The sequence below is a fragment of the Perognathus longimembris genome, chromosome 7, assembly GCF_023159225.1.
Source record: "Perognathus longimembris pacificus isolate PPM17 chromosome 7, ASM2315922v1, whole genome shotgun sequence".
In the NCBI taxonomy this organism is placed as follows: Eukaryota; Metazoa; Chordata; class Mammalia; order Rodentia; family Heteromyidae; genus Perognathus; species Perognathus longimembris.
This window is the reverse complement of record NC_063167.1, coordinates 70,551,231-70,693,026: the sequence shown is the minus strand read 5'-3', so window position 1 is coordinate 70,693,026 and position 141,796 is coordinate 70,551,231. Positions and strand designations below refer to the sequence as shown.

Sequence of the window (141,796 nt, the reverse complement as noted above, 5' to 3'; positions counted from 1 at the left end):
CAGGCCTCGGCAAGCTTTCCCCTGCCCACACAAGTACCAGGTGGAGTTCTGTACTGGGGAGCGGTAGTCATTCTCACTTTTTGTTTTCTAATCAAGGCTGGTGCTCTGCCACTTGAGCCACACCTTCACTTCTGGCTTTTTGCTGGTTAATTGGAGTTAAGAGTCTCATGGCTTTTCTGCCCTGTCTGACATCGATGTGTACCCCTCATATCAACCTCCGGAGTAGCTGGGATTACAGGTGTGAGCACCAGTGCCAGGCTCTTTGGCCTTCTTAAGGATGCCCTGCTTTAGCACATCCCACCTGTAAGAAAAGGTTGGGTCCTGTGACTCCCTAACAACCCCAGGAAAACAGATTTCTCCTGGGTACTTCTTCTCAGGACATCGGGACATCGGAAAATACAATATCCACCATGCCCTGATACACCGTGGTGTGCATTTCTGGAAACCACATGGAAAATCTAAAATGGACCTTACCCGTGGGAGCTGCGTTATAATTGGATGCTGCATTCCTGACCAGAGACTTGGCACCAGGAAGCTCACACACACTAAATATGTCCCGGAGGCAAAGATTCACAGTGAAACTCGCTGAGTGGTGAGCACTGTCCAAGAGGAATGTTACAAAACGCTGGGGCCTGGGGCCTCTGGGGATGAGTGACAGTCAGCTCTCCATGGATAGACCTGGGGCCTGCTTTCCTTCCTTCCTTCCTTCCTTCCTTCCTTCCTTCCTTCCTTCCTTCCTTCCTTCCCCTTCCTTCCTCCCTCCCCTTCCTTTCTCTTTCTTTCTTTCTTTACTCCCATCTTCTAATGCTGTAGTTTGTCATGAGCCAAGATCAAGAGAAAGAAACCGTTGTCAGTTAGCACTTCAAAAACTTGGAAGATCAGCTTGTGAACCTATGAGAAAGCATGTTGGTTCTCCTGTGGAGTTCAGAGATGCCCACTTGATGAACAATCATCTCACCAGGCAGGAAGATGCTGTTGGTCACCTACCCTGTCCAGTGGGTCTGAACTTGAAGCTGGGTCCTTGCTAAGGACTGGAGGTCAGGACCACGGGACTCGTGAGTGCTCCATGGCCAGCATCTACCCACCACCTAAGGTTTGGTAGATGTCTGGTTCTGTCCTCAGGACTCCTTCAAAGAAGGGCTGTGGTGGGGCTGGGCAGGGCAGAGCTCAGCAGCACAGGGAGGACCTGCCTAGCAAGTACCAGGTTCTGAATTAAAATCTTGGTGCCGCCAGGACAAAAAAGTATTCAAGGAGAGAAGAGCCTGATGATTCCAAAGAGAGACTTCTAGAAATCTACTAAGTTAGGCATGTTGGCTTCTGCAACAGTAACGTTGTGTGTGAATGGCCTCGCACAGATCAACCTCAATGTTTGATCATTAGGATGATCTGAAAGTACATTTCAGTGCTGTGTGAGCAGGGGCAGGTACTGACACCAGGGACCCGGCCAGGAGGAAAGCCATCCCAGAAATCAGTCATGGGGACCACGTCAGCTGAGCCCGAACCAGGTATGTGTGCCAGGGGTGCTGGACAGTGCTCTCAACCCAAGAGGGTGCACTGCCCCTATGACTCCATTCTGTGCTGAGGACCATGTGTGTGCAGACAGAGGCAGGGGTGAGTGAGCAGGGGCAGGGGTGCGTAAGCAGAGGTGGGATTGTGTGAGCAGAGGCAAAGCTGTGTGAGCAGGGTTATGTGAGCAGGGGCAGGGGTGCTTGAGCAGGGGCAGGGGTGCATGAGCAGAGGCAGGGTTGTGTGAGGAGGTGCAGGGGTATGTGAGCAGGGGCAAGGCTGTGTGAGCAGGGGTGTGTGGGCAGGGGTGCGTGAGCAGGGGCAGGGGTGGGTGAGCAGGGGCAGGGAGCATGAGCAGAGGCAAGCCCTTGTGAGCAGGCGCAGGGCCCTTTGTAGCATTTTATGATGCCCCAGTGATTCTATGTTAAAATAGAAAATAAAAATAACTGTCTTCAGCCCACTTTGACAAGATAGTTGAAGGCAAATTCAAGCCTTTTGAAAACATTTTTAAAGGGATTTTTTTCTTGACTTTGAAGAGCAATATATTTATTGAAAAGGATTCAGCATTCTCAGAGTAATCGTTCTAAAACAGGAAGAAAAGAAAACTCAGTCATGGGGCTGGGAATATGGCCTAGTGGTAAAGTGCTAGCCTTGTATACATGAAGCCCTGAGTTGGATTCCTCAGCACCACATATATAGAAAAAAGCCAGAAGTGGCACTGTGGCTTAAGTGGTAGAGTGCTAGCCTTGAGTAAAAAGAAGCCAGGGACAGTGCTCAGGCCTTGAGTTCAAGCCCCAGGACTGGCAAACAACAACAACAACAACAAAAAGAAAACTCAGTCATAATCACACTTGCAATCCTATAATCCTTATTTTAAACCTAACACAAATGAAAAGTGCTCTTCATGTGTACTGTGCATCCTGGTTTTTATGCATATGTGAAATCATATGATGAGCTGGGTGCCGTTTCTCACACCTGTAATCCTAGCTACTCATAGTTCAAAGGCAGCCGGGGGAAGAAAAGTCTGAGAGACTCTTTTCTCCAATTTATCTGCCAAAAGCCAGAAGTAGAGGTGTGGCTTAAATGGTAATGTGCCAGCCTTGAGAGGAAAAAGCCAAATGAGAGCGAAAGGTCCTGAATTCTCAAGTCTTGGTATTGGCACAAAAAGAAAAAAAGTCATATAATGAACAGCTCCACATTTTTTTTTTTGGCCAGTCCGGGGCCTTGGACTCAGGGCCTGAGCACTGTCCCTGGCTTCTTTTTGCTCAAGGCTAGCACTCTGCCACTTGAGCCACAGCGCCACTTCTGGCCATTTTCTGTATATGTGGTGCTGGGGAATCGAACCCAGGGCCTCATGTATATGAGGCAGGCACTCTTGCCACTAGGCCATATCCCCAGCCCAAGCTCCACATATTTTTAAACAGCTGTTAAAACATGCTATCTCAGAACTGCCTAATAGTCAACTTGGTGCCATTGTGACTTGTTTATTTATTGTAAGGAATATGATAAATATGAATATTTTAAATATATAGAACAGTTGATAATACAAGAAATTTTGTTTCATATTATTTATGATGACACAGGTAGAGATTTTTTTAAAGTATACAGACAGGAGTTGGAAACAATCTCTGAAGCACAGCAAATGAGACCTGAAAACCAATCAAGAGTAATTTTATTTTTAAAGGTCAATTCACTTACAAGGGAAACAGAGAACATGGAATAATTGTAGGTAACTACATTTCCATAGAATTCTGAGTGGGAATTTTATATTTGGTTTGCCTTTTGGTTTTAGGCAATTTATCATTTTATTTTGTTATTTTTTAAATTGTGATTTCATTAGAAGCCTGCCACCTTTCCAATTCTGTCCTCTTCACCAAATAAATAAATAAAGTGAGAAAGCCAAGTGCTGGTGGCTCATGCCTGTCGTTCCAGCTACTCAGGAGGCTGAGATCTCAGAATCATGGTTTGAAGTCAGCCTGGGCAGAAATGTCTGTGGGACCCATATCTTGAATTAAACACCAAAAAGCTGGAAATGGAGCTTTGGCTCAAGTAGTAGAGCACCAGCTGTGAGAGAAAAAGTTAAGGGCCAGTGCCCAGGCCCTGAATTCACACACAGACACACACGCAGAGACACAGACACACACACAGACACACAGACACACACACACATATACACACACACCTTAACACAATAAAAAATAATGCATGCATATTAATGAATTCAGCCTGGATTGCATGTGTATTGATATCAGTGTGGTCATAGAATAGGATACTTTTCTTTCTTTTTAGAAGAAGAGCATCTCGAAGGCAGAACCGCTGAGCATTGTGGGAATGGTGCTGCAGCTCTGCGCATACATTCAGCACCTGCCTCTCCTTGGGAATTGGAGCTTTGGGCTTCCTGGGGGCCCTACTGCTGCTGTGCTGTCTTATCTATGTCTGAAGAACTCAGGGACCAGTCCTCCCCTGTCCGGTCTGGCGTCTCTGAGACTCTGACAAGAATAGACCCAAGGTCTTTCTGGAGTGTTGAACTAAAGATAGGTTTCCATTTAGGAGGCTGTGACTTCAAACACAGAAGATAAGCTGAGAAAGGCGAATGCAGGCCGTCTGCTTTCATTCCACCCCAATCACATGGTTAGTCCAAAGAACTATTTAAGGCACACAACATATGTGAAAAATAAAACTCTTTGTGTCTGTGCCAGGACATGAACTCAGGCCCTGGGCACTGTCCCTTAGCTTTTTCAGTCAAGGCTGGTGCTTTCCCATTTGAGCCACAGCTTCACTTCCGACTTTTTGCTGGTTAATTGGCAACAATTGGTAACCTAGGCTGGTTTTGGATCACAATCCTCAGATCTCAGTGTCCTGGGTAGCTAAGATTGCAGGCAGGAGCCATGGGTGCTTGGTGTTAAATCCCCCATCCTTTTTTTCACTCTTCAGGAATATGACAAGGACTCTCAAACCAGAATCCCCCACCTTTGCACACATGGTGGTGTTTGGTTTGAAGCCACCTTTGTCTATCCTGCCCTCCCTCTCCTGTTCATCCAGAATACTGAGCTGTGCTGGATGGAGCTCTTGGGCCCCGCAAGTGTGGAGGGGCCCGAAGAGGGGCGCTGAAGAACACGGGTGTGGAGATGACTGGTATTGAGGGGTAGCACTGAGCTCTGAATGCTGTGGAAGGAGAAAGTTTATGCTAAAGTTTTACTCAGGTGCAGTTAATTTCTCTGACACTCAGAGTCACAAAATTGGGTGTAAGTCAGGCACTGGTGGCTCATGCCTGAAATCCTAGCTGCTCAGGAGGCTGAGATCTGAGGTTCAATGCCAGTCCTGGCAATGAAGCCCCCATGTCATTTATGTCCAATTAATCACCAAAAAGCTGGAAGTGGAGATGCGGTTCAAGTGGTAGAGTGTGAGGCTTGAGCAAACAATGCCAAGGATCGGCACTGGACTGTGAGTTCAAGCCTGACTACTGACACACATGAACCAAACAGTCACCATTGCACATGGCGCATAGCAAGGCCCCATGTGGTCTGCAGCCTTGGAGGTGCTCCTGGCGTGTGGTGGGTCTACACCATAAGCAGGGGTGGGACTAGTTGGCTTGCCCAAGATTGTGTTTAAGAGCACTCCATTCTGAGTGGCCAAGCCAGGAAAGGTGGAGCCTTCCTTTCTATGATGCCCACCAAGAGCTTCATGGGATCTGGGCTCTTCCACAAGCGTAGTGAACCTTGAGCTCTTGCAGCTGTAGGAGAGCATGTACATACACACCTGGTATGACCAGCGCCTACATATTGCAAACAGTGGGTCTGGATGCCCAGCTGGGGCTGCGGATCCCACTGGAGGCACTGGGCTCATTCGTGTAACTGGGGGATTCATTTCCCTAGGGTTGTGGGCCAAGGGCTGGGTTTCCTGGCAGGGTATCAGGCAGCGGCCCTCAGCTCAGCCATGCCTGCACCCCTCACCCATGAAATGGGGCCTGGAATCTGTCTCTCCCTGTCTCCCCTCTCCCCTTCCCCGGATCCCCCAGGAATCCATGGCTTTACAGAGCAGATGTTTCCAGATTGGATCACCCTGGCTCAAGCACTGTGTTCTTCACAACTACCTCTCCTGCATCGCTTTCCTAGCCTCTGTGGTAAACCGTTGGCTCATTCCAGATTTGTCCTGAGCAGGCAGCAGGCTTGCACAGGGCCTCCGGGTGGGACCTGGACAGGATCTTATGGTGTTTCTTCCTCCTTGTTGGGGGTCCTGACTCTCCCCACCAGAAAAGTCTGATTTGATCATTCAACTTCTTTGCTCTCACTTCTGATAAGACAGTAGTGGACAATGTCATCTGTCCATTGTCTTTGTCTTTCTCCCAGTAGCTCATAAAGAACACGGAAGGGGCAAGCCCGGACGCGAAGCCCGCAGCTGCCTCACTTCCCTCAAGCTGCCAACGATGATTCAATTTACACTTTGCATAGAGATTTTGCAATCTGGGATGAATCGACTCTTACTTTTATTTCTCCCTATTTCAACAAGTATGTTCTGAAAGACTTAATGAAGTGCTGGATGCCGTTTGATTTCACTTCCAGATTCACCATTTGTACCATTTGCAATGAGGTCCAGTGGATGCTGGGAGGCAAGGGTGTTCACCCTGGAGCCCCTCCTGCTGTGTGAGTGAGGAGACACAGATACACTGGAGCACTGTGAGGCCACCTTTGCCATCGCCTCAGCACCAAGCCGTGGGAGGTGCTTGGGCTGCTGGTGGCAGCATGCAGCACTTCCTCCTCCTGCTCTCCATGGCCATGGTGGTTTCCACAGCAGCGAGGACCTTGTGTTGACTTGTGCGGATTAGAGGCTGGCTGCAGCTCCACCACTCCTCAAATTCTCCCATGAAACAGAGAAGGACAGAACGCTGCTAACTGAGCTTACTCCATGAAGCAAGCCTTGTACTCATTCCAAACCACACATATGTAATTAAAAGGGAGCGAGAACAATAGACGACACATCTCACTGATGAACACTGATGAAAAAATTCTCAATAGAATCCTTGCAAATACAATTCAACAACACATCCAAAAGAAAAAAAATCATACATTGTGATCAAGCTGGTTTCACCCCAGGAATGCAAGGATGGTTTGACTTAGGCAAATCAAGAAGTGGACATTACATAACCAGGACCAAAATAAAAAAAATAAATCATAGGATCATCTCAATTGACAAAATCTCTGAAGAAATTCGGGCTGTGATAGATGTATGTGGACTTAATGAACACTTTAAATGACAACCAAAACCTATGGTCAGTAGGGAAGCAGAGCTCTTCCCTCTCTTACAAGATGTTGTGCTGGAATTGCCAGCCAGAGCAATAAGGCAGGAAGAAGAAACAAAAGGGATTTAAAAGAAGAAGAAGCAGTTAGGACTCATTGCAGGTATGAGCCAGTGGTTCCCAGCTTTCGTTTCCTTTTTGGTTATCAGGAATACAGTGTTGTCACCTGACTTAGCTGTGTGTGCTGTTAGATGAATTCTGTTTACCATTGGCATGGTGTACAGCAGACTCTGCCCCAGTGGGGTTGCTCCGGAAGGCATGCAGAGTCCACTGCGTGGTGTACCTGACTCCATTGGCAATGGCGTATGCTATTTTATAAATTAGTGTACTTACCCATTATTCCACATCTGTGGGTACTTCCATATCAATATTTTCATAGGAGAACCCTTTCATTGAGGGATACATTTAAAATTTGAATAGACAGTGCCTAATTACCCTTCATCAAAGTTCTTCCTTTCCAACTAACATGTTGTTAAATCTAATGCCATACACACACACACACACACACAAACACACACACACACATATATATATATATATATATATATATATATATATATATATATATATATATATAAATCAGTCCTGGAGCTTGAACTCAGGGCTTGAGCATTATCCCTGGTTCCTTTTGCTCAAGGCTAGCACTCTACCACTTGATCCACAGCACCACTTTCAGCTTTTTCTGTTTATGCAGTGCTGAGTAATTGAACCCAGGGCTTCATGCATGCTAGGTAAGCACTCAACCACTAAGCTAAATTCTCAGCCTCAGTGATAATTCTTTGATTGCTAATTTCTTTTTTTTTTTTTTTTGGCTGGTCCTGGGGTTTGAACTCAGGGCCTGGGTGCTGTCCCTGAGCCTCTTTGTCCTCAATGCTAGTGCTCTTCGACTTGAGCCGCAGCACCATTTGTGGCTGTTTCTGAGTAGTTTATTGGAGATAAGAGGTTCATGAACTTTTCTGCCCCGGCTGGCTTCAGACTGTGATCCTCAGATCTCAGCCTTCTGAATAGCTAGGATTATAGATGTGAGCCACTGGTACCCATCTTGATTGCTAATTTTATGGGCAAAAAAAATTTCAGTTTACATTTGCATAGTCATAACTTTTGAACAATCCACAGTAATGGGCTGGGTATGTTGGCACATGCCTATAATCCCAGCTGCTCAGGGCTCTGAGATCAAGAGGATCACAGTTCAAGGCCAGTCTGGGCAAAAAGTTACTAAGACTCCATTTCATCAAATAACTGGCATGAATTCATGACTATAAGCCCAGCCATGAGGGAGGTCTTTTTTTTGTAATTTATTTATTAATTAAACAAAAATTTTTTGACAAGGTGTTGTGCAAAAAGGGAACAGTTACATAGTAGGGCAGTATGTACATTTCTTGTGATATCTTACACCCTGTTTTTCTTTCCCTTCCCTAGGTCAGGTAGACATATATACAATACACAATGTACCAAGAACATATACAGTAGCCATGTGGCCTACTCCAAAGAAAATTCGCCTAGGGCTTTAAATGTAATGTCAACATTAGACAATATGTCGACAGTAGTCTTATATGAACGTACATACATAGCTTTTGAGCTATTGTATTCCCCTGAGAGGTCAATTTTTGACCTTTATATGTTGAGTAGTTGTTTGGTTTTAGTTACATAATGTTGGGTTGCTGACCCAATCCTGTGGGAAATATCATTTGACAAGAGGTTTTTGGTTTCACAGACCTGGTCTCTACTGTCTCTCTGTCACCCCATCTTAACAGTCATATATCAGGGAGATCATGCCCCTTTGTTTTCTGTGTTCTAGGCTTGTCTCGCTCAACATTATTTGTTCAAGTTCTGACCATTTCCCTGTGGATAACAATATTTCACCATTCCTAATCGCTATGTAGTATTCCATTGTGTATAGGTACCATATTTTTTGGATCGATTGATCTGTGGAGGGGCTTCTGGGTTGTTTCCATATTTTGGCTATTGTGAATTGTGCAGTGATAAACATGGAAGTACAAATGTCTTTTTGATATCTTGGGACCTGCTGTTCAGGATAGATGCCTAGGAGTGGTATGGCTGGGTCATAGGGTAGGTCTATATTGAGCTTTTTGAGAAACCTCCATACTGTTCTCCAAAGTGGTTGTACTAATTTGCACTCCCATCAACAATGGAGAAGGGTTCCTCTTTCCCCGCACCCCCTCCACCATTTGTTGTTGCCTGAGTTCAGAATATAGGCCATTCTAACTGTAGTGAGGTGGTATCTCAGGGTTGTTTTTTATTTGCATTTCCTTTACTACCAGGGATGTTGAACATTTCCTCATATGTTTCTTTGTCATTTTTATCTTTTCTCCTGTGAAGTCTCTCTTTAGCTCCTTTGCCCATTTCCTAATTGGTTTACTGGGCTTGGAGGGGCTTAGTTTTTTTTTTTTTTTTTTTTTTTTGGCCAGTCCTGGGCCTTGGACTCAGGGCCTGAGCACTGTCCCTGGCTTCCTTTTGCTCAAGGCTAGCACTCTGCCACTTGAGCCACAGTGCCACTTCTGGCCGTGTTTTCTGTATATGTGGTGCTGGGGAATCGAACCCGGGGCCTCCTGTATACGGGGCAAGCTCTCTTGCCACTAGGCCATATCCCCAGCCCCGAGGGGCTTAGTTTTTTGAGTTCTCTGTAGATGACAGATATTAGGCCTTTGTCTGTTGCTGTGCTGGTAAAAATCCTTTTCCATATGGTTGGCTCTCTTTCTATTTTGGTGGCTATGTCCTTAGCCATGCAGAAACTTTTTAATTTGTAGTAGTCCCATTCGTCGAGTCTCTCCCCTATTTGTTGTGCCCCTGGGACTCTATTCAGGAAGTTCCTTCCTGTGCCTATAAGTTCTTGCGTCTTTCCTACTCTGTCCTTCAGTAGGTTCAAGGATTCAGGTCTGATATTGAGGTCCTTGATCCATTTTGAATTGATCTTGGTGCATGGCGATAGGCTTGGGTCTACTTTGAGTTTTCTGCATATGGCTGCCCAGTTCTCCCAGCACCAGTAGTTGAAGAGGCTATGTTTATTCCATTGTATGTCTTTAGCTCCTTTGTCGAATATCAGCTGACTGTAAGAGTGTGGTTTTATTTCTGGATCTTCAATTCTAATCCATTGGTCTTCCTTTCTGTTTTTATACCAATACCAGGCTGTTTTTGTTATGATGGCCCTATAGTAGAGCTTGAAGTCTGGTGTTGTGATACCTCCTGCACTGCTTTTTTTTTTTTTTTTGCCTAGAATTGCTTTGGCTACTCTAGGTCTTTTGCTGTTCCATATGAATTTATGGATTGCTTTCTCTATTTCAGTGAAGAATGTAACTGGGATTTTGATAGGGATTGCATTGAATTTGTGTAACAATTTGGGCAATATGGCCATTTTCACTATATTGATTCTGTCTACCCATGATCATGGGAGGTCTTTCCATCTCCTTGTGTCTTCTTTGATTTCCCTTATTAGATTTTTATAGTTCTCATTAAATAGGTCCGTCATATCCTTGGTTAGGTTGATCCCTAGGTACTTTATTTATTTATTTTTTGGCTACGTTGCTGGTGTACAGAAAAGCTGCTGACTTTTGTGGATTGATTTTGTATCCTGCTACTTTGCCAAAATGGTTTATTAGGTGTAGGACTTTGGGGACTGAGTTTTTTGGGTCCTTCAGATATAAGATCATGTCATCTGCGAATAGGGATAGCTTGATTTCTTCCTTGCCGATGTGGATCCCTTTGATGTCTTCCTCTTGCCTTATTGCTATGGCTAGGGATTCCAGCACTATGTTGAAAAGAAGTGGGGAGAGTGGGCATCCTTGTCTTGTTCCTGAGTTTAGGGGGAATGATTTAAGTTTCTCTCCATTTAATATGATGTTAGCAGTTGGTCTGTTGTATATGGCTTTTATTGTTTTCAGGAATGTTCCATCTATTCCTGTTCTCTCCAGAGCTTTTAATAAGTACGGATGTTGTATTTTGTCAAAGGCTTTTTGGGCATCGACTGATATAACAATGTGATTCTTGATTTTAGTTCTGTTTATGTGGTGAATTACATTGATTGATTTACGGATGTTGAACCATCCTTGTGACTGTGGGATGAAGCCTACTTGGTCATGATGTATAATTTTTTTGATCAGTTTCTGGATCCTGTTAGCAATATTTTATGGAGGAGCTTTGCGTCTGTGTTCGTTAGTGATATTGGTCTGTAGTTCCCTTTTTTTGTTGGGTCTTTGCCTGGTTTGGGAATGAGTATGATATTAGCTTCATAGAATGAGTTTGGGATTTCTCCCTCTGCTTCTATTTCACAGAAGAGTTTGAGGAGTATTGGTATTAGCTCCTCACTAAAGGTTTTATAGAATTCGTTGGTGAATCCATCTGGACCTGGGCTTTTCTTTGTTGGGAGGCTCTTGATTACCCCCTGTATTTTGCTGTAAGTTATTGGTTTATTTAGTTGATTTATTTCTCCTTGGTTCAGTTTGGGGAGTTTATACTTCTGTAAGAATTGATCCATTTCTGTAAAATTATTGTTTTTTAGTGAGTAGAGGTTCTGGAAATAGTTCCTTATGATTGTTTGAATATCATGTGTATTTGTGGTAATTTTTCCAGTGGAGTCCCTGATTTTACATATATGAGTGTCTTCTCTTCTTTTTTTTGTAAGTCTTGTGAGGGGTCTGTCAATCTTATTTATTTTCTCAAAGAACCAGCTTTTAGTCTTATTTATTTGTTGAATGGTCTTTCTATTTTCAATCAGATTTATCTCTTCTTTAATCTTTGTGATCTCCCTCCTCCTAGTTATTTTGGATTCAATCATTTCTTCCTTCTCCAGTTGTTTTAGTTTCATCATGAGGTTATTTACCTGCTCTGCTTCCATTCTTTTAATGTGAGTGCTGAGGGCAATGATCTTGCCCCTCAGTACTGCTTTAGCTGTATCCCATAGGTTCCTTTGTGATGTATTTTCATTGTCATTATGGCTTATGAATTCGTTAATTTCATCTTTAATTTGGTCTGTGGCCCAAGTGTTAGGTAACAGTGAGGGATTTAGCCTCCAAGAATGTGTATGTGGTAACTGTTGTTATTGAGGGTTACCTTTATTCCACTGTGGTCAGATATAATACATGGGATGACATCGATACTTTTGTATTTGCTGAGGTTCTTTGTGTGGGCTATGGCATGGTCTATTTTGGAGTATGATCCATGGGCTGCTGAGAAGAAGGTGTATTGGGTCTCTGTAGGGCGGAAGATTCTGTATAGATCTGTCAGATCCATTTGGGATATGGTGTTACTTAGGTCCTCAGCTCCCTTGCTAATCCTCTGGGTGTTGGATCTGTCTCTTGGAAAGAGTGGGGTATTAAAGTCACCCACTATGGTTGTGTTTGGGTCTATCTTGTTCTGTAGTTCTGTGAGAATTTGCTTGACATATGTAGGGCCTCTTTTGTTCGGTGAGTATACATTTATCACCGTGATGTCTTGGTTCTGGATTTTTCCTTGTATTAAAATGTAGTGTCCTTCTTTGTCTTTTTGAGTTGATTTTAATGAGAAGTCCAGCTTGTCTGAGATCAGGATGGCTACTCCTGCCGTTTTGGTAGATGTGTTTGCTTGGAAGATCTTGCTCCATCCTTTCATTCGGAGCCTGTTTTTATCCCTTGCTGTAAGATGGGTCTCTTGTAGACAACAGATGGCCACTTTTTGTTTGCGGATCCACTCTATCAGTCTGCTCCTCTTTATTGGAGAGTTTATACCGTTTATATTCAAAGAGATCAAGGATAAGAGTGCTTTTTCCCCTTCCATTTTCCTGTTAGGCTCTTTTTCCTGTTTTTTTTTTTTTTTTTTTTTGTTTTGTTTTGTTTTCTTGTCTTTAGTGAGTTGTTCTTTCTGTTGGGTTCTGGCTATTGTAGTTTCTTTCTGTTTCTGTCTGTGTGTCCTGTATGATTTATGTTGGGTGGGGTTCCCCTCTTAGAATTCGCTGTAGGGCTGGTTTTTTATTCACATACTCCTTTAGATCCTCTTTGCTATGGAAAGATCTGGTTTTTCCCTCGAACATGAACTCTAGCTTCGCTGGATATTTTATTCTGGGTTGGCAGTTGTTGGCCTGTAGAACTTGGATGGTGTTCTTCCCTTCTCTTCACACATGGTAGGTTTGTGTGGAGAGGTCTGCTGTTATTCGGATCCTCTTCCCATTGTAATAGATTTCTTTCTTCGCTTTGGCTGCATTCAAAATTTGCTCTTTATTCTTGAGATCTGAAGTCTTGAATATTATGTGCCTTGGCGTGGCTTTTCTAGGATCTGGTCTGCCAGGTGTCCTATAGGCTTCGGTTACCTGGATGGGGTCCCTTGTGAGATTTGGGAAGTTTTCTGCAATAACTTTATTGAAAATATGTTGAAGCCCTCTGCTCTGGTATTCGGCTCCTTCTTCTATTCCAATTATGCGCAGATTATATCTCTTGTCTTTGTCCACTAGCTCCTGGATTAGTCTGCCCTGGAGCTGTACTGTTTCTTGGAGTGTGGTAATTTTCTGGTTCTTATCGGCTGCATCATCATCCAACAGAGAGATTCTGGCTTCAATATGGTCAATTATTTGTGCTGTGGATTCAAGTGCGGAGTTTATGGATGTCAGAGAGCTATTTATGGCTGCCAGATCAGCTCTGATCGTGGAAATTTCTTCCTTTAAAGAGTTGTATTTTAAATCTATTTATTCATGCATTTCACTTCTCAGGATGTTAAGGTCTTCTTTAACGGAGGTTTGCACTGTTTCCATTTTTGCTTCCATTTCTTTCTTGGCTTCCTGGATGTCCTTCGAGACTTCCACTCTACACTCCTGGAATTGTTTTCTGATTTCGTTTCTGAGGTTTTCCATCATTTCTGCTAACATAGCCTCAGTTGTTTTTTTATTCTCCATCTCCTCTTCAGTCGTGCTGCTTTTTGGAGCAGGCGAGTTGGCTTGCCCTTTGATGAAATTTGTTATATTTCTTTGTGATTTGGGCATCTGGAGATCTGTGAGTGGCTTCCCTGGTTTGGCTTTGTGCTGGTTCCCGTTGGTCCGTCAGTGGGAGACTTGTTTGTGTCCTGGCTCTGGGTTTGAGTTTGGCCTTGAACCTTACTGCCCAATGGGTGAGCATGACCGTCTCGGTTGTTGCCGAGGTGGTCACCCTCACTGCACTTGGAGGTCGGTAGGTTCTGTGTCTTTCTCTGCGGGATAGTGTCCTGCCGTTGTGTTGTGCTGACCCTAGCATGCTCCTGGTGGGGGTTTGCTGGTCGCTGATTCAGCATGGCGTGAAGGCTTTTCTCTTCTTTGGTTCTTTTTTCCACTTGGTATCTTGGTCAGAGGAGCTCACCTCTCAGGCGGTTCGCCCTCCTGTGTGGATTGCTCCAGGGCAGGTGTTGTTGAGGGGAGGCCCACCCACTTGTACGAGATGCGCCAAACTGAGTGGGCGCCACCGCTGGGGGGCTCTGCCCTCCCGTGCAGGTGTGCCTATCAGAGCGAGCCCTGGGTTGTTGGGGTGTGCTTGTGCCCTCCCGCGAGTTTGCTGTGGGGGGCGGTATGTGTGGGCCCCAGTGGGATCAAGTGCCTGGGTGCGGGTTGGCGCCCACAGACTGCGCCTCCGCTGTGAGGGAAGTGTGTGATCGGGCCCAGGTGTCCCTGCTGGGCTGGTATTGCCCACCAGCTAGCCTGTGACTTTTGTTCAAAAAGTCCTTGAGGCCCAGCCGCCTCAGGTAGGGCTTCCAATGCCTACCGGTCCCCGGGCCCCTGTTGGGAAGGGGGCGGGGCTGTTCAGGCTCCTCTGTTGCCTTGGCAGTGTTCCGCCCCTGCTAGTTCCTGTGTCCTCCCAGAGTCTGAAGGGACCTTTTGCCGCCTGATTTGGGGGTTCTTTGTTCCCTCGGGGTGGGGCGGGGGAGGGAAGGAGCTCTAGCTTCTTTGTAGGGTTTGGGTCTCTGATAGCTGGTCTCCCGTTGGGGGAGGGGGTAATGGGGAACTTACTGGATTGTGTGTGTGTCCTGCACTGCCGTTGGCCCTTGGGGGTGGGGTGCTAGGGTGTGGCGATCGGTCGTTTGGTAGTAGCGGCCCCGGCTCTCCCCTTCTGCACCGCCCAGTTCCCCTGCCGCTCATGTCCGATCCCGGCCATACAGTCCTGCACCTCCCGTCCGCCACCGTCTGTATCGATCAGTCCGTGCTCCCCCTGGGGTCCGTGGAGTCCTGCTGTCTGGACTCTGCGCTCCTGGCGTGACTTTTCGGCAGTTGGTTTGTTGGCGCCGGATCCCCTTTCCTAGCCTGGCCCTGTTCAGGCCAGGGTTGGTGGGTGGTGGGAGGGTACCCCGGAGATTTTCTGGCTCCATGCAGGTTATAGGCTCTTCTTTTGTTGTTCTTTTTCATTTCCTGCATTTCTCTATTGCTTCTGGCTGCTGGTTTTGCTGGATTCTTGATGGGGTGTTGGGTTGCTATTCAGTTGGAGTGAGCCCTACTGTGGCGGCACCATTCTTCCTCTCTCCCTTTTTTTTTTTTTTTGTCTTTTCTTTTTTGGTACTGAGGATTGAACCCAGGATGTTGCACTTGCTAGGCAAGTGCTTTGGCACTGAGCTACATCCCAGCCCGGCCTTGGTTATTTTTGAGATACAATCTCAGTTTATCCCCAGACCACCCTGGGCTTTGAGCCTCCAACTTGTATTTCCCCTGTAGCTAGGATGACAGGTTTATGCTGCTTCACCCATCTGTTAATTGAAATGATGTCTCACAAACTTTCATGCTGCCCTCAAACAGTGATCCTGACCTCTGTCTCCCATGTAGCCAGCAGGATTACGGGCTTCAACCACTGTGCCCAGCTTAACATTCGCTTTTGTAGAGGTTGATTGTCAACAGCAGTGGTTGGGGCTGGGGTAGCGAGGCATGGGAAGAACAGTGGTGGTGGATTATGTAGCTCAAGAAATGTTCCTAAATTCTTTTGGTCTCTGTCTTGAGTTCAAAGCCCTGAGTTCAATCACCAGTTCTGGCACACACACACACACACACACACACACACACACACACACACACATACATACACACACACAGAGTAAAAACAGGAAGGACTGATGTTGAGCTGTTTAATGATTTAAACATATGCTTTAATGATTGGCTAATGTGAAATCTAACTTCTGCTAACTATCGTTTGTGCCCTGAGAGTCCTTCACACTTTAGTAAAAGTAGGTGCACACTTGGATGGCTTGTGTGCTTGGTGAGTGCAGGGAACAACCTGGGAGGAACCGGGGCCGGGGGCAGGGGGAGATGGATTCTGTCTGGAGCCACATTGCCTAGGAGCTAGCATAAATGTTCTAGATGGAGGGTGACTGGTGCCTCACTCCTATAATTCCAGTACTCAGGAGGCTGAGATCTGGAGGATCATGGTTCAAGACCAGCTCAGGCAGAAAACTCCATGGGACTCCATCTCCAAAATAAGCAGAACCAAGTAGGGCTGGATACCTGGCTCAGGTGGTAGAGTACCAGCTGAGCAAGCAAGCTGAGCAAGTGTGGGGCCCTGTGTTCAAATTCTGGTACCAGCAGAAGCAAACAAACACATAAATAAATAAATAAAAGCTCTAGACAGTTAGGTGTGCTCAGTGGTGGAACATTGGCCCAGAGTGCCGAGGCTTTACCGTATCCAAGGAAAGGAGGATTTGCCCTTCCCCCCTTTTTTTTTGACCAGTCCTAGGCCGTGAACTCAGGGCCTGAGCACTGTCCCTGGCTTCTTTTTTGCTCAAGGCTAGCACTCTGCCACTTGAGCCACAGCACCACTTCTGGCCATTTTCTGTATATGTGGTGCTGAGGAATCAAACCCAGGGCCTCATGTATATGAGGCAAGCACTCTTGCCACTAGGCCATATTCCCAGCCGATTTGCCCCTTTTAGGAGCCTTCCCACAGCAGCTCTGCCCAGTCTCCAGGTTAGGCTGTTGATTGACAGATGAGGGCCCCACCCCAAGGTCTTTCAAAGGGTCAGAAAACCACCTCTGCCATGAAGAATAGGCTACTCCCCAGGTTGCGGCTGCCTAGGTCTGGCTCCTGCCTCTCCCTCTTTATGGAACACTGCCTCGGGAGATGAGGGGTGCTCTGGGCCCAGATCTGAAAGCTTCCACATTCCTAGGAGTAATCAAAACGGGGACACATTCTTCTAGAGAGTTCACGGTGCTGTGCGGTGAGAATAGTATGTTCCAGCTGCAGGGACTTAGGAGCTGGAATTCCATAGTGCCTGGGCTGGCCCCGGTGGCCATGTCTGGGGAGGCTTGCCTAGTGCCTGTTGGCTGGGCTTGAGACCTGTACATCCCCCTCCCCAGGGGCCCTGGCTTTCACCAGGGGGACCCTGCTCAGATTTCCATCTGTGTGCCCCTTCCTGTGGCTGAGCACAGCCCTGCATGCCCAGCCTGGGGCCTCACGTGAGTCACACATTGAAGTCCCACATTTTCCACTGGAGAAAACCTTTTGGGGGTGACCAAAGCTAGAGCTCCAATATTGGGGGACCCCTCTGTGCCCTGAGGGAGGCACACCTCACCTTTTACATAGCATGCTCTCCAAATGAGGGAGGATTTGAAATCACCAATGCAGGCTTGGATTCCTTCCAAGGGAGGGAAAGTCACAGAACTCGCCTTCTGGTTTATCTACATTCTGGATCTACAAACAGTGGATCTCTGGCAGTTTCCCTAGGGGGGCCCTTGCCTGTGCCCCCTGATTTCCTTACACGGTGGGGGTCTGGGCCCTCACAGTAGAGCCCAGATGTCCTCCTCATGTCCACCGCCCCTCACATCACCCATCTCCACCTTAACGCTGCTCTCCTGTGGGTTGGACTATTCAAAAGCCCGTGGAGGGGCCACACCTGGGGTCTCACGCCTGTAAACCCAGCTACTCAGGAGGCTGAGATCTGAGGATCACAGTTCGAAGCCAGCCTAGGCAGGAAAATCTGTGAGACTCTTATCTCCAATGAACCATCAGAAAATTGGAAGTGGAGCTATGATTCAGTGGAAGAGAACTAGCCCTAAATGAAAAAAACCTAAGGGATGGCACTCAGTCACTGAGTTTAAGCCCCAGGACTGACACAGTATAAGTTTATTAAGTAGCCCGTGGAAGGAAAAGCAAGGGCTCGGGGCTGCCTGGTCAGGACCCCGCTTGCTTGGGGTGGTTTGGCAAGCCAATAGTGGCAAGGCCATGGCCTGGCCTGAGATCTGCCCCGCAGTCCTGCTTACTGAGAGCAGGACGAAGGCAGATGCCACTACTTCAGGCCATGACTCAGGGGTCACCATCCATGGTACGGCCGAACAGACGCTAACACAGCAGCCCTTCAAGCCATTATCTATAACTGCATCGGTGACATTGGTGTCCTTCTCTCTGGGGACAATTTCTGAGAGATGACACATTCACTGCACACATGTGAAACTTCCTGGAGGAGAGATGTGTCTTGAGCATGGCTAGTTGGGAACACCAATTTCTCCTGCCCTGCCTTGGTGGGGGTGCTGGCCATGGAGTGAGGAGAGGGGGCTAAGATCTCAGTCACCTCTCAATCGTTCTCTCACACCCCAATTGTATGGTTTCTACCAGCCGGCACTGCCTGGCACTGCAGGAAAGGCTGACTGTGACCTGACTTGCGTATAGAAACCAAGAGACCAGAAAGCAGGAGCCTTTCTCATGTCTTTCTTTGTTCTCTCTCTCTCTCTCTCTCTCTCTCTCTCTCTCTCTCTCTTTGTGTGTGTGTACTCATCTTTTGTTTAGCTATTTTGCTTAAGGGCTGGCACTCTCCCACTTGAGCCACAACCTCCACTCCTGTTTGATTTTGCTGGCTAATTGAAGGTAAGAGCCTCACAGACTTTCTTGCCTCGTCTGGGTTCAAACCATGATCCTCAGATCTCAGCCTCCTGAGTAGCTGGGATTGAGACTTGAGCAATGGTGCCTGGGCCCTCTGCTCACTGTTGTTAACCTGGACTTAAGCTGTAGAGGAGCTGTAGAATGCTTTCAGATTCTTCTGTGTCATTATAACTTTCTCCTCTGGGCTGTGTCATCAAATTCTGCGGGCTAAACTTCCACTCATGAGCTGGGACTTTATGTTTCAGGATTTCTTTGCTACCACTGTGAGCCACAGCACCATTTCAGTATTCTGATGCTGGCTTTGAGCCACGATCCTCAGATCTCAGCCTCCTGAGTAGCTAGGATGACAAGCTTGAGCCACTAGTGCCTAGTTTGTTTCAGGATGTTTCTAGCACATTCTTGCTTGTTGTCTGATGGATATCTCAGGGTTAGCATATCCAGTATTCAGCTTGTCATCTCCATTTCCTAATCTGCTCAACAATCCGACAAGTGTGTGTCCTTGTCCTAGGTTCATGTGAAAGCCCTGGGCCCACTGAGGTAAGGAAAGCTAGGACTCATTAGAAGTGATCCTTCCTGTCGGGCTCCCTGACCCACACAGGGTTTCCGGGGTCTAATGGTCTGTGTTGTCATGGTTACCCGAGAGGCCCAGCACTCCCAGAGCATCCTAAGACTGCCTGGGGTGGGAGCCATGCAGGCTGGACCACAGGAAAGACGTTCTCAGGCCCCCAAGAACCAATGCACAGCCAGGCAGAGCTGGGGAGAGCCTGTCATGGCCTGGACAGCCAACCACGGCCCAGAGCCCAGCCAACCCAGCTTTGGAGAGCTCCCGTGACGCCATTGCAATGTTCTTAAAGTGCCCTTGGGAAGTGGGCTGACAGGGACAGATAGGTGCAAAGGGGGTGTCCCCCCCTTCCCGTCCTCCTTCCTCTGTGTCCCCTGCTCCCTCACACCCCTCTTCATCTTCCCCATCCTCTCTGTCTCCCCCTTCACATTTCAGCACCATGTTTTCTCTTGGCTGCAAGTCCATCCACCTTTGTCCTGGAGGCTAACATCCTGCTGCAAGAAAGGTGGGGCCAAGCCAGTGGGCTCCTCGGGGCTGAAGCCTGGGGCGTCCCCAGTCCTGAGCTAAGCTCTGGGGTCCAGTGAAGGTTTGCATGGAGTTCGGGGTGAGGACAGCCTCATCACCCCGGACTCTCACCGTCAGAGTGGGCCAAAATGAACCTGACATTTCCTTCACTGGTGAACTCAAGCTTGGGTCTGAGTATGAAAATCACAGCCATTTCAGGTCACGTGACAGTTGTAAGATCCCTTCTCATCATTATGAGAAAATTGTGGTACTTACAAAAGAGGCACTTATAAAAATGTGGCACTTACAAAGTCTATCTGTGATGCAATTCACACACACCTCTTCTCATAAAGAAGCAGGAATACTATATAGCATGATTTTTAAGTTGAGATTTTTTTGGGTTGGTACGAGGGCTTAAACTAAAAGCTTCCTCACCTTGCTTGCTCAACTAGTGTTCTACCACTCGAGCCATACCTCTGGCCTTGATTTTGCTGGTTATTTTAGATATGGAATCTTGAAAGCTTTTCTGCCCAGAATGACTTGAAACCAAGCTCCTTGGGAGCTCGGCCTTCTGAGGAGTGAGGGTTACAGGTGCGAGTCCAGGTAGCTGGCAGTATTTGAGATGACATGATTTCATTTGGATTTCCATAACATTTGCTTCCTCTATATTATAGAGCTTATCTTATGTGTTGGAATGCTTCATGTTGGAGGCCAGGGTTGGTAGTTCATGCCTGTAATCCCAGCAGCCTGGGAGGCTGGGATTGTAAGGATCACCATTCCAGGCCAGCCAGGGCAGAAAAGTTGAGAGATCCCATCTCAACAGAAATGGCTGGGCATTGCAGAGTGTGCCTGGCATCCCAGCTACAACAGGGGACATAACATAGGCAGATCACAGTCAGGCACAGGACGGTACAAGATGTGAGCTATCTCAAAATAACTAGAGGGCTAGAGACATGGCTCAAGGGGGAGAGCACCTGCCTGGTAAGTGTGAGGTCCTGAGTTCAAACCTTAGCACTTAAACACAAAAGCAAAACCTCCCAAACCAGTTCATCATGCCGGGATCTGGTCTGTAGGCTAAAGAGGTTTGAGATACTGAGAGGAAAATGAGGGACGGTAGAGGTATGGGGTGTCGGGGCTGGAAGTCAGGCCTGGCCCTAACTGCACACCTTCTCTCATGCTCCTCACAACTGCATCTATTTGGCCCAAGCAAGTGGTCGATGGATGGTATTCCCGGTCAAGACTCTGAGCCATGGCCAGCCAGGCCATTAGGCACAGAGGCTGAGCCCAGGCAATAAGAAATGACTTTTCTGGTTTTAAGTCCAATTCAGGCCTGGTCCCTTCACAGACTCCAATGCGTAGGTGGTTTGAGGATTGATCTAGGAGTTCCTGTTCCAATGACCCCAGACAGTGGGGCCTCCAGTTCATTAGTAGCATCTGTAATATTTAGTGCAAACCGATCCTGCACTGGCCTCTTTCCAGGCACCTTCCCAGAAGCTCAGTAAATATTTATGGAGGGCCTGTAATGCAGACCAGCCCAGCAGAAGGAGAGGAGGGAGAGGGGAGGCTCTGCCTGGAGTCCCAATCCACCCACACCCAGGCCGTGTGCTGGAATGGAATGGTCAGTCCTCACAGCTGGGCTGGGGAGCCCACAGGAGAGGAGGGGGCCCAGGACAAAGCTGCAGAGGCAAGTGGTAGCTTAGCTCAAACAGAGGACGCAGAATGGTTTTGGAAGTACTCTGGTTTCATATGTAAACGTGGCACCGTGTAGGCATAACCCCCCCTCCCTCCCTGTTGCTCACCCCTGTCCCACTACTGTTCCCAGAACATACCAGAGCTTCACCCATCCCAGGACCTTTGCATGTGCTGCTCCTTATGCCCTCAACTCTTTTGTCTTGGGTTTCTCGAAGTCCAGTTCATCATCGTCTTTGTGTGGTCGCTCAAGGCCTCATACTTTCGCTTGGTTTTTCTGGCTGGGGCACTACCATCTGAGCCACAGCTCAACTTCTGGCTTTTTGAGATCACAGATTTTCCTGCCCTGGCTGGCTTTGAACCTGATCCTCAGATCTCAGCCTTCTGAGTAGCTGGGATGACAGGTGTGAGCTGCTTGTGCCTGGCTCGTTGAGGTTACTTTAGAAATGAGGAGGAACACAGAGGTGGAGGTGGGGTTCCGAGGGAGAACAGAGGAGGCTGAGCTCCATCCTGCTGCAGAAAGGGCTTGCTGCATAACTGAGCAATGTGAAATGGCAGACACGGGAGCTGCTGGACCGCTTACAGGAATGGTTAGGTCCCCACACTCACGGCCACCACTTCCAGATCTGACATTTGTGGGGCCTCGGCCCAAGTCCTCAGTTAGAGATGATGACCTGTGCCTGGTGTGGCTCAGTGGTAAAGCACGCACCCTACACGCACGAGTCCTTGGGTTCCGTCCCACCACTACCAACACCAAGCCTGACTCCAGACACAGATGTTACTGCACTGGCAGCCAGTGAGCAAGCAGCAGGAGGAATTATTTTCGTGGCTTCTAATTTAAAATGCTTTATCCTGGTTTTCTTTTTTTTTTTTTTTTTGCCAGTCCTGGGGCTTGGACTCAGGGCCTGAGCACTGTCCCTGGCTTCTTTTTGCTCAAGGCTAGCACTCTGCCACTTGAGCCACAGCGTCCCTTCTGGCCATTTTCCATATATGTGGTGCTGGGGAATCGAACCCAGGGCCTCATGTATACGAGGCAAGCACTCTTGCCAGTAGGCCATATCCCCAGCCCCTTTATCCTTGTTTTGTTTGCAGGGACTAGAATAGTTTTTAACCTTTACTTATTTATTCTTTTGTTTTTGGCAGTACCAGGAGTTAAACTCAGGACCTTAAGCTCATGCACAGCTGGTATTGTGAGCCATGCCCCTAGTCTAACTTTTTGCTGGTTATTTTGGAGATGGAATCTCATAGACTTTTGTGCCTGGGCTGGCTTTGAACCCAAATCCTCTGGACTTCTAAGTTGCTAGGACTGCAGAGAAGAGCTACTGTGCTGGGCTCCAATGATCAACATTTGAAGAAGTTTGTAGCTACTTTCCTTGATATCAATGTCATATGTATGGGCCTATAGCAGAGTTAAAGGAAGACCAATTTGTGTGTGTGTGTGTGTGTGTGTGTGTGTGTGTGTGTGTGTGTGTGTGCTGGTCCTGGGGCTTGAACTCAGGGCCTGGGCACTGTCCCTGTGCTTTTTCACTCAGGACTAGTGCTCTACCACTTGAGCCACAGGCTCTACTTCTACCTTTTTGTTGTTTTGCTGGAGATAAGAATCTCACAGACTTTCCAGCCTGCCTGGCTTTGAATTGTGATCCTTAGATCACAGCCTCCACAGTAGCTAGGAGCAGGAGTCACTGGTACCTGGTCCAATTTTTAAAGACTTTTCCCTTTGGACTGAGACCGTGTCCTCGTTTCCTCCTATTCTGCCGAGGCCCTGTTCACTTGCTCAGCAGGCCCGCCTCTGTTCAAAGCATCCTGGGCAGACAGTCTGTGGGCAGCCATACACAGTGCTTCCCGGCTCCATGGCTCTGCTTTACACGAGGGCTACAGGGAGAGCCATGTGGCTCTGGACACCCCCGGCCGGCACTTCAAAGAAGACAGTGCAAGCTGTGGCCACAACCTGTTCTGTAGTCACCTAAAAACAGAAAAAAAGAGACAGGAGAAACGGAGTCTAAGTCCTCAACTTAACAGAAGGTGTTGCTAGTATTATTGAGAAGGAAACAAAAAGGGGAACCGAGGCAGACAGGGATTGGGGCCTGGTGGAGCTAGCACCCCTTCGTCCTCCCCATCCCCATACCCCCTGAGGAGCTGGGAGGAGAGGAGGGCGCCGGCTTTGAGGACTCCACCCTGGGACACCCTTGGGTGAGGGGACAGTGACCCAGCCTGGGGCCAGAGCAGCTGAGACCATAAAGAGAAAGGAGGGGCTCATGAGCACTGCAAGGGCACTGATTTCCAGGTCCCCATTCAATCCTTCCCTCCCCCTCCCCCAGAGAACTCTGGGCTCCCTTCCCTCCCCTAGAGAAGTCTGAACTTCCTCCCCCAAAGCTCCCCCTTGGGCCCTACTCTCTGGGAAGCAGGTAGACCAGGCATCAGAGGCATAGGGTGGCCCTCCCAGCTAGAAGTCCTAGTTGGGAGCTTGTACCAACCAGCCATTAGCTGGGGGGCTTTCCTCAGTTTCCCTGGTGCCTTACTCTCACTTTCAAATACACTTTACCTGTGTTTCCCTTTCTCCTGCCTCAAAATTCTTTATTTAGTAGAGAAAAAGGACCCAAGATTCATAGATGGCATCATTATCATTTCAACATGTAACCAAGATAAAAGTAATCACTGAGATATTTTATAGTGTGTGTGTGTGTGTGTGTGTGTGTGTGTGTTGGTGCTGGAACTTGAACTCAGGGCCTGGGCACTGTCCCTGAGCTTTTGTGCTCAAGGCTGTCTCTCTACCACGGAGCCACAGTTCTACTTCCAACTTTTTGATGGTTCATGGAAGATAAGAGTCTCATAGACAATCCTGCCTGGCCTGGCTTTGAACCGTGTTCTTCAGATCCCAACCTCCTGCGTAGCTGGGGTGGTGGGAGTGGAGGGTATGAGGGGGGGCACTAGATCCTTTTATAGCAGTGGACTGGGAATACCCCTGCTGGGCCATGGCAGGGAGCAGGGGCCTGAGCCGTGGGGGGGGGGGGGGGCTGAGTCACACTCACCCACGTGTGAGGAAGGAGGGAGAAGGGACGCTGAGGCAGGCTTCCTGGAGGAAGCCCAGAGGATCTGGCCTGTGGTGGTGAGAGGAGGGCCAGCAGTAGAGCTCCAGATTCACTTGACGACCACAGATTACAAAACAGAAGTTGAAGAGGGAAGGTGTCTTCAGCAACCAGGGCAGGACTGAACAGGAATGAACTAGATGAGGCTGTGCGGGGATGGGGTGTGGGCTGCGCTGTTCTGCCAGGGGCCCAGCGGCCCAGCGTGTTGAGCAGGCGGGCTCCGGTCAGCACTGGGCCTGGCAGCCATTGTGGCGTGTGGCTGTCCATGGAGACGGGTGCTGCTCCTTGTGGGAGGCTGAGGCCCCGTCCCCAGGCTGGGCTGTGAGAAGGCGTAGGGTGTCCTGACAAACCCCAGCCATCGCTCTGGGCTCCAGCACCCCCAGGCCCTCCCAGGCCTTGGGCTTGCTGCTCAGGTGACTGGAGGGGAGCTGCCGGCTGTGGCGTGAAGGGAGGGAGGATGCACTGGCGCTTTAAGAAACACAATATTGGCAAAATGGGATTATGCTTGCTGGCCTCAGGGAACCGGCTGGACCAGTCAGTCAGGCCGGAAGCTGCCCCCCCCCTTCCCCAGGCCCCCCTCAGTCAGGTGGGGTCACAGGAGGAGAAGTCGCTGGTGCATCCTGGTCTTGGCTGGCTGGCAGAGGTTTTAATAATGCAGTAATTCCCCGCACCAGACAAAGGCGACTCTGTTCTGCTCTGTGGGGCACAGCCAGGCGCAGGTGGCACCGGTGTTCCCACGGGCACAGCCAGGGTCGGTGCGGCGGCAGGCTGCAGAAAGCACACGGCACAGGCTGGAGGGCCACACACTTGCTCAGCTGTCTGCGCCCTCCAGGCCATGGCCAGGCACATGCAGCCTCGCCTCCAGTGCCAGAGTTATAAACACCGCCAGGCACTGGTGGCCATGCCTGTCACCCTAGCTATTCGGGAGACTGAGAGCTAGAGGACTGAGGTTTGAAGCCAGCCTGCCTGGGCAGGAAAAGCTGAGCGATTCTATCTCCAAAATAACCAGTAAAAAAAATAAGCCAGGCTGGAGGCATGGCTCAAGCGGTGAAGCACCAACTGAGCAAGCCAAGCAAGACGAATCCCTGAGTTCAAGCCCCAGAACCAGCCACAAAGGAGGAATTTAAAGTCCTTCTTCTTCCCTTCCCTGAAGGGCCCACATGAGACCCCATCTCCACTGCCATGGGTGCGATGTGGGCTCCTGAAATTCTTTCTTCTCCACGGGGCCTCATTGATGTGTTCCCTGTGGCTCTGAGATGGCTTGCAAGGAGCAGAGTAAAAACAATGGGCAGGTAAGAGGGGGTGGGGTGGGAGGCTGCAGGTGAACTTGGCAAGACACCAAGTTCTAGGCAGAGGAGAACAGGCTGCTCCGTGTCTCGGTTGAGTGGCCTCGTTCACATGCGTCTCTCTCGCACCCTCCACCACCAGCTGGCCCCTGCTCTCAGGTCCAGTTTCACCTGGCCTTGAGGGATACACGACTTTGGCTTGCCCTGGACTCAACAATTCCACCTTCATCTCAAGGTAACGCATAGGGCACGTCTGTCAGTACCTGCCTGTGGTGCCAGCTCTCTCATTCTGGCCTCCCAAGTGCAGATTCCAGGAGGGAAGATGATGGCCAAGGCCACCCTTTCTATGCTGTTCCTGGTAGCTCTCAGGCTGCCTGGCATTGCTCTGTGCTTCTCTTAGTTATTTAGGTTTTACCAGATGAGGAGGGACTCACTATGTGGCCCTGGCTGGCTTAGAACTTGAGGTCCTCCCGCCTCTGCCTCTGAGCAGGAGGTCCATGTGGGGACCTTCTTCCCTGCCCCCAGGCAGGACACATCACTGGCTCACTGGTCCCGTAAAGCCTCCAAGGGCACATGGACATGATTTTGGATTCTGTGTCCTCCTGTCATGCACTGGTGCCCTCCCTTCAAGGATGAGCCCTCTGCAGCAACACCAGGTCCAGGGGTGGCAGAATCCACTGCCTCCCTTCCATGCCCATGGCAGACATTACTAATCCACCCTGTATGCTTGGCGCATCATGATGCTGGTGGGTTGAGATGGCCGAGGTAACTGAAGGGGGGAAGTCAGGCTGGACTTCGGGTTGGCAGCCTTCCCAGCAGGGCTCCCCCTTGGCTGCTGTTTGGGGTGGGATGGGGCAGGTGGATGACACTGAGGGGATGGCACTCCGGGCCTCTGCCACAGGAAAGGAGGAGGCAGGGATCGCTGCCAGGCAGAAGAGCAGGAGAGGAAGGAGAGAGCGAGGGAGGGTATTCAGAGGGAAACACCTGTGGACAGGCAGGTACTAGGCAGGTAGGGGGTGCACGGTGACCCTTATTGAATGCTGGTTAATTGGATATGAGTGTCACAGCTTCCTTGCACAGGCTGGCATTGAGCCATGAGAATCAAGTCTCAGCCCCCCGAGTAGCTAGGATCACAGGTGTGAGCCACCACTCCCAGTCTTTTTGTGAATGTTATCCATCCTCTTGTGCAAAGTGTTACCTTTGTGGGCTTGCAAGTCTCTCTCCAGGTGGTTTGTTGAAGCTGTGGCTCTGCCACCGTCAGGTGAGTGTGCAGTCTTGTGTCTCCGGTGCAGGTGGTGGGTGACAGGTGGGGGCTGCCCCTGCCAGCACTTAGCCAGTCCCTGCCAGATGGCACACGCACACCATGATCTCAGAGCCCTTCCCTTCCGGCATGCCAGCTCTTGGGCTGGCAGCAAGGCCGAGGAGGTAGCAGATGCATCTGCGGGGAAGTGGCTCCCGTTGGTCCAGCCTGCCCTCCTTGGCTGAGTCCGGCAGCCCCTGGGGAGAGGGAGTGAGAGCCACCTCATGGGTCTGCACAGGGGTTCGTCCCCTTCACTGCCCCAGAGAGCCAGATGGCCAGGCCATGGGAAGGACTGGGGACTGTGACCTGAGGGCCTCCTGCCAGCCCCTCCTGTTAGCAGCGCTGAGGACATATGCACATTCCACTGGCAGGGGCCTGATAAGTGCTCTCTGCCTCTCATATTTTCCAAGAATTTCTTCTGTTCCACTTCCTCTGTCTCTTCTGTGCCAGGCTTTGCATGTTCTAAAGCCCGAAGACAAGAGGAATAAAGCAGCAATTCAGGTAGCTGGTGAGTCAGGAAGGAGTTCTCAGGCTGCCCTGCTAGCCAGTCCATTCTTCCCATGCACCTCCTTTTCCTCCTGTGGCCCCTGCTGACCAGACCCCTGGCCAGCTGGCCTTCTCCTGTCCTGGCCCATAGGGTGGCCTGGGGCCCCCATGGCTGGTGACTGTCCATGGCCCACTGCCCTGCCAGTCAGCTGGGGAGGGGTGCTCCCATCATCCTCAGAAGCCCAGCTCCAAAGGTGGGGAGGGGGTCAGGCTGGGGGAAGGTAGTCTCCAACTCCCCCCCGCCCACGCTCACTCCCCATGGGGCTTCATGCCATAAAGGCAGGGGTGACAAGCCTCCGTTGTGGGAGCCCCCTCTGTGCCTGGCCTTCATGCCAGGGCAGTGCCTTTCAGGAGAGAGAGGAAGCAATGGACGCCGCAGGGCAGCGCCACCTCAGAACTCCAGAGCTCCCAAGGTGCCCCCACCGTGTGTGGGCCTCAGGCCTGGCCCACCCACGGCAACATGCTGAGGGGCTGTGCAGGGAGCCTTCATGGGTGGGCAGTCCCGATTGCCTGGCTGACATGGCTTTGGGCCCTTTGTTCACCATGACAGAATGGAGCTGCCTGGGCCCCAGCTCTGGCCCAACCATTACAAAGTCAGCTTTCATACCCATCCCCATCCCTTCCCTCTCAGCAGGAAGCAGCTAGCGAAGTGGTCACCCAGCTGCCCCTAGGGTACCATCTGAGAGGGGCAATGGTAGGGGTAAAAAATGGCAGACACAGCATGTGACAGACAACTTGTGCCCATCACGGTGCTTCTTCTTCCCATGATGCACTGGGCTCCTCCCTCAAATTCATCTTCTTCCCATGATGCTTTGGGATTCCCAAGGTGTCTACCCTGTCTGCCTTAAACACCTTAAAAATCGAGGCAATTAAATTATTCCTATAGGAATGGTTCCATGTGTGGACGCCCTTCCTCCTCTGCCATTTGGCTCTTCTTCCTCCCATGTCCAGCATGTGACTGCACAGGCCTAGGAGGAAAAATGGGGGTCAGTGCCAGGGATGGAGTAGGGGTTTAAGGAGCAGGTGGGGATAAGTGTGGACTTGACCCCTGGTCCTTCTGATCAGCGGGATGACAGGAAGGCTAAAACATGTACCCCAAAGCCAGCAGGGCCAGGCTGAGACTCACCACCAGCAGCCCACCCACCCCGTGTGCGCCTGTGTGGAACTCTGCGGAAGCGTGACAGAGGAGGGCAGAGGTTGGATCTGGAGATCAACAGAACCCTTAGGGATTTCCTCTCTCACATTGCTATTTTATCCTCTCAAACCAAGGAAATTAGCCAACGAAATATGAAAACTAATTTAAAAAATACAAGTGGACTATGACAGGAGACCAAACTTTTCCTAGCCAAAGAAAGATGTTCTTAGGTATAGAATGAATCACACTCCCAGTGTAAAAAGTGATAAGGTTTTAGAACTTTCCTTTGATATCATTCGTAGCAAAGCTAACATTGAAACTTAAGGTGTGATGCTTGGTATTTATGAAATATTTTGGTGCATCTCAACTCTGGGACAAATAAGGCGCTGATGGCATGGAGAAGAGTGCAGCCTGTGTGCACTGGCCCAGGACGGGCTGCTGTGTGTCTCATTCAACTGACAGAGCCCGCCACTCACCAGCCCCCATCCACCACCCACGAGTGTGCCTGGCAAGTCCCATCCCTTCCTTCCCTTTTCACGTGTGTGTGTGTGTGTGTGTGTGTGTGTGTGTGTGTGTGTGTGTGTGTGTGCTGGTATGGAGGCTTTAACTTCTGACTCAGAATTCAGTTCTAGAAATTTCCTGGCCTCCATTGCTCTTTCCTCCCTCCCTCTCTTTGTTGGAGAAACATCTTGAACTTTGGGCCATCACTTCCTCTGAGAAGCCCTCCTGACGGCCCCTCTGAGACACAGAGAGCCCTGAATTTTCCATTGTAGTGTACCTTGCACACAATCAGGAAGTGTGTGTGCACGTGCGTGCACGCGCGCGTGCAAGTTGTTTTTTCCCTCTCCTTCTAGAAGGATGGGTGAGAGGAAGGGTCTTATCTTTCACCCCACACTGCCGCCTGCTCAGGGAAAGTGGTGGAAAGATAATTACTACTGTTTATCTAAAGTAGACTCTCAAAACAGAACAACCCTGCGGGGCGCTACCACAGGGCGCCTTTGTGAACAGCTCAGGGATGGCATGGTCCTTTGCTTTGGGATATTTATTATGATAATCATCCCAGCCACCCCTTTCACTGGAGAGGAAATGAAACAGAAGCTAGAAGCTGGAGGAGACAGCAAAACAGCAGGACGGCCTGGCCCTCCTCTCCTCTCCCCTGGCTTTTGGCCCTGCTCATTCACCCCCGCCCCCCCAACACACACATTTCCCATGACCACCTGTGGGGCCTCTGGCTCACACTCAGCCCGGACCTCCTGCAGACCAAGGTCAGCACAGAACTCACTGCGTATGGTGCCTCTCCCGCCTTGTGTCCTGACATCTCTCACCCTGCGGAGTACTGTGGGCTCCCAGGCAGGGCTCTTTGTGCCCCCTCCCCCCAGGAGCCTGCATGGGTCAGGCGAGAGTGTGGGAATAAACACCCACTGACTGCTGGTGCTAGGCCTGTCATCCCAGCCACTCAGGAGGATGAGATCTGAGAAATAAGGTTCAAAGCCAGCTTGGGCAAGAAAGTCCATGAGACTCTTCAATGAACCAGCAAAAAAGCTGAGTAGAGCTGTGACTCAAGTGGTAGAGTGCCAACCTTGAGCAAAAAAGCAGAGGTCAGTGCCCAGGCCTTGAGTCCAAGTCCTAGCATTGGTGTGAACACACACACACACACACACACACACACACACACAGTTTTAGAGGTCCACATCCTTTCTGTACTCCAGGAGGCCAAGGCGACTCACACTCCCTCCTCTGCCAGCCAGGCCACCTGGGGCTCTGCCCACCTGCCCCACCTCCCCACCAGCTGGCCAGGGCCTCCAGAACAGGAAACAAAGCCCATTGCATTTATTATTTAACCACATCCCAGGTGCACCTGCTGTGGACCCAGGCGCTGTTGATGGTGACAGTAAAAACACTCAGGTCCCAGCTAGAGCGCCTGTGGTGCCGTCTTCCTTACTAGAGGCTGAAAAACCCTGGGCGGGTTCAGTGTTGCTTGGTTTTTGCCTCAGCAGCAGTTTGAAGAATTCTGTCCCCGTGGGCTGCTGGGCAGGACTCCTGGGGAGCTTCGGTTCTGCCAGGAACGTGGTAGAGGTAGGACAGCGCCCCGCGGCCACCCCAGGGCTCCACAGTCAGAGGTGGAGGTCCTCAGAACTGCCAGTGATGGGTGACCAGGGCCCCGGTACCTCAAGGCCACTCGTGGCTGTCACATGCCTGTCCTGCTCACCCCTTCACCTCACAAGTGGTGTGCAGTTGCATAGCTGCCCCGTGAGAGCGGAGCCTGGCTGGGGGGGGTAGGGTGGGGATGTGGGAGGGGGAGGACAGCAGGGGACAAGGGCACCCAAGCTGAGAACCAAGGCAGAGCAGGAGGCCTGCAGAGGGCTGGGACACAAAGGAGCTTCATGTACAGGGGTGCAGATATCTGTGACCTGAGTGGTAGAGCACCAGCTGGAAGCATGAAGAACAAGGATGGCTGAGTCCTGAGTTCAAGTCCCAGTACTGGTCAAAACAAGCAAACAAAACCAAACCAAAACAACAAAACACAATCCCCCCCCCCCCAAGAAAATCTAGAGCCAGGCACTGGTGGCTCATTCCTGTAATCATAGCTACTCAGATCTAGAGGATCATAGTTCAAAGCCAGCTGGGGCAGAAAAGTGTGAAAGACACCCCCTCCTCCATCTCCAATTAACCAGCAAAAAGCTGGACTGGAGGTGGGACTCCAGTGGTAGAGGACCAGCCGGGAGAAAGCAAGCTGATCTGGCGTGAAGTCCTGAGTCCAAGCCCTCGTATTTGCTACACGCACGCACACACCCCAATAAGAGGAGCCATAATTCCAGGGCCATCCATCAGCCTGGGGCCATCCATCCCCAATGCTGTTCGCAGTTGTCTCCAGCACCCAGAGGCATGGCTACCCTCTGCCTTCTTGGAGGGAAAATTGCTATTTGCTGGACTCTTCCTGTAAGATGGGGGAGGCTCAGGAGAGGAAGCCCCAGAGCTGGGGGGGGGGGGGGGGCGGGCGGCTGTGGTCATCACCCCCCACCCACCCAGAGGCCAAACACAAGAGCTTGTTGGCCCTTGCAGCTCCGCCCTGAGCACTTATGGGAGCTAAAAATAACTGGCTAATAACTAATAACCGGACCTAAGAATAACTGGCTAATCACTGCGGGGAAGAATGCATGAGGCCTGGCTGAAGGAAAATGTCTCCTGTGATTAGGCAAGGGGGAGGCTTGGGCCCCTCAGGGACCAGGGACTGGGCCCCTATCCCTCAGGAGGCAGGCGGGACAGCTGGGGAAGGGTGAGCTCAAATCCAGCTGGCATAGGAGCATGGAGACCCTTCGCCATTGTGGTGCCAGCCTCCCACTTTGGTGAGGTTGGGAAAGGTAAACAGAGGCACCGCTTCATTATGCTTACTGCCCCCCCTGAAAGTCCCTGGTCCCCCTCTCCTACCAGGCTGCCTGGGCATCCCAGGGCCACACCCAAGGTGGGGCTCAAAAGAACCCCTTGCTGGCCAGGCAGATCCCTTCTTTGAAGGGGAACAGGACAGAGCCAAGTAAGCTAGCTCACAGAATTACTAATACCTTTGCTTTTTGCCAGTCCTGGGGATTGAACTCAGGGCCTGGGCACTGTCCCTGAGCTTCTTTTGCCCAAGGCTCGTGCTCGAGTCACAGTACCACTTCTGGCCTTTTCATGTGGTACTGAGGAATCGAACCCAGGGCTTCATGAATGCTAGGCAAGCACTCTACTGCTAAGCCACAGTCCTAGCCCCAGTATATTACTAATTCTTGAGGCCTTCAAGGGAAGAGATTCTGCTGTGAAAGAGGGAGAAGGGAATGTGCGCTGGAAGACAAACCAGAAAATGCTATTTGGCAGAGAAGAATACCCAGAGAACTTATTGCCTCCAAAACACATGGCCAGCTTAAAGAGATACACATTGGTTTATAAGGTTCGCAAATGAGGGGGCTGGTGGCTCACATCTGTAACCCTAGCTACTGAGGAGACTGAGATCTGAGGACAGAGGTTCAAAGCCAGCCCGGACAGAAAAGACTGAGAAACTCTATCTGCAAAATAACCAGCACATTTGTTCATGATAGGCAAAAGCTCTAACACTTAGCTACAGCATGGGGAATAACTTCTAATGTTCTATAGTATGGTACAATGACTATACCTGACTACTGAGTTTTTCTATTTATTTGTACCAGGGCTTAAACTCAGGGCTTCAAGCTTGCTTGGTTTTCTTATTAATGGCTGGTGCTCCACCACTCGAAACATGTCTCTAGCCTACTGGCTTTTGCTGGTTATTTTGGAGATGGAGTCTCATAGACTTTTCTACCCAGGCTGGCTTCTAACCACATCTTGGCCTCCTCAGTAGCTAGAATTACAACTGTGAATCACTGGTTATTCTGGCTAACAATTAAATATTTTAAAATGGCTAGTATGTCTGATTTGGAATATTTGTATCACAAAGAAGTTATAAATGCCTGGGTATCTGTGCTTTAAAATGTTATACTATACCCCCTAAATGTGTACAATTCTTATGTGTCAATTAAAATGCAAATGTCAACAAATTAATAAAATGATCTATGCCCTCTCAAAAGAAAAAAAAATAACCAGCACGAAACTGGGCTGGAGGTATGGCCAAGTGGTGGAGCAACAGCTGAGCAAGGGCAAGGCCTTGAGTTCAAACTCCAGTAGCAGCATTTGTTTTCCAGAGGCTTGCGCATGGCAGAGGTGGCTAGGAGGGGTCAGTGTGGCGAAGGCTGGCTCCCGACCCCTTCCCCTCTGTGGGCTAGGGAGGCCATGCCAGAGCCTGCCGGGAGGACGGACACAGAGCAAGGGGGATGTAAAGAAACAACTTAAGACAGAAAGAAGAAAGGCCAGGCACTGGTGGCTCACGCCTGCAATTCCAGCTACTCAGGGGGCTGAGATCTGAGGATCATGATTCAAAGCCAGCTGGCACAGGAAAGTCGGTCAGACTCTTATCTCCCATTAACCTCCAAAAATACAAACAAGAAAACTCAAAGTGGAGCTGTGGCCCAAGTGGTAGAGCACCAGCCTTGAGTGAAAAAATCTCAGGGACAGCACTCAGGCCCCGAGTTCACACCTCAGTAGGGGTACAACAACAAAACAAAAGCCCAGAAAATTCACAGGCGTGGGAGGGGTGCCTTGAATTTGAACTGGTGGCTGGAACTGAATCTGAAGAAGGAGCCAGTTGGCCCTGTCTGCAGAGGGACGCAGAGGTCAGGGGGAGGCAGACTGACTGCAGATGGCAAAGCCCCTGATAGCATACGTACACCACAGGAGGTCGGGGGGGGGGTGGGCACAGTCCCCGCTTCCTGTGGCAGTAGGCGCATGTGCTCCTGCTCATTTCTGTGCCCACTGCTTCCAGGCAGCAATCTTCCATGCCCTACTGGTCCCGGAGACCACTGGTATCACCTCAGCCTCCAGAGCAAGCCAGGCTCCAGAGCCCAAGAACACAGGCCAGGCCATGAGTCAGAGCTCCAAGCCCTGCAGCTTTAATAATTTATGAATAAGGATCACTTCCCGGCTTTGCAGCTTGCAGAACATGCTGACCTATAGAATTTGGTTTTCAGAGGACCAGCTGAGACAAGACATTGGCTATGTAAGTAGATTGAAAGAATCAGAAGTGCTGCCAGGCTCCAAAGCTCACGCCCGTAATCCCAGCTCTTCAGGAGGCTGAGATCTGAGAATCAAAGCTCCAGGTCAGCCCAGGGCAGGAAAAGCCCAGTACTGGTACACACAGGAAAAATAAATAAATAAATAGACAACAAAAAAAAAAAAACCAACAATCAGATTTGCTGCAGAATGGAAAACATCATCATGACACCACTAAACTCATCATTTCAGAGTCTATGGAGTCAGAATTGGGGGGAATTTACGCAAGGATCGGATCGGGGCTTAAAATTATCTTTATGCTCAATATAATACAAGAAGAATTTGCTATGCAAATTGGCAGCAGGGCCAGGATTGCCCGAGGTGGGGGTGGGGGTGTCGTGAGGAGCACTGGTCTTCAATTATTTTAGAACAAAACTCTTTTCATCCAAGTGTGTCTCTGGCTTCTACAAAGCAATTGGACTTTGTTAGCTATTTGTTTGGGCATTAGCATTTTCTGAAGGGTTAGGAAATTGCTCAGCAAATTAGGCTGGGGCCTCACTGAGGATTTTTGTGCCTGAAACATAGGATAGCCATCCAGGCTGGGACACTGAAGGCAGGCTCCGGCTGGCTGGCATGTGGAGGCTGGCTCATGAGGGCAATAAAAGGAAGGTGCCCCCATTACCTGCCCTCTGCAACGCCTGGGAGAGGTTCAGGCACAGAGCTGCACGCAGGACTACCCTCCCCCCTCCCAGAGCACCTTTGTCCCCTGCACAGGGCAATTCCAACGCAAAGGTGCTGACAGTTAAGATCTCTCTGATGCAGAGATCTGTAAGGAAAAAGCAGGAAGCCTTTGCTCAGGACTCATTGTCCGGTGGATGGGATAAGCAAAGTGGCTGATTTTACAGATAAGGAAACCCAGGTTCACAGAGCCCAGGAAACTTCTTGTGGGGCCCAAACCGGAGGTAGCCAGGCCTCGTGCCACTCAGACCCTGCTCCAGCCAACCTTTCCTGCTTTCCCTGCCCATCAGCTGCTTGCCTATCAAAGCAACAGGAAGAATGCCCCCTGCCAGTGCCTTGTGCCTGTCACTCCAGCTACTCAGGAGGCTGAGAGCTAAGGATCGGGTTTTGAAGCCAGCCAGGTCAGAAAAGACTGTGAGATTCCTGTCTCCACTAAGCTACCAAAAGGGTCAGAGGTGGAGCTGAGGCACATATGGTAGAGGACGAGTCTTGAGCAAAACAAGCTCAGGGACAGTGTCCAGACCCTGAGATCAAGCCTCAGGACAGGCACATGATGATGATGATGATGATGATGATGCTGCTGCTGCTGCTGCTGATGATGATGATGCTGATGATGATATAACAAGGGACTGACCGACATGGAGAAGAGCGCAGGCCCCTGTGTGCTGGGGCATCGCAGAGGTCAGAGTGCTCCACCTGCCCCACGGCATCCACCACCATCACAGCTTGCAGGAACTCATGAGTGGGGAGTGCAGAGGGCAGGCCCTTCCTGCTTTCCTCTGTTTCCTGGCAGCCTCTGGGCAGCCCTACCCTACCACCCCAGGGTAGACACAGACTTGAGGATTGGTGTTCAAAACCTGCCCATGAGACTTTTATTCCCAGCAAAAAGACAGAAGTGGAAGTGTGGCTCAAGTAGCAAAAGCCTGGAGCAAAATAAGCCAAAGGGGGTGGGGGAGGGTGTCAGGCCCTAGGTTCAAGCATAGGCTTGCACACAGACACACAGACACACACACACACACACACACACACACAGTGCCTGTTAGATAACACCAGTTGGTTTCCTTGCCTTACCTCCGCAAGAACTAAATAGCCCTGTGCCTACGACATTCCTTGTCCAACTTCTGTCTCAGTTATTTTCGCACTGCCGCTCCCAGGATGAGCTTCCATTTGCCTGTGTTCTTTTTGAGATGCAGTCCAAGGGAGAAAGCAGTTCTCCAGGCGCGGGGTCCCTAGCCACGTGCTGTTCTCTGTGCCAGGCACACTTCCAATTCAACCTGTTCCCCTGCAGGCTTTCTGTGCATAGTCCTGGGGCTCGAACTCAGGGCCTAAGCACTGTCCCCGGGCTTTTTTTGCTTAAGACTAGCTGGTGCTTTACTGCTTGAGCCACAGCTCCCCTTCTGGCTTTTTGCTGGCTCATTGGGGATGGGAGTCTCACAGATTTCCCTGCCCAGGCTGACTTTGAACCCTGATCCTTAGATCTTGGCCTCCTGAGGAGCTGGATTACTGGTGTGAGCCACTGGCACCAGTGGGTTGCCCACCCTCTGCCCTCTCCTGCTTGGACCTCCCTCATCTGGAATTCACCTCTCCCTCCATTTCTGGATGCCCCAGGCCATTTCTCACCCATGGAATCCTGTTTTAGCATCTGTATCCTGGAGGAGGTAAAACGACCCCAGGCCAGAAAGCAGCCACTCCTTCCTGACTGGCAGACCGGGCTGGCACACAGTGAGTCCCACTCCTTCCTTGCTGAGTGAACTCAGCATGAGCCTCCAGCCCTGCCATTGCTGCTCCAATGGATTTCCGTACCAGCCCAGAGCTATCTTCCCAGAATGTGACCTTGGCCAGATGACCTTCTTTCTTCCTTGCATGTAAGCATGGCACATCCTGCTTTTCTAAGCAAAATAAGATGGAAGGCCTTTTTAAATAAAATAAAATAAAATGCAGCATTAGGGCTCGATGAGAAAAATGTTGGAGAATTTGATCAAATTCCATTAGGAGTATTTTTTTCTTACAACTTAGTGAAAGAAAGAAAGAGGGAGGGAGGGAAGGAAGGAGGGAAGGAGTTGACTGGAGTGAGGACATCTCTGTCTCTTTCTTCCCCATGCTTCCTTGCAGTTCTGAGCTGGGATGGGGAACTCACTCTTCCTTCTCATTCTACTTCCCTGGGAGACCTTGAGATCTTCAGGTCTACTTGAGGCACCTCCCTCTCTCCCTCCCCCTTCCCTCTCTCTTTTCTTCTTCCATCTTTCCTTTCTCCCCCACCCCCTCTTTCTTTCCAGGAGTTCTTCTCTTAGCCAGGGCTGTCCTTATATTCACAATACTCCTCCTTCTACCTCCCAGGTGCCCCACAAGCATGCTCCACATGCCTGGCTCCTGTCACAGATTCAGGATGAATGACTTCCACCACTGCCTTCCTGTGGGATGAGGACTGGCCAGCACAGTGTTCAGCTTCCCAGGCCCCTGTCCCCTAGTCCCACTCCCCTGTCACCTAGCCTCTGTCCCCTAGCCCCTGTCCCCCATCTCTTGTCCCCTAGCCCCTGTCCCCTAGCCCCTAGCCCCTGTCCCCTAGCCCCAGGCCCCAGGACCCTGGCCTTCTCTAGGTCCAGCTGCCCTGGGAGGGCAGGGTAGGGCATGGCCTCTGGGGCTCCTCCTTCAGGGACCTCCTTGGGAAAACTTTCTCCCCAAGGTTCTCCAGCTCAAAACCAACCACACACTTCCCGGGGGGCCATGGGGCCCTGAACTGGACGAGCTGGTGGTGTTTGAAGTGAGAGTCCAGCCAGGGACCACAACAAACATTTTTCTCAAGTGCAGCTTTGGCTGTGGAGATGCAGTAATGGCAGACTTGTGTTCTGTTCCGTGAATTTTTTTGGGCAGTGGAGCTGAGCAATGTCCCAGGCATGCAAGTGAGCGTCCTCCTGGCTGTGTCTGGGATCCAGGAAGAAAATGAAGGGCTTGAAGGCCAAGTCCCATGGCATTCTCTCCCTTCTCTCTCTTTCTCTCCCCTCTCCCCCCACTTTGTACCAGTCCTTGGGCTGGAACTCAGGCTGGTGCTCTATCACTTGAGCCACAGCTCCACTTCCAATTTTTGCTGGTTAATTGGAGATAAGAGTCTCATAGATTTTTCTGCTTGGGGTACCTTTGAACTGAGGCCCGTAGCTCTCAGCCTCCAGAGTAGCTAGGATTACAGACATCAGCTACTAAGAGCGGACCAGAAATGCTGTTTTGAGTGTGATTGTAGATGGTTTCCAGTAAATCTGTGGTTGGTTAGTCTCTGATCAGCAGCTGGAAGGAGGGCCAGCCCTGATCACCAAGGGGGAGGTGGGCGGGCCTTGTGCAGGGCTGCAGGAGCAGGACGTGGGCCCCTTTGGCCTTGAGTTCTGGCCTGTGCAGCAAGTTGTGTGCCCAGAAATTTGTCCTTGTACAATTCTTGGGCTTGTGATTTTCCAGAGCTTTCCCTCTGTGTGGGGAGGGGAGGGCAGGGCTTGAGGACAGAGCTCCTCTCGGAGCTCATCTCCCAGGCAGCTGGTTTTTTCCTAGCTCACACTCAACAGGCAATGCGGCAGTCCTGGGAGGGCCTGGGCCCGCGCCAGGGCAGGGCGCTGCCCGACCGGTCCAGCCACTGCAGATCTGCCCAGAGTATTTTTGTGCATTAGCGATTGCATTTGGTGCCAGCCATGCCATTGCTGGGCTGTGGGGTTTGAACCTAGGGCCTAGAGCTTGCCAGGAGGGTGCTGTAGCACTTGAGTCACACCCTCGGCCCATAGTTATTCATTCATGGATTCACAGAGCAGGTTTTTTTTCTTTCTTTCCTTTAAAAAATGTTTAATCTTGTTTCTTCTCCTCTGCAATCTCTTCTGGCAATGGTGACTTCCTCTCTCCCTGGTATTGCTGTGTGGACAAGTCTATGTGCTCATGGTCGTCAGATTCTAGATTCTAGATTGTCTAGATTGTAGAATGTCTCCTGGATTGGGGCCATGACAGGTACTGTGTGCAGATGTGGGTGTTGATGCAGTGGGGCTGGTGCTCCGTCTCTCATGGCCGTGGACGGACATCTGCTCTGCCTTGTGAACTGCCCGTCTCTGGGCCGCCGGGGGCTTGCCGTGCATGGCTGCTCCGGTTCTAGGGGATTTTTCAAGGTGGCACAGTGGGGCGAGGAGAGCTGGAAGATGCTGGAAATGGAGGTGCGGAAAGGAGCTAGCGCTGCCAGGCCCGCTGCGCAGTCGTCGGCGGAGCAGGCGGGGCCACCACTGCTCGCTTCGGCCGCGCAAGCTCTCTCTACAAGTTGTTCTTTACGTACAGGGTTTCTTAGACCAGTCTTCTAGTTTTGTTCTCTTTTCCGTTATCATTTTCCCTCCCTCTCGCTTTTTCCCTCCTTCCCGGGAGACTGTACTGTGGTCCTTCATGTGGGTCCACCTCCGCTTTTAATGTTCCAGAATTCCTTCTGGACTCTGAATGTCCTTTTAGTTTTCCTCTTACACAGTTTTCCTCTTAGATAATTATTTTTGTGACCTCATATGAATATACTGTATACGTATGTCTATGTCTACACATGTGTGTGCACTTGCGTGTGCATGCACGTGCCTCCCGACACGCACACCTGTGAGGTGCTGACGGGGCGTGAGTGGTGGCCGAGTGCGTATTGGACGTGAGGCTCGCAGGCTGCGTGGAGTGGGCTTGTGGGGCACTTGGGACTTGCGCTGCGGTGCGGAGTGCTGGGAGGCTGTGGTGCGCAGTGTCCCGTGGCCTCACCCTGTCAAAGCCCGCAGCCAGGGGAGCAGCTGCCCACCCACCTCCACCTCCACTCACCCGCGTGGCATGTGGTCTGGCTAAGCCCACTCACTGGCCCATGGAGTGACCGGGCATGAGCTGCCAGGGAGTCCACGGGGCCCATGGAGGAGGCCGGGCGGCTTCCATGACAACCTCACCAGTGCCATCACTGGGGTCCCCACCCCGTGGCCTTAGCATGCGGGGGGAAAGGTGGGCTTGGGGTCACCATCAGACCTGTTGTGCCGGGGGCCGCGCTGCGCCCTCCCCAGGCAATGGTGAGATTGGCAAGGTGGAGCTCAGCTGCACTATGGTAGGGCCGCCTGTGGCCTGTGACTCTCCTTCCCCCACTGTCAGTCCCCAGCCAGCCAGAAGTTCCCCCACCAGCAGATCAGCAGCGGGGTGCAGCCTCAGAGTCCCTGTGGCCTTTGGCAGGGGAATGGCTCTGTGGGTCATCGATTTCAGACTCTTAGCATTTTGACTGATTGCTTTGTACTTCTTCCTCTTTCAATTCAATTCTAATAACTTTATTGGCACCAAATAAAGATGGAGAGTGCACTGCAGCACCGGAATCAAGTTTCTGCCACCAAGTATGGTTTTATTTTCATCATGGCTGAGGCTCACAGTGCCTTCCTTGTCTCTGGACTACTCTGGGGAGTTTGTTCATATTAGGCCATCGAGCCAGCCATCTCCCAGCTATTCTCCTTCATTCTCCCTTCCTTCCTTCCTTCCTTCCTTCCTTCCTTCCTTCCTTCCTTCCTTCCTTCCTTCCTTCCTTCCCTCCTTCCTTCCTTCCTTCCCTCCTTCCTTCCTTCCTTCCTCCCTCTTTTCCTTCCCTTCCCTTCCTTCCCTCCCTCCCTCCCTTCCTTCCTTTTCTTGCCAGTCCTAGGGCTTGAACTCAGGGCCTGGGCACTGTCCCTGAGCCTCTCTGTACTCAAGGCTAATGATCTACTTTTAATGAGTAGCTAATTGGAGATAAGAGTCTCATGGAATTTCTTGACCAGGCTGGCTTCAGATCTCAGCCTCCTGAGTAGCTAGGATTTACAGGTGTAAGCCACCAGCACTGGGCTTCATTATTTATTTTCTTCTGCAGTTCATTTTCCTGGTTGGTTTCTGTCTTTTTCATACTATTGCTTTAACAATGAAAAAAGTCAGGTAAACAAGTATTTCCTGAGCATGTACTATGCCAAGATTTTGGGATGGGTCTTAGAAAATGCATTGTTACCTATCAAAGAAAAGAAAACCTGCGGGGAAGGCTAGTAAAGCAGTGTTCAAAGGTGGTTTCCCACCCACCCCAGGCAACCCAGAAACAATTCTTACAAAGTAGCAAGAAGGATAGTAGCAAGGCCCAGCACCCCCTTTGTGTGACTGGGCAAACTTCCATGCCTCTGCTTCCTCACTCATAAAAACAGAATGACAGCTGGGTGCCAGTGGCTCACACGTGTAATCCCAGCCACTCAAGGGGCTGAGATCTGAGGACTGAGGTTCAAGGTCAGCCTGGGCAGCAAAGTCCATGAGGCGCTTATCTCCAATTAATCAGCAAAAATTTGAAGTGGAGCTGTGGCCCAAGTAGTAGAGCACTGGCTTTGAGCCAAAAAAGCTAAAGGACAGTGCCTAGGTCCTGAATTTCGTCCCAGGCCTTGAGTTTAAGCCCCAGTACCAGCACAAGAAAGAAATGTCTGTGGCTGAAGAACCAACCTGTGGTATTCACTTCCCCCCCACCCCCGCCCCCACACACTTTAGCCTGGACAGAGCAATGGAGAGCAGGCCCCCAGCCCGGCTCACCATCACTCAGCTTCCAAATCCAAACTTCCAGCCCAGAGCTGTGTATGCAACAAAACCCCAATGAATGAGTGTGGAGAAGGGAGAAGGCATTGGGCCATTCAATTCTTTAATTTTGTTTTTTGTTTTTGCCAGTCCTGGGGCTTGAACTCAGGGCCCGAGCACTGTCCCTGGTTTCCTTTTGTTCAAGGCTAGCACTCTGCCACTTGAGTCACAGCGCCACTTCTGGCTTTTTCTATATATGTGGTGCTGAGGAATCGAACCCAGGGCTTCATGTATATGAGGCAAGCCATATTCCCAGCCCTCTTTAATTGTTATTAAGTCAATGAAGCAAGTGGCTACAACTCCACATGACATTAAAGTCTTGCTCTCACTGGAATAAACTGTCTCCCCCTTTCTGACTGACTTGATGACAAGGAAATGCTGGAAAACCAAGCTGAGTGTGCAACTGTGATCCGTGCTCTACCCGCGCCCTTGGCGAGATGATGGCTCTGCCCTTTCCCGGTTTGGGCAATGACCTTGGAAGGTTGTGCAGATACAATCAGGCAAATATTAGACAAGCATTCAGGAGAGAGGCTTGGGATCCAGTAGCTCAACAAAAAGGGGCCTGTTTCTCTCTGCAGCCGGGAGACAGGAGGTGCTGGCATGGCTGGCAGAGCAGCTGTGAAGCGTGCCAGCATCACGCCGCCCTGGCCTCGCTCTAGGAGCACACGAAGCCTCCTGTGAGTGGATGCGGGAGAGCAGGTCTGGCATCCAAGAAGAGCATGGGCTATGTCAAGAACCCAGCACCAATAGCAATGACAACCAGCAACAAAGGGGACAATGGCAGAGGCTCAGAAAAACAACGAAGTGAATATACTTAAAAGGAAGGACTCAGTGGGTGCTGGTGGCTCATGCCTGTGATCCTAGCTACTCAGGAGGCTGAGATCTGAGGATCGTGGTTCAAAGCCAGCCTGCACAGGAAAGTCGGTGAGACTCTTATCTCGAATAAACTACTCCAAAAGAAAAAGAAAAAGGCAGAAGTGGGGCTGTGGCCTAAGTGGTAGAATAGTCACCTTGAGCAGAAGAAGCTCAGGGACAGTACCCTGAAAAAAAAATTAAAATTTGAAGCATCATAAGCAATAAATTCATATGAGTTTTGTCTTCAGGTTGTGTGTGTATGTGTGTGTTTGTGCACATGTGTGTGTGTGCATGCATGCATGAGCCAGTATTAGAATCTAAACTTAGGGCCTAGGCGCTGCCCCTTAGCTTTTTCACTCAAGGCTGGAGCTCTACCACTTGAGCCACAGCTCCACTTCTGGCCTTTTAGTTGTTAATTGGAGGCAATAGTCTCATAGGCTCTCCTGCCCTAGCTGGCTTTGACCCTGTGCCTCAAATCTCAGACTCAGGCTAGAACCACAGCTCCTGGCTTGTCTTCAGATTGGGTCCGTGGCTTGACCTTCCTCACAGGAGCAAGTGTGCTATGGCCAGTCACTGAGCGGCCGCCAGCCGAGGGGAGGCTCTATGAAGGCTGGGGACCCATTATGGGGCCCAGGGTGCAAGTTTTCACTCAGCGGTGATCTGCAAAGCCTGTCCACATGCTAACCCCAGGCCTGGGCTTAGGGCTGGGGTATATGTATGTGAGAGCAAGGTTTTCTAGCTTTCTGGGGTTCCATTCAACAAATAAATCATTCTGTTTTTGAGACAGCCTCTGGACAAGCTGGAACCACAGCACTAAGCAAAACAGACAAAAATATATCATTTTCTAAAACACTCTTAGGATGTTCCAGAATGTTCCTTGTCAGTAAACAGACATCTTTATTCATTTTTAACCACTGAGTTATATTTAATAGGCTGAGTTATATTTAATAGAGAAAGGTTGTTTATTAAATTTCTTCCTTATTGATGATTATTTTGGATTCTCCACAGTGATTTTTCTTCCCCCACCACTGTGGTACTTTCAAGGCTGACACTACCACTTGATCCACACCTCTACTTTCAGCTTTTTGCTGGTTTTAATTGGAAATAAGAGTCTCTCTGATTTGCCTGCCCAGCTGGTTTCAAATGGATCCCCAGATCTCTGCCTCCTGAGTAGCTGGAATTACAGGCAGGAGCCGCAGTGTGCGGTTGTATCAGGAATGTGAGGCAGCACGCGTGTGTCTCTTCGCATCTGGCAAGATGATCAGGTGGTGTTTCTCCGTGGATGCAATGGCACAGTGAACCCACAGACAGCGGGAAGTGCTCTGCTTGTTCTGTGGTGCTAAACATGCAGGAAGGCTCTTTGCCTGAGCCACTGGGCCTCAGCAGTTTATCATACAGTAAAGGAATGAAGCACAAACTCAGCCCGGGTACCCTCGATTCCCAACATGGGCCATGAGTGAGAGGCCAGCCCTGTGACAATGATTGGGTCTCTCAACCCCTTCTGTGGGGCGTCCCAGGAGCCCTCCCTGCTGCCACCTTCACCTGATAAAGCTGGGTACTGGTGGCACATGCCTGTCATCCCAGCTACCTGGGAGGCTGAGACCTGAGGATCATAGTATGAAGCTGACCTGGGCAGGAAAGTCCATGACTCTCATCTTCAATTACCCACCAAAGAGCCAGAAGTGGAGCTGTGGTTCAAGTGGTAGAGCACCACCGGCTTTGAGTGAAAAAAGCTCAGGGCAGTGCCCAGGCCCTGAGTTCAGGCCCCAGGACTGGCAGGGGGAGAGAGAGAGAGAGAGAGAGAGAGAGAGAGAGAGAGAGAGAGAGAGAGAGAGAGAGAGAGAGAGAGAGAGAGAGAAGAAAAAGAGAGGTGGGCGGGCAGGCAGACAGAGACAGAGAGAAAGTCAGAGAGAGCAAGTGAGCCATCCAGGTAGGGAAATGGAAAGCAGGAGGGCTGGGGGTTGGGCGCAGGGAACCCTGTGCCCTGTGCTGTGCCGCTGGGAGCCGGAGGTGGCCAGACTCATGGAGGAGGGGGTGGAGGAGGAAAAGGAGGGAGAGGAGGAGGAGAGCTAGGAGGAGGGCTGTGTTCTTGGAGCCCCCCCCCCCCCGTGCCCCTGAGCCATCCTGAGCCTGGCCTTGGCCACAGTGAAGTCATCGTCTGTGCCAGGAGACATAAACTCATTTCCCAGAAGCTGCATGGCTGGCAGAGCTTCCAAGGGATGAGCCCTGGGGTAGGAGGAGGGAGAGGGAGGAGGGAGGGGATGCGGAGAGGAGAGGAGTGGGAGGAGGGAGGGAGAGGAGGGAGGGGAGAGGAAGGAGGGGAGGAAGAAAGAGATGGGGAGGGGAGAGGAGAGGGAGGAGGGAGAGGTGGGAGCCGGAAGAAGGGAGAAGGGCTTGCTTGCTCTAGATGAGCAAACAGCAACAGGAACTCCCTGCTGAAATGGAAGTCATGAATGCAACTGTATTTAAGTGAGGTGAGAAGGTGGGAGGAGGCAGAAGCCCTACCTGGACAAAGTCCCGCGCCCTCTCCAAGGGGTGTGCAGGGGGGTGGTCCTCTGGGGAAAGACCCAGACAGACAGGCAGACAAATGCATACAGAGACAAGGACAGAGTGACAGGGCAGTGGCCTCCCTCCCCGGTGAGGCCCAGGACAGTGGTTCTAACCCTACCAGAGAGTCTGGACAGCAAGCTTGTGGAAAACGCACAACCAGGGCCCTGGGACAGGGCACCCAAAGACCCTGGGTCTGTCAAGCACAGCACAGCGCTTCTGTGTCTGGAGGAGGGCAGGGTGCCTTCTCCCTCTGCACCTCGTGGGGTGTATGGGCACCTGACATTTGCAAAGACACCCCCAAAGGCAGGCCAGCCCCAAGGCTGGAGTCCTGGCCCAGAGGCACAGCATGGCAGTGCTGAGGGGACGTGTGGGGCCTGCTGGGGCAGCCCACTGGCGTGTCACCTTGGGGAGAGCTCCGGACATCTTTCAGACTTTGGCATAGATTGGGGATGGACCCAGGGCCTTGGATTTGCTAGGCAGGAGCTCTACCACCTGAGTCATGGCTCCCGTCCCTCTTTGTATTGGTTCTTTGCAAGGTGGGGCCTGGCTTTGTGCCCGGGCCAGCCTGGGGCTGCATGCTGGTGGGGCCCCCACAGGCCGCCTGGTCACTCTTCCCACAGTGCCCAGGGTTTCCTGCACACCAAATCGGTTGGCTGAATAGATGGCTAAACAAACGTGGTATAAAAATATGTGAATCTGACCGGGCGTTGGTGGCTCACGCCTGTAATCCCAGCCACTCAGGAGGCTGAGATCTGAGGATCATGGTTCAGTCAGCCTGGACAGGAAAGTCTGTGAGACTCTTATTTCCAATGAATCACCAATAAAAACTGAAAGTGGAGCTATGGCTCAAGTAGTAGAATACCAGCCTTGAGCAAAAACACTCAGGGACAGTGCCCAGGCCCTGAGTTCAAAGCCCAGGACTGGCAACAAAAACAACAAAAAAGTGGCTTTGTGGGATTACCCTCTCTGTGGTAAGGGAACCCTCGGGGGTTGGGAGGGGATCTGTGGCTCAAGGGAAGAATGCTGGCCTTGAGCCAGAAAACCAAGTGAGAGTGTGAATCCTTGAGCTCCAAAGCCAGGCCCCAGGGGCTCATAGCTACTGAGGAGGCAGAGATCTGTGGTTCATAGTTTGAAGCCAGGCGAGGCAAGACAGTCCATGAGACTCTCATCTCCAATTCACCACCAAAAAGCCAGATGTGGAGCTATGGCTCAAGTGGTAGAGCTCCATTCTTGGGCAAAAAAGCCAAGGGAGAGGGCTGGGAAAGTGGCTTAGTGGTGGAGTGCTTCCTTAGCATGCACGAAGCCCTGGGTTTGACTCATCAGTACCACATACACAAAGGCAGAAGTAAAGCTGTGACTCAAGTGGTAGAGTGCTAGCTTTGAGCAAAAGATCAGAGACCGTGCTCAGGCACTGAGTTCAAGCTCCAGGATTGGCAAAAACTAAAGAAGGCAAGTATCAGGCCCCAGCCCTGCCCCCTGGCTCCACTCCGTCTTTGCAGCTCCTCTCCTTGCTCTTGGCCTTCGAATCAACTTCCATGGAGAATGGACTATACAGGGCTCTGCTCCCCCAGGGGTATACCGAGGGCTTCCCTGTCCTCACCAGACCTCATGTGGACAAGGCCACAGGGAGGAATCCTAGCCCAGCCCCTGGGAAGCACCGCCCCCACCCCCCCAGTCCTGAGTGCCGGGAGCCCACTTTGTGTGGAGACTCAAGGGTCCCCAGAGCGGGCCTGGCCTGTCACAGCAGTGGGTCCCCAGCTCCAGGGGATAGTCCCTGTGGGCACCTGGTGAGGGCGGCTTGCTGCCAGTGCCACCCTGAGCTGGCTGGTTCCAACTGGTGCTGTGTGGGTGGTCACGGGAAGACTGGCGTCCTTGTCACCTGTTCTCTAGGGGATTGCTTTATTGTTTTGTTGCAGGTGCCTGCCATTGGGTTCTCTGCCCCTCTCCCCCTCACTGGCCTCCATCTCCTTCCTTGGCTTTTGTAACGCCTTCTGCAATGGCGCCAATATACCAATCAACAGTGCATGTCAGCCGGTGCTGGTGGCCCATGCCTGCCATTGTAACTATTCAGGAGGCTAAGATCTAAGGATAGCAGTTCAAAGTCAACCCAGGCAAACAAATAGGAGAGAATCTTGTCTCCAATTAGCCAGCAAAAAGCTGGAAGTAGAAGTGTGGGCGCTAACAAGTAGGGCGCTAGCCTTGAGCCAAAAAAAAAAAGCTAAGCAAGAGCAAGAAGCCCCAAGTTCAGGCCCCAGCACCAGTGCATGCACGCGCGCACGCACACACACACACACACACACACACACACACACACACACACACACACAGAGGCAACAATAGTAGTAAATGCCAAAGTTATGTCCAACGTGCTAGCCACCTGTGTCAGCCGTGGCTGAGCTACGAGCCTCCCCCACCCCCCCCACCCCCTGCCCCTGGCAGGCTAAGCTAGAAGGATTCCCCAGGCCGCTGCCTCCATGTGTGGAGGCTCAGCGCATGTGCCACGCTGAGCTCCTGCCAGCGTCTGTGGAGGTGTTGGGATGGAGAGGCGTCACCATGGAAACCGGAACCCAGATGCGCCTGCCTCCATATCCATAAACCAATCAAGGAGTGAACGCCAGCGGAGCTCCATGCGGCGGGCGGCCCAGCATCCCCCCTCCTCAGGAGGCTGAGATCTGGAGGATCGAGGCTGGAAGGCAGGCAGGAAAGTCCATGACGCTCTTTTCTCCAACTAACCAGGAAAAATCCAGAAGCAGAGCTGTGGCTCAAATGGTAGAGAAGCAGCCTTGAGCGAAGCTCAGGGACAGTGCCCAGGCCCCGAGTTCAAGCCCCGGCACTGGCACAAAGAGAGGAAAAAAAATAAGTCAACTTGTGAGCAGCAGGATCAGCCGCTGGGGAGTCACTGAGCCTCGGCTGGCACAGGACCAGAGGATTCCCTCGGGGAAATGTCACCTGTCACTGTGGATGCCATTTTCTTCTTTCTCATCCCGCAGACAATGGTGTTGGTTTATTAAGAGCAGAGGAAACTCAGTATCCTGTGAAAAGGCCATGATTTCCCATGAAGAGTGAGGCGCTGGAGCCTGGAAGGGCAGCACTGATAGGCGCCAGCACTACCGGCAGAGCCCAGGCCGCCTGCCCGCTGGCCTGCAAGCCATTGCCAGGGAAGCTGAGCCCCCGCTGGCAGTAGAAGGCTGCAGCTGGCTCCTGACCCCTCCCCCCAGGCTGAGGCAGGGGTCTCACACGTTCCGTCCCCATCCTAAGCCTTTTGACAGCACCAGGGCTTGAACTCGGGGCTTTTAACTACAGCACTCTACCACTTGAGCCACACTCCCAGCTACAAATGCCTTCATTAGAAAGTAATAGGTGGGCTGGGAATATGGCCTAGTGGCAAGAGCGCGTGCCTCGTGTACATGAAGCCCTGGGTTCAATTCCTCAGCACCACATACATAGAAAATGGCCAGAAGTGGTGCTGTGGCTCAAGTGGTAGCGTGCTAGCCTTGAGCAAAAAAGAAGCCAGGGACAGTGCTCAGGCCTAAGTTCAAACCCCAGGACTGGCAAAAGAAAAAAAAAAGAAAGTAATATGTAAGTCCCCTCCCTCCTGCCCAGCATTCTAAATTCTAAGGAGAAACCTCGCCTACCAGGTTGAGGCAGGCATTCACTGCTAACCTTTCTTCAGATCTCAGAGCTTGGATGAGCTTTCTAAGGCCCTTCCTTAGTCTTTGATTCTATATACCATCTAACATGAGGGGCATGTGGTTCGCTGGGAGCTATGTGAAGAAAATACAAGAACCAGGCCCAGGAGATGGAGGTAGAATGCATTAACGTGTTCCGGATGAAAGGCCCCCCTCTCTGCCCCCCAGGCCTCCACTGACCCTCTGCTTTCCCCCTAGAAAGCCGTGTGAGCTGGGTGTGGTGGGTCATGCCTGTAAGCCAGCTAGCTACTCAGGAGGCTGGTTCAAAGCCAGCCTGGGTAGAAAAATCCTTGAGACTCTAATCTCCAATTAACCAGCAGAAAGCTACAAGTGGAGGTGTGGCTCAAGCGGTAGCGCCAGCCTTAAGCTGAAAGAGCTAAGCAAGCGTGTGAGGCCTGCAGTACCACCCGGTGCCGCGCACATGTGCGTGCACGCACACACACACAGCCCTGTGTCCCTGAGGAACCCTGTGATGGAGCTGAGCACCCCCCCTCCACCAATGCAAGATGCCAGCCAGGAAATCATCTATCAACTCCCTCTCTTGAAGATTGGATTTGGGGCCATGAGCAGCCAGAAAGCCAGACCTCAGTTTGGAAACTGAAGAGCCGGGAAGATATCCATCCAAGGCATTTGGTTACTTTAAAAGGAATCACACCAAAAGGTGGCTCCCAACTCACTAGGGAGACATCTTGGTGGATGGATCACTAACTCCCCACAGCCTCCCTTGGCCTCCACAGCAGCCATGAAGAGCCAGCTGGGAGGATTTGGTGGGAGCACAGCAGAGTGAAGGAAGCTATCAACACCTGAACTCAAAATAGCATCTCTGTGCTACTTGCAACTGGGCCCAAAGCTGAGAAAATGGCCTGGGGTCACCCATGAGTGGAAAGCAATACTGGAATTCACAGCGGTAGATGTCCAGATAACTAGGCAATTATAACCTTGTTTCCCTTTCCTGGCCCTGAGCTAGGCATTGAAACATTTTTAATAGCTGTAGACTTAGAGTTCTTTGTAATTTTCAAAAGGCTAAAACCCAGAAACAAATGTATATTTGTTATCGAACATCCAAATTCAGGAGAGCTAGGCACCAGTGGCTCATATCTGTAATCCTAGCTACTGAGGAAGGGAGGGAGGGAGGGAGGGAGGGAGGAAGGGAGGGAGGGGGAGGGAAGGAGGGAAGGAGGGAGGGAGGGAGGGAGGCAGGGAAGGAGGGGGAAGGAGGGAAGGAAGGAGCAAGGGAAGCAGGGAAGGAGGGAGGGAGGCAGGGAGGGAGGGAGAAAAGGGTGGAAGGAAGGGAGAGAGGAGGAAAGGAAGGGTGGAAGGAAAGGGGGAGGAAGGAAGGGGAGAAGGAAAGAGAAGGAGAGGGAAGAGAAGGGGAAGAAATTGGGCATGTTGGGATTCCGGAGGAAGATTTTTGTGGACTTTATGGGTCCTTGAACATGGAGTCTTATAACCCTAAACTGTCAAATAAGAAGTTTTCTCTCTCTTACACATGCACACACACACACACACACACACACACACACACACACACACACGGAAGGACCCCAGGGCCTCGAGGTGTGGCAGTTCCTGCCACGGTCCCTAGTGAGCTGTGCCATGGTGCCAGACCCCTCAGACCGGCCTCCCTGCTGGCAGATCCCACCCAACCCCTGATCCACGAAACCACGAACACTGGAGGAGCTCGTGCGTGAGAGCCCACTCAGGGGCTGTGTGCTGGAACTTGTGTCTGCAGCATGCCAGGTGGCTGAAACTTCTGCGCATCTCACCGTACAGATACACAGTGGAGGCCAGAGGAGGGGAGGCTGACACAGCCCCACGGCCTGGGCTCTGGGGCTGCATGGCCATGGTCATGGCCATAGGCACTGCTCCCCCGACCATGCTGGCACTGGTGGTTCAGCACCCAGCTTAAGGCCGGATCTTTCTGGTCAAGCCGATGGGGGTATGGAGAAGGTTCTAGAAGACTCAGGGCTTATACAACCAGAGCTTTGTCTGCTCCTGGTTCCTGAGGTGGGGATGTTTATTTTGGGAGCGAATGGAATCTTGAAGAGGGCGATTTTATTTCCTCCTGTCTCCAGCTAATTTATACCTCCCCCACCGAGGGAAATTTTTAGTGTAGTATAATAAGGAACTTTCCAGATCACAGCCTCTTTCTTTTCTTTTTTGGAACGTGTTTCTTATGTAAATGCTGCATCGGAGAAAGCTCCCCGGATCCGCACCTCCTTCTGCTCCAAAACCTGCAGAATGGAAACTCAGGGAAAGATACCTCGAAACACTCTGGGTCTCTTCTCCTTTCCATTTTTAACTCAGCTTCCCACATTTTCTTTTTTTCTTTCTTTTTTTTTTGTAATCTTGATTCCTCAAGTCAAGCGTATTTTAAACTCACCCGGTAAACCAGGACAGCGGAGGAGAAGCGTTCAAGGGCTGCAGCTTGCCATCGCCCTAAGGGTGAGGTGCAGGCGGGGAGCGGGGGGGGGGGGGGGGGCTACAGGGGGAGGGGTTGGGAGGAGGTGGGGGACATTTTAAGAGCCCCCATCTCTATCCACTGTGGCCCCTTCTCCCAGACCACAGCACCTCTGGCTTTTCACTAGTTAATTGGAGATGAACGCTTCTTGAATTTTTTGTTTTCCCGCCCTGGCTGACTTTGATCCAAGATCCTTAGAGCTCCACCTCCTCTATTTATAGTTGAGTTGCCCACCTGTCCCTGCCCAAGGCCACCAGCCTTGTCAGCTTCTGCTGACAGCCCTGGATCGTAGGGGCAAGGTTGGAAACATCCACGGGGTTTCCACAGGGGCCAGGGGCACCCCAGGGTGTGTGAGGGGGAACCCTCTCCTCTGTCTCTCTATCTCTCACTTGGCAGTGCTGGAGTGTGAACTCCGGGTTCTGCTCTCACCAGGCAGGTGTTTTACCAGAGCCACACCTCCAGACCTTTTTGTCCTGGTTTTTATTATTACTATAGTCGTTTTGTTTTGGTGATTGAACCCAGGACCTCACACTTGCCTGGCAGGTGCCCTACCACTTGAGTCACTCCACCTGCCCCTTTTTGTGTGGATTGTTTTCAAGTCAAGTTTCCACGTAAAGCCCAAGCTAGCTTGAGCTGTGACACTCCTGTTTGTGCTTCCGGGTCTTGCCAAGGATGAAAGGCATGTGCTCTCATGCCCCACCACTGGTTGCGATGGGGTCTCCTGAACTTTGCCTGGACTGTCCTTAGACCTCATATCCTTACCTCAGCTTCGCGAGTAGCTGGCATGACGGGATTCAGTTACCGTGCGAGCTACTCTTATTTATGTATTTAGAAAGATCTCACATCCTTCCTGGGTTTAAACCTGGGCTACGATTGGCCTGTTTTAGGGTTTCCAGCACAGCCCGGGTAACAGCTCTCAGTTCAGAGGTTTTGCCTTGGATAGCCTCCAGCCTCTACCTTCCCAATCCCTGCCTTAGAAGCAGCTGGGATCGCAGGTGTGAGTGCAGGCATGAGCCACTGTGGTGCAGCTCACCGCACTTCCAGAGTCCCTCCCCCCCCCCCCCCCCCCCCCCCCGCCAGCCCATGCCCTTGAATCCCACCTGCAGCCTGCTCGACAGAGAAAGCCCCAGCCAGGCCAGAAGCTACCTGTGTGGCTGGAAGCGCCAGGCTCGGAGCTGGATTGCCCTAGTTCACGTTCTTGCTCTGCCTAGTTACTTCATCCAGGGGCTCAGTTTCCCCCAGTGTGAGGTGAGAGCAAGATCCTGGCCTGAGGCGGGGCGTGAGTGGCGGCGGGACGGGAGGTGGACTGGAAATGACCACAGACGCTGTCTGCGCCGGCTGCTGCTGTTCTGGAAGGAGATGCACGGGGCATAATTGCTGGCACCCGACTTCCGCACCAGGCACAGTGTGTTCTGCCAGGCCGTGCCTGCGGGGACGGATAATAATATCCACATAATGCTATCAAGCCTAATGGCTCCTCACAGCAGCCAGAACGCTGGGATGACAAACGTGGAGTCGGCCACGCCCGGCGGCTGCTGCAGTGCCCGGTGCAGAAGCCCAGCCAAGGCTGGCCCGGGGGCAGCAGGGGGAGGCCGGTGACCCTCAACCCCTTTCCCTATCGTTTATTATTTGGGTGTTTAAATGCTGGTTCTAGAGCTTGCACTCAGGGCCTCTGTTCTTGCTTGGCCTTTCCACTCTACCCCCTGAGCCACAGCTGCCCTTGCAGTGGTTGGTTGCTGCATTGTCTGTCCAGGCTGGATTCATATTGTGATCCTCGGCTCTCAGCCTCCGGAGTAGCTGGGATTACAGGCGTGAGCCATCAGCACCGGCCCCCTGTCACCTTTCCTAGGGCACTGATGGCTGGGGAGGGGGGTCTCAGGCCTCCCTCAGCACTCCCTGACCCCCCACACCCCTCCATAGGGGCAGTGGGTGTCGTCAACAAATGAATCTGGGAGCTCAGAGCAGCCCTGCAGCATGGCCCTCGACTCAGCTCCTTTTCCCCCAGCTCCACCCCATGGCAGAACTGGACTTGATTCCCACAGGCAGGCCAGTGACAAGGACGAAACCCCCCTTCCCACCACGAACACCAGCCGTGCAACCCAAAGCCTCCAGGATGCTTTGTATGGGGTGTATGCGTGCATGTGTGTGTATGGTGTGTGGGTGTATGTTTGCTGTATGTGCACACATGAGTGTGTGAATGGAAAGGTGTGTCCATGGCAAGGGCGGCCCCATCACCGGGGGCCCAGCCAAGGCTCAGGAAAGCCTGGTGTGAATGAGCACGGGGGCTGGTACTGGGGTTTGAACTCAGGGCCTGGCATCTGCTTGGCCAGTGCTCAGCCACTTGAGCCACACCCCAGGCCATGGTGCTTCGGTTACTTTGCAGATAGGGTCCTGGGCTTTTGCCTCGGACTGGCCTTGAACATGGAGCCTCCTATTTCTGCTTCCCTCTACAGCTGAAATTAAAGGCATAAACAGTTACACTCCACTTATTTTTTGAGATGAGGGCTTGCTGCCTTCTTGTCCAGGCTGGTCTTGAAACCTGATCCTATGGATTGCTGTCTCCAGGCAGCTGGGATTACAGACATGCATTATCACCAAGGTAGGATTTCAAAAACACTGGGGTGAGTTCCTGAGACAGTGTGTGGGCGCGCCAACAGCTCCGCGTCTGCCCAGCCGTGCCCAGCGCCATCAGAACCACATCTTCCCCACGTCGCGGCTGCCCTGGGAAGGAGGCGTCAAGGGGAGGGCCTTCGCTTTCCAAGTAGGAAGTGGAGACTAGAGAGATTAATTTTCTAGTCCTGAGTGTTGGGATTACAGGCATGAGCCACCATGCCGAACTAGAAATCTTTGTTTTTAAACTACAGCTTCAATTCAAGATTGTTTGTTGTTGTTTGTAGGTCATGGTGCTTGAACTCAGGGCCTAGGCCCTGGCCCTGAGCTCTTTTTGCACAAGGCTAGTGCTCTACCACTTTGAGCCACAACTTCACTTCTGGTTTTCTGGTGGTTAATTGGAGATAAAAGTCTCACTACCTTTCCTGCCCAGGCTGGCTTTGAACCGTGATCCTCAGATCTCAGCCTCCTGAGTAGTTAGGATTATAGGCGTGAGCCACTGGCACCTGGCTTCTTGGACTTTTTAACTTCAAACCATTTTCAGATCGCAGCCTCCTGAATGGCAAGGATTACATGTGTGAGCACCAGTGCTTGGCTAGAAGATGTTTAGAACTAGCATCTCCTTCGTCCTAAATTACAACACTCCTTATTCAGTACAAACCAGAACGGGCAAGTACAGAATCCACAGATATTGAAGGTGGGAGAGCAGAGGGGCCTCTGATACCCACCCTGTGGGACAGTAAGACCTCAGCCACAACACATTTGGTGGCGTGTCTCAGGCCCATGAGCTCCACGTGGGCATGTCCAGCATGTATCCTGGGATGGCCCGGCTGGCCCTCCTGATGGCTGAACCCTAAATAGTTTGGGGCGGTGGCTGGGGCTTCCTAGGGCTGACTGTGTACGCTGGATGCCCACCCTTGTCCTTGAAGGTGTGATGGAACTCAGCCCTCCATCTCCATGGGGGCAGAGGTGGGGGGGGGGGGAGTCCGTGCTGGAGAACTGACCTGGAATTCTTCCTAGAGGCCAATGAAATACGGGTCCTAACCTGCACCTCAGCCAGGCTGCTCCGCACCCAGAGAGGCCAGGAAGGAAACTGGGCCTTCCACCAAGCTCCTTTCTTTCTGGCCCGAGGGGAGAATCGTTCCAAATCCAAACTCCAGGACTTTGAAGAAAAGCAAACAAACCCAGGGCAGACCCAAAGGCCTGGGCTGGGGAGGCCAGGAGAGGCCAATGATTAACTCAGTTTTGAGGATTTTTATGGCGGTCAAAGGTCTACCTAGAAAATTTTAGCTCAGGGAAAATTCAAAGAGGTCTTTTTCTCCATTTGGCCACCTGGTGAGGTCTTCCTGTGTCTGTGTCGTCACCCTCTCAAGGGCGGGGAACAGTAGGTGTGCGTCCTGCCTGCCCGATAGTCCCTCTTGAGCTCCTCCTGGTGAGCTGGGTCCCAGCTCTCCTGCCACCCACCCCACCCCTGACCATGCATGGGCTGGTTTTCCTCTTTGACCTCCAAATGCGCATAGTAAAATGGGTCTACAGAGAATGGCTGGGGGAGTAGAGCACCCCAAAAGAATATGCCCACCCACCTTGGTGTCTGCCCTGGGCGTTCCTTGTGCCCACCCTCTCTCTCATAGCTGTGCGTGCCTGCTCACCCCCTGTGGACTCACCCCTGTCCTGTGAACTCACCCCCTGTAGGCTCACCCCTTATGGACTCACCCCTGTTAACTCACCCCTGTCCTGTGGGCTCACCCCTGTGGACTCACCCCTGTCTTGTGGGCTCACTCTTGTCTTGTGGACTCACCCCTGTCCTGTGGATTCACCCTTATCCTGTGGGCTCACCCCCTGTGGGCTCACCCCTGTGGACTCGCCCAATGTGGATTTTGTCTAGGAGCATTCATGGAGCCCACGCTCCTGCCTCTGGTCCCGGGAAGGAGGCTGGCGCTCACACCTGTCCACGTGAGTGCTGTCTGCACCCCTGGCTCAGCTCCCACCCCATGTGCAGAGGGGCTCCCTGAGAGCGGGGACTGGGATGCCACTCTGGGATCTGGGGGCCATGAGGGTTCCCCAGTGGGCAGAGGCCTCCTGGAGGGCCAGGTCAGACAGGCCAGGCCTTGCATTCCGACTGCTCCCTGCAAGGCTGCCAGGCTTCCTCTATCAGCAGTGGTGCCCCTGTTGCTGAGGTGCAGTGTAGGTACCACCCCTGCCTGGCCCAGGCCCAGGAGTCACAGTGAGGGAAGGGAGACCCCAGCCAGGCCCAGGTCCAGGCCCAGGGGTCACCGCTAAGGAGGAGAGACCCCAGCCAGCCCAGGCTCAGGAGTCACGACTAGGGAGGGAAGACCCCAGCCAGCCCAGGCTCAGGGGTCATGGCAAGGGAGGGGACACCCCTGCCAGGGCCTGGTCCTTCCCATAGCCCTCCAAATACCCATAGGGCTGTGCCTGCGGGAGCTGACCATGGGGCTCACTTGGGGCCCAAGAGGACCACTTGGGGTTGTTTTAATGAGCTCTCTGAATGTGTCAAAGCTCTGTGTGTGTGTGTGTGTGTGTGTGTGTGTGTGTGTGTGTGTGTGTGTGTGCCGGTCTTAGAGTTTGACCTCAGGGCCCTGAGCATTTTTGCTCAAGGCTGGCCCTCTACCACATGAGCCACAGTTCCTCTTCCAATTCTTTGTGGGGGTGGGGCTTTGATTGGGGATAAGAGTCTCATAGACTTTCCTGCCCAGGCTGGCTTTGAATTGCAAGCCTCAGCTCTCAGCCTCCTGAGTAGCTGAGATTACAGGTATGAGTCACTATACCCAGTGTCTGCCTGACACTATGCTGTCCCCTGTGCTGGGAAGAGCCAGGCCCCTTGGGAGCGGGCCCCCTGGGGGCAGAGGTTGGGTTCTAATCACCTGGCTGTGTCCCTCAGCACTCAGGGCTGGGTCGTCACAGGAGAGTCCTAAGTTACCAGGTGTGATGACCTTGATGGACTTTCACAGAAGTGAGGCTGCCTAGAGCACTGACATTCATGGAGGAGATGGTGCCAACACACCGTGCTTACACGAGGAGCACACAGCACCTGTGCCGTCATCGCCCCAGCGCCTTTCAGTGTACATTGTTCTAAGTGTAATGTGTGACCACCTACCCATGCCACATCATGCCCATGCAGTGACACGCATGTGCTGTGACACACTCACCCACACTGTGACATCCACACCATAACACACCCACATTGTGACACACCTACACTGTCACACGCTCACCCACACCATGACCCACACCCACACTGACACATCTACACTGTAACATGCTCACCACACCATGATGCGTATACCCAGGCTGTGACACACTCACCCACAATTTGACACACTTATCCACACCATGACACACAGCCACACTGTGGCCCACTCATACAGTGGCCCGCTGGGGCTGGGCTCGGGGATATGGGTCAGGATGGCCCTCCTCCCCTTGCAGCGCAGGGAACCTCTCTCTCCTTGGGATTCTTCAGCTCATCAGGTCACTCAGTGATAAGCCGGGCATGGGGGCTCACGCCTGTAATCCCAGCTCCTCAGGAGCCTGAGCTCTGAGGATCGCAGCTCCAAGCCAACCTGGGCAGGAAAGGCCACGAGACTCTTATCTTCAGTGAACCAGTAAGGATCCGCAAGTGGAGCTGTGGCTCAAGTGGTAAAGCACCATCCTGGAGTGAAAAAGTTGAGGGAGTCCACCCAGGCCCCAAGTTCAAGCCCCAGTACCGGCACACACAAAAATGAATTCACGCTGGTTTACAAGATCAACCACCTTATGTTCTCTTTGTTCTGGAGGCCACATATGGGGGTCCCCACTGCTGGGGCCTCCCTGTGGAGCGGCTCTGGGGTTGGGGTCCATGCTGGGATCACACAGGGGGGTGGAAAAGGCAGATACAGCCGGCTAGCACAAAGGGCCGCCCTGGGCAGTGCCCTGCAAACACGGCCTGGAGGCTCGTGTGACCACGCACGGCTCCAAGCAGAAAGAGGGGCATACGGCCCCAGGAGCCCCCCATCCTCCCACCCCCCGTCCCTGCTTGGATGGCTGCAGGCAGAGCCATGGGTGACGCAAGGGCTCTGGGAAGGGAGCAGCGCCTGGCTCGCACCTGTGGGCTCCGCCTGCCCTCTGCTGGCCAAATGAGTGCACAGCAGGCATCCCTCCCCCTTCCCCTCGCCTCAGGGCTGCTAGGGACAGGGAGAAGGGGCTAGAAGGGTGAGCTGTGCCAGCTGCTCCTGCACACAGGACACACGTGGACTCTGCAGCACAACCAGCTGTGCATTGGTGTGTGTGCATGTGTCTGCGTGTGTGTGTGGCTGATTTTCACTTGCGACACAGTGACAGTGTAACTGTTTTTAACCTTGCCCAAGACATTTGCATCATAAAAACCATCAGTATTATTCTCCAGGATGGATGGATGTGTGTTCACACGTGTGCGTGTCTCACTCTTCTGGCACCTGGGCCATCTCCACACCTTGGCTGTGGTGACCAGTGTGCACATGAAGCTGGGCTGTGTTGTGTGTGGACAGGAGCCGCGGGCTGTGGGCTGGGCTGCTGAGGCCCCATGTGGGGGCTCTGTGCCGCCGCCCCCCCCCCCCGTGTCCCTGGCAGCCCTGCTGTGGGTTGGTTGTGCTCCTCAGCTCGGCTGTTCCACGTGGGTGAGACGTGTCCGTGGTGTCTGACTCGGGCCTTCTCCATGGCCAGGGAAGTTGAACAGGCCTTCATAGGACCATCAGCCATTTTTATTCTTTTTCTGAAAAGTTTTTATTGGCTCATCTCCCCACTTCTTATTTGGGTTATTGATTCTCTTGGGGCTTAGTTTTTTAGCAAGAAAGTGGACAGGCTGCTGCTCAGAGAGACAAAGGGCGCATGCTTCCTCTCCTACGCGGAAGCTCCATCTAGAATATGAACACATGTGACAATGTACACCAGGCGCTGCCCAGGCGCACACACCGAAAGCATGGCGGCCACAAGAAGGATTCGGCCATGGGGTCTAACAAAACTGATACCCAAGGGGGGAATGAGGGAGGAGGTAACAGTACAAGAAATGTATCCAATGCCTAACGTATGAAAGTGTAACCCTCTCTGTACCTCAGTTTGACAATAGAAATTTAACAAAAACCCCCCACAAAACTGATACCCAGGAGCTGACACATGTCTTCCAGGAGAGGCTGATGGGATACAGGGGGAGAGGGGAGGGGATGGAGGGGGAGGGGATGGGGGAGGAGAGAGAGGGAGGAGGGGGAAAGGGGGAAGGGATGGAGGGGAGGGGATGGAGAGAGGAGGGGATGGAGGGGGGGAGGGAGGAGGGGGTGCAGTCATCACATTTAATGTCCATGTGTGAAGATGGAGGGAGGTCATTTGGGGCTGGAGAGGGTGGGAGGGCGACAGAAGGGGTGGTGACATTAAACAGGTTGGGGTGTAGTCACAAACTGACATGCTGAATGGAAACCTCTTTGCACAATTGAAGGTGTTTTTGTTAAAAACTAGAAAAATAGAAAGACCTAACAAAATAAAAAAAAATAAAGACACCACACACTTGAAAAAGCAAAGAACAAAACGTGTCCCACTGACGCAGTCTCAGAACGAGGCCTCGGCCATCCAGGGGTCCGCAGCGAGTTAAAGGACAGGGACCAGGCCCGCTAGCCGCCCGCTCACGCTGCACGCGGGGACCGCTGGCAGTTGCTGAGATTTGTCTTCGGCCATTTCCCAGGGAACTGCTGAGTGGATCTCAACATTTACTTACAGTACTCAAAAAATGATTACTGTAGCCGGGCACCACAGGCTCGCATCTATCAACCCGGCTACTCCGGAGGCTGAAATCTGAGGATCAAGGTTCAAAGCCAGCCCAGACAGGAAAGTCTATGAGACTCTTATCTCCAATTAACCACCAGAAAACAGGAAGTGGCACTCTGGCTCAAGTGCTAGAGCACTAGCCGTGAGCTGGAGAGCTCAGGAACAGTGCCCGGGCCCAGAGTTCAAGCTCCACCACCACCAAAAAAAGAAAGAAAGATTATTGTTTTATCGGGCTGGGATATGGCCTAGTGGCGAGAGAGCTTGCCTCGTATACATGAGGCCCTAGGTTCGATTCCCCAGCACCACATATACAGAAAACGGCCAGAAGTGGCGCTGTGGCTCAAGTGGCAGAGTGCTAGCCTTGAGCAAAAAGAAGCCAGGGACAGTGCTCAGGCCCTGAATCCAAGGCCCAGGACTGGCCAAAAAAAAAAAATTAAAAAAAAAGATTATTGTTTTATCTTCCACTATGAAGCTCCATGAAATGATGGGTTCATGGTTTAACAAATGGCTTTGTGCCTGATGCTGGTGGCTCATGACTTTCATCCCAGCTACTCTGGAGGCTGAATCCGAGGATCAAGGTTTGAAGCCAGCCTGGGCAGGAAAGTCCTTGAGACTGCTGTTTCCACTAACCTACTCAGAAAAGGCTGTGGTGCTGTGGCTCAAGCGATCGAGCGCCAGCCTTGAGCAAATGAAATGCAGGAGCCTTGGGCCCAGGGGCATCATTTGAGGGACCCCAGCCCTCCATGCCCCTGTCCACACTGAGTGACCCCACAGGACCCCCCCCCCCCCTGCCCAGGCCTGCTGGGCAGCTGTGTCCCCAGGATCTTCTGTTTCCAGGTGTAGTGAAGGAGTTTATGGATGTGTTCCCCATTTCCTGTCTTCACCAGTGGGGGACACCCCATCCAGCACCTGCCTCTTTTTTGACTTCTACACAGCAATGAATCATGAATGAATGAATGAATGAACTGGGGAAAGGACTGCACTGATGGATAAGTAGCACCAAGGTCATTTCATGCAAGGTCATAGTAAGGAGCTTCAGGTGTTCGGGTTTTTTGCCAGCACCAGGGCTTGAACTCATGGCCTTCTGTTTGCTTCGTTCACTGTTGTGTGCTGCTGGTGCTCTACCATGTGAGCCATGCCTCCACCCTTGCTTCTTCCTGCTTACTTAGAATAGGGAGCCTCAGGGCCTCTTTGCGTAAAGAAGAGCGATGGTGGTGTTGGCGGTGGGGTTCTTCCACTCTCCACCAGATGGGGAAACAGAGTCAGACCGGCAGCAGCGCAGGCCCAGTGGCCGGGAGGCTGGCTGGGGCTGGCCTGGGCGGGGCAGGGAGTGCTCACCGCCCACTCCCTGACAGGTCCCCCAGCACCACAGTCACAGCACTGCAGGTTGGGTGGGGTGCAGCGGAAGCCTCAGGGTAAACTGAGGCAGGGGTTCTTCAGGAAGAAGGCCAGCTTGCTGGCCACACAGTCCAGCTCCACAGGGCTGGCGGACTGCAGGAGGTTGCTCTGGGGCATGAAGTAGTGTCTGAGGAGGCGCTGGCTCGCACACTTGTGCAGCTTCCTCACCAGGCGTAGGAGGGCGGGGCCCGGCGCCCGCCAGGCCTTCCGCTGAGGGTGCTTCTCACACGTCCAGAAGAGCACTGTCTGCAGGAAGGGAGGAGGGGGAGGAGGGAGAGAGAAGGGGGAGCAGGGGGAGGAGTGGCATCACCGGGTCTCATCCCCCGCCAGTCCCCGCCCCACCTCCAGCCACCACATGGGCAGAGGCTCCATGAGGAAACTCTACCTCCTAAGTTCCTCCCCTCCCTGTCTGCTTCTGCCACTTGGCCTAGTTGGGGCTGGCTCTCCACAAGCCTGGGCCCTGCCTCCCAGAAGCTCTAGGCCTGAGGAAGCTCTTTTATTTTTTTTTTTGTGCCGGTCCTGGGGCTTGAACTCAGGGCCTGGGCGCTATTCCTAAGCATTTTTGCTCAAGGCTAACTCTGCCACTCGAGCCACAGCACCACTTCCAGTTTTCTGGTGGTTCATTGGAAATCAGAGTCCCATGGGCTTTTCTGCCGGGGCTGGCTTTGAACCATGACCCTCAGATCTCAACCTCCGGCATAGCTGGATGCCAGGCGTGAGCCCCATTTTCTCTCTGCCCATTCTCTTCTTTTGAGCCCGGGTTTGGAAGTGGGTCCGCCCCCCGCCCCCACTTGGGGCTTTCTCCCAGTGCTGCACACAGCCCTTATCCTGCCTCTTGCTCTCTGGAGCTTTCTGGATGGTTCTTTCTCTGTGGCCACCCCTAGTGCTGGCCCAGACTTCTGACCTGCCCTACACCGTTTGTTGGCCTCAGCTTGTCTAGGCTGAACTCTGCCTCTCACCACAAACCGCCCAGCTGGCCCACCGGCCCTCAGGGAAGCCGTCTGTCATCTCCCCACTGCCGTCATCTCCTCCACCGCAGCCTGTCCCACCTGTCCCGCCAGGTCCTGCCCCTGCCGGTGGCTTGCCCTTAGCCCGACCCTCCCCCAAGTACCACTCTCCTTTCCTTCCCCAAGCACGTCAGCGTTCATTAACTAACACTCCACTGGTGAGCACGCAGCGGGGTGTGAGCGTTGCTCCCTGCGTCCCTTTCCAGCTGTGGAAAGCTCTGGAATTCGCTACACGCCACCAGCAGTGGGCTGGATAGAGAAGAGGCGGCGCAGGTCCATGGGGCACTACCCAGCCATCAAGAAGAATGAAGTCCTGTCACAGGCACAGACATGGACGGTACTAGAGGCCTTTGTGTTAACAGATCAGCCAGGCATGGAGACAGGGCCTCCCTCCTCTGTGCAAACTGAAAACAAGTTTTCTTAGCTTTGTGGGAGCTAAAGCCAAGCGCGGGCGCCGCAGGGTGAAGGGCAGAGGGGGGGTCGCAGAGCGGGTAGCAGTTACCGGCTGAGATCTCAAAGCACACATAACAAGTGCTCGGCTAAGCACTGGGCATTTCCGCCACCCAGGAACCTTGTGGCCACTCGGGACGCCATGCACAGGGCCAGGCGCACAGCCCCGGGGCTCTGTGTGGCCGAGTCCACCCCCCCAGCCACCCCCGCCCAGCCTCTCCCTGCGGTCACCTCCAGGTGCTGGGCAGTGATGACCGGCCTGGGCCCGGGACACCACACGTCCTCCGTCAGCTGCTTCAGGAGCCGCAGGCACAGGCGGCGACAGCCCCCGTCCTCATCCATCTGCGCCAGCAGCGCCCGCTCCGCCTGCGGGAAGCTCAGCTGCCAGTGGTAGCTGCCGAGGGCCACCAAGCTGAACCCGAATGACTGCGGGGAGACGGGGGTGGGGGGCGGGGGGATAAGACAGCGCGCTGGGGCAGCTTGCGGAACATGGGGGACAGAGGACGCCTGGGGGCAGGGGACGGAGGGGCTGGGGCAGCTTGTGGGACACGGGGGCTGGAGGAGGCCTGGGGTCAGGGCAGAAGCTCCCTTCCCTGGGCCTCGGCCTGCAGGTCTTTGAGTATGGGGGACCAGGCTGTTGTTCTGATGGCCTCTGGGCTGTGCCCTCTCTTTGAGTGACCCCAGTTTTCCCTGGGAGGCCGCGTGGGCTGGCTGGCACCCCTCTTAACAGGTACCTTGACACACTGCACTGTCTCCAGGGGCGGCCAGCGCCGCAGACACCGAGGCCACCGCGACTTCTCCGGCCAGGCTCTGGGGACCTCCACGGCGGGGGCCAGCTCCACGGCCACCGGGCCGGAGCCTGTCTCCACTGCCACCCAGACGGCTGGGGCGCAGTCTCCCAGGAAGCTGGCCGTGCCTGAGGGTCACAGCACAGTGAGGGGAGCCAGGGACGGGGGGGGGTGCCCTCCCACAGCACCACTCCCCCTCCCTGCTTACCAGCCAGGCGGCAGGCCCCAAGGGCATTCTCCACCAGCTTCCGGAACACCTGCAGCACCTTGGCGGGCACCACGTCGCCCTCGGTGTTCACGTCCGCCTCGTGCCACTGCCACAGGGGCTTGGAGAACTGCTCTACCTCCAGCCACTGCGCCAGCCCCTCGGGTGCCCGCAGCGGGCATGGCAGCCGGGCGCCCTGCAGCGAGTAGTAGCGCCAGCGCTGCGCCCGGGCCTCCCGGTAGCCAGCCAGGCCTTTCACCGGCACAGTGACCAGCAGCTGCCGGGGCGCTAAGACCTGGGTCGGGAGAGGAGAGGAGAGGGAAGCGGATGCGCCCCGGGTGGCAGCCACACAGGCCTGGGTGAGGCCGACCATCCTGGGCCGGGCGGTTGAGCTGACCACGCACCTCTGCCTGGCTGAGTGGACAGAAAAGCAGCCCGGGCAGACCCCCCCACCAGGTGTCAGGGCGCAGCCGGCTGACCTTGATGTTTTCGTTATACCCATCAGAGCATGGCACGGCTTGGAACCGGACATCCTGGCGGCTGATTTCCGTGGTGAGGCAGTGGACGACCTTCTGCACCTCCTGCACCATCTGGGAGATCTGCTGGCACCTCAGGCCCGCCTGGGGGAGGGGGTATGCCACGCGGTTATTGTTGTGTGACAGGAGACAACAGCGGGGTGACAGCAGGGTGCTGGACCCGGACTGGGGGACCCGGGGAGGCCAGGCTGCGTCTCACTGTGACCGGATGGTTTTTGTGTTATGTTTTGTGCTAGTCCTGGGCTTGAACTCAGAGCCTCAAGTTCGCACCGTTTGTTTTTTTTTGTTATTGTTGTTGTTGCTCAAGGCTGGCACTCTACCACTTGAGCCATGCCCCCACTTCTGGCTTTTTGCTGGTTAATGGAGGGATAAGAATCTCAGAGTTTCTTCCTAGGCTGGCTTTGTCCCACAGTCCCCAGATCTCAGCCTCTGGAACAGCTAGAATTGCAGATGTGCGCCACCGCGCTCAGCTCTGTGATTCAATACTGGGGTCACAGCAAGACCAGGACCACAGTAAACAGGCTGAGATTCTTGTCCTTCCCTGGGAAATACAGGGTGTGGGTGTGTGCGCGTGTGTCTTAGCAGCTTTGATGAAGGATAGTGAATTAGAACAAGGAGCCAGCAGACTCAGACTAGAGACTACTATAATGGCCAGCGGAGTGCGGGGTACCCTGTGGGATGTTTGGTGCTGACCAAAGCCCCTGGGGTGGGAGCCTGAGGGAGAGAAAGGAAGGGTTGGCAGAAGAATCTGGAAAGGAAGGAGAGCATCCCATCAGCATGTCCTGCTGCTCATGACACCAGGAGGAGGAAACAGCGTGGGATCCTGCTGGATAGGAACTGAACAGTGAGCATCGAACCCTTCACCAGGGAGGGCAGAGCCCCAGCCTCATCCCACTGAAGGGATCCCCAAGACACTGCACCCCAAACCCCCACCACTGAGGGGCTCCCCCCCCATACCCTAGCCCCATACTGCTGAAAGGTCCCCTCACCCTGGCCCCTACCCCATAACCCCACTGCTGAGGGGTCCCCTTCACCCTGGCCCCCCAAGATACAGCACCCCAAATCTCTACTGTTGAGGGGTCCCCCCACCATGGCCCCACCCAAACCCCCACTACTGAGGGGTCCCCCCACCTTGGCCCCCCCCCACTGAGGGGAGCCCCACCCCAGCCCCCCACCGCTGAGAAGTGTCCTCCTTTGCTCCTAGACCTTCCCCATAGTATGGGTCTGAGTGTCTCTGACTGTGGATGAGGACACAGAAACTAGAACATCCAGAGAGAATGGAGGTGCAAAAGAGACAACGGGCAGGACACCCCAAAGCAGCACAGAGAAAGAAAGTGGGAGGGGCTGCAATGCACAGGCCCACTTCACTTTGAGACACCCACAAACCCCTCAACATAGCCAGAACAAGTCAAAACATTTCCTGCTTCCTGTCAGCCACGGGGGCCCCAGCCAGTCATTCCAGCCATTCAGGAGGCTGAGATCTGAAGACTGTGGTTCAAAGCCAGCCTGGGCAGTAAAGTCCACGAGCCTCTTACCTCCAGTTACCCATCGGGAAGCCAGAAGTAGGGCTATGGCTAGAGTGGTAGAGCACCAGCCTTGAGTGAAGAAGCTAAGAGTTGGCTCCTGGGCCACAAGTTCAAGCCCCAACTCTGGTGCGCAATACAAAACAAGTTCGGCAAATAAGGGCAAACCACAAGGATCTAGCAGGCTCCTGAAAAATGCCCCATAGACTTGGCCTAGACCGCAAGGGCACAGCAGGACTTCCCAGGCAGGCAGAGTCATGGAAGGGCAGACGGCACGCAGGACTTCCTGGGCAGGCAGAGACATGCAAAGGCAGAAGCCAGGGGCCAGAAATTCCCAGGAGTGCCCCAGAGACAGGAAGGGAAAGGGGGTGCAGACACACGGGAAGGGAAGGGGTGTGGGGTGGCAGAGGTGCCTGCTGGTTTGGGGGACCAGCTGTGGGCTTAGATCCCCAAGGCTCTGTGACACAGTGGGAAGGCCCCGCGTGGGGGCCCATGAGGCTGGAGGACTCCACTGGGCTGGCTCCATTCTGGAACATTCTCCAGCGTCTCTCAGGGCTCTGGGTGGGAGCTGGGGTCTGAGGTGGGCTTTCAGGGGAGCTCAGGCAGTTTCCCCAGCTGGTTGTATTTTCCATCCTCACAGGAGCACTGAAGCCTGAGCAAGCCTGGACCTCTGACCAGGTGTGAGGGGGAAAGCACGAATGTAAGCACAGGTAACCTAAGATGAAGTAACACAGGACCCGGGCCTGGCGGTGCCATCCCAGCACTTGGGAGGTGGGAGGCCTGGGCTACACAGACAAGACTGTCTCAAAAACAATGTGTGTGTGGGGGGGGGGGGGGGAGGACCCATCACAGCAGTGAGTGGCGGGGAAACAGCACCTGCTGCCAGCGTGCTCTAGAGGGAGCCAGAGATCAGGGCTGGCCTCTACATCCACCAAGTCATGAACCCAGGAGAGAGGGACTCCAATGAAACAGAGCGGGACAGGGAGAAGAGACAGAAATTCTGAGAAGGGCCGAGGGAGGGGGAGGAAAGGGGAGCTGGGGAAGGCAGGGAGGGGAGGCGGCGAGCAGGTGCTATGGGTCTACCCACCGATGGCAGCTTTTCCCCAGGGGCAGGCACAGCACACCTTCCACGCAGCTGGAGTTCACCCACTGCCTGGGGTCACCTGGGGCAGCCCCAGTCCCCCTTAGCTTGCTCAGTGAAGGTCAGTCACAAACAGAATCAGCAAATGAGCCCCATCACTCCTGAGTCTGAGAATTCAGAGACCTGTGACCACCAGCCGTGTCCACAGCCGTGCCAAGGGCTGCGTCCACACGCTGAGCCACAGGTGGCCCCATCCTGCTCACTTCTGTGGCCATGGGCTGTGACCTCTGCAGACATACTATGCAGTCAGCCTCCCCAGAGTGAGCTGGCTGGCAGGGAGATGGGGAGATGGGGGGGGGTGGGGGGAAGGGGAGATGGGGGAGATGAGGAGATGGGGAGATGGGGGAGATGGGACACAAGGAGACGGGGGAGACAGGGAGATGGGGGAAATGGGAGAGATGGGGAGATGGAGACATGAGAGATGGGAAGATGAGGGAGATGGAGGAGATGGGGAGATGGCAGCTGAACCACATGTAGAAGCCCTCCACACCCAATCTCTGAGTCTCTTCATTGTCTCTCAAAGCCCAGGACACAGACTAAAGCGCTGCAGCCTGAAGGTGCCCTTGCCCTCCTTACTGAATTTCTTTCCAGGAAGGAAAAGGGTTCACATAGGTTTCAGCGGCCGGGGGATAATTTAGGAAGGCAGACCTGTCACACAGTTCTGTCCAAAGAGGACCAGGGTGGCATCCATGGGCACTTCCTGCCTGTGCTGACTGAATCAGCGAACACAGCTGCGTTCCTCTAAGAGTCCACGTGTGAATGGACAGAACCAGGGCCCATGCTGGGGGGTTGAAGCTCACCTGCTGCACTGACCCAGCTGATTCAGCCATGGAGCTACCAGTGTGCCTCCCTCAAACACACACACACACACACACACACACACACACACACACACACACACACACCCCATTCTGGAGAACCCCCCCCCCCTTCCTGACCACAGCCTCCTGTTGTCCCAGAAACCATCCTTTGCTATTAATAGTTCACGTCTGTGAACCACTTCCTGTTTCATGTATAAATGATCGGGGATTCAAGATTGATCCTTATCACCCTCACACTGTGGTGACTCATGGTGTTGCGACACACTGGCCCTGGGCGGGGACATGTAGGACCCACCGCTGGCCACACCCAGGGCAGTGGTCTGTTTATCTACCCCATGACTACCATGACCATGGGAATTTCCTTCCAGAAAACAGGAAGTGAGGTCTTGCATTCAGGAATCACCATAACCCAATAATTGGCAAAGGCCAAGGCCACAGCCACCACCTCTGGCCCCAGGGGCTGGTAATGGAGAGAGGATGAGATTCAAGTTCATCAGGGGCCAGTGCTCCCCTCCACCTCCCCCCCACCACCCCGCCAGCTCTCCACGAGCCCAAAGAGTGGACACTCATAGGTGCTGCAGTGGTGCATCATGGAGCTGGGATTTCTGTGTCCTGGCTGAGGACAGGGCTCCTCTGTCCCCACCAAGTTCTTTCCCCAGCCACAGAGGAGAAACCGAGGCTCAGAAAGTGCGGATCACTCCACTGCCCAGTGACAAGGCGAGCGAGTGAGGCCGCTTCCGTGCATGGGGCCCCTGCAGCCCTCACCACCTCGTCACTAAGAGCCCGCACCCCCACGCTTCTCCCCACAGAGCGAGCACCCCTCCTTTTTCCAGCAGCCCAGGGTTCCTTAGCTCAGTGGGAACTTGGTCAGGGAAGGAAATGGGGGTGCCACACAGCTCCGGCACCCGCTAGCTGAGGTCCTGCAAGCTACGAGCCAGCCAGCCTGACAGCACGGGACTTCATTAGGTCCTAAACACATCCCAGCCTTCGGGCAATTTCTACACTCTTCTTCCCTCCTCTTCCATAAAGATTTGGGGTTTCTTTTTCTCAGCTATATGGGGCTTAAGCTCATGGCCGCACACTCTTGACTGGCATTTTTACTCAATGATGGTGCTCTATCACTTGAGCCACAGCTCCACATCTGGCTTTTTGCTGGTTCATTGGAGGTAAGAGTCTTACAGACTTTCCTGCCCTGGCTGGCTTTGAACCTCAATCTTCAGATCTCAGCCTCTTGAGTAGCTAGGTTGACAGGCGTGATGCTGGGGGTTTTGAGGTTATTGATTCCAGTCCTCCTGAAGCACCAGTGCTTTAGGTTTTTGTTTTTCTCCTATCAGTTGTGGGGCTTGAACTCAGGGCCTGGGCACTGTACCTGAGCTTTTTTGCTCAAGGCTAGTGCTTTTCTACTTTGAGCCATAGTGCAACTTCTGGTTTTGTGGTGGTTCATTGGAGATAAGAGTCTAGTGGACTTTCCTGCCCAGGCTGGCTTTGAATCGCGATCCTCAGATCTCAGCCTCCTGAGTAGCTAGAATTACAGGCATGAGCCACCAGTGCCCAGCTCCAGTGTTTTGGGTTTTAAAAAGGTCTGCCTGGGGGTTGGGGATATGGCCTAGTGGCAAGAGCACTTGCCTTGTATACATGAAGCCCTTGGTTCGATTCCCCAGCACCACATATACAGAAAATGGCCAGAAGTGGCACTGTGGCTCAAGTGGCAGAGTGCTAGCCTTGAACAAAAAGAAGCCAGGGACAGTGCTCAGGCCCTGAGTCCAAGGCCCAGGACTGGCAAAAAAAAAAAAGGTCTGCCTGTCTTAACTTCACTTGTTCCTTTTCCTAGTGGCCCTATTAATCTCCTGCTATTCCCACCCATTTTACAGAGAAGTAAACTGAGGCTCGGGCTGGTTTGGTGGCTTGCTGGGGACACACATGGACACAGGAATGATGCCACAGCTGGGGTCTGTGTCCACACCCAACACAGCCACATCAGCCCTGCCCTAAGACCCAACTGTGGCCATCCGGGTCCTGGGCTTGCCCCGGCGTGGTCCTAGGTTTGAGGTGTGTGTGGGGGGGGGGCATTGTCCACCCTGTTCCACGCAGGGAGGAACTTTCTGGAGCAGTGGCTGTGGCCATTGGGTTGCTTACCTTGTCCAGCAGGCAACTTTCCAGGTCTTCCCCGGGGAGGGATCTCATGGTTTCCTGGAGGATCCTGAGCAGGGCAGCCCCTCGTCGGAGGATGGCACCCTGGGTGCTGGACGCAACTGGGACCTGGCAGCTCTGCTCCGGCCGTCCTGCCCACGTGGGGACGCTCGATCTGCTAACTTCTGAAGAATGAAAACAGCAATTCAAAAGGAGGGATGGCACCGTCATTGCGGCCAGCCCTACCGGATTCCATCCTGTCTCCCACTGGGAGTGGGGGCCGCCTCTGAGCCCCAGTCCCCACCTGGGTCCTCTCCAGTTCCATGGACAGCAAGCCACAGCTGGCCCCTCCTCTCCCCTTCTCTCCTCCCTCCTCGGCCTGTTGACCGTAAACAGCCTGCACCCCAAGTCTTTACAATAAACAAACAGGACATTGCAAAGTGGGCAATGGCCACAGACAGGAGCAGGGCATTGCCGATCAATCCAGTCAATGGTGGACACTGGCAAAAGCTCAGACACAGGTCCACACCGTGCACCTGTGCAGAGAGAGGGAGAGACAGACAGACAGACAGGCAGGCAGAAAAAGACAGTGGCAAGGGAAAGACAGAGAAATACACACACACACACACACACACACACACACACACACATACACACACAGAGAGAGAGAGAGAGAGAGAGAGAGAGAGAGAGAGAGAGAGAGAGAGAGAAGAATGGCCAGGCAGGGATCCCCTGGCTCACCTCCTGACCTGTGGATGTAATTTCCCTCTTCCCATTGAAAGCTGGCACTCAGAACAAAGCGGCATAAACAGGCTCTGAGAGTGAGGAGACACTTGGGCTGGTTTTGCCAGTAACTCTCACCTGGGCTGGCCAACAATTCAGCCAGTCAGGACCCCGCCTGGCTGGCTGGGGCTACTTTTACTATAGAAAAAAAAAATCATGGCAACCAGATCCCCTGGGGCTGGCGAGGGTCCCGGCTGCTGTGGGAATGCCCAGTAGGGCAGCCTGCCCTCAGCTCCACCCAACCCTTGTCTGCGTAGCAGCCAGGCTGGGATTTGCATACCGTCCCAGACAGTGCCAGGAGGAAGCAAAACGGAGCTCAGACCACACCCCACCTGCCAGAGCCCAGCCCCCAATCCTGTCCAGGATGCTCCAGCACCCCTCAAAACCTCTATGGTTTTTCCTATCCCCCCCTTTCTGACTTACAGGAGCGAATTTTTTTTGCTTCTCTGTAAAGGTTAAATTGTCTTTAAATAGTTGCCTGAAGGGATTTCCACTGAGCTATCAGTTCAGGCCACCCTTTCCCTCATCCTCCCCAGCTCCTCCAGCCCCTCAAGTGGCCTGTTCCATTTTCACTTACTGAAATGAGGACTGCCCCCGCTTCCTCTCTTTACTCCCCTCCCCTAGCCCCTCTCTGTCCTCCCCTCAGGCTCGAGCTTCCTGGTATGGATTTGGTTAAACTCAGCAGGCCCCCCCATGGCTCCCCCGGAGTGTACCATGCTATGGTGATCAGCATGTGCATGCATGCACACGGGCCCCATGTGTGTTTTCACGCATGTTTCTAATGTAGGCCTAGCTCCCGCACTGGTTGTCTGAGCCTGACTTACTTTCCTTAACATGGCCTTCCCCAGGCCCATCCTTTTACAGAGAATGTCATGACTTTATTCTTGCTGGCGGATGGTGAAATCCCGCGGCCTATAGGCGCCACATTTTCTCAGCCCACCATTGTGGTAGAGTGCCTGGCTGCCCCGGCCCGTGGCCTGGACTCCATGTGTGGTGTCTATCATGTCTTTACTCTGCATCCATCACCCCCTTCTTTTATATCAAATGCTTCAGAATAGGAAGATTCCAGAATCTTCTTCTCTTGGCTTCTCTTTCACCAGTCTTCCCACTAAGGCGCCATATTGGTTTTTCGTAGAAGGAGCAAGGGTCCTGGGGAGGCCTCCTTTGGGATTCACCTCTGAGCGTCACCCACGGGGTCCCCTGGGAGTGTGAACAGAGGCATCCACCACGCCACGGGGGTGTCCCCACAGGCCAGGGCTACCTAGCACCTCTGCGTGGATGCCGGACTCTCTTACCAGGCTGTCACTGGATGTCTTACAGCCGTGCGGTCCTGCCCCTTGCTCCCGGAGAACTGGAATCTTCTCTTGCCCTAATGTCTAAGACTGGCTCCAAGATGCTGGCCAGATGTGAGTGGGGAAAACGAGGAGCTGAGCAGCCTGGGTCTGGTGAAGAAGAGGCTGGAGGTGCTCAGGGCAGCTCCATGCCTGGTGCCAGCCCAGGAAGCAGTTGTTGTTCAAACACTGCACACTCCGGTTCCTTCTGGGTGAAGGATCCACCCCAGAGTGTCAGAGCAGCCAGCAGCTCCCCTCTACCAGGACAGACAAACTCCCAGCAGGGACTTGGTAAAGAACAAATGAATTCATGCTTGAACAAATGAATGAGTGAGGCTCTCTATCCCTCCTCAGGCTAACCCCTGCGTGGACCCCAGAGGCATGCAGGAATGGATGCCCACTCAGGGGCTGCAGGCCACGTGGAGAGCTGTGCCGCCTGCCTGTGGCCTACACTGGGGCTGGGGCTGACAAGGCCGTGGGCTGTCCAGGTGTCTTGGAGTCATGCGGCTCTCTCCTGGAGACCCCCATGAACCCTGCGCCACGCATCATGTCTTTACATCAGTCCCTCAGGACTGTCCTGACTGGAGGAGCTCTGCTCAGCTTCCCTTCAGTGGATCTGTCTGGTTTACTTCTCCTTCTGTGTCCGTGGCTTCCTTCTTTGAGATCACAGAGGCAGGGCCCGGTCCCCACGTGCCCTTTTCAGAGTCACTGATAAAGGAGGTCATGACCACTTGGGGACTTGGGTCTGTCCCACTGCTGTCCCAGTGTGCCTGGAGGAGCCTCTGCATGAGCCCCACACAGCAAGCCAGCGGCTCCTCAAGCCGGCGCCCTGCTTCTGTTACGCCTGTGTGCCATGAGTGGGAACATGCGGACCACTGCTGCCAGCTCCCGCTGCCCACGCTGATGTAGGAGAGGCCTAGGTCAGCTGGGGGCTGGGAGCTCATGCCTGGAACCCCAGCTACTGAAAAGGCTGAGAGCTGAGGATCACAACTTAAGGCCAGCCTGGGCACAAAAGGCCTGGAGACTTCATCTCCAAAATAATCGGCAAAAAGCAGGTCTGGAAGCCTGATTTGAGTGGTAGAGAACCAGCGGAGCAGGCTCCAGACTGGGAGGTTAAACCCTGGTATTGCCAAAAAGAAACACAAAAATCACACCACAATTTGCACAGAGGGAAGGGCGAATATTCAATTCCATTCCCATCTGCCCGCGTGTCTTCTCCTTGCTCCATAACTCAGGCCAGAAGGCATTAGAAGCTTGTTTCTACCGAAGGCCGGTAACCACGGAAGTGCCACTCCTGACATGGCTCCAGTGCCATTTCATTCCAGAGCAAGTAGGAAAAGGTATTTTCCATGTTCAGCCCTCCCTCTCTAGTTAAAAAACTTCCTCCCCTCCACCTCGCTTTTCTGCTCAAGGTTGGTGCTCTACCACTTGAACCACAGCTCCACTTCTGGCTTTTTTGGGGTGGCTAATTGGAGATAAGAGTCTCATAGATTTTCTTACTCCACATGGCTTCGAACCGTGATCCTCAGACTTCAGCCTGCTGAGTAGCTGAGATTACAGGCATGAGCCACCGGCACCCAGCCAACCTGCTTTTGACAACGCTGTTTCAGGAAACACTTGGCTTTTAATCACTGTTTCACAAGGCCAACAGGTGACCATGAAACTGTTCACCTGGGTTTTGGAGCTGTCGGAGGCAGGTGGTTACAGGAAGGAAGCAGCCGACATGGGGCACACAGGGACTACCTGCTCCCGTCTGTGCTCAAGACCATGACAAGACAAACAACGCCAAGCGGAACAAAATAAGAATTCCTGTAACAGACACATGCAAATATAGCCAGTGGGCCTCTGGCAGTGTCCACCTGAGTCACTGAAGGAAAGTTTGGCACAGACTGCAGATGGAGCCCCAGCCATGCCAGGGAAGTGAGTGGGATGTGTGTGTGTGTGTGGGGGGGGGTTGGAGCCCCAGCCTACATCAGGGAAGTGAGTACTGGGAGGAGAGGGCCCCGTGGAGGGAGGGCATAACCACTGAGGGGAGGAGGTGGGGCTGGGAGGAGGTGGGGCGTCCCAGACAGAGGTCCCTGGGTGTGTCTCCCCATCCTCTAACTCAGCAATAAGTGGTCAGATGTGTTATCAGCTGACGTGTTTCGGCCTGCGGCTGACATAACAGGCAGAGAGCCGCTTGTCTGCACTGCAGCATGGGGGGTGACTACTGCATGACTGCAAACGGTATTTATTACAGCGCCACTTGTAGCAGAGACAGTGGGGTTGTCTACCAATAGAGGAATAACAATAAAACATGACCATTTGTGTCATGCAATTATTTCTTTTTTTTTTTTTTTTTTTTTTTTTATTTTTTTTAATTTTTTTTTTTATTATCAATTGAACATAAATTTTTTTTTTTTACAAGGTGCTGTGCAAAGAGGGTGCAGTTACATAGTAGGGCATTGTGTACATTTCTTGTGGTATCTTACAACCTGTTTTCCCATCCCTTGTCTAGGTCAGGTAGACCCATATGCAGTATACAATGTATCAAGCACATATACAGTGATCACAGACTTGGTCTCTACTGTCTCTCCATCTCCCTTTGTTAACAGTCATATATCAGGGAGATCATGCCCCTTTGTTTTCTGTGTTCTAGGCTTGTCTCACTCAACATTATTTGTTCGAGTTCTGACCATTTCCCTGCAAATAACAATATTTCACCATTCCTAATCGCTATGTAGTATTCCATTGTGTATAAGTACCATATTTTTTGGATCCATTCATCTGTGGAGGGGCATCTGGGTTGTTTCCAAATTTTGGCTATTGTGAATTGTGCTCATGCAATTATTTCTAAGCAAGAGTTGGGGCGGGTGCTGGTGGCTCACACCTGTGATCCCAGCTACTCGGCTGAGATCTGGAGATCCATCCTGATCTGAAGCCAGCCTACGCAGGAAAGTCTAGGAGATTCTTGTCTCCAATTAATCAGCAAAAAGCTGAAAGTAGAGGTGTGGCTAAGGGGTAGAGCACCAGCCTTGAAAGAAAACCTACGGGAGAGTGTAAGACCCTGAATGCAAGTCCCCAGTACCAGCCAAAAAAGCTCAATAAATAGCTGTACCCACATCTAGAGATATGCAATACATAAAAATGCCATAGAATACAGCACTTATGTGCATACTTATTACACACAAATACTTCACGTAACATATTTATGTCCATATATACACATTTTTACACAGTGTTCGAGATCAAGCCCAGAAAGTCACATACTAAGCAACTGCTCTACCACACACACACACACACACACACACACACACACACACACACACACACTGGGAAAGTATAAGAAGTTACACACATAGTTATGAACTACCAAAAGCAGTGAGTATATGGAAACTATGCTGAAAGTTATTTGCCTCTGTTCTCAGGCAGCCATGTGAAGATGGCCTCCAGGCAGCTGGTGTTAACTGCCTTCTCTTCCTTCCTGCATCGGGAGCATTTCCTAGCATTTCCTAGGTGTTTCCTCTTCCTTATCCTTTAAGGAAACCTCATTTGCTTTCACTTCCCTGGTTCACTGAGGGCGTGGGTGCCTGCAGGCGCCCTCTGCTGGAAGAATGTGTCTTTGGCCTCGGTCCTCCTCAGCCTTCTGGTCAGTTGTCCCTGGCCCCCGCCACACTGCCCTCCTGTCCCCTGTCCCTGGCTCGCTCCTTCCTTCCTTCCTTCCTTCCTTCCTTCCTTCCTTCCTTCCTTCCTTCCTTCCTTTCTTCCTCCCTCCCTCCCTCCCTCCCTCCCTCCCTCCCTCCCTCCCTCCCTCCCTCCCTCCCTCCCTTCCTTCCTTCCTTTCCCTTTCTCTCTTTCTTTTTGTGGCGATCTTGGGGCTTGCACTCAGGGTCCAGGCACTGTCCAAGGCTCAAGGCTAGCACTCTACCACTTGAGCCACAGCGCCACTTCAGCTTTTTCTGTGACTAACTGGGGATAAGGGTCTCACAGAGTATCCTGCCCATGCTGGCTCTGGACTGAGATCCTCGGATCTCAGCCTCCTGGGTCTCCATCGGGGCCCGGCCTGCCCTTGGCCCTGAGAGCGTGCTTCCCGGCGTGGGGACGATGTGTGCAGCTCTCTGGTCAATGTAGAAGCGGAGATCAGTGAATTGCTGAGGAAGACATGGGCACGGGCAGGCCCTGCCTGTTAATTCTAACTGCTTGGGAGGCTGAAAATGGAGCAGCATGACTGGAGGCCAGCCTGTGCTGAAAAGTTCCCAAGACCCCATCTCCACCCACAGCTGGGAGCGATGGCACAGGCCTGTTATCTAGAGCTGCCTGGGAGGCTGAGGTCAGGAGGACAGCACTTCCAGGCTGGCCCAGGAAAGGCCGCAAGACCCCATCTCCACGGAGGGATGTGGGCTGTGGGGCGCACACCTAGAGTCCCAGAAATGATGGGAAGCTGGAAGCTGGCGGGACACAGCTCAGGAGGGTGCTGGGAAGCCAGGCCCGACATGTCTGTCCTGGATCCTGGATCTCAGACTCCTGAGTAGCGAGGAGTACAGGCGTGAGCCACCAGTGCACGGCTGTGAGGACAGCCTTATCCCATCTGTATCCGGAGTTCTGGTCCCGTGAGCTCAGAGGGCTCCCACCACTATCGCCTGGCACCCTCTCCAGGACGGCTCTTCCCTGGGGTTGGCGGGTCCTGTCTGTGCCAGGCATCACTGCGGTTCAGGTACGGGGTGAGTATGGTGTGGAGGTGGTGGTGTGGGGTCTGTAACAGCAGGGTCTACTGGGAGTGCGAGGACTCCCCTGGGAGTACTGTTCTCAGAGTCATCCTATGGCTTCCCGAGTTAGCTCTCGGAAGCAACCTCTGCTCCTGGCCACACCAGTCTTTCCGGTCTTGCCTTGTGATCTAGGTCTTCCTCCCTTCCCTGAGGCCAGCAGCCCCTGGGGGGAGACCTCTAGAACAATAAGCTAAATAAGCCTCTTTTCCCTACAAGTCATCCAGCCTCAGGTGTTTTGTTCAGGGAAGGAAAGTGGCCCACAACATCTACATTAAGAATCTGAGAACTCCCCAGGCCTTAGGGAAACCCAAGAAAGAGGGAAAAGGCAAGAGGGGAAAAATGCAGTGTGCTGCCCAAAGATAAAATCTCCCCAAGTGCATATCAGCTGCCTCCTCACCAAGGAGCCTCAGACTTCACTCCTCAGGTCAGCAGCAGAAACCACAGCCTCCTCCTGAAACAAGGCTGAGGCCGCTAACTGCCCCAGGGCAGGTACCTCCTTCCCACCTCCTCACTGTACCCTCACATACTAAAAAAAACCCTCACCGCCCCTCCCTCCCACCTCCTCACTTTACCGTCTATACTAAAACACACTACTAAAGCTGGTGCTGGTGTCATCCTAGCTACTCAGGAGGCTGAGACCTGAGGATCGAGGTTCAAAGCCAACCCAGGCAGGAAAGTCTGTGAGACTCTTATCTCCAGTGAACCATCAGAAAACCAGAAGTGGGGCTGTGGCTCAAAGTGGTAGAGCATCAGTCTTCAACAAGAAAAGGTCAGGGCTAATGCCCAAGCCACCACACTGGCACAGAGAAGCACATGCATGCATGTATGTGCGTGCGTGTGTGTGTATACACACACACAAACAATCAACAATGATAACATGAAGCCTGGTCTTTTGGGCAGGTACTCACTCCCCACTCAGTTAAAGTGATGAAGATCTGTCCTTCCAGACAGCCAAGAAAGACCAGAGGAACAGAGAGGAAGTGAGTAATGCTTGATATCTAGACATTTAATTACTCTCTCCCACTAACCATTTCCTGGTAGCGGGTGCCTATGCGTGGAAACCACTGGGAATGGCTATGTTTACATGAATCTGTATTTATATTGATACTTCCCCAAAGTCACCTCCTCAACTTACCATAAAAACACCAGGCTTTCCCTGCTTTTAGGTCTGGGCTCCGCCCTTAAGGGTCATGAACAGTGACTTTGGGAGGGTGGTGCCATTTCAGGCCCTCTTCCAAGACCTTCCTGGAGCAAAGTCCGGTTCCTGGCCCTGGGGCTGCCAGGACTCTAAGGCCTGCCCACAAAGGGCTACTGAGGTTCTGGTTTCCTCTGATGAAAGGCAAGATTACATCAACACTGGTTTCCTCCAATGAATAGCAAGATCACATCAATGTCAGGCAGGAGACACAAATGGCCTGAGACCCCAAGGCCCCACCACACTTAGGCACAGAAGGCCCCACACTGGAAATGAAGGCACCAGGTCTGCAGTGGCGGCTCAAGTGGTAGAGTACTAGCCTTGAGCAAAAGAAGCTCAGGGACAGTGCCCAGGCCCAGAGTTCAAGCCACAAGACTGGCAAAAAATGATTAAACAAACGAACAAATGAATTTTGTCTGGACTCTAATTAAGCTTGGCTGGAGGGCTGTTAGAACTGAGCTGAGCACGGAACAGGGAGAGAGGTTTGGGGAGAGAGGGCCATCCGGGACAGACGCGGTTCACAGGGGCGCAGTCAGCAACCGGAGGCCAGGGAGAGCCAGCCCTGCAGCAGCCCCCAGACCACAAAAGTCATGATGAGGGGCTGGGAATATGGCCTAGTGGTAGAGTGCTTGCCTCATATACATGAAGCCCTGGGTTTGATTCCCCAGCACCACATATATAGAAAATGGCCAGAAGTGGCTATGTGGCTTAAGAGCTAGAGTGCTAGCCTTGAGCAAAAAGAAGCCAGGGACAGTGCTCAGGACCTGAGTTCAAGGCCCAGGACTGGCCAAGAAAAAAAAAATCATGGGGAAACCAAGGAACAAAAAAGAAATAGATTGACCTTTTTCTGTCTGCCGGTGCTAGGGCTTGAACTCAGGACCTCATGTTGTGGCTTGGCTTTTTCACTCAAAGCTGGCACTCCACCACTTGAGACACGGCTCCCTTTCCAGCTTTACACTGCTTAGAGACAAAAGTCCCATGGGTTTGTCTGCTCAAGTTAGCTTCGAACCTCAATCCTCAGACCTCAGCCTCCTGAATAGCTGGGATCAGAATCACAGGTGTGAGACACCAGTGCCTGGCATCAGAATCAGTTTTGTTTTGTTTTCCCCTTTCTTTCAGAAGTCAGAAGATGGAAGAGGTTCTGCCTCTGGGGAGCACTGAGAGAAACACAGAAGGGGCTCTGGGCATTTGAACCTTCCTGTCTGGAAACCAACAGCACCCCTCATGAATAGGGGAGAACAGCAGTGCCCCAAGGCCTCCAGGCCTCAAGGCCTCCCAAGGCCTCCAACACCGGCCAGGCTGGGCCTCTGTGGGCACCTGACTCATTCCTGCCCAGAATAAACAGCTCTGCCCTCAGGGAAAACTTTCTAAGCAATTACCATTATTTGCTTGAATTATTGGCTGCAAGAACAAATGAACAATAGGGCGAATAAACATTAACCTGAGAGCTTTGAGGTGGGGAGGGAATGAGGGGGCTCCAGGGCCTTTGAAGAAGCTCTGGACTACCCATGGGGTGGAGGTCCCACAAAGCCCAGGGTCCTGCACAGGTTGTCCTCAAGCTCACCCTGTAACCCAAGCTGGCCCCGAACCCACAATCCTCCTAAGAAAATCACAGACTAATATGTTATAAATAACCATTCAAACATTTAATAAACCCTGACGGTTCAGGCTGATAAGCCTTACTACTCTGGAGGCTGAGATCCAGAGGATCGAGGTTCAAAGCCAGCCCAGGCAGAAAAGCTCACAAGCTCTGTTGTCAAAATAATCAGCGAGGGCTGGGGATATAGCCTAGTGGCAAGAGTGCCTGCCTCGGATACACGAGGCCCTAGGTTCGATTCCCCAGCACCACATATACAGAAAACGGCCAGAAGCGGTGCTGTGGCTCAAGTGGCGGAGTGCTAGCCTTGAGCGGGAAGAAGCCAGGGACAGTGCTCAGGCCCTGAGTCCAAGGCCCAGGACTGGCCAAAATAATAATAATAATAATAATAATAATAATAATAATAATAATAATCAGCGAAATACCAGATAGGAGGAGATGTGGCTCAAGTGGTAGAGCACCAGCTGAGCAATGGGAGAATACCAGACACTGAGTTCATTGTTCCACACATACCACGGGCAGGTGGGATTTACATTAGGGTGGCATGCTTGCTTTCGATATGAAACGCAATCACGGCACCATACTGCATGAGAAAAATAAGGAAGATGCCTCATGATCATCTAAGTAATTTGTAGAAAATATGGCAACACATAATGTCTTTTTATGATTAAAAAGATAAGAAGAAACCTGCTGAGTGGAGGGGCTCAGTCCTGTGACCCTAAGGGGATTGTGGCTTGAGTTCAGCCCAGGTGAAACATTCATGAGACTCCATCTCCACAGTGGCTGGGAACATTGGTGCACTCTTGACATCCCAGCTACGGGGAAAAAGAAACAGGAGACCTTCTCCAGGCCAGTGCTGGAGAAAGGCAGAGCCCGTGTCCCAAAAACATTCCCTGTGAAATTTTCTGGGGAGCAACTCAATGGGTGGAACGAGGGCCCCGCGAGTAAGGCTCCACGTTCAAACTCAGATACCTACAAAAAGAGAGAACCAAACACGACCTCGACTGGTACAGGACAAGGGTGGTCTGGTCCGCTCTGCTTAGAAGTTTTCTGTAGATGCTAGCCAGAGAGGCTGAGCATGAAAAACACTCAGAGCACCTGGGCGATCCTCGCGGCTCAGGAGGCTGAGATCTGAGGCTCACAGTTCAAAGCCAGCAGAGAACAAGGAACCAATCACAGAACATAGTGGGAAACGGAGCTGTAGCCGGCGGGCAGCGTGGGCAGGAGGGCAGGGCAGGGTCCAGTGAACCAGGGAGGCATTTCTGCCCCTGAAGGAGGAGGCCCGAGCAACAGCCCCCAGCTGTGGCCCAGATGTGCTGTGCAGCTGCTCATCCCCGCTGCCTGGGCGGGCCCATGGGGACAGCCTGGGAGCCTGGGCCGCGGCACACGTGTAGCCACAGCGCCACACCACGCAGCCGGCCCGGCTCCCCCTCCCCCCCGATCTCTAGTGTAACACATACACATGCAGACAAGTGCAGACGCACACACTTACTGCAATGAGGTGAGAGGCTCTGCCGTCGAGGGCCACAGGAAGTGTGTGTGTGTCTCTGTGTGTTGTTTTTAAATAAAATCGTCTTCCCTCCCCCCCTAGAGGCCGTCTCCTCCCCTAGCCCGGATTCCTGGGAGCTGTGGGCGGGGCGCCCAGTCCCCACCGGAGGCCAGGCACTGTCACATTCCTGCGCACAAACCCTGGGATCTGCGAGGACCTGGAGACAGTCTCCCGCCTCCCTGGCTAAGAGGGTGATCACGTGAGGGTGCGCTCTTCAAATGTTTCCTGTCTACTCCATGTCTAGGACAAAAGGACAGCAGTGCAGGAGATTTTTAGAATCTGGTTCTAAATGAAACTATTCTTTTGTGTATATGTGTGTATGTGCGTGTATATGTGTGTACGTGGATATATGTGTGTGCATGTGTAGTGTGTGCATATGTGTGTATGTGCATGCATGTGTGTGAGCGCGTTTGTCTGTGTCTAAGCACAGACCATCCCTGAGCTTCGCCCCAGCACCTTCTCGTTTTGGGGGGCAATGTCTTGCAATGCTGCCCAGCTAGGCTGCCCTCTGCCGCCTGGGCTGGAGCTGTCCTCCTGCCTCTGCCTCTCCAGCAGCTGAGACTACAGGTGACTACAGGGGGGTGCCACTGTGCTAGACCAAAATAAAGGAATAAAAGTATGTGCCTAAAAGTCTAAAAAATGTGCAAAAAATCCCAGGCTTTTGTTTTCAAAAGAATCTCTGCCAGATCCACGAATGCCCGGACTCCAAACACAGATGACAGGACTTATCCAACAGCATCCACAATGCCTTCAGCAACATACTGAGTGACCCCAAAGCAGAACAACACCAAGCATCAAGTACTGACACCTGCAGCGCCTTGCTGGCCTCACACGGTGATCCCAGCTCCTCAGGAAACTGAGATCTGAGGATCACGGTTCAAAGTCAGCCCATGCAGGAACGTCTATGAGACTCCTACCTCTAATTAACCAGCAAAAAGTTGGAAGTGGAGCTTTGGCTCAAGTAGTAGAGCACCAGCCTTGATTGTAAAAGCCAACTGAACTCATGGATTCCATTCCTCTACTAACCACTCACCCGAGACCCAAACACCGGGCTTGGCTGACTTGGCCGTCCAGACTCCAGCCGTGCCCCATGGCTAATCAAGCCCTCTCTCCCTGCAGGGAGGACCCGAGGGGTCTTAAATATCTGACCTGCCACTGTCTCTGTCTGTGCCCAGGGGCAGCTGGGTGCGGTTCTGCATTCTGTTTCTGGGCTACAGATGTTTTAGAACTGACTGCCTGTCTTCTCCCTCGGGGAGGTGTCCAGATAAAGAAGACTCCAGCGTGTCAATTGCTCCCTGAGGTTATATTCAGAATTGTTTTCAAGTAATAGCTTTCCCCTGACAAATCTGGCAGTGGAATCCACCTTGGACCGACCCAAGTCAGCAGACCTGGGAAACACATCCACCCAATAGCTAAGCACTTCTCTTCAAGGGCCTTGCAACCAGACCACAGGATTTTGAATTTACTGTGTTATTTCCATGCTGTATTGTTAATGAATTATGTGTGTGTGTGTGTGTGTGTGTGTGTGTGTGTTGTGTATATACACACACATGCACGTGTGCCAGTACTGGGGTTTGAACTCAGGGCTATGCATGCTCACACAGCTTTTTCTCTCAAGGCTGGCACTCAACCGCTTGAGCCACAGCTCCATGTCTGCTTTCTTTGCTAGTCAGGTGGAGACAATTCTCTTGGATTTGTCTGCCTGGGCTGGCTTTGAACTGTGTTCCTCAGAGCTCAGCCTCTTGAGTGGCTAGGATGATAGGTGTGAGCCGCCAGCGCCCTGATCCGGAGAAATGTTCTAAGAGTCGTGCTCACTGCACCATTAATGTGACACAAATCCTTCCAGTGCCTTGACACGGCAGAGGCCTACGCTCACTCTCACACATACTCATATTCACATGCTAACAAACCCAGTCACACACGTGCCTACCCCACACTAACCTGTACACTCACACCCCCATGTTCACTCACACCCATCACACACTCACCCCTACTCACCCAAACTCACACCCCAGACTCACAGAGATACCCTATGCTCTCACTTTCACATGCTCACACCTCACACAACCCTACCCTCACATCTCATTCACTCATACCTCCCCAGATTCCCCCCCACTCCAACCACACTCACAGGCTCCCATAGACTCACACCACCTACATTCACACACCCACTCGCACCCCATGCGCTCATACCTCACTCATACATCCACATGCTCACACTCACCCATACCCGCACACGCACACGCATGCACTCACGCACTGGGTAGATTCAGTAGATTCAGTGCGTTGGCAATCTGCAGTATTATTATTAACAACCCCCCTTCTGTTTGCTTCCTTTCTCGAGGTGGACATCGTAAACCTTGGTAGCAACAGTTCTCTTTGGGATTCTGATTGCCACGTGGCACACAAGGGTGGGTGTATGGAGGGAGGAGGTGGAGGTGGGGTGAGTGGGGGGCTTGTCGGGAAGGGCAGCTCTCTCTCCACTCCGATGCCTACCCACACCTTCCCATACTTATTTTGTGGGGATCTCTTCTTGTGGATATGTTCCCAGACCACTTAACACCAACAGCTCGTGTCTGGACACCCATTTATTCAATGCTGAACAAGCCAGGATCTGCTGGCTCAAGCTTGTAATCCCGGCTGAGAATCCTGGCTGGGAGCCAGCCCTGACAGGAAACTCCATGACACTCGTAATCTCCCATTAACCGGCAAAAAAAAACCCCCAAAACCACAAGTGGTTCAAGAGGTAGAGTACTAGCCCTGAGTGAAAAAAGCTCAAGGGTGGTGTCTAGGCCCTGAGTTTGAGTCCTGGGACTGGCATGCGTGCACACACGTGCTCACACGTGGACACACACACACCTCCAAAGCTTCTGCATCCTCCTCAAATGTGGGGCGTCCCATCTGCTGTCTCAGGAGTAAGGCAGGCACCCCACGACTGCTGGATACACCACGCCCACCCAGCTCTGGAGAGAGGTCCTGGGCGGGACATGGCCATGCTGAACTGAGCTTGAATTCTAGACAATTCCACATGGGAAACCCGCGATGTCCTGCGAAATCCTGAAGTCTCCTCGCCCGCGTCCCCCGGGCCTGGAAGGCATCCTCCATGCTGGGCATTGCCGGTCCCTGCGCAACTCTCCCAGGACGGTGATAGTGACCTTCCTCCTCTCCTGACGGGGTGAGCTTCATCTGAGCATCCGAGTCTCTTCATCGGCATCACAGAGCTCCTCCTCTTCCTCACTCGGGCTCCCTTCCTGGCTGTCCTTCCTCACAGGCTGAAAATCCAGAAGGAGAGGAGGTGGTCACCAGTGGCCCAGCACGGTCCCCCCAATGAGGACCGACCTTGCCCTCTGTGGGCCACCAGCAGATGACACCGCGCCCCAATGAGGCACCCAGAGCACTCCGAGAAACAGCCTGGGGTCCATGCTCATGCCTGTAATCCTACCTACTCAGGAGGCTGAGATGTGAGGATCACAGTTCAAAGGCAGCCTAGACACACTAATCAGAAAGATGTCCCAGGAACCAGCAAAACGCCAGAGGTAGAGGTGTGGTTCAAGTAGTAGAGTACCAGCACTGGTACAAAGGGGTGGGGGGGAGAACTCATGATGCATCAACCATATCTTTTTTGCAAAGCAAGTGCTGTTAGACGTCACCTTCTTCTATTCTATGTGACGTATTATTGCTTTCCACAATGTTCATTATCCCAGAGGAAGCTGGGCACAGCGAAGACGCCCCATACCTGAGGCTCCACGTTCTCTAAAGACACTGCTTCGTCCTCAAGGCGCCGGTAGGAGCGCAGGTCTGAGAAGGTCTCCAGCAGGGGGCTGTGGAGGGTTTCAGGCAATAGTAGGCTCAGGAGGCCCGAGGTCAGGCCCGTGGCTCCAAACACTAGAAAGGGCAGGGATGGCTGCACAGGCCTCTGTGGGGCAGGGAACGGACAGAGCACAATCAAACAAGACCTGACTTGGAGCAGCAGTCAGAGGGCGACTGTGTTCACAAACCCGTCCCCAGGAATGCAGAGGTGGGACTTGGTAAGTCAATATCAGCACACAGCCGGGCCCTGGTGGCTCCTCCTGTAATCCCACCTACTCAGGAGGCCGAGGTTTGAGGATCACAATTTGAAACCGGCTCGGGAAGGAAAGTCTGAGACTCATCTCCAAATAACCAGCAAAAAGCTAAGAGTGGCGCTGTGGCTCAAGTGGCAGAGCGCCAGCCTTGAGTAAAGAAAGTTCAGACAGAGCCCAGACCCTGAGTTCAAGCCCCAGTGTGGGCATGAGAAGAGGAAAGCAGCCTAGCCCGCCCACTCCGAGAAGTGTCTCCTTTGTGCGCAAGAGTGCTCGGTGCTTGCCTGTATGCCCTCCTCCCGCCCCAGGCGCAAGTGCGGCCACTGACCAGCGAGGGGACGAAGGGGGCCACCATCCCGCCGACCCGAGAGAACGTGGAGCATGCGCCCAGCCCGGCGTTCCTGGAAAAGGAAAGACAAGCAGCGCAAAAGGGCGATAGGGGTGCTTAAATTTGTTGAGATTCTGGGGCAGGGAGCAGTCTATCTCCCAGTGGGGAGCCCAGGGTGCACAGAGCCACGCTCCCTGCCAGAACCTTCCACAATGCTGGAAGTGGTGGCATTCCTCCGGGCCATTGGGGCGCTGCTGGGCCCGGGCCGCTGACAGGACTTGAAGGGTGGCCAGTGCGGTAAGGAACGGTGACATTTAACTCTGCAATCTCATTCATTCATTTTGGTGCCAGGAGTAAGGCTTGAAATAGGAGCTTCCAACTCTGGTTTGGCTTTTTCACTCAGGCTGGTGCTCTATTACTGGAGCCACAGTTCTACTTCTGGCTTTTCTGGTGGTTCATTGGAAATAAGAGTCTCATGGCCTTTGCTGCCTAGGCTGGCTTTGAACCGTGATCCTTAGATCTTAGCCCCCTGAGTAGCTAGGATTAAAGGTGTGAGCCCGGCCCACACCACTTTTAACAACACTTAGAATCTCATCTTTGTGGTTACAGTGTGACATGATTTTCCACAACTTCACGTTTGGTTGACACCTTTGTGCAAAGGACCCTCATCTCCAAGTTGTGGCTAATCCTGGGTCAGTAGCTGGCTTTGGTGGCACAGCCCTTAGGGTTCTGAGCAGTCTGCTTAGCGCCAGGTCTCTGCCTCCTCGGGTGGAGGGCAAGGGTAGTCCTCTGGGCTCTGACCACCGGGGCCGGGGGGGGGGGGGGACAGGCGCAGGGCAGCATGCGGCTTACCTGATGACCGTGGGGTACAGCTCTGAGGTGTAGATGTAGGCGGTGTTAAAGGCAGCACTGATGGTCAGCTTCCCTAGCAGGGCGGCAGGCCAGCTGCTGGTCACCGAGAACACACCTGTGCCTGGCAGACAGGGCCCCGAGTGAGGGCCGGCCATGCAGGCCTCCTTCCCCAGGAGGGACAGGCCTCCGCGTCCACCTGGGCAGCAGGGGAGGGGACGGGTCTCCATGTCTGCCTGGACAGCAAGATTGCACAGCAGAGCCCACTTGAGAAGGGGCAGGTGCAGAGGTGAGCCGGGGGCCTGCAGTTCCTGCTCCTGGGCAGGCTCCCAGGCCTGTCAGTGCCTGAGGTCAGTCCAAGGTGGACTTTGGAGGTTCCGTCCACCCCAGGGTAGCCCTGTTTCCTGGGCGTGGGGTGAGGCTGGGCTTCCTGGCGTGGAGGTCTGAGGGGCAAGAACCTGGTGGCCTCAGGGGGCAAGCAGCAGAAGGAGGAAGAGGGGGCCGAGGACCCCATGTGCCTTTTAGGGACCCCAGTGACCCAGCTGAGGCCTGGCTCCCAGTGAAGCCCTGGCTGGAGAGGCAGTGTGGACGCGGAACCACACGGGGGCAGTGTGGACGTGGCCCATGAACAATGCTCGTGCATCCTGCCACGGATGTGCGGGCCGCAGACACCACTGTTTCTTAAACACCCCATCTACTCCCTCAAGCACCCCGATCTATTACCTCAAACACCCCACTTGACTCCTTCAAACACCCCAACTTACTACTTTAAATCTCCGCAATGGATTCCCTTAAACACTCCAATGTACTCTCTTAAACACCCCCTCATATTTCCTTAAGCACCCTAATCTACCCCCTGAGGCACCCCAGGGAGTCCCGTCCAGCCCCCATGCAGGCTCCGCCCATGTCCCGTGTGTTCCTGTGAGTGTGGCTGCTTGAACTGTGGAACTTTGACCAGATGTGTCCTGAGCGAGCCAGAGCCAGAGCGGGAGGAGGGCGGGCAGGCCAGCGGCCTCGCTGTGTCCGGGCTGCGTCCCAGCCGTTCCCTGGCGGTCACCTCCGGTCAGGCTGCCTTCCTCCACTCAGCTGTGTGTGCAAAGGTACTGTGCAAGCACAGTCAAGTCCCTCCCTGTTCTCCCTGGGCGCCAATTTGGGGTTGTGTTTGTCAGACTGAAGGGATTTTCCTGCTCATTTGCATGTCCGCTGGTGTGTGTGGGTGTGTGCATGTGGGTGTGCTGGTCTCCTGTGGGTACTGGACCTTGCTCAGGGCCTTGCACTCATGCTTGACTTTTCCCTCAAGCTAGTGTTCTGCCACGTGAGCCACTGCGCCACCTCCAACTTTCTGCTACTTGACTGGAGATGCGAGTCTCACAGACGTTTCCTGCCTGGGCTGGCTTCACACCCAATCCTCCAATCACAGGCTCCTGAGTTGCCAGGGTGACAGGCGCGAGCAGCAGTGCCCTGCTTTAACTGTCATTCTTTGCTCTCGGTGTTGCTCTGGGGGGCTTGGGGGGCAGGGGGCTGGTGCGGGGTGCCATGCCTGGAGCCGGGGAGTCACATCCAGCGGTGCTAGGCTGCAGTTGGCAGGCATAGGGAGCACCCCCACACTGCAGCCCCAGCCCACCAATACGGGGCACACGGCAAGACTAGCCCTTGCCCCAGAATGGCTTAAGCAAGGTGGGGGACGCAGTCCCCGCTCCCGCACACACCCACAAGGGGCTCCTCTGTCTGCACAAATGTGCTTTGCCAAAGCCTGGCAGGGGTTGAAGGGCCTACCTGTGTTTTCCGGAAGAAACACCACGGTGAGACAGGCCAGACCCCCGAGGCAGAGAAACGCGGCCAACGTCCGCTTGCGACCAAACCTGAGTAACACAAGGGTCTCATATCCTCTCCCCCGCCCGAGAGCAGCCCCTGTGCTGAGAACCCCACCTGGAACCTGTTCTTGGGGGTCGGGGCGCACAGGCTGGCCCTGATGGGGCAGGACACAAGAAGTAAGCATCTCCATATACCTTTTTAAAAAAGCAGGTGTGAGTACCTGAGCTGTGGGGGAAGGCAGAATCATTCATGCCCAAGAGGGTTCCACTCATGCCTGTAATCTCAGCTACTAAAGACTCGAGGATCACGGTTCAAAGCCAGCCTAGGCAGGAGATTCTTATCTCCAATTAACCAGCAAAAAGCTGGGAGTAGAGGTGTGGCTTAAATGGCAGAGAACCAGCCTTGAGCACAAAAGCCAAGCAAGAGAGTAAGGCCCTGAGCTCAAGACCCAGTACTGGCATGCGCATGTGCAGGCACACACACACTTGCACACATACACACACACACATACACACATATAATATGTATAATATATAAGTATATGTGTTTAATTGGGTTTAAGTCCAACTAAAAAAAATATATATATATATATATATGTATATATATATATATATATATATATGATTTGTCCAAATGGTCTGGCTGGAACCACAATTCTCCAGAGCTCAGCTCTGGAATAGCTAGGATCACAGCCCTAAGCCACCAGTACTCAGCTTGAAAAATGCATTCTAACTGCATTGGCCCAACAGGAATTCTCACACACGGTGACCGGCAGATTCTGCCACAGATCGAGCCACCACCTTCAGTGTTTACCCATGAAAAAGTGTGGGCGCTGTGCATTCCCTCTGTGATGGATGCACTTTATTTTGACATGTGCTCACTGCTTTAGCTTTGTTTTTTTCCCAGGCACCTGACATTGCACTCAGGGCCTGGCTCTGCCCCAGAACCCCTGAGTCCCAGCCGCGCTCACCATTTTTGGTTCATCAAGTAGATGCAGATTGGGTAGGAGGGGATCTCCACCAGGCCAGACAGGGCCAGGTTGACGTAGATGCTTCCGCCAAGGTCTCCCGCACTCAGGGTGAGGCCGTAATATACTAGGCTGCACACAAACCTGCCGGTGGGGTCCCAGGACCCAGAGGGGCGGTGGGCAGGACACAGGAGCCATGTTAGAGAAGATCCGAGCAGCCCTGCCCCATAAGGGCCGTCTGCTGCCTGCAGCCAGCTCCACGCCCACCAAGCTTGGTGTCCTGAGGGGAATGTCTATAGCCCGTGGGCACACGCCTCTAATACCAGCCACTCAGGGGGCTGAGTAGAGGATCTCCACTAAAAGCCAGCAGGGGCAGAAAAGTCTGGAAGACTCTTATCTCCAATGAACCACCAAAAGGCCAGAGGTGGTGCTGTGGCTCAAGTGGTAGAATGCTGACCTTGAGCAAAAAGAAGCCAGGGACAGTGCTCAGGCCCTGAGTTCAAGCCCCAGGACTGGCACCAAAAAAAACCCAAAAACATAAAAATAAAAATAAAGGAGGGAGAGTCCAGATTAAGACAACTTCTCCCAGATTTCACTCCAAGCCGGTGGGTGGAGGATGTGGGCTTGCAGGTGCTGCTCATGGCCGATCTGTGTGAAGAACTAAGGCTGGCCCCAGCACCCACATGCGTGTGTGCGCCCCTCGAAGGACCCTCTGGCGCCCCACAGCTCCCTGGCTCCACGCACCCCTCGTATCCTCACGGTTGCTTAGGAACTCTTGGGGAGACTCGCCCTCCGACACAATTACCAGATGAAGGCCAGGATCAGAGTCAGGCGGAGGAGAGGCCAATGGCGGCACAGATCCAAGAGGCTCCCGGGGCCCGGGCTGGTGCGGCCGGCGGCTGGGGTGAGCACCACGCTGTGCGCCGGCCGGCCATTCCTCCTGGCCAGCAGGCGGAGCGCATCCTCTGCCTCCTGCACGCGGCCCTGGGAGTTCAGCCAGCGGGGGGACTCGGGAATCGATCTGAAAGAGACACATCGCATGGTGCGCACACGTAGACAGTCACAGGACTGGGTGGGGGGGTGCCTCACTATGGCTTAAAGCCTGGTAACCCTGTGAGGGGCACAGGGACTCGAACCCGGGGCCTATCGCTTGCCAGGCAGGCACTCCACCTCTTGAACCACATCTCAAGTCCTTTTTGCCTTGGGTGTTTTTCTCTGAGGGTCTTCTGTGTATGTCTGGGTTGGCCTGGACTGTGATCTGCTTATTTACACATCTCACGCAGCTGAGATGACAGGCACGTGCCACCCCATGTTGCTATAGATTGAGATGAGGCTTGGGGGGCCTCTAAGCTTGATCCTCCCATCTCTGCCTCTCGAGTAGCTGGGATTGTAAACGTGAGCCACCCATGCCAGCTCAAGGCAACTCCACTGTGTTAATTCTGTACTTAACCATTCTCTAGTTTTCAAAGACAGTATGAAGCCAAATTTCAGTCCAGGCCTCAGCAAATCTCCAAACCCGAATAAACAGCTACTGACTTAAACGGTGATGGCGTTAAAACCTCAGCACACTTACAGTGCCTTGGGCTGACAACTATATGTATGCTGAAGCTTTGAGTGATTAAAAAGAAGTCCAGAGCTAAGCATGGCTCATTCTTGTCATCCCAGCTACTCAGGAGGCTGGGTTTGGAGGCAGGCCCAAACCCATGAGACTCTATTCTCCAACTAACCAGCAAAAAGCCAATCTGGAGGCATGGGTCAAGTGGTAGAGCACTAGCCTTGAGCCAAAAAAGCTCAGGGACTTGGCCCACACCCTGAGTTCAGGCCCCAGGACCGGTACAAAAACAAATGAATGAAACAACAACAAGAATTCCCTCACTGAACTAAAACTGCAGGAAGAAAAAGAACTTACAGAGACAAGAGAAAGACAGCGCTCCCCTGCAGGTTAAGTGTCAAGGACAAGGTTCTCCAGGAGCGGATGAAGTACCCCAGCAGGGCACACTGGGCGATTCCCACCGCGAAGAAGAGGCCGCCCAGGGATCCTGGTGCAGGAAGGGGACAGATGTGGGAGAGGGCAGGGGCACAGGGCTGCCCTGAACCACACGACCCCCAGTCACGCCCTCCACCCCCACGTCACACGGCCCCACACCACCTCCCCCTTCCCCCATCACACAGCCAGCCCTGCGCTGCCACGGCATGACAGGAAAACACGCGGGGACGTGAGTGCAGGGCCCCGACGCTCTCACTCGTCATTTTCACAGAAGGCTGGTGCTCTATTACTTGCTCCACTTCCAGCTTTCTGGTGGGTCTATACGCGGCACACTAAGCCACCTCCAACTATATGTACAAGGAATACACAAAACGCAAGTGCAGGGTGGGGACGCTGTCTGAGTGGTACAGCGCCTGCCTAGCAGGCAGAAGGCTGCGAGTTCAAACCTCAGTGTTGCTCAAAAAGAAAAACAAACACAAATCCCACCCAGGCCTCCTTCTGGCATGGTAGCCTGAGGTCAGAGATCAGAGGTCAGCCCAGGCAGGCAGGTTGTGAGATTCCATCTCAATCAGTAAGCCAGAGGTGGTGGCACACCCCTGCAGTAGAAGCGACTGGAGGCTATGGGCAGGGGGACCGTGGTCCAGCAAGCTCCTTCCTGAAATAGCTAAAGCATTGAAGGCTGGAGACACTGTTCGAGCCAATGCTGAATTCACACACACACACTTCACCTTGTGTGTGCCAATCCTCCCAACCTGGGAGGGCAGGGGAGATGGAAACACTGAAATCCCAGCACTCTGCTCCCAAGCACTTGGGGAAGAAGCACCTGGCGGGAGGGACAGTAGTGCTCCCTTACAGCCCAGCGTGCGCAGCCTCCTGCAGTACCTGCTAATGCCCAGTAGGCGGCGCCCACGCACTCGTTGAGCAGGACAAAGGCCACCAGCGACATCCCGCCGTTCATGGCGCCCACCAGGAAGCGGGTGGCAGCGAAGAACTCGTAGGAGGGCGAAAGTGCGTTTGCAATGGCAAAAACGATGTCGAGAGAGAGACCTGGAAGAGAGGATGGGGCAGTGACCGCGAGCCCCACGCCGCGGAATGACAGGTGCAGTCAGCGCCTGCGCCAAGCGTCCCAGCCTTGGGAAACTCCAAGGGAAGCACACTAGAATCAAGTGCATGGCTCTCAATTATTCACCACCGTGTTGGAGATGGGAACACCGTGCTAACACGCAGCCCATCGGCCGTGCGAGGCCAGTTCTGCACAGTTCATCTGGAATTAATCAGCACAGGCCACCCTCCACTGCTGGCCCATAAGCTGCAGCTCGCCGGTGCAGGCAGCACAGCAGCTTCCCTGGCCACAAGTGGTAAGACAAACATCGGGCAGATTGCTGCACACAGTGGCCGGAACCAAAGCTGTTGCGGTTTGGTCTCTTTCCTGCGCGATAAAAAAGGTCTGAACCAGGTGCTTGTAGTCAGTCAGGTCTGCTAATCATGGCTACTCAGGAGGCTGAGATCCAGAGGATCAAGGTTCAACGGCAGCCCAGGCAGGAAGTCCTGGAGACTCCAACAGCAAAATGCTGACCTGGAGGCATGGTTTCTCAGGTACAGAGTGCCACTGTGAGCAAGAAAGCTGAGCAAGCATGAGGCTCTGAGTTCAAACCCTGATACAGAACCCCCCCCCCCCAAAAAAAAAAGTAGCAAATTCCCTGAGAACTGAACTATCCCCTTTTGATCCTTATTGGGTTCCCGAATCCTCTAGATTACCTGCCAGGTAGACTTTCTTCCTCCCAAAGCGATCCGACAGCTGGCCAAAAGAGAGAACGCCCACAAACACACCGCTGAAGAAGAGGGAGCTTGCCACACTGACTTTGTAAGATCTGTCAGCAATCAGAAACCACTGCAGGAAGGCAGACAGAGGATTGGAGCAACGATTTCAAAACCAAGCATGAATCGGTTCCGGGGGCATCTCCACTTCGCCCCACACAAGTGACGGGGCTCTCTGCTCCCCAGCCTCACCGTCCAAGGAGCCCAACCCTTCAGAAAGGCCAGAAACTTGGGGCTTGGCAAATCATTGTTGTTGTTATTATTATTATTGGCAATACTAGGGTTTTGGACTCAAGACTTTATACTAAGTAGGCTGGTGCTCTTACCACGTGAGCTACACTTCTAGCTCTGACTTTTTGTTGATTAATTGGAGGTAAGAGTCTCAGGGGTTCTCCTGCCTGGGCTGAGCTAGCCTCAATCCTCATTCCTGGGGCTCACAGGCAAGGCTCCAGCAATGACATGAGCAAAGCTTCACTGGCTTGTTCTGAAATACAATTGACCTGGAAATCCAAACACTTGTTTTTCTATGTTTCACATTCTTGCTGTTTGTTTTGGTGCTTCTGTGCTTATAAAAGTCTAGCCTGCAAATTTAGCCTTATTTATTGTGAACCTCAGTTTTTCTAGCCTATTGGTATAACCAAGATACAAACTGGCTGTTTAATCAATAAGAAAGGGCGACTTTGGCCGCTCACTGATCAGCTATTCCTCTGATCACTGCTGCAGAACTTCCCAAATCCACCCCCAGGCACCCAGCGACTGAGCGGAGACATGGGAAGATAAAGCCAGAAGACCCGGCTGGCGAGTGCCACATCCTCAGGCCTCCGTGACCGAGGGGCAGAGTCATTCCTGGCGCTTGTCCCTGAAGTCAGTGCCAGCGGGGCTAATGCATGGGAACACGTGCAGGAACTGCGAGGAAAATGGAAGCGTGGATATTTTAAAAAGTAAATGACAGACAATGAGGCCGTTAGCATCCCAGAGATCTTTCTCATAGCCCAGGTGCTGGGGACGGCTGAAGTCCCGATGTCCAGCCACAACCCAGCGAAGGAACTAGGGCAGTGCCTTGCCAGATGTGACTCCCATCCTCACACTTGAGATTCTGGTTTAAATGATGTGCTTTGTTTTGAGTTTTTAATGTGTTCAGACATTACTTGCATGTCGACCACAAACCTATTCTGTGAATCAAAGGAGCTACTTTTTTTTCTTGGGTGCTGATACTAGGGCTTAAACTCAAGACCTGAGTACTATCACTTAACTTTGTGCTCGAGGCTGGTGCTATACCATTAGAACCACACCTCCACTTTTGGCTTTTTGCTGGTTAATTGGAGATGAAGAGTCTTGTGGACTTTCCTGCTCAGGCTGACTTTAAACCTCAATCCTCACATCTCAGACTCCTGGATAGCCAGGATTAGAGGTGTGAGTCACAGGCCCAGGACCCTCTTATGGCTTTTTTTTTTTTTTTTTGGCCAGTCCTGGGCCTTGGACTCAGGGCCTGAGCACTGTCCCTGGCTTCTTCCCGCTCAAGGCTAGCACTCTGCCACTTGAGCCACAGCGCCGCTTCTGGCCGTTTTCTGTATATGTGGTGCTGGGGAATCGAACCTAGGGCCTCGTGTATCCGAGGCAGGCACTCTTGCCACTAGGCTATATCCCCAGCCCCTCTTATGGCTTTTTGTTAATGGTCTGCTAAATTCTGAAGCTATAGGATGTGAAAGCAAAATAAATAAATAAATGAAGAAAGAAAAAATGATTTTCTTTTCAAGTACATTAGCAGAACAGGGAGAATCTAAAAAAAGTATTTTCAGTGTTTCCAGCTGACCTATCTAAATCTATTTTTGTTTCCCACCCCCTCCCTCATGTTTTTATTTATATATTCATTATAATCACTAAATTAAGTTCATGAACTGAGCATTTATTATACTTTATTTTCCAAAAAAGATTTGAGGGGTCTTGCACGAGTAACATGGATACAATCACTCACTAGTCTAAGAAAAACAGGCCCAGAAGAAACCAGACAGCTGGGGCGGAGCCTGAGGCAGGCATAGCTGAAGGAACTGGAGCCTCCAGGCCCTTAAAGAGGAAAAAGGCGAAGCAGGCTGGGAGAGTTATCCCAGCTGGGGACCAGCGGAGCACACACCAGAGGGGTGTGGGTCTAAGCTTCAATTCTCACGGAGGAGACCGCAGCTCCAGTAGAGAGGAAGCTGCTGGGCAAGGACCATAGGTGAGCTGGGCCAGCCCTGGATGGAGGGAGTTCTGAGAAGAGAGTGAGGGCTCCACGCTGGGCATGGGTCTCCATGCTCCATCCGTGAGCAGGACTGATGTAGCCACAGGGCTCAATGAGCTCAACCACACGTGATGTGGAGATGAGTGGCAAGTGCTACAGGAAGTCACACATGTCCTTAACATCTCCCCAAATCCCTCAAGCCTTACGGGAATGTGACAAGTCAGATCAATCATTTTTTCTGACAACGCAGAAATAGGCTAATCTGGACAACTAGAGTTTCAAGATGGACTGCACACTTATGTAATCCTAAAAACAAAATTAACAGCCAAGTAAGTAAAGATATAAATATCAAGAGTAGAGCCAACAGGCAGGCTGCCCTATCCTATAGAGCAGATAATTAACCAACCAGCTTTCAGATACTAATCTCCTCCCACTCGGTGATTAACCAACCTGCTCTCACTTGTATTAGTTTCCTCCCACTAGTTAAATAACCAACCAGCTTTCAGATACTAACCTCCTCCCACCAGATAATTAACCAACCAGCTCTCACATATTAGTCTCCCACTAGGTAATGAACCAACCAGCTATCATGTACGTATTATGTATTCCTACCACAGCTACACAGAAATGAAATATAGCTGGTGAGCATGAGCTAGGCAGGGAAGTTCCATGTCAGACACAGTGGAGGGAACAGGGTTGTCTGCTTAAGAAGGCGGGAAGACAGCAGTATGTTTTAAACTTAAGTTCCACAGGGGCTTCAACATCATTTTCCAAGGTTAGTCTTGTGTTTCATGGTATATCTAGGTCCACTACATATTGAAATATAAATCCTTAAGAAGGGTTCATTTTTGTTTGTTGTTTTTCTCTTCAGACACCAGGGGCTGAACTCCGGATCTTGCACTTGCTTGCTCAGTTGGTGTTCTACCACTTGAGCCATGGACTCCTGCCTGCCCTTTTGCTGGTTATATGAGAGATAAAGTCTGTAGGACTCTTCTTCCCTTGGCTGGCTCTGAAAGTTTATCTAAGACTCAACAATTCTATTTTAAATTATGATAGACAGCAACCAACCCCAGGCTTTATTTCTCCTCTCCCTTTTCTCTCTCCCTCCCTCCCTTTCTTCCCCTCCCTTGCTCCCTTTCTTTCTCTCTCCCTCCCTCCCCCTTTCTTTTACTGGGGCTTTCCATGACAAGACATACAAGCGAGATTTGAGATCTGAGGGACTCTCCTTCATCCCAGAGACAATCTGACATCTAGAATACTTTGGTGATTTATCTTAAGCCCCTGAAAAGCATTTTAATTGGTCCACAAAGTATTTCCCCTGAGAGCAACACACACAGGATCACGGAGGTCTAAGAAACAGCCTTGTGGTCCATCAGTAAGCCCCAGGCCCCGCAGGGCCGTGGCGTGGGCAAGGCACCCAGCCTTCCCCTGGCTACCAAGCACTAAGGGGCAGACATGTTGGAGCCCTGCAGTCCACTTGCACCAGCTCAGCCTCCCAGGAGGGGGGCGGCCCCTGCCGCCAATGAGGGCGCAGCTCACCTGGTCCTAATGTGCAGGAAGACAAGCCTCTCCCCGCAAAGTCCAGGCACCCTAGACACGGCCACACCAGGTACGCACAGGCTTCCTGGCGTTCCTGCTGGCTTAAAGGAGTACTTTAGGCAAAGGAAGTGACAAGATGCTGACCTCCAAGGCCGACCTCCAAGGCCAGCCTCCCAGCACACAGGTATGGCGAGCCTTCTGGAACTATACAAACAGCTGCTTCTTCCTCGGACCACTGAAGACTGTGCCCATCACAGAGACGGTGTCGGCCCTGTTGTAGACAAACTTGAGCTACACCTCAGTCCTCCCCCGACCTGCCTTTCTCAGAAAGAAATTATTTCCCGCTTGATAAGGGAAGATCTCAGTCAAGGAGAAAATCGGGTAATCAGAGGTATCTTGTGATGAGGGAGCACTGGGCCTAGGGTATTTAGGGAGTAGTTTCATGGTGATTAACAAACTTGACTCATTTCAGTGTAGCTGTCACTCTAAATTACCAGCTAATGGGTGAGGTGTATGGACAGAACAACCAGTTGTGCAGGCAAAAGGAAGCAAGACATTTAAATAAAAATTAGCCCTAAATTAATTGCAGTGAATTTTTCAAATAGTTCTAATATGCTGTTTTTTGACCCTAGAATATGGCTGGGGGAAAACACACTGACCTCAAAATAACAGTCAATTTCAGCTCTGCTATACCTACAATGCTATTACCTATTTCAATCTCACACTTTTTTGGTTGGGAACATTAATGAAGCATGGTAATTGTGTGTTGCTGTGATATTTGGTACTGTCTGTATGAGTCAGAGCTCAGGGAATAATTTGAATATAGAAGGCAGTAATTGACTACAGAAATTCAGCTCAATCGTGATTAGCTCATTTTAGAATATCTAGATTTCTCAAGATTACAATATTTATTTTTGGCAGTAATTATCAACTTAATCATATCACTTTTCATTCATCTTTCCCCACACTCCACTAAAAACATTCCTCAAGGTCTGAAGCAAGGGCCATAGCTGCCGACAAGACCTTCAAAATGTGGGGTTTTAACACAGTGTATTAAACTGTGGGCTCTGCAGACACTATTTTCAGGGAATAAATATGATCAAAGCACGTTGTATGTATAAAAGCAGAATGAAACAATAAAATTGTAAAAAAATTTTAAAAAGCAAGGCACCAGTGGCTCATGCCTGCAATCTTAGTTATTCAGGAGGCTGAGATTTGAGGATCATGGTTCCAAGCCAGCCCAGGAAAGTCCCTAAGATTCTTATTCTCCAGTTAACCAATAAAAAGCCAGAAGTGGAGCTGTAGCTGAAATGGTAGAGTGCCCAGGCCCTGACTTCAAGTCCAGGACTGGCACACATATATACACATACACACATGTGCACACACATGCAGTGCACACATACACATGCATGCACACATGTGCACACACCATGTATCTGCAAGGCAGGCCTGGTTAACTCAGAGGTGCGCAGGCATGCAGGTACACACATAGGCATACCTGGTGCACCCACTAACCAAGCCTGCTTACCCCAGAGGTGCACACACATGCACACACCTGCATGCACACTCACACATGCACAATTGCTGCATCCGTGAACCTGGCCTGTTCACCACAGAGGTGCATACACATGCACACACCTGCATGCACACGCACACATGTACACACACATGCACATGCATACATGCACACCCAGTGCTACCAATGTCTGGGCCTGCTTACCTCGGTGCACACACATGCACACCTGCATGCATATGCACACATGCACACCCGGTGCACCGCCGCCCAGGCCTGCTTACCCCAGAGGTGCACACACACGCACACACGTGCACAGCTGCACACACGGGCACAGCTGCATGCACACATGCGCACCCGGATGCACTGCCGTCCAGTCCCGCTTACCTCAGAGGCGATGGAGGTGAAGCTGCTGCTGAAGCGCACGCGCTTGTGGAGCTCGCTGCCATTGGCCGTCAGGACCCAGTTCCTGAAGGCCTCCACCGTGGACTGGTTGCTCTGGCTCTGGTTAGGCAGGAGCCCGGCAGGGTCCCAGTGGTAGTGCGGCGTGGCCCCCACCAGCGCCATGAGGATGGCCTCGGAGGCCGCATAGAGCTGAAGGAGCAAACACACCACAGACACTGGCTGCTGGAGAGCACCCACGGGGAGTCACGCCCACCGGGAGCCCCGCCCAAGGGACACGCCCACACATGGCACGCCCACTGGGGGTGGAACCCGCCCACCGGGCTCCCACCCACAGGGCGATTCGCCCACCAGGAGCCCCGCCCAGGGGACACACCCATCGGGAGCCTCGCCCACCAGGGACACGCCCATCCAGAAGAGACCCCCCCCACAGGGAGTCCCACCCACCAGGGAGACATGCCCACGGGGAGTCCTGCCCATCCAGACTCCCACCCACCGGGAGTCCCGCCGCTGGAGAGCCGTTTCTGGCTTGTGTGTTTGTGAGCTGTAGAAGCGGGCGGGAGACAATGCACGTGGTCTTGTTTAATGCAGGTGGGCAAGCGTCCTGTGCATTTAATTCAGGTGGGCAAGTGTCCTGTGCATGTTTATGTGTTTGGGCAGATAATATTTTAAAGCATGACAGACAACTACGAAGATGCAAATAAACTAAAAATCCCAGGCAAAGGCCTCGCGGTGCCCCTCTCGGCCCCATCTCTTATGTATCTAAAGACGGAAGATGAAGGACGATTCCTGCCGCATTCCCCCAGGTCAAGCACGACGCCAGGTGCCCAGCAGGCCTGGCCACATGCATGCCTGCAGAAGAAAGCTTATCCCAGCACAGGCCTGGCCAAAGCATCTGCCCCTAGACCCCCAGTGATTACAGCCTGCTTTTCATGCCTTTGCTTCCTTGTGAAGACCCACATAAATCCAGCCCCCAAACCCAGCCCCTCATACAATCTCCAAGCCCACCAGAAGGTCTGAGCACAGGGTAGGGCCGGCTGTGGGAAATCCACAGAGCCCTAGGCAGAGTCCCTGACGGCCAGGGGAGGATGGGATTCCTGTCCAGAATGCACAGCCCAGAACCAATGTGCAGCCCACGGGGCGGGGTTTGCCTCCCCTCTCCCATCCCATTTGCTGTCAGCTGAGCCTCTCTGGGGACGCCCTGGTCGGAACAGCTGAGCGATTATAAGATACAGCAGAATGCATGTTCCCAGGTCTGCATGCTTTCTGGCCCCTATTTGCATACCACTCATGACATTTTAGAAGAGAAGGTCATCAGCTTATAAAATTAACCATCTTAGCAATGACAAGAGCAGATAGATGATACACCTAACAGTACTGTAATGACAAAGCCCTTTCATCCACTCACCAAGTGCCTGATTGCAGTCTGCTGAGATTTAATTGATGGTGTAAAGAAATGAAAATCAGGGCCAGGGGGAGCACTGAGGAGGACTCGGAGCCTGCCTGATACCTGCTGCCTGCCACCAGGCAGAGCAAACCAGCTAGGCCTTTCCAAACTGCCCAGAAAGCTGGCACCTTCCCCAGCCTCCAGCAGGTAACTTCCCAGGCTTGCTTCCTCTCCAAGGCCCCCCTCTGCTTGCCACAAAGCTCCTTCTAGAGTTTTCTAGACTTTTCTGCATAACAGTTATTTGTTAGACTAGTTGCTTGATTTCCAAAGTAAACAATCATGTTGCCCACCTACTGCAAAGTGTGGGAAGGAGGAAGGAAGAAAGGAAAGGAGGGAGGGAGAAAATTTGGTTAGCTGAAGCAGCACAGTCTACATGGCAGTCCCTCTTCACGCCTGTTAACCCATCACTCTTATCTGCTCTAGAGCAGGAAGTGAAGAGGAAATCCCAAGTGTCCTCTCCACATGGAGAGGACTAAGCTGTTCTTAGTAAACATGGCTGTTTGGGGAAAGGAGTTCTGGAATGAAGAATCAGGGCTGATGGCTTCCCGTAGCCCCGGTTCCTTGATGGGCAGGGGAACCTGGAACCTGGGAATCCATCAGCAGTGCATGCATCAACCCTAAAATCCCCACGATCACCAGGCACCTGTGGCCTGTGAGTACAATCCTAGATACTCAGGAGGGTGAGATCTGAGAATTCCAGTTCAAAGCCAGCCCAGCTGGAAAATCCACAAAACACCAAAAAAACAGAAATGGAGCTGTGGTTCAAGTGCTAGAGCACCAGCCTTGAGTAGAGAAGCCAAGTGAGGCACTGAGTTCAAGCCTGAGTACACCATAGTAAAAAAAAAAACCCACAAAACTATCATTGCTTCTCCTTCTAAGTACCACTAGGGATGTCTCCGTGGGTCATTATCTCCTCTCATCTACCTCCAGGGAGGGCCAGACCAGCTTCGCAGGAGGCTGAGGCTTTTTACCCCCCCCCCATGCAATTAAAATTAGGAAAGTGAATAATGAATGCACCAGGGAGACTAAAATTTTTAAAGTTTCAGACACAGAAGGTTTGAAAAGTAATTTTATCTGAACCCCATTATAGAGCTTTCATAATACATCTCAGGAAACCCAAGAACCTCCACAAATAACCTCATCCCATTCTTACATTGTGAAGTCATCGCCTTGAGCAATGTTTATTTTCTAAGTAGGAAAGATGAGATCGAGGGCCACTAAGTGACCCACACAATTTCAGGCAACGGTAACAGCAAGTCCCAGAGCAGACACAGCCTCGCTGTGGGGCTGGAGCTCCTCCCCCCCCGCCCACGCCTGTAGTCCTAGCTATTCAGGAGGCTGAGCTCTGAGGGTCAGGGTTCAAATCCATGAGTCTCTTATTTCCAAAGAACCAGCAAAGAGGCAGAGGTAGATGTGTGGTTCAAGTGGTAGAGCACCAGCTTTGGGCAAAAAGCAAAGCCAGATTATGATGCCTTGAGTTCAGACCCCAGTACTAGCGCGCGCGCGCACACACACACACACACACACACACCCCTATGATCCACTGTTAACCACATCCTGAAGTGCCAGACTTTGAAGTCAGGCCCCATTTTACCACGTGAACCCCATTTTACCATGAGAACCCCACTTTACCACGCGAACCTGAGATAAGCAGGCCCTGTGAGCAGACCCAGGACAAGCCCATTAGGGCCCAGTTTGTCTAGAACACTAACCGCTGGGAATGCTTAACTCTGACCACTCCTAGGATGCCTCAAACCCTGAGCCAATCAGATTTGTACCTGTGTCCTACTAATCTTGCTTGCTTGAACACCTGATTGTTGTAACTTTGTTCTTTGCCTTTATAAGCCCTGTGTAATCACAGCTCGGGGCTGCCTCCTAACCTCCGCTCTGTCGGTGGGTAGGACGAGGCCCGAGTTGCAGCATGCTTAAATAAAGCCTTGCCTTGCTTTTGCATTTCGGAATGTCTGAGTCTCGGTGGTCTTCTTGGTGGTGGTTTCACGACTTGGCACAACATTTGGGGGCTTGTCCGGGATGGCCCCAGAGACCCCTGAGACCCCAGACTCTGAAGGTAAGAAAATAGCGCTGTTCATTCTGTGTGTCTGTGTCTGTGTGACTTGTAGTTTTGTTTTCTGTTTTGGCCAGCTGCTTGAATCTGAACCTGTAGGTAGTGAAGGACCAGCCGGAGTGGACACACTCGTATGGGCAGTCCTGGAGGACTTGGGGGACACCTCAAGCCCTCCACAGGGGGCTCAGGCTTCCCACTACCACCCTGAACCTGAAGGACTGGACCGGGAGGCCCTTCTAATGGGTGCCTGTCCAGTCCACTCTATATTCGGGGTTGTCTGGTCCGCTCCTACACAGGAACGGGAGAGAGAGAACCTCAAGACTGTGTGGTCTGCCCACTCACAGGGGCAGGAAAGACACAGTGAGACTGTGTGGTCTGCCCCCTCACGGGCAGGAGAGACACAGTCAAACCTGTAAGCCGCAGCTCCCTAAGTCTGTCTGTGTTGTCTGGTCTTTGTGCCTGTGATTATTTTTGTGTGTTTCTTTCTTGCGCTGTGCCTGACTGACAAATGGATGATGGGGAACGTTCCTTCCACTCCCCTGGACTTGACTTTAGCTCACTGGAAAGATGTACAGGTGACAGCCCACAATCAGCCAATCAGTGAGAGTGTCCGCAAAAAAGAACTCTAGGGGGACCCCCACCCAGCCTTCTTAAGCAGAAAATTGTTTGGTGTGCTAAAATGTTTTACTAAGGCTAAAAATGTTTTACTAAAACTATCAAGCCCTAGAAAATGAGGCTGGAGAATGCTAAAATCATTTGTTAAAGGTTTTTGTCTTAAAATGTATGGCCAATGCTTATTCAGCGCGCTTTAAGATCTTTTGAAAATGTATGTGTGTGTGCATGTGTGAGTGTGAACATGTTCAAGACTGCAGTATGATGCAAAACTAAGTTTAAGTTTAAATTCAAATGGTCATCAAGTTTGGGCATTACCAAATGCTTTAAAGGTATTGTTGCATTGTTTTAAAGAGGAACTAGAGTTAAAAAAGGATTTCTCAGGGTTCTTTAATTAAAATTAAAAAAAGAAAGCTTGTAGACCTGAGATTGTGTCCTTATTGAGATCTGTCAAAGGCCTGCAAAGGTAACTTTTTAGGTCATCAGAGATCAGTTCCCCAGCCAGTCAGGAAAATGCTTTTACAAACTAGAATGTTAAAAGGCACAAATTTGTAAACCTGAAGTCACCCATATGGGCTTCATATTAAAAGAGAGCAAGTGTTGGCTGTCAGATGCACATAGACTGTGCTGAAAATCCCTGTGCCTAAATCAGCCAGACAAGTCAGAGTTCCTGGGAACAGACTTTAGTAGACCCAGGGCCATGAGCTTTGCTTCCTGTGCCCCACTATTCCCAAGAAGGCTTGGAGTGGATAAAGAAAATTCCCATGGCCCACAAAACCCCTGGACAGAGAAGGAAACAATGACTGGTGGAAAACTTGTGAAGGGAAAGTTATCCTGCCACAAGGGCTGGGTAAGGGGATCCTTAAGAGAATCCACTGAGCTTCTCACATGGGAACCCGAAAAATGCAGGACTTGCTCCGACACTCCAAAGTGAAAATTAGACAAGGAGATCAACTTATTGAAGATATTGTTAAAAATTGCAAGGCCTGTCAGCTTGCCATTGCCCCCAATCAACAGATTACTAAAGGAGCTTGCCTCTGTGGGAATAGGCCAGGCGTGTATTGGGAAGTAGATTTCACAGAAATTACAAATATTTGCTAGTTTTTGTAGACACCTTTTCAGGATGGGTTGAAGCCTATCCAACAAAGCATGAGACTGCGAATGTAGTGGCTAAGAAGATCCTGGAAGAAATCCTACCCGGGTATGGCTTCCTATCCACCATTGGGTTGGACAACGGACCGGCCTTCGTCTCAAAAGTAAGTCAGGGAATAGCCGCTGCACTGGGGACGGATTGGAAATTGCATTGTGCTTATAGACCCCAGAGTTCAGGACAGGTAGAGAGAATGAATCAGACTCTAAAAGAGACCTTAATTAAATTGGCCTCAGAGACTGGCACAGACTGGGTGTCACTCCTTCCTTTTGCTCTGCTTAGAGGAAGAAATTCTCCCTATCAGTTTGGCTTTAATTGCTTGCTGATTTGGATGATGCTGAATTTTTGTGTAAACTCAATTGCAGCTCGTGCACAAGAATATGTGACCCCAACTTAAGGCATTATATGATTCTGCTTCTGTCCCTACCCCCCATTTGTTCAGACCAGGGGACTAGGTGTTCGTCCGAAGGCATAACCCCAAATCCTTAGAACCACGGTGGAAGAGACCCTAGACGGCATCGCCACTTGGGTTCATTGCTTCCACGCCAGGCCAGTTGACCCCTTTGCCCTGGACGAAGACTACTGTGGTGGAACATCGGAGGTCTCTAAGCACACAATTCAGCCGCTTCACCTTTGCCTCAAGAAAAGAAAGTTAGACTGAATATTGTTATAATTTTCTTTTTGCCTTCTTTCCTTACTACCCTGGCTAGTGTTGATGTTATTTTGGCAGCTCACTCCAAAGTGAGGTGACCCCCTTATTTTAGGTAGTCTTGGGCTTGCTCAGGAATACGGGTATAGCCACCCGACCCTGAGAGCACAGCTGAGAAGTTTATGTATTATTTTGTTGCTTACATTTGGATACTAAACACTATACAGCTAATGGTAAGTCTGTATAGCTGAAAGTTAATTTTCAGTTTGCAGTAATCCTGCAGTCCCTTGGTAAAGTAGACTAAGGTTATAGGTTCCTGGCTAGGTAAGGTCAACGCCCCTGAGTCAGCCTGAAGAAGTTACAGAAGATGGATAATCTTCACCCATCAGCCCCCCCTTTAAAACCGAGGTACCAGAGTTGTTTTTGGGAAGATGAGGCAGGATAAACTAGAGGCATGCAAAACAGAGGTACAGAGACTGTACTTGTGAGAAATGGTGACAGGCCCTTTGGTTACTACATTGGGCCCTATTGGCCCATACCTTATCTCTATATCATCCCCTAGACATGCTGAGGTGCCAGACTTTGAAGTCAGGCCCCACCACGTGAACCCCATTTTAGAATCGAACCCTGAGCCAATCAGATTGGTACCTGTGTTCTAATCTTGCTTGCACAGCTGATTGTTGTAACCTTGTTCTTTGCCTTTATAAGCCCTGTGTAATCACAGCTCGGGGCTCCCTCCTAACCTCCGCTGTGTCGGTGGGTAGGACGAGGCCCGAGTTGGCAGCTCGTTCAATAAACCCTTGCCTTGCTTTTGCATTTCGGAGTGTCTGAATCTTGGTGGTCTTCTTGGGGGTGGTCTTGCAACTTGGCACAACATTTGGGGTTTTGTCCGGGATAGCCCCAGAGACCCCGAGATCCCAGACTCCGAAGGTAAGAAAACAGCGCTGTTCATTTGTCTTGTCCTGTAATGTGCCTGTTTGTTTGTCTTGCTTTTGCTTATTTCTTGAAGGGGTTGTCGAAGCAGATGTACTTACTTGACAATCCTGGTGAGACCGGGGGATGTCCCAGACTCTTCACCCTTAAAGGGGGATCTCTGGAGCCCCGCTTTCAACTTGAATTCACTCTTTCTGCATCCTTGCAGGGGGATGTGTGGGCCAACTTGGGAAATCTCCAGTTTTTCTTGTTCTTGATCTTGCCTATGTTTTTTTCCTTCTGTATTAATTGTTTTGGTTTCTTTTCTTTTGTAGCCTTTTGGACTAAACATCTGATCAGAGCTATGGGTAACGTTCTATCTTGGGGTCCTCCATCTAGCCCCCTAGATTTGACTCTAGTTCACTGGAAGGAGATCAAGGAGATAGCTCAGAACCGAGGTGTGGCCCTTAAGAAGGAAAAGTGGATTACCCTGTGCAAGTCAGAATGGCCCACCCTTGAGAGAGTTAATTGGCCACCTGAGGGAAGCTTTGACATCATTAAGATCAGTACCTTACAAAGCCTAATCGAAGCCCCTCGTTCAGGCTATATAGACCAGATTCCTTATATAGACACCTGGAAAGAACTAGTTGACAGGGACACTCCAGCTTGGGTTCGGCCTTTCTTACCAACTCCCTCCTCCACTCCTTCCCCTACCCCAATATTCACTCAAAAAACACGGGGTGCCAAGAGAGAACCTAAGAGGGGAGAAAAGAAATTATATCCACCTGTCCTCCAGGGAGGAAGCACAGAGGAGGAAATGCTTCCCCCTCCATACGCCCCACCCCAGTTAACTCTCCAAGAGGAGGACTCTGAGGAAGATGTTTCAGCTGTGCCCTACGCCCCGGAGGGCCCCGCTCAATCAACTCGCCGGCGCCAAAGAATTACATCTCTTCACAAATCTACTACCCTTCCCCTACGCCCTATAAGTCCTGTGGATGCGGACGGTCGACAACAATTCCAATAAAGTAGGATCAAGAGTGTTGTCAACCTTAGAGATGGCTGAGGACAGTGACTGAGGGAGTCGGGGTTCAGATCCCCTCCCTGAGCCCAGGATAACATTAAAAGTGGAGGGGAATCCAGTCATGTTCATGGTAGATACGGGAGCAGAAAATTCAGTATTACTAGCCCCGAGAGGGCCGATGTCCACTAAAACAACATGGGTCCAAGGTGCAACGGGCACTAAACCCTATAAATGGACTACTCAAAGAACAGTGGACTTGGGAGCGGGCCAGGTAACCCACTCGTTTTTAGTCATCCCTGACTGCCCCTATCCATTGCTTGGACGTGATCTCTTAACGAAAATGAAAGCTCAGATACAGTTCACAGACAGTGGGATTTCTGTGACGAACTCAAGAGAAAAGCCTGTTAGTATACTAATAACTAGCAAGTTAGAAGAAGAGTATAGGCTATACCAGCATCTCAAGCCCGAGTCTCCAGAAAATGAGTGGCTACGGGCGTTTCCCCAAGCATGGGCAGAAACTGGGGGAATGGGACTGGCAAAACATCGTCCTCCAATTTTTGTGGAACTTAAAGCCGGAGCTGACCCAGTAAGAGTTTGCCAGTACCCTATGTCACTAGAAGCAAAGAAAGGGATCACTCCTCACATCAGAAAATTATTAGATTTAGGAGTTCTGAAGCCCACCCAGTCAGCCTGGAATACTCCATTATTGCCTATAAAAAAGTCTAATTCCAATGATTATAGACCAGTGCAAGACTTGAGAGAAGTTAACAAGAGAGTAATGGACATTCATCCAACAGTCCCAAACCCATATACCCTGCTGAGCTCCCTGTCACCGAGCCATGTGTGGTATACTGTGTTGGATCTAAAGGATGCTTTCTTTAGCCTGCCCTTAGCCTCACAGAGCCAAAGCTACTTTGCATTTACTTGGCACGATCCTGAAATCGGGATAAGCGGTCAATTGACCTGGACCAGGCTGCCTCAAGGATTTAAGAATTCGCCTACAATCTTTGATGAGGCGTTACATGAAGACCTAAGTGAGTACCGCTCCCAAAATACTGAAATAAGTCTATTGCAATATGTAGATGATTTGTTAATAGCTGCTCCAGACAAGGATAGTTGTTTAAAGGGAACAGCTAGGCTCTTAAAGACTCTTGGCAATTTGGGCTATAGGGCCTCCACTAAAAAGGCACAAATTTGTAAACCTGAAGTCACCTATCTGGGCTTCATATTAAAAGAGGGCAAGCGTTGGCTGTCAGATGCACGTAAAGAGACTGTGCTAAAAATTCCTGTGCCTAAGTCAGCGAGACAAGTCAGAGAATTCCTGGGAACGGCGGGTTTTTGCCGGCTGTGGATACCTGGGTTCGCTGAGATGGCCAAGCCTTTATATGAAGCCACCAAAAACCTCCCAGAATTTCATTGGACTGAGCAGATGCAAAAAGCCTTTGAGGCAATCAAGAAAAGCCTTCTAGAAGCCCCAGCCTTAGGCCTACCTGACGTGAATAAACCATTCACATTGTTTGTGGCCGAAAAGAAAGGAATAGCAAAAGGGGTGCTCACCCAGCCAATTGGGCCCTGGAGACGACCGGTCGCCTATTTGTCAAAGAAATTGGATCCTGTCGCCGCTGGGTGGCCTCCGTGCTTAAGAATAATAGCTGCAGTAGCCCTCTTGGTAAAAGATGCAGATAAGTTGACTCTGGGACAGAATCTGACTGTAGCCACTCCACATGCTCTAGAGGGGGTGCTAAAACAACCACCTGACCGATGGATGAGCAATGCCCGCATGGTCCATTACCAAACGTTGTTACTTAACCCGGCACGTATCAGCTTCTGTGTACCAACAGCATTAAACCCAGCAACTCTGCTGCCGGATCCGGATCTGGAAGCGCCCCTGCATGATTGTGACCAGATCCTGGCCCAAACACATAGCCTCCGGCCAGACTTGCTGGATTTGCCGCTATCACATGCCGAGCACACCTGGTTCACCGATGGCAGCAGCTTCATTCGAGATGGAAAAAGGTATGCGGGTGCGGCGGTTACTACGGACACTGAGATATTGTGGGCAGAGGCACTCCCTCAGGGAACTTCTGCACAAAGAGCAGAACTAGTGGCACTAACAAAAGCTTTACAGATGGGAAAAGGAATGAGACTAAATATCTATACGGACAGCCGGTACGCTTTTGCCACTGTACACATCCATGGAGCCATTTACCAAGAAAGGGGGCTACTGACAGCTGAAGGAAAGGCCATTAAAAACAGACAGGAGATTTTAAGCCTCATCCGGGCCCTATGGGAACCAGCAAAGATTGCCATTATGCATTGCCCGAGTCATCAAAAGGGAGTTGATTCGGTGACTAGAGGGAATAATCTGGCTGACCAGGCAGCTAAGGAAGCAGCCCTCCATCCCAGAGCAGAAGTATTGACTGTAGTAGACCCAGGACCACGAGCTTTGCCTCCTGTACCCCAGTATTCCCAGGAAGACTTGGAGTGGATAAAAAAAATTCCCATGACCCACAAAACCCTGGACAGAGAAGGAAACGATGACTGGTGGAAAACTGGTGAAGGGAAACTTATCTTGCCACAAAGGCTAGGTAAGGGGATCCTTAAAAGAATCCACCGAGCTTCTCACATGGGAACCCGAAGAATGCAGGACTTGCTCCGACATTCCAAAGTAAAAATTAGACAAGGAGATCAACTTATTGAAAATATTGTTAAAAATTGCAAGGCCTGTCAGCTTACCAATGCCCCCAATCAACAAGTTACTAAAGGAGCTCGCTTCCGTGGGGATAGGCCAGGCGTGTATTGGGAAGTAGATTTCACAAAAATCAAACCTGGAAAATTTGGATACAAATATTTGCTAGTTTTTGTAGACACCTTTTCAGGATGGGTGGAAGCCTATCCAACAAAGCATGAAACTGCGAATATAGTGGCTAAGAAGATCCTGGAAGAAATCCTACCCAGGTATGGCTTCCCATCCACCATTGGGTCGGACAACGGACCGGCTTTCGTTTCAAAAGTAAGTCAGGGAATAGCCGCTGCACTGGGGACAGATTGGAAATTGCATTGTGCTTGTAGACCCCAGAGTTCAGGACAGGTAGAGAGAATGAATCGGACTCTAAAAGAGACCTTAACTAAATTGGCCTTAGAGACTGGCGCAGACTGGGTGTCACTCCTTCCTTTTGCTCTACTTAGGGTAAGAAATTCTCCCTATCAACTTGGCTTTACTCCTTTTGAAATAATGTACGGGTACCCTCCGCCCATTATCCCTAGCCTTCAGACTGAATTGCTCACTGATTTGGATGATATTGAATTTTTGTGTAAACTTGATTATTTGCAGCTCGTGCACAAGAAAATGTGGCCCCAACTCAAGGCATTATATGATTCTGCTTCTGTCCCTATCCCCCATTTATTCAGGCCAGGAGATTGGGTGTTCGTCCGGAGGCATAACTCCAAATCCTTAGAACCACGATGGAAGGGACCCTACGTGGTGCTACTGACTACTCCCACGGCCCTTAAAGTAGATGGCGTCACCACTTGGGTCCATTGCTCCCACGCCAGGCCAGCTGACCCCTTTGCCCTGGATGACAACTACCGTGATGGAACATGGGAGGTCTCCAAGCACCCAACTCAGCCGCTTCGCCTTCGCCTCAAGAAAAGAAAGTTAGACTGAATATTGTTATAATTTTCTTTTTGCCTTCTTTCCTTACTACCCTGGCTAGTGTTGATGTCATTTTGGCAGCTCACTCCAAAGTGAGGTGACCCCCTTATTTTAGGTAGTTTTGAGCTTGCTCAGGAATACGGGTATAGCCACCCGACCCTTAGAGCACAGTTGAGAAGTTTATGTATTATTTTGTTGCTTACATTTGGATACTAAACACTATAGAGCTAATGGTAAGTCTGTATAGCTGAAAGTTAATTTTCAGTTTGCAGCAATCCTGCAGTCCCTTGGAAAAGTAGACTAAGGTTATAGGTTCCTGGCTAGGTAAGGTCAACGCCCCTGAGTCAGCCTGAAGAAATTACAGAAGATGGATGATCTTCACCCATCAGCCCCCCTTTAAAATCAAGGGACCAGAGTTGTTTTTGGGAAGATGAGGCAGGATAAACTAGAGACATGCAGAACAGAGGTACAGAGAATATTCTTGTAAGAAATGGTGACAGGCCCTTTGGTTACTACATTGGGTCCTACTGGCCCATGCCTTACCTCTATATCATCCCCTAGACATGCAAGCCATTGAAATGGACAGAATGGAGCCATGATTGGCTCCCAAGGTACCAAAAAGAAAAAGGGGGAAATGAGGTGCCAGACTTTGAAGTCAGGCCCCACCACGTGAACCCCATTTTAGAATCGAACCCTGAGCCAATCAGATTGGTACCTGTGTTCTAATCTTGCTTGCACAGCTGATTGTTGTAACCTTGTTCTTTGCCTTTATAAGCCCTGTGTAATCACAGCTCGGGGCTCCCTCCTAACCTCCGCTGTGTCGGTGGGTAGGACGAGGCCCGAGTTGGCAGCTCGTTCAATAAACCCTTGCCTTGCTTTTGCATTTCGGAGTGTCTGAATCTTGGTGGTCTTCTTGGGGGTGGTCTTGCAACTTGGCACAACAATGCAAGCCATTAAAATGGACAGAATGGAGCCATGATTGGCTCCCAAGGTACCAGAAAGAAAAAGGGGGAAATGAAGTGCCAGACTTTGAAGTCAGGCCCCATTTTACCACGTGAACCCCATTTTACCACGAGAACCCCACTTTACCACGCGAACCTGAGATAAGCAGGCCCTGTGAGCAGACCCAGGACAAGCCCATTAGGGCCCAGTTGGTCCAGAACTCTAACTTCTGGGAATGCTTAACTCTGACCACCCCTAGAATGCCTCGAACCCTGAGCCAATCAGATTTGTACCTGTGTCCTAATCTTGCTTGCTTGAACACCTGATTGTTGTAACTTTGTTCTTTGCCTTTATAAGCCCTGTGTAATCACAGCTCGGGGTTTCCTCCTAACCTCCGCTCTGTCGGTGGGTAGGACGAGGCCCGAGTTGCTCACTTGAATAAAGCCTTGCCTTGCTTTTGCATTTCGGAATGTCTGAGTCTCGGTGGTCTTCTTGGTGGTGGTTTCGCGACTTGGCACAACAATCCAAGATGCACCTGCCCACTTAGCCCCCAAACTCGGCTTCTCCCCCATAGGGTGCAGAGGCCTATGAACCTACATTGGCGTGTGGGAATCCCAGCTCACAACTCCTTTCCCTAAGACTGACCACTACCAGTTGTCTGCCTTGTTGGCATGCAGCAAGCCGCAGGAGTGCCCATGGGCAGCTCTCCTGGCCCACAGGGAGCCCCACCCGACTAGAACTGGGACTCCTCACTTCAAGGGCAGCTTCTGACTTGCCAGGGGAAGGATGGAACCGGGGTCCGCCATTTCCATCCAGCCCACCTCTTCACTTTGCTTTCCCTCCTGAATGAGCCCAAGTTCCAAAGTTCAACTCAGACTCAGCCATTTTTTTGAAGCCCCCAAGAACTCTGGGCTGCCTTTGCTCTTGTTGGTATTCAAAGCATTATTATTTGTCATTTACTGGGGAAATACTCAGTCACAGCCCTATGTATGCAGTAAGCTCCAGTTTCCTGATGACCTGTTCTATCCTATGAGAAAGCAAGCAGGACTGGGGTTGGGGTGTGTGTGTGTGTGTGTGTGTGTGTGTGTGTGTGTGTCTTTGTGTTGGTGCCAGTACTGGGGCTTGAATTAAGGAATTTGTACTTTTGCTTGGCTCTTTGCTCAAGACCAGCAGTCTACCACTTTCTCACACCTCCACTGTGGCTTTTTGGTGGTTGACTGGAGGTAAGAATCTCATAAACCTCTCTCCAGGCTGGCTTCAACCCACTATCCTTAGATAGGATTACAGGAAGGATTAGGGTGTGAGCTCTCAGCCTGATTGGAGACACATTTATCTGTTCCCTTTGCAAAGTCCCAGCATGTTCAAGTAAATAATCACCCATCACAGGTCACCTTAAACTCATTCCTTGCAGAAAGAAAATATACAAAGGAATTTTGGAACCCAGTTTTCATTTCTATGACTAGTTATATATATAAGACTGGACAAAATTTACTATTATTTTATTTATTTTTCACTGGAGGGACTTGGATGAGCCTAGGCGCTGTCCCTGACCTCTTTTGCTTAAGACTAGCACTCTACCACTTGGAGCCAGAGCTCCACTTTCTCTCTTCTGATGGTGAATTGGAGATAACAGTCTCATGGACTTTCCTGCTTGGGCTGGCTTTGAACCTGATCCACAGATCTCTACCTCCTGAGTAGCTAGAATTATAGGTGTGAGCCACCAGTGCCTGGCTGGCCAAATTATTTTATTGGCATCTATTTCTCTCAAGTAAAATGAACTGCTTACCAGCTGAACACCCTTCCTATTATTTTAGTTTGCTTTTTTGTTTTTTTAAATTTGGCAGTACTTTGCTACCATTGTGGCATTTCCCTGGGTGACCAGGACCACGCTCACCTGTAGGACAGAGAGGACTCACAAACCACTACTCACAAGGTGGACAGTGATGAACAGTGCAGGACAGTGGACAGGAACTTCAAAACAGCACAAGGAAAAGAGATACAGCCGGGCCTAGGGGAGTCACGGAAAGCTAAGACCATGACACTTGACAAAGAAGACACAGACCAATGCAGAACCATTTAGAATAAAACCCAAGAGAAAGAGTTCACGGGCACAGGCAGCAACCTATCCAGCACCAGGAGAACAAATGTATGTTTGCAGGTCTCGGTTACTTTCTAGAACCAGTGCAGCTTTTCCCAAACCTTCCTCATTTGACAGCTCCACCAGAATCCCAGGGGACTTTTGTTGTTGATGGAGTTTGAATTCAGGGCCTCAGGGTTTCTAGGCAGGTGTTCTACCACTGGAGCCCATTTACCAGCAACAAGAGACTGATTTTCTGTTATTTACTAGTCTTAAGTAAACGTGCGCGCGCACACACACGTGTGTGTGCAAGTACTGGGGCTTGAACTCAGGGCCTTACCCTCTTGCTTGGCTTTTTCTGCTCAAAGCTGGTGCTCTACCTATTGAGCCATGCCTTCACATCTGGCTTTTTGCTGATTTACTGAAGATAAGAGTCTCCTGGACTTTTCTGCCCAGGCTAGCTTTGAATCTCAATCCTCAGATCTCAGTCTCCTGGGTAGCTGTGATTACAGGCATGAGCCCCAGTGCCAGAGACAGGTGTCATTTGGTGGTAAGATTTCTCTTAACTGTAAAACCATAAATCACTGTTCATTCGAAAGCCAACTATTTTTTCACATAAGTCAGTCCTTTTCTTTTAACGTTCCCCCTAAGTCCCATCAGAGCTTCTCCAGGCTGTCACATGAGACAAGAAAGACAAAGTGACAAACTCATCTGTTTTGCTTTTTTTTTTTTTTTTTTGCAAGTTCTGAGCTTGGACTCAGGGCCTGAGCACTGTCCCTGCTTCTTTTTGCTCAAGGCTAGCACTCTACCACTTGAACCATGGCGCCACTTCCGGCTTTTTCTGCTTATGTGGTGCTGAGGAATCAAACCCAGGTTTTCATGCTAAGCCACATTCCCAACTCCTCCTCATCTGTTCTTTACCTGACTCAAGGTTGTTTGCAAGGCACCCACCACCAGTCTCCTACCAAAGGAAGCCTGGAGAAGCAACTTTGGAGGAACTGCAGGATGTATCAAGAAGTCTAAGTGCTGGGGTGGGGGGGGGGTGGCAAAAGCGGGGTGTGTGGCTTAGGCAGAGGCGTGGCTTGCGATGGGGCGTGGTTCTGAGAGTGGGCGTGGCCTAGCCATGGGGCCTGGCACAGTGCTTCATGCATCTGCCAAGCCAGTACAAGGCCTTAAGCACCACCAAAAAGAAAAATAAATGTGGATGGTAATTTGAGAAAGCATTTAAGGCCTTCAGAATAGGCTTTGATAGGCGTTTTCCTCACTTCATTTGAGCTTGGATACATTTGAAGTAAAGGAGGTTAAAATCATTTAAAAATAATAACAATTGTCCCTAAAGACGCAGCTGTAAAAGGATCCACAAATCATTATCAAATCACAGAGGGGGGAAAAAAGGGCAAAGCCAAGCCACCCCCTCCACCCTTGCCCCTCTCCTTGAACCATGGCTGAAAAATTCCTTTTCTGTTAAAAGCAGACAAGCAACAACTTGAAGTGGAGATGCCAAATCTAACTGGCACCATCTTGGCCAAGTGATGGATGACAGGGTATTGGGTTTAACTGGCGCCATCTTGTCTTCATGGGACATCTTGTCTTCAGTGGGGAGGCAGGGAAGTCCCACCTCCCAGGTGATGGACGTGCCTGAATTCCTAGAGGCAGGGGCGGGGACTTGGGTAATAGGTTATTGGACCTGCCAGTCTTGGGTGGTGAACTCTCAAGCTCTCTGTGACCCAGCTCCCTGACCTGACCCCTTTTAGGCCCTGAACAGCTCAGGCACATAGGTATGTCGTGCCTCCTGTCTTCATGTCCTGTCTCTGTGTTTCCTCATGCTCTTCCCAGTGAACATGGCGTCCCACCTGAGCTCTCCATAGCAGCTGATCTGGCTGTTGGCATTGTTTTCTGCTCTTTCTTTCCTCTCCTGCTCTCACAGCTCATTTTTCTGACAGTCTTGAGGGTATTTGCAAGGCAGAAGGGCTCTGTGACGAGTCTGTCTGCAGTTGCTGGCCTTCTAATAAAGACTCCCAATTCGAGCTCTCCAAGTGTGGCCTGTTTTCTTGCCATACTACAAACTTTTCCATGTAAGTCAACTCTTCAGTACAGGGTTCTTTTCCTCTGTTGCGGGGAGAGACTAGGCCTGAGCCTGGGCTCCCCCAGTTCCCACCTCACCCTCCAGCTCTCCTGGCCCCAAACCTCTCCAATCACAATTCAGGAGAGGTCTATGGGGAACTAGAGACTGGGTGCCACTCCGCCTGTGTCCTCATAAGCGGCTGGCTGTGAGGGGCTCTCTGCTGCCTGGATCCCGTACAGGTGTGGGGTAGCTCCACCCATATCTGTAGGTAACCCTTCACTCAAGGCCAACAGCACTCTGCCATAGACTAAGCGAGGTTCATGGGCATGGGGCTCTGCTAGCAAAGTCTGGCAAACTGCGAGAGCCATCAATAAAAGCAAACAATGACATTCACCATAACTGAATCACCACTCTGGCCAGCTCAGTACCAAACACCACTGAGGACAGATGTATTCTGCGTGTGGGCACTAGTGGACACCTGGCCAGGCAGCCAAGAAGAGGCTAAAGGTAGAGAAGTGGATGCAGGGGGAGGGAGGCAGGCATGCAAATATTGGCACTGGTACTAGGGCTTGAACTCCGGAGCCTCACACTTTCCCTGCCTCTTTCTACTTAAGACCGGCGCTCCACACTTTGAGCCATACTTCTACCTTCGGCTGTTTGCTGGTTACTTGACAATCAGAGTCGCACAGATTTTTCAGGCTTCAAACCAGAGTAGCTAGGATTATAGGCATGAACTATAGGCTGCTGGCTTAAAAAACAAAAACAAACAAACAAAAAAACCCACCAAAAAACAAAACACATTCTTCCTGTTCATTTTTTTAAATGGTTGGTTAGTTGAAACCATTCTTAATAAAGATCAAACATCAAGAGAATAACTCTTTTCTCTAAATTCAACACTCCTCTGTGCTTTAACACCAACTGCCTGTTAGGCCCAGGCCTAGGACTAGGTTTGAGCAACTGTGAACTAGTGGCTACACAGAGGGTGCTCTGCTTCCTGTAGAGAACTGAGAGGCAGTTAACTAACACCTGTCCTGACTTCCATGCTCCCAGCTCCCCCCCCCCCCAGCCCTGATGGCTCCCGCCTCCCAGCCCAGGAATGCAGCCTCCCTACTACCTCCCACCACTCAGGGTAATGGGTTGCCTCAGAATGTTGGGCAGACAGCCATGTCAGGGAGGGGTCCGGAAAGTTGGCAAAGAAAGAGGAGTTCTTGCCTGGCAAAGTTAAGCTCTGGTGACCTTTTGCATGTGGAATTGTTTTTCTTCCTGCTGGGGGTTGGACCCAGGGCGCTGGATAGGAATGGCTGTGGCTGAGGCCTTGAGTTTTGTCTTTTTAAAAAAATTGCTCAGGCTAGCCAGGACCTTTCAGTCCTCGGCCTCAGTCTCCAGAGACTACAGGGGCCACAGCTGGGTGATGCCATACTGGTGGAAGTTGGGGTGTGCTGAGATTTGCATAGAAGCTTGGTAACCGTGCACTACTGGACACAGCACTGTTTGTTTGCTCCTGCCGTGATGGTGCACTGCAAACAGCACTGTTTGCAGAGTCCTCAATGACTCTACGGAACTTAAACTAGAGAACCAAGTCCTAGCCTGGAACAGGACAGAGGCCTTCGGACCGGGGCCAAGCCGGCCAGAGCCCCAGCGCCGACCTTTCCCGTGCGGTTACGGCAGGGCTGGGGGTGGGGGGCGAGGGCATGGTCCGCACCCTGGATTCCCCGGGGCCGCCCCACCGATGTGGGAACCGGTTCGGTTCCCGTGTGGTGTTAGGAGCGACGCTGGCAACTCGGGCATCCTCCACCGACCGGCCCGGGGACGGGGCTCCGACCCCACCGCGCCCGGGGACCCCGGAACCCGCCCCCCCTCCCCCGCGCCCAGGGATCCCGGGACCCCACCGCGCCCGGGGACGCCCCGAGAGGTTCCGGGGCTCCGGACCTTGGCCTTGGCGCACGGGGTGGAGGCGGAGCGAGCCTCCGGGCGGGCAGGGCGGGCGGGCAGGGCCGGGGCCGGGGGCCGGGTGGGGTCCTCACCTGCAGCAGCGCGGCCAGCAGGAAGCACAGGTACCTCTGGTAGCCGCCCATCTCCCCCGCCGCCTGGAACGCCCGCTCCACCTCCATGGCCGCCGGCCCTGCTTCCTGCCCGGCGCTCCGAGGGGTTCGGGGTGCGCGCGGCCCGGACCGGGAAGAGGAAGCGGGCACCGGCGGGGCGCGGCCTCGGGCGGATCCGGGAGGGGCCCCGCCAGGGCGGCGTGGAGGTCTTGGGTTTCAATCTCTGCTAGTTGCGCGTGTGCACGTCGCACACACACAAACCTAGATAACGTACATAACACGCAAGACCCCCAGCGTGCGCACGGATACACGTGCATTCTACACAATAGACACACGTGTGCATGCCATATACTGGAACATACGTATTTTTACTGGGTTTTCTTACAGCAACTCGTATAACACGAAGTTCCTTGAACCTTTAGCTCCTGTGCTTCTGGCTCTCCTTTGCAGCGTAATCCCCACGGCAGCGGGTGCTTCTTCCCAGGTACTGCTGGTTCTTCCCCTTTCTCCTCTTCTTCCTCTTCTTCTTCTTCTTCTTCTTGAGTTTGGGTCTGAGAAAAGAGATTTCATGTCTGTAAAGTATTCTTCCAAAGCATTGGAAGTACATCCTACATGTCTGCAGAGGTATACACGCTTTTGTTTTGTTTTTTAAACCTGAGGAACATCCCCCCACCCCCTGTAAGCCTTCTTTCCTGCAGAAATGACACACCCGGTGTGAGCGGGTTCCCTTAACTCAGAGGGCCAGGTGCAGAGCCCGGTGGCCACAGTGCCTCGATGGATACACTCACACTGTATGGTGGGAACAAACCGGTCACAAGAGAGTCAGGGAACTCTGGGGGACAGGCCAGGGAAGAAGGATCTAGAAGGTAGAGGGAAGATGAGAAGGAAATGGGATTAGCAACGAGATGGATATCTTTCTCATCTTCTGACATCACAATGTGATGATGTTCACTAAAACAAAACCAAAACATTATTAAGTGGGTGGAAAATGAACATTCAAGCACTGGTGGCTCATGCCTATAATCCTACCCACTTGGGAGGCTGAGATCTGAGGATGAAGGCTTGAAGTCAGAAAAATCTGAGATAGTCTTCCATCAACCAGCAAACAGCAAGAAGTGTAGCTTCAGGGGTTAGTTAGCACACTAACCTTAAGTGACAAAGCCTGGGGACACCACCCATGCCCTGAGTTCAAGCCCCATGACTGGTGTGCGCGCACACACACGCACAGTTCCTTTCATAAAGAGTGGCTAGGCTCTTCTGCATCCTGCCCTGCCTGGCCAAGCATGGTGTTAAAGCAACCACGCCCCACCTGTGGGTGGGCACTGGTGCCAATGGATGGATAGGTCAGGGTGAGGAGAGGAAGGAGTGTGCCCGCTTGCGCCCTAGGACATGGACCGGGGAGAGGCGGGCAGGTGAGGAAGGAGCTGTGTGCTATGTGGAGGCTGTGGTGTGCAGCCCCCTTCCTGTGGAAGTCCCATGGGGTGCCCCTCCCCCCCATGGAAGTCACTCTGGACAAAGTTACACAAATGCAGGAAGAGAATTTGCATGATTTTCAAAACCAAACGAATCCTTAATTTACTGGCGAACAGCTCCTGGAGCCAAAAGCTCACATTGCATTTTAAATGACATGAACTCATCTTCCTTCCCAGCCGTCATTTGCATGAGCTGAGTCTTGCTCACCGCCAAGCAGAGCACATTGCAGCCTCAGCTGCGAGTTCCCGCCTGAGCACTGGAAAGCGCCGTTTTCTAGTACTTCAGTTCAACTATCAGGGACAGCCAGCTTCTTCACTGTTTTCTTAGCGCTGGGAACTTTCTGAATCAAATAGAAATTATAGAGATTCCATCCCCCCCCCCCCGAAAATGAGTATTCAGGACAGAGTGCTTCACTACACATTCCCCACTGTAAATGGCATATTAAAGAAACCGCCAAGCCTAACTCAACATGATATTAACAATAATAAGGCTAAGGGAAGTTAAGTGATACACATAGAAAACGCTGGCTCACACCTTTAATTCTAGCTACTTGGGAGGCAGAGACAGAAGTGAGATTCTAACTCAGACAGGAGAGTCTAAAGGAAGGTTGGAGGGTGCTCTCTCTGCTATCCAGGGATGGGAAGTCTGAAATTGGTGGTTCCCAGTTCAGGGACTCACCATGGTGGGAATTAAAACCCTCTCTCAAAAATAACCATCATGCTGGGCACTGGTGGTTCACCCTGTAATCCCAGCTGCTCAGATTACGTTTTAAAGCCAGCCCAGGTAAGAAATTATTATTTTTTTCTTCTAATCAGTCATGGGGCTTGAAGTTAGGGCCTGGGCATTGCTCCTGAGCTTTTTTGCTGAAGGCCAGTGCTCTTCCCATTTGAGCCACAGCTCCACTTCTGGTTTTCTGGTGGTTAATTGGAGATAAGTCTCACAACAGATCTTAGCCCCCTGACTAACTAGGATTACAGGTGTGAGCCACCAGCTCCTGGCCTCTGTGAGATTCTTATCACCAATTAAACAGCAAAAAACTGAAAGCAGAGCTGTGGCTCAAGTGTCAGAGTGCCAGACTTGAGCAAAAAAAAAAAAAGTTCAGGGACAGAGCTCAGGCCCTAAGTTCACACCCCAGTTTTTGCACATACAATAAAATAATAACAGTTAAAAAGTAGGGCTGGAGACATGGCTCAGAGGTGTCTTGTCAACCTAGCAAGCCTAAGTCCAGGAGTTCAAACCCTAGTACCACCACCAAAAAAAAAAAAAAAATAGGCCACTACTTAAAAATAATAAAAATATGTTTTTCTTTAACAAAATTAAGGGATATATTGAATTTATACAGCAGGTCACACTCGGAGGAGCAAAGCATGAAGCTGAGTTTCAAAAGTTTTCTGACCCTCTCACCATTACCAAAGACCCTCAGGTGTTGGCCCACTGTCTGCGAATCACTCTCTCTTATCTGGAAATATAAACATGCGCCATGATAACACTGGGGGTTGAATATTTGAAGTGAGGGCTTAGTATTCTACCATTTACCCCATGCACCTAAGCCTTGCCTTTTTGTTTGCTAGTCCTGGGGTTTGAGCCCAGAGCCTCACACTCTCACTTTGCCTTTTCTGCTCAACACTGGCACTCTACTGCTTTGTGCCACAGCTCCACATCCATTTTTTGCATACCCCCCTCATCTGGTTTTGGAGTGTGCAAATTTACAAAAGCTCTCAGTTCTGTCTGCCTCCACAGAGGGGAGTCGAGAGCTGGTGAAAGCCCTTCTGTTTCTGGTGTTGGTGGCATCTGCGGCCTGCATCCCCACACCTCTCTCCCTCCTGCCTCTCCCGTCCAGTCACCAGGAAGACTGCGAGCTGAGAGGGGACAGCAGGAAGCCCCTGACACACAGGACTGGACACAGGCTGTGAGAGACACACAGCCCACAGCCCATGCTTCCGGGGAATCCAGGAAGCCAGCCACTTCCAGGCTCAGGACTGGTGCTCCCCGCATCCCTCCCTCCTCCCCTCCCTTTCCCTTTCCTCTTCGGCCCCTCCTTCCCCTTCTCCTCTATAGGCCTGCCCCCTTCCCACCCTTCCCTCTGGCTCCGCCCTCTGCTCTCACACAGGCTGTCCTGGGATGTTTTCATCAGCTCCTATGTGGACAGGCACTGTGAACGTCTGTCTTTCTCCACGGGCCTAGCACGCTGGTCCCCACGCAGGGCCTCCGGGCAGTGGTCCATGGCCGCCAGGGTCTGTCTGGGGTGTGGGCACTGGCTGGAGTGACTGCTCTGTGGGAGCAGGGAGGAGCATGCACAGGATACACGAGTGACGGGCAGCATTGGGCAGCTCAGTTGAAATGGCTTCCTCGCCTGGAGCCACAATTGAAGTCAGAGCTTCCGCACCCACGTAGCAAGTGCCCCCCCCCCACCCCCCGCAAAGCTATGCTTTTGAAGAGCCTCCTCACAGGTGGGCAACACCTTCCTCTACACTAAGAAATGGCCATGTCTCCACGAATCTTCCAGAAGGGAAGCCCCTGGGTGGATCTGAGAGAGATGCTTTTCATGTCAACTTCAGGAATGGCAGGGGAGGACTACAGAGGCGTTGTAGAGCGCCGTCTAGTGAGTTCACCTCTGAGGACAGGAGGAGATGACAGCGACAAGCAGCTCTGCAGCCAGGTGGGTGGGTCATTCACCCTATGCACACCGTGCATGAAGGATGTGCTTGATGAAAACATGGATGGCCAGGTGCCCATGGCTCACACCTGTGAGCCCAGCTACTCAGGGGATTGCACTCTGAGGATTGCAGTTCAAAGCCACCCCAGTCAGGCAAGTCCCTGAGCCTTGTATCTCCAGTGAGCCACCAAAATGCCAGAGGTGGAGCTGTGGCTCAAGTGGTACAGCACTGTCCTTGAGTGCAAAAGCTCAGGGACAGTGCCCAGGCCCTGAGCTCAGGCCCCACAACTGCATCATATTTTCGGATCCCTTCATCCACTGTGGGCATCTGGGTTGTTTCTGTACCTTGGCTACGGTGAACAGTGCAGGGTGGGATAGGTGTGGTCATTTAGGCTTTCTTGAGCACCTACTGTGTGCTTAGCCTGCATTCTGTCAGGAGTTGAAAGCCTGAGAGGCAGCTCCCCTGTAGCCCACCTAAAGCACCTGCGGCCTTTCCCTAGCCTAGCTAGCTCTCATTATCACCTATCTTGGCTATTGAACAAGTTCCCCAGGGGCTTTAAGTGCTTTTGTTCTTAGATCTCCACCTTGCCTTTTAAGGTGGCTGAGCAAACTGAAAAGACATCTGCCCTGTGGGCCTGCCCACACTTCCCAGTGAGACTTCCCTAACATCCCAGCTTCGCCATTAGACTCACCTTCCCCCACCGGTCTCTGCACCCACAGGTACTATATTTGGCTGTTAGGTGCTTAATAATTAATTGTGTACTTTGACAATTTCTTCTCCTTATTAATTCTAGCTGGTATCTAGTTCACTTACAAGATTGATTCCGGTTTTTAAATGCTCATGTATTCCTCTCCAAAAGAAAAACCCACATGGATTTAAAACTCCGTGCATACTTTAAATGCATCCACTTGACAGTGTTATAAAATAAATGGTTTAAAGCAGAAATATCAAGGATTTTCCATCATCACTGCCAATCAAATGGAATCTGGATGAGAAATGCTTGCTCTGGGAGAAAAGTCCCAGGGGTAAACTTGGGGAGGTCGGAACAGAGGTCCCACGGCTTGCCAGGGTCACACAGCACCCAGACTCTGGTGGGCCTGGGCGTGTCTCCTGAGCACGACCCTGTCAGACAACATGCTGGCCGCAGGCAGGCTAGTTAATACAGTCCACCCTGACCAGGAATCCCTTCAAGTGTTACGTTCTTGCTTTGTTCTCTGTTTGTGTGCAGGGACTTGAACCCAAGGCCTTGAACACCGGGGAGGCCTGCTCTCTATGGCTGATCCCACTCTCAGTCTTTTGTTTTTGTTTGTTGTCGGTGAGGCTTGAACTCTGGGCCTGGGTGCTATTCCTTAGCTCTTCAGCTCAAGGCTAGTGCTCTACTACTTTGAGCCACAGCGACATCCTGTGTTCTGGTGGTTCATTGGAGATAAGAGTCTCGCGGACTTTTCCTGCCTGGGCTGGCTTTGAACCACCATCCTCACATCTCAGCCTCTTGATTAGCTAGGATGACAGGTGTGAGCCAGCATGGTTAAGGGAGACAAATATTGAGATGCGATTTGTGCAACACTGGAGCTTGAGCTGATGCTTTCACTCCCTCCTTTATTATTTTTTAAAACTCAAAGCTAGTGCTCTACCAAATTTAGCCACAGCCCCACTCCTGGTTTTTGCTGGTTGATTGGAGCTAAGAGTCACTTGGATTATATCTGTCCCCACTGGATTTGAAACCTTGACCCTCAGATCTCAGCTACCTGAGTAGTGAGCTTTACAGGCGTGAGCCTGGGCTGTCCAACCGTTTTCCTCTCACCAGACATGAAGGACCCGCAAATAACTGGGCTGCAAGTGACTCAGATCAGTGAGGTGGCAGGTGGTAGAAATGGCACCAGACCTGGACGGGTCCTAAGGGACACGGAGAGGACGTGGGCCTGGGAGGACACAGTGGGTCTGTGGGCCTGCGAGGACATGGAAGGGGTGCAGAGGGTTCATGGAGGGAATGTGAGGGGACATGGAGGGGACGTGGGCCTGGGATGACATGGAGGGGAAAAGGAGGGGACGCGGAGGGGAGGTGAAGGGAACACAGAGGGGACACGGAGGGGACACGGGCCTGGGAGGACACAGTGGGTCCATGGGGCTGTGAGGACAGGGAGGGGACGTGGAGGAGACACAGAGGATGTGGAAGGGACATGGAGGGGACACAGAGGGGACACAGAGGGGACATGGAGGGGATACAGGGGACACGGAGGGGACGCGGGCCTGGGAGGACATGGAGGGGAAGAGGAGGGGATGCAGAGGGGATGCAAAGGGGATGCAGAGGGGACACAGAGGGGACACGGGGCCTGGGAGGACATGGAGGGGAAGAGGAGGGGACGCAGAGGGGAGGTGAAGGGAACCCAGAGGGGACACAGAAAGGACACTGGCCTGGGAGGACACAGTGGTTCCATGGGCCTGCGAGGACAGGGAGGGGACATGGAGGGGATGCAAAGGGGACACAGGGGATGTGGAGGGGGCATGGAGGGGACACAGGGGATGTGGAGGGGACACAGGAGATGCAGAGGGGACACAGGATGCGAAGGGGACATGGAGGGGATGTGGAGGGGACACGGAGGGGATACAGGGGACACGGAGGGACACAGGCCTGCAGGGACACAAACGGGGGAGAGGGGTTCACCTCCTGCTCACACCGCTTCCACACAGAAGACAGACCAGTGGTTTAGAAGCAAAGTCCTCAAACAGGCAGTGCAGTTTTAATTAGTTGAGTATGGAGACTAATTAATATGCAAATGAGGAGCTTACCAGTATTAATCATCTGTTTTACTAGGCTGCTTTTCACTAAAGAGTTTCTAACGAGTTTGCAAATTAAGTTTCTTTGACACTAAAAAATCAGCTAAGCGGCTGTGAGTGTGCTCCCTTCTAACTCAAGGGCAGATAAAGGGGATTTTTTTCTGTTTATTTGTGTTTTGGATGAAACACAGCCATGTTAAAAACCAATTCCCTTACTGGCAAGCACAGAGTCAGCCCCTTCCAGGCGTGACTGAAATCATTTCAGCGAGAGACCGGCGTGTGTTGTAGCAGAAACACAGAGCAACCACTGTAATTTAAAAACATGCCGCCTTGAAGGCCATAACCAACATCATCAGATGCCCGAGGGCCGGTGGCTTAGGCCTGTGTGGCTAAGACCTGGAGGATCTTGGTTTGAGGTCAGCCTTGGCAGAAAAGTCCTGGAAAGTCTTTTTTTTTTTTTTTGGCCAGTCCTGGGCCTTGGACTCAGGGCCTGAGCACTGTCCCTGGCTTCTTCCCGCTCAAGGCTAGCACTCTGCCACTTGAGCCACAGCGCCGCTTCTGGCCGTTTTCTGTATATGTGGTGCTGGGGAATCGAACCTAGGGCCTCGTGTATCCGAGGCAGGCACTCTTGCCACTAGGCTATATCCCCAGCCCCTCCTGGAAAGTCTTTTCTCCAATTAAACAGCAAAAAGCTGGACTGGAGACATGGCTCAAATAGTAGAGCACCAGCTGTGAGCAATAAGGTTGAGCAAGAGTGTGAAGCCTTGAGTTCAAGCCCCAGTACTGGATTTTAAAACTCCATCTTAGGGCCTTGAACTCATGCTTGTGATTTTGCTTCCTTGGAAACGTTGGAGATTGGTTGGGGTATGAATGATCACAGATGGAAGTATGGGGTGGGTTTTCAGGCTTTCCTCGTCTCCCCCAACAGATCTTTCCATCACAGCCTCCTGACAGGGAGGATGACAGGTGTGAGCCACCGGCACTCAGCTTGTCCTTTGTTTCTATGCTTCAGTGCTGGGACTTGTACTCCGAGCCTGTGGAGCTGTCCCTTAGCCTTTTCACTCAGTGGTGGTGCTCTACTACTTAAGCCACAGCTCCACTTCTAGCTTCCGTGCTGGTTAATTGGAAATAAGAATTTCTTGGATTTGTCTGCCCTGGTTGATTTCGAATCTCGATCCTCAGATCTCAGCCTTCTAATTAGGTAGGATTGCAGGCGTGAGCCATCAGTGGTGTCCATTCCCCAAAGCCTTATATTTTTTTGGCCACAGCCTTAGCTACATCTCACGGCTGGTTGGAAAACCCTGCTAGGTTCAGATTCATTGAAATTCATTGCCAAAAGAAAGCAAGCCTTAATCAAAAGGATGAGATAGATGTTTGCAAAGAAATGAGGGCCAGAAAACTCATTCCAAACGAGCTTGGGCCGGGCTGCAGTACAAGCTCCTCTTGGCAGGTCTGGACCAAGGTTCTGGGAGGAGCAGGAGTGGAAAATGGAAACGGCTCGTCTGCACCTGCCCGTCCTCCAGGGATCTGGCTGTCTCTTCCTGTGACGCAGGGCTGGTGCGGGCTGGTGCGGGCGGCTGCGGGCTGTGGGCTGCGGGCTGCAGCTCCCTGCCCTGCCTGCCCAAGCAGCCCTGCTCTTGAGGAGACACAGGGGGCTCTGGCTCTAGGACGGCCCATCCCAATGCCATAAGCATGTTCTCTGTGTGCATTACACCAGCCTCTAGCCACATGCGGCCTGGGCTTTTCAGTGTGGAACTGAACTTTAAATTTGAGTTCATTTTGATTAATTTTCATTGATTGATTGGTTGTGTGTGTGTGTGTGTGTGTGTGTGTGTGTGTGTGTGTGTGTGTGTGTGTGTTCTGGGGTTTGAACTCAGGGCCTGGACACACTCCCTGAGCTTTCTTTTTTTCTCAAAGCTAGGCTTCTACCACCTGAGTCATAGTTCCACTTCTGATGGTTAACTGGAGATAAGAGTCTCACAGCCTTTTCTGCCCGGATGGCTTTGAACTATGATCCTCAGATTTCAGCCTTCTGAGTAGCTAGGACATAGCCATGAGCTACCAGCACCTAGCTTCCATTCTCATAATTTTGAAACTACATAGAATGAATAAAAATCTGAAGCATTTTGTCCCCAGTATTTAAGTGGTGTCCCCATAACCAAATGGAAAGGAATCGACCCTGCAGGACAGGCAGGCCTTCTGACCCATGTCAGTAGGTCACTCCCAGCCACCATTGCTGCTTTGAGATCAGAGAACCTGAGCGTCCTGATGCAGGACAGTCAGCGGAAAGTGTCCTCCCTTCTGCTGGGGATAAAGAGGGAGGCTTTAAAGCTACGTTTCTTGATTTAATTTGTAGCTGATCAGCTGCTCACTTCCACTTCCTTTTTCTATTTGTTTTATATCTCTGTACCCCAAACTTAGACAGAGTCAAGTAAGATTAAATCTTCGATCTTCACAGTTGGTCCTCTTAGGGAACTGTCTAAAGGACGGTCTAGTAAGGACAAAGACATAAAAATAGAAATAAGCTGAATGCAAATGGTAACATATGATAACCTCTAGATAACTGCTGTTTGGAAAAGACCACAGAACCACTTAATGTCAAAATTCACTGGAGTTAATTCACCACTATTAAAAAATTATAGCATCAAGGATCATAATAACTGATGAGTTATAATGAGAAATAAAGGCAATCAGCTCTGTGTGTGTGTCTGTCTGTCTGTCTGTGTGTTGGTACTGGGACTTGAACTCAGGGCCTGAGTGCCAAGTGTTTTCACTCAAGGCTGGTGCTCTACCATTTGAGCTATGGCTCCACCTCTGGCTTTTTGGCTGGTTGCTTGGGGCTAAGAATCTCATAGACTTTCCTGCTCAGGCTGGCTTTAAAGTGTGGTCTTCCTATCTCAGCCTCCTGAGTAGCGAGGGGCACAGGCAATCTTATGGTTAATGAAGTGGCGGTAAGAAGGCCTCTTGATTTTTCAGAAACAAACATACGAAAGCAAGATGAGAACTGGAGGTGGGCTGGATTAATTGTCTGCTAATACACTCAAGCTAATAGACACACAACATTTGTTCTTTTGAAAAGTTAATATTCATTTAGGGCTATATCTGTAGTAGGCAAGCAATAAACTTTGGTGATTATTGTTAAAACATTCTTGGGGTAACACATTTTTTCCTGTGAATTCTGAGTAGGGGATGGAAGCTTCTGCCATTTTAATTCTTTTGTTAATGTCTTTATGAATGCAATTAACACTTCATTCACGCTGCTTTGTTTCTGGATCCCATTAGGATGTGGTTTATGCCAGTTTCTCTGTCCCAGGAGACAGCCCACATCACACAACATGTCACTCAGCCATGTGACTGAGCACTGACAAACTTAATTTGCAGAAGGGAGTGTGAGCTGACACCACACCGGGGGACAGTTGTCATTTCATTCCAAGGTGGCATCGGCCACCTCCCTCCCCGGCGTCTCCCCGGGAGTGCGGGTACACCAGGAAGCCCAGGGCAAGGAGGGGAGGCAAGGCCGGAGGACAGCGTCCACGTGGCACCAGACGCTGGCTGAGTTCCCAATGGTGGAGGGAGAGCTGTCCCTGGGGCGGGCGAGCCCACGCTCTGCTCTCTATAATGAAGAGTTTCCTTTACTTAAGAGGCGATTGCTAACACCTAATAAATATATAAGTCAGGTGTAAATCAGCTCTGACTACAACCCAAGAACAGAGAGAACACGGATGTTCCCATCTTGGTGTGGCTGGGGGAGTTGTTCTGCAGAGAGAGGAATGACATAAAACAGCGCCTCCGGCCTTCCCGCCTTGGAGGTCACTCTATGGGTCGGGGACATGCAGACCGCAGAGAGGCAGGCCTCCAAAGATGCGGCCATGTGAAACGAATGAAAGGGTTCCTGTCCATGATAGATTATTTTCCCTTTATATTAAAGTCTCTCCCCCAATTGATGGCATCATTTCTATTTCAAATATCAGTGTGATATTTGCTTAAGAGCCAAAGGCACTGTGGATGAATATATCTGAATCTTACTCAGAGACAGTGCGGGGAGAGAGGCAGGAGATTTCACCATGGCAGGAGAAATCACCATGGAAGAGAAGGAAAAAAGAAGGGAGGAGGGAAGGGGAGAGGGATGGATGCAAGAGAGGGAGGAAGGGAGGGAGGAAGGGAGGAAGGAAGGGAGGAAGGAAGGAAGGTAGGCAGGAAGGAGCTAGGGACAGGAGACGGAAGGAAGGAGAAAGGAAGAAAAAGAACAGAAGATGGGTGGAGGGAGGGAGGAAAGGAGGAAGGAAGGAGAAGAGAGGAGGAAGGAAGGGGGAGGAAAGAAGAGGAAAGACAGAAGGAGCATCATGTATCAGCAGGGACGGAGGCTCACCGTGGGCCTCTGCCTGACAGGAAAGCCATGTGAGTGAGTGGGGACCAGTGCGTCTTTTGCAATTCTAACTTTACTGAATGGCATGGTGATTGATTGCTTTTCTGAGTTGTTCCAAATATCTAACATTTACTCCACCTGGGATGCGCCTTCCTCCCAAGATCTTTCTCCAGTCCCTGTCCATGCAACACTATTGTAGTCTACACCCACAGGCTGGGAGTGCATCCCTACTGAACTTGTAGCCCCTGGGCACTAGGTGTGATAGCTCACTACCTGCCCAGGCACCTGTGCACGAAGGATCGATGCTTGCAATCCTAGCTACACAGAAGGCTGAGAGCTGAGAATCCCAGTTCAAAGCCAGCCCAGGTAGAAAAGTCTATGAGACTTCTCTCCATTGAACCATCCAAAGGCTAGAAGTGAAGGTATGGCTCAAGAGGTAGAGCACCAGCTTTTAACAACAACAACAACAACACCCAAACCAGACATGAGGCCCAGAGTTCAAGCCCTTGTAATGGCAGAACAAAACAAAAACAGAAACAATCAAAAATCAAAGAGAACAGGATTATTTTGGTTAATTTGGTCCTATGTAACAGCTATGGCATGCTGTATAATGTATTTTATTCCTGATTACTATGTATTATAGCACATAATAGAGCCACCAACTCACCATTACCAGTGACCCTAATCAAAGGTTATAGCGTGGGTAATTTCATGAGCAGCTGTTTTTTTTTTTTTTTTTCTGAAGCAAAAAGTTGTCAATGGTCAGTTGTAAAACTATGGTGTGATTTATGAACTACAGCTCATCAGAATGAATAAGATAAGTTAATCTCCAAAAGTAAAAAGAGAGGTGGAGGAGGAAAATAAAAACCAAAGATCTTCACTTCTGTCTTTGTACATTTTATTAATAGAACAACAATGACAACCCCCCCCCCCCCCCCGCACACACACACTGCCTTGCCTGACTTCAAACCGCGGGTCCCTTCGTGACACGCACACAGGGTCCGAGCTGTGCTGCGTGTGAGGAGGATGCAGATGTATGGATGTGTTGTGTGTTTGTGGGGCTCTCTCTCGTTCCTTTCCCCTCCCAGGAGTGGCCTGACAGCCCCAGGCTTGCAAGCGCCTCTCTCCCAGGGCTCCCGCGCCCTGGTAACCATGGAGACCACGACGATCGATTAGATGCCATCTGATCTCAACCTCATAAAAAAAAGGCAGCAGATGGCAGCCAGGCCACTAGACCTGTCTCAAGAGAGACGGTGGGGAGAGATGGAAGGGAAGGGAGCTGGGGAGGCAGGGCGGGGCGAGTGGGCAGAGGAGGAGAAGGCAGGAGCCCCAGTGGACTGGGAACATTAGGAGAGAGTAGAAGTGGGGGGTGGGAGGAGGAAGGGAGGGAAGGAGGGAGGGAGGGGGAGAGAGAGAGAGAGAGAGAGAGGAGTACAGGGACAAGGACCAGAGGTGACACTGTGAATATATGACACTAAAACCCAGCTTTGCAAGAGACCTCTATAATCTGTTGGAAAGAAAATAAAGAAATCAGGCTAGCTACTTCCTAACTTTGCTGGTGCTGGGCTCCTCCTATCTATCTATCTAATTTTTTGTTAGTCATGGGGCTTGAACTATGGGCCTGGGTACTGTCCCTGAGCTCCTCTTGAGCCACAGCACCACTTCTGGCTTTTTTTGTTTATGTGGTGCTGAGGAATGGAACCTAGGGCTCCGTGCATGCTAAGTGAGCACTCTACCGCTGAGCCACATTCCCAGCCTAAAGAGTACTTCTGTTTTTTTGGGGTGTGGGGCTTGAACTCAGGGCCTATGTATTGTCCCTGAGCTTTTTTGGTCATGGCTAGCACTCTACCACTTTGAACCACAGCTCCACTTCCCATTTGTGGCTTTTTGCTGGTTCATTGGAGATAAGAGTCTCACAGATTTTTTTCTGCTCTGGCTGGTTTTGAACTATGATCCTCAGATCTCAGCCTCCTGAGTAGCTAGGAGTACAGTAGGTATCCAGTTTAGAGGATTTTATTTTTGAAAAAATAAGCAAGCAAGGTTACTTATATAAAAATTTCATTGACTATATAGGATGAGAAAAAATAACTGTCAATTAATTACACATTTTTTAAAATGAAAAAAATTGATAGCACAAGCATTGAATCCCAAACAAAAACCCCATGAAAGTTTTTATCACTTAACTTCACCAACAATATGACAACCCTGCCTAATTTTTCTCTTCCTCTTCCTTCTTCTCAGATATCCAGGTGACAAAGATTCTGTAATCTATCCCGTCAAGAGAGAATAAAAAATAAATCAACCTTTCCTACTTTTCTAGAGCATGGACAGTCAGATTTGTTTTCTATTAATAATTTTAGAAAAATACCGTGAGCTTCTTAACTCATTGGAACCATCCAAGAGATGTTTAGCACAGCAGTTTATTTGGGGAAATGTCCACCTGCGTTTTGTCACAGATGAGCTGGGACTGTCTGATGTGTCTGTTGTTCAATGCCTGCTATTGACTGCGCTTTGCTGTGAGGGCGCTTGGGGATTCATCTGCTGTGCTGCGGGCTGCGGGCTGCGGGCTTCTTTCCCCTGGTTTTTGTGGAGGCGGTGCAGTGTGCACGGCCCCAGGGGTGCTCTGAGGAGGCCTGGGTCTCAGGGGGGCGGGAGTGGTTGGCTGAATCCTGGTGTCTAGGAAGGCCGGTTCTTCCTTAGTCCCACCCTGGAGTCCCTGCTGTGCGGGCTTTTGTTTGCTGGGGTGCCGGGGATCAAACCCAGGACCTCTGTGCCAACCTAGGACTTCTGTGTCCTAGACCAGTGCTCCAAGCTGACCCACCGGCCTGCCAGCCCTCTGCACCTGGGGTCCTGAGTGGGAGCTTTGCTGCTAATCTCCCCTGCCCTCCACCTTCAGTGTCAGCTTCTATTTGAAGTCACCCTTAGGTGCCAGCTTTCTTTCCTCCTGTTCTTTGAAAGGGAGGGGCAGAAATGCCGTGTGCACAAATCTCTAACTTCACGTGAATGTCCTTCCTTCCCTCCCTCCCTCCCTCCCCCACCCCTTCCCCTAGAGGGTTGTGAAAACTAGTGTTCTGAAAACCTTTTCCTCAGTGCTCCCTTGAGAGGCAAAGAAAAGCCCAAGGCCCTGAGCGGGTTCCCTTCAGAAGGGCAGTGAGGGAGGGGAGAGAAGGGAGGAAGGAGGAAGAGGGAGGAGGGAGGAGGGAAGGGAGGGAGGAAAGAGGAGAGAAGGGACAAAGGGGAGAAGTGAGGGGAGGAGGAGTGAGGGGAGGGGAGAAGGCAGGAGGGAGGGGGGAGAAGGGAGAGAGGAGGAGGGAGGATGGACTGCTCTATGCAGATCTCTAGCATTTTTTCCAGTGTTTTGTTGGGTTTTTTTTTTTTTAGAAATTATTTTGTTTATTCTTACTTGCTGGTTCATGCACTAGACCTGTCTCAGCTTCCTTGATTTTCACTGCTGTTCTTTTGTTTGTGTGTGTGCATGTGCACACGTGCTAGTACGAGGGTGTGAATGTGGACCTCGTGCCCCTGCTTAACTTTTTCTTGCATAGCCCACGGCTAGCACTCCACCCAGCTCTGCTTCCCCCGTTTTGGTGGTTAATTGGAGCTAAGGGTCTCGCAGACTTTCCTGCCTGGACTGGCTTTGAACTTCTGTCCTCAAATCTCAGCCTCCTGAGTAGCTGGGATTACAGGTGTGAGCACCAGTGCCCGGCTCAGCCTCCCAGTGCTGCTGGCCGCTGGCTTCCTAGACCCCTCCTCAGATGATAGTTTGTTAAAGCTGACAGAAATGATGAAGTAGGTTTTGATTTATTCGCCCATTGCTGGAGGATTCTTTTGATGTGCTAGTTGTCCTTTCTGAGAAAAACTAAAACAAATAAGCAATTCAATCAGGAGCAGCAGGCTTGCTGTGCAGATTCACTCTTCTGAGTGGACTTGGGCAGACCTGGCCTTGGGCTGCAGGGAGGGTGCCAGAGGTCCTTCTCAGAGATGGGCACAACCTCAATGACAGGTCTCTCCTGGGTCTCCCTCAGAGGTGGAGAACCCCAATCCAGCTCTGAGACCATTCATGAGGATGAACGTGAAATCTGGACCAGGCTGGGCCAGGCAGTGTGGGTGCTGGTGCCTGGTGGGCTCCCCGCTATTCTTCGCTGGGATATTCCTGGCTCTTGTCTGCAGCCCCTGTCCGCCCTGGCTCCCTGGGCCACTCTTTCCTCCGCACTTTTCTCTTGCGGTGCCTGCTGTCTTGTGGGTGATTCGGGAGTGCGGCTGTGACAGATGTGCACAGCATTCGTGTTTTTCTCTTTGGCTCTAGGCGTTGTCCCCTCTCTCCCCAGAGGAATCCTTGCTTGCTTTCGTTTTATTTTGTGTTGTGCTCCTCTCCTCTCTTCTCTGGTACTGGGGTTTTCACTCAGAGCCTTGGCCTCTACTTGCTTGCTTGCCTTGAGCTTTTGCTCAGTATTTTGGAGATGGAGTCTTGTGGATTTCTCTGCATGGGCTGGTTTTGAACTGTGGTCCTCCAGGGCAAGCCTCCCGAGGCGCGAGGTGGCAGGGCATCAGTGGCTGGAGCTAGCTCCTCAGGCATGCATGCCCCTGTGGCACACTTCCTCACAGTTCTTGAGCATGGGCAAAACCTGGCTTTCTCCTCTAGCCCCAGAACAAATGCAAGAAAACCTTGTTTCTCTTTCCATGGAGGGCAATAGTAAAACTGAGATCTCACTGGTCCAGTGGCTCACACCTGTCATCAGGAGGCTGAGATCTGATGATCCTGGTTCAAAGCCAGCCCAGGCAGGAAAGTCTGTGAAAACTCATATTTCTAATGAACCACCAAAAAACCAAAAACAAAAAAACAAAATCCAGAAGTGGAGGCATGGCTCAAATGGTAGAGCAGAGAAGCTCAGAGATAGCGCCCAGTCCCCGAGTTCAAGCCCCAGTATGATAATTTAAAAAGGAAAAGAAAAGTCCTTCTGAGGGCCTCTCCAGCATTGTGGCTGCCCAGCCTACGGGACCGTCGGTGTCAGGGCAGGGATATGTTTCACATCAGGTAAAGATGAAGAGAAGGAGGAATGAAACAAAGAGCAGCAAGTGTGCGGACAGCCGGAGCTGAGACTCTTCCTAGAGAGGAGTCCATTGACATCCAGGAAGGGCCTTCATGCTGTGCTCACCTCCACCCACTTGAGGACAGGATTGGTCAGTGAGGGTCCACGTGTCTGCATGGGTCCCTCACTGGTCTCTGCCATTGCTGTGGCTCAGGCCTCTTCTCACTCTTGACCTAGTGCTCTGAGTGGGAGCCCAGGCATTATGGGGAGAAGCAAAGCCATTTTGAACAGGAGCCAAGGCACATGGGAACAAGAAGCACCCTGCTGGGCCACTTGATAAGTGCACCAATTTCTACCCCTACTTACCTAGCAGCTCCCCTTCCTTTCCCTCAAGAGGGCTGGAAGAGGTAAAGAATGGAGAGAGAGACAGAGAGGCAGGAAGCAGAGAGGGAAGCTGTGGTTTAAGCCCCAAAGTGGGGTCAGGGTGGGAGTTCGGCTAGGAAGTTCTCCATGTGAGCCCCACGTGCCTCTCGCCTTTGCTGAACCCCAGAACTGAGACTCTACAGGGCCACAGCCACCTGGGCCCTGAGCTCCATGCAAGGTCTCCCTCGAGCTCCGAGCTCCAGGGCTCTGACATCCTGAGGCGCGGGCTCTCTGCCGCAAGGACACAGGGAGGGACAGACAGGGTGTTTTGGGGTGAACAGAGTCTTGACAAATCAGACTGGGTCCCTGGGACTGTGACCTAATCCCAGCGGGTTTCAGCTGCACAGGGGCTGAGAGAGACTAACCTCCAGGAGTCATTGACAGATGTGCAGCCCAAGTACCAGGCGCTGCCCACGTCAGTTGTTATTTTTAATGTTCTGGAAGGCCAGTCAGTACCTAGGAACTTCTCCACACAGGGGTGGCTTGCAGCATCTTCCAAGTAGGCGTCATCCCCTGAGCCCGGGGCCAGGAAGGAGAGGCACCGGAGCGTCCTGTGTGCACAGAGCACCCTGGAGGCCCCCATGGCACAGGGGGGAGAAAGCAGCACCCACACCCAGCATGATCATCTGGGGGTAGGAGGAAGGATGAGGGAGTCTGAAAAATTCATTGATCAGTCCACAGTCGGTTCTTCTCCAGAAACGGATGTGTTCACCCCACATACCTCAGTGTTTAGTGTCACGCTCACACACTCACAAAGGTCAGCGCCAGATGGCACAGTGTGTTTTGTTCCTGTCTTCCGTCCTATCTCCAGCATCCTCCCCTGCCTGTTCGTTCAGGCACAATTATGCGCCGGCTCGTCTGGCTTGGAGCGCTCGGCGTGGCGCAGGTGCTGCGGGCTCGGAGAGATCCCGTGCTATTACACACAGAACAAATGAGGATGTCAGGAAAGGCTTTCCAGTCTAACAAGGAGACGGGGGAAGAGAAGGAAAGAAGAAAGCCAGGGCAGCCTGCAATGCGCTCTGTGCCATCTCATGCCAAGGCGGTGCCCACTATGCGTGCCCACTGTGACTCAATACGCTTAAACGATAAGGGAGGAGAGAGGATAAAGGGAGAAAGGAATATATCTTCCCTGGCCGGCATGATGGAGATGGTGCGGGCGGCCCTCCTTGTGGAAAGAAGGAGCTGTGGCCTGAGTCCACCCCCTGCCTGTCTCCCCACAGTGCCTGGCGCCGGCTCATTAGGCCCAGCCTTACCTGCCTGCCTTGGCTACACCAAGACCACCATTGTTTCTTCTCTTCCTGTGGGAGGCCATAATTAAAAGAGAAAAATCTATGTGTGGCCACCATCCCCAGACCTTTGTTTAAGGCAATGATAAAAAACCCACAAACAAACAGAACACTTTAGAATTTTGGAAGATGGAAGGTGAACCAAAGATTATGCATTACTGATCCTGTGAAGCAGCTTCCTGATGGCACATGTCCCCTGCTCCTTGCTTGCTCCTCTTCTAGCCCTCATTGCAAGGGTGACTCCTGTGGCCATCTTCCCTCCCCACGGTGCCATAAAATGGAGGAGAGAGGCTGTGGGAGGAGGCGGCAGAGGGAGAGACCATTACCTGTCTATACAACCCTGACAGTGTCAAAACTGTCAGTGACGGGCCAAGGATGGGACTTCAATCCTACAGGGCAGTAGACATGGGTGGTTTAAAACATTTCTGACTAGAAAGACAGCCAACCATATGGGAAAGGATCTTCACTAGCACAGCAACAGACAAAGGCCTAATATCCGTCATCTACAGAGAACTCAAAAACTAACCCCCTCCAAACCCAGTAAACCAATTATTAAATGGGCAAAGGAGCTAAAGAGAGACTTCACAGGAGAAGAGATAAAAATGGCAAAGAAACATATGAGGAAATGTTCAACATCCCTGGTAGTAAAGGAAATGCAAATAAAAACAACCCTGAGATACCACCTCACCCCAGTTAGAATGGCCTATACTCTGAACTCAGGCAACAACAAATGCTGGAGGGGATGCGGGGAAAGAGGAACCCTTCTCCACTGTTGGTGGGAGTGCAAATTAGTACAACCACTTTGGAGAACAGTATGGAAGTTCCTTAAAAAGCTCAGCATAGACATACCCTATGACCCAGCCATACCACTCCTAGGCATCTATCCTGAACAACAGGTCTCAAGATATCATAAAGACATTTGCACATCCATGTTTATTGCTGCACAATTCACAATAGCCAAAATATGGAAACAACCCAGATGCCCCACTACAGATGAATGGATTAAAAAAATGTGTTACCTGTACACAGTGGAATACTACATAGCGATTAGAAATGATAAAATATTGGTATTCGCAGGGAAAGGGTCAGAACTGAACAAATAATGTTGAGTGAGACAAGCCGAGAACACAGAGAACAAAGGGGCATGGCTTCTTTGATATATGACTGTTAGGGAAGGAGGAGGACAGTAGAGACCAGGTCTGCAAAATAACCAACTTCTTTTCAAATGGTATTTCCACATGTTTGGGTCAGCGACTTTACATTATATATTTAAAACCAAACAACTGCTAAACATAAAAAGGTCTAGAATAGACCTATCAGTGGATCACAATAGCTCAACAGCTATGTACACATGATCATATAAGACAAGGATAAGCAAAAACAACTCCAAGAGAAGGACACAGGAGGATTCTATTGTTGATGATACCTTTAAAGTTCTAGGTGAATTTCCTGTGGCGTACCCAAGTGGTTACTGTATATGATTTTGGTACACTGAATATTATATATATGCCTACCTGATCTAGGGAAAGTAAAGAAAAATGAGGGTCTAAGATATCACATGAAATGTATTCACTGCCTTATTATATAACTGTACCCCCTTTGCACAACACCTTGTCAATAAAATTTAATTAAAAAAACATTTCTGATCATTATTATGAAGGTTACTGTTACCTAAGTCAGGTAATGAGTACCTTTCTTTGGGGGCATTGTCACCTCTTCCCTCCCTGTCTTCTGGTTTTCCCCTCCAGACATGCATGTACGTTTTGTTCTTTTGTGTATATCAGCATAAGGGCTTGAACTCAGAGCTTCAGGCTCTTCTTTTTTTTTAATTTTTGCTCAAAGCTGACACCCTGCCTCTTGAGCTACAGCTTTTCCATCTGCTTTTTTGCTTAGTTAGTTGGACATAGAGTCTCAAGGACTTTCCTGCTCAGGCTGGCTTCAAACTGGGATCCTCAGATTTCAGTCTCCTGAGTAGCTAGGATTACAGGTGGAAGCCACAGGTGCCTGCCTCTGGTGTGTTTTCTTCTTTCTTTTAATCCTTCCAGTGTGTCTGAGGCCTTGTACTCTCATCTCACTTGGCTTTTTGGCTCAAGACTAGAGCTCTGCCACTCACACCACACCTCCAATCCCCAAAGTCCAGACTTGCTGATATCCCAAAACACTTTTTTTTTTTTTTGGGCCAGTCCTGGGCCTTGGACTCAGGGCCTGAGCACTGTCCCTGGCTTCTTCCCGCTCAAGGCTAGCACTCTGCCTCTTGAGCCACAGTGCCGCTTCTGGCCGTTTTCTGTATATGTGGTGCTGGGGAATTGAACCTAGGGCCTCGTGTATCCGAGGCAGGCACTCTTGCCACTAGGCTATATCCCCAGCCCCCCCAAAACACTTTTTTGTAGCTTGCTTCATGGGCAAACTCGCCCCCCTGTCCCCAGGGAGGAATGACCCAAGCTCATTATTGGAAGATGGGCAGGGGTCCAGGGCCTCTGCTATGGTGCCGGCCAAGGTGGGTGTCAGCTCTGGAGGACAGGGCTGTCCCCCGCTTCGTGCTCTACACACCAAGCGCACAGCACACACAGGTGCATTTGAACTCAGTGCCGGCTGAAACGTCTCTAGGGTTCTCCCCAAGGGCCCTTCCAGCGTCTCCCCATCTGCTGTGCATCCCCCCCACCACTCGTTTATGTTAACTATGTGCCATCTTGTTAGATCTGGTCCACTGTTTTTGTCAAATCTATTCTGCATTGCAACGCCGGCTGTCCTTCGTTTAAGCCAGCCCTTTCCAGCTTTGTGTCACCCACAAATTTTATCACTGGGCCATCAACGTCTTCATCCAAGACATTAATAAAAATGTTTAACAAGGCGCGGCGGAAGCCAGACGCCTGTGGCGAGGAAGGGCCTTTCTGAGATCAGCATGAACCATCAGCAGGCTCTGCCTGCAGCAGCCCGGCTCGCGGCCTCCCTTGGCACGCTGGCCCCGGTTAACCCTGGCCTCCCCGCTCCACAGAGAGGGGCTGAATTGCCCCTCAAATGTGGGGTTGCTGTCCAAACACACTGTGTCCACATGGCATGGAAAAGCCAGCCTGCTGCCCCCTCATAGAAAGGGCACGAGCTTGCACAGTGCTGGCTTCCTGCCCTCTATCTAACTGCCTCACAACCCTCACACCACGTCCCCAGGCCCTGAGAATCCCATGGGCAGACCCCACACCACATCACCAGGCCCTGGGAATCCCACATGGCCCCAGACATCACATTCTGGCCATTGCTCCTGGAATACTCACGTGTGAACAGCAGACTGCGTGGATCCCAGAGGCGTGCAGGAATGGATGCCCACTCAGGGGCTGCAGGCCATGTAGAGAGCTGTGCCGCCTGCCTGTGGCCTGCACCGGAGCTGGGGCTGACAAGGCCATGGGCTGTCCAGGGGTCTTGGACTCCCATGGCTTTCTCCTGGAGACCCTCGTGAACCCTGCGCCACACACCTCAGACGGTGCTCTCCCTTAGGACTGTCCTGACTGGAGGAGCTCTGCTCAGCTTCCCTTGAGTGGATCTTTCTGGTTTACTTCTTCTGTGTCTGTGGGCCTCCTTCTTGGAGACCACAAGGACAAAGAACATGGTCTAGATGCTGTGATTTTTCAGTCTCAGAAGGAACACAGAAAGGATTTGTTTCTTTGTCTTCTCCTACTGTGCCAATAACAATACTGGTGTCTATAAATAAATGTTGTTTTTGTCCTGCGCCAAACATAACTAGAAACTCAGTTTTTGTTGTGGCTTCTGTGAGTCCTGGGGGCCTTGTCCCCAGTGGGCTCCAGGGTGTGATGTGGCCCGTGTGCACAGCATGCTGGGAGAGAAGGGGTGGGAGGCCCTCAGCCTGTGGGTGGGCAGACCTCATGTTGACCTGCTCTGCAGCCCTCCTGGCTGGATCGGTGCTGACCGAAAGCTGACTGGGTTGTGATAGGGGAGCCATCTGAGTCTGCCTTCGCCTCTGGCACCTAAGCCCTAGGGTCCGGGAGACCCTCAAATGTGGAAGCAGGAGGTGTGGGCCACTTAGCTGTGCTGAGTGCTTCTAAGTGTAACCACGTCCTCACACATGCTTTGCAGCCCATCAGCCGGGCTTGGGGACAAGTTCTCCACTAGAAAATCTTCTCGTTGCTGTTCTTTCCTTTAAAAAAGGAAGGAAGGAAGCAAGCAAGAGTCAACTTTAGCATCAAGATTCAGTCAAAGCCAAAGGCTAGCGGCTCTGGCCTGCACTCCTAGCTGTTCAGAAAACTGAAATCTGAGGATCTGGGTTCAAAGATAACCTGAGCAGAGAAATCCAGAAGACTCTGACTCCAGTTCACCAATAAAAATCTGGAAGCAGCATCGTGGCTTGAGTGGCAGAACGCCAGCCTAGTAAGCTTGAGTCCCTGAGTTCATATCCTGGTCCTGCCCCAAAAATAAACCAAAAAGTATCCATTGTTGAAAAACAAATGCAAAGACCTTAAAGACAGCCAGCTTGTGTTGACTTAGGTTACAAAACTGGATAAGCTCGGATTTCACTATACAATAAAACAAAATACACCTGTGTACCTATCAGCAAATGTTGGAAGAAAATGTGTATCCTGATTGAAGCCTGCCTGAGGAGAAAGCAAGAATTCCTGGCGAGGCCCGGTTATCAAGCAGACAGTGGGGACTGGCCTCCATGTGTGTATCTTCTATCAACGCTAATCTAAGCCTCAGGGAGAGTCCATGCGTGTGAAGAGACCCCACTTGGGAAAGCAGCCAGGGCAGAAAAATGGCCACAGGGTTGGTGTGTTGGTTTCGCTGTGTTCAAGGCACAGAGAGCAACACTGGGTCTTGCTCTGGGCAGTGCGAGGGGCTGGGGGCTGAGGGAAGTCCCCGCCCAGCTGTGTAATCGCGGACTCCATCTCCCACATGTGGTGCCTACCTTCTCCTGCCAGATAAGAGAGGAAGCACAGGCAAGAGTTCAGCACCATGGCCAACTCATGTGGGCGCAGTACATGAACAGTGAAACCCTCAGTAAGTACTTTCTACCAGAGTCATTATGTTCTGTATTCTTAATCTAGTAGCGATTGCACACACACACCCCATCAGGTACTTAGTGAGAGAATGAACAAAACATCTTCATAAATTTGTATCTATCATCTGTCTGTCTATCGATACAGCTATATTGAGATCATGACAAACAGCTCCATCTACACAGACACACCGGGCTCCAGGTTGACAGCCTTGATGATAGTGTTATGTTTTCTTAGAAACTTCACCTCCAGCAATTCTCCAGTAAGAATCCCAACACATGCCATGGGAGTTGGGGGGGTGGGGAGACCTGAGCGGTGACATGGGAAGCGGAGGGGCAGAGGGGAGCCAGGAGGTCAGAAGAGCGCCACCAGGGTAGGGGCTGCTGGGCCCAGAGAGCAGGGCCTGTGGCCTGCTTAGGAGAGGCAGCTTCACAGTGAGAGGACCCCAGCTCCCCAGGACCACAGCCTACAGTGGCATAAGACAGCAAGTGGTCATGTGGAGGGAGGGCTCAGTCCTTCCGAGGGGAGGGGGGAGGACTCAGCCCTCCCACCGGGAGAGGAGAACTCAGTCCTCCCACAGGGAGGAGAGAGGACCCAGTCCTTCCAAACGGAGGAGCAAGAGCTCAGTTCTTCAGTTCACTCTACATACGAAGCAAACTCCAGATAAATCTATAACAAGAACAACACTTCTATTTATTTTTAAATTAGAATTGTTTTTTGTTCTAGTACCGGGTCCCTGAGCTATTTTGGCCCAGGATAACAACTTATCACTTGAGCCACATCTCCACTTGTGGTGTTTTGCTGGTTAATTGGAGATGAGTGTCTTATGGGCTTTTCTTCCTGGGCTGGCTTGGGACCACCATCCTCACATCTCAGCCTCCTGAGTAGTTAGGGTTACAGGCGTGAGCCACCTATACTTGGCTATTTTTAATACATGAATTGATGGGTTTATAATGATGCACATATTAATAACTCCTTTATACATCCCAAAAGAATTTTAATAAATGACATTAAGTTTTTTTGGAAAAAGAAATAAATATGACATTTAGCCTGAGGCAAACACCTATCAAATTCACAATGAAATATATTTTATAGCATTTAATTAGGAAAAATTAAGAATCCCCAGGATGCTGTGTGAATGTGTACCAACTCTTCAAAGCAGTCATTGCATTCCTAGACATGTTCAAAACACATCAGTATGTGTGGGGATGTTTGCAATAGTATTTCTCACAATGGCAAAATCTGAAAGTAATGGGTGGTCAATTATATGAGTATGCCACATGGCATTTAATATATTATCCTTACATAAAGTATTATATGATGATATGAATTATATATAACATATCACATATGGTTTGTATATTCTATTGTATATGTTCTAATATATTGTTTTAGTATATTCATAGAGTTGGATAGTATACAGTCGTCAAAAGGATGGTTTCAGTGGTAAGCACCAGGTCCTCTGGGAACACGATGCCAAGGTGGCTTACCTGCAGGGAGGTTTTCTTCAGCGTGCTCATGGGCTAAGCGTGCTGGTGAGCAGCTGTGCTCTGCAGACAGCCCCAGCCTTGACGTCATCTGTTCAAGCAGGCCGAAACTGTGCTGTGTAAAAACATAGCCTTGGAGAACTGACTGGTCTGGTTTTCAATCCCAGACTGCCTTGCATTCTGGTCAACTTTGTGTCTGCTCTGACTTCCAATGCCTGGCTGGAAGTGAGAGGCTAAGGGGGACAAGGAGTATGGGGTTTGATCAGAAAATGTGAAGGCTGCTCCTTCATTCATGGTGGTGCTGATCACTGAGCGGAGTGGCTGGGACCACCCCAAGCCCTGGAGGCAGCAGTTGGGGAGCACCACACCCTTAGAA

At 51.7% G+C, this 141,796-nt stretch overlaps 2 protein-coding genes across 3 annotated transcripts; both read right to left on the bottom strand.

Annotated features, from left to right (window-relative positions):
• Nucleotides 1–60,574: 60,574 nt before the first annotated feature.
• Nucleotides 60,575–69,706, bottom strand: Mab21l3 (mab-21 like 3). Its single transcript, XM_048351848.1, has 6 exons — nucleotides 69,590–69,706; nucleotides 63,912–64,052; nucleotides 63,436–63,727; nucleotides 63,174–63,355; nucleotides 62,671–62,865; nucleotides 60,575–61,228 (listed from the first exon to the last, which is right to left on the bottom strand). Exons 1-6 carry the CDS (start codon nucleotides 69,635–69,637, stop codon nucleotides 60,995–60,997), a joined length of 1,092 nt encoding a protein of 363 aa, XP_048207805.1. The 5' UTR covers nucleotides 69,638–69,706; the 3' UTR covers nucleotides 60,575–60,994.
• Nucleotides 69,707–83,952: 14,246 nt separating this feature from the next.
• Nucleotides 83,953–117,025, bottom strand: Slc22a15 (solute carrier family 22 member 15). Of its 2 annotated transcripts, XM_048351846.1 has the most exons (12): nucleotides 116,900–117,025; nucleotides 98,266–98,472; nucleotides 92,549–92,681; nucleotides 91,673–91,837; nucleotides 90,713–90,842; nucleotides 89,609–89,824; nucleotides 88,807–88,947; nucleotides 87,798–87,883; nucleotides 86,025–86,145; nucleotides 85,173–85,245; nucleotides 84,520–84,699; nucleotides 83,953–84,055 (listed from the first exon to the last, which is right to left on the bottom strand). In XM_048351846.1, exons 1-12 carry the CDS (start codon nucleotides 116,984–116,986, stop codon nucleotides 83,966–83,968), a joined length of 1,629 nt encoding a protein of 542 aa, XP_048207803.1. In that variant the 5' UTR covers nucleotides 116,987–117,025; the 3' UTR covers nucleotides 83,953–83,965. The 2 variants fall into 2 exon arrangements, with proteins under 2 accessions (XP_048207803.1, XP_048207804.1); XM_048351847.1 differs by lacking the exons at nucleotides 83,953–84,055; nucleotides 85,173–85,245 and having other exon boundaries at nucleotides 84,526–84,699.
• Between the last annotated feature and the right edge of the window lie 24,771 nt (nucleotides 117,026–141,796).

Coding starts and splice junctions, on each gene's coding strand:
- Mab21l3 (XM_048351848.1), bottom strand. CDS start 69,637: ATGAGATCCCTCCCCGGGGAAGACCTGGAAAGTTGCCTGCTGGACAAG. Junction 64,053..69,589: donor AAAGTTGCCTGCTGGACAAG/GTAAGCAACCCA, acceptor CCCCTCCCCCAG/GCGGGCCTGAGGTGCCAGCA. Junction 63,728..63,911: donor GGTATAACGAAAACATCAAG/GTCAGCCGGCTG, acceptor CTCCCGACCCAG/GTCTTAGCGCCCCGGCAGCT.
- Slc22a15 (XM_048351846.1), bottom strand. CDS start 116,986: ATGGAGGTGGAGCGGGCGTTCCAGGCGGCGGGGGAGATGGGCGGCTAC. Junction 92,682..98,265: donor TCACCTCCATCGCCTCTGAG/GTAAGCGGGACT, acceptor GCCTTCCTGCAG/TGGTTTCTGATTGCTGACAG. Junction 91,838..92,548: donor GAAGAAAGTCTACCTGGCAG/GTAATCTAGAGG, acceptor CCTCTCTTCCAG/GTCTCTCTCTCGACATCGTT.